The 112423-nt window shown below is 38.0% G+C and overlaps 2 protein-coding genes across 3 annotated transcripts; both read right to left on the bottom strand.

The window, feature by feature from the left end:
• Nucleotides 1-4206: 4206 nt before the first annotated feature.
• Nucleotides 4207-54857, bottom strand: ITGAV (integrin subunit alpha V). The gene is made up of 30 exons (XM_082313135.1): nt 54705-54857; nt 50063-50190; nt 38254-38345; nt 37634-37748; nt 36288-36349; nt 34582-34627; nt 32889-33014; nt 32128-32172; nt 31895-31938; nt 31751-31807; nt 31250-31302; nt 30618-30820; nt 28314-28505; nt 28156-28201; nt 27462-27563; nt 26633-26691; nt 25461-25615; nt 23776-23913; nt 22982-23049; nt 21648-21795; nt 20383-20475; nt 19275-19354; nt 16983-17063; nt 15815-15920; nt 14730-14888; nt 13193-13306; nt 11381-11494; nt 11181-11288; nt 10027-10149; nt 4207-9646 (listed from the first exon to the last, which is right to left on the bottom strand). The coding sequence occupies exons 1-30, from the start codon at nt 54854-54856 to the stop codon at nt 9551-9553; spliced, it is 3105 nt and encodes a 1034-aa protein (XP_082169261.1). The 5' UTR covers nt 54857; the 3' UTR covers nt 4207-9550.
• A 13286-nt stretch (nt 54858-68143) lies between these two features.
• On the bottom strand, nt 68144-81733 carry ZC3H15 (zinc finger CCCH-type containing 15). Of its 2 annotated transcripts, none has more exons than XM_082314294.1 (10): nt 81041-81122; nt 79044-79145; nt 76644-76755; nt 74738-74890; nt 73538-73629; nt 72279-72461; nt 71432-71578; nt 71145-71249; nt 70777-70903; nt 68144-70039 (listed from the first exon to the last, which is right to left on the bottom strand). In XM_082314294.1, exons 5-10 carry the CDS (start codon nt 73622-73624, stop codon nt 69846-69848), a joined length of 843 nt encoding a protein of 280 aa, XP_082170420.1. In that variant the 5' UTR covers nt 73625-73629; nt 74738-74890; nt 76644-76755; nt 79044-79145; nt 81041-81122; the 3' UTR covers nt 68144-69845. The 2 variants fall into 2 exon arrangements, with proteins under 2 accessions (XP_082170420.1, XP_082170419.1); XM_082314293.1 differs by lacking the exon at nt 81041-81122 and adding an exon at nt 81573-81733 and having other exon boundaries at nt 68151-70039.
• Between the last annotated feature and the right edge of the window lie 30690 nt (nt 81734-112423).

Raw genomic sequence — 112423 nt, 5'->3', positions numbered from 1 at the left:
CCGCAGCGCTGCGCGAGCGCCCCGGCGGCGGCGGCTCCCCGCCGGCTGCGGTCCGGCCTCGAGGCCCCGCGGGGTGGCGGCTTTCCTGAGGAGCTTCGCCGTTGGCGTCTGACGGCGGCGCTTGAGGCGTGCGGCGCGCCCCGCGGCCGCCGTCTGCCCGAGGTGAGGGGGAGCCGGGCCGGTGAGGGGAGGGCGCGGGGCCCGCCGGTGCCGCGGCGCTAAACTGGGCTGCGGAGGAAGCTGGACCGCGCCGCGTTCGCTTTCCTTCGGCCCTCCGAACTGGCAGCATCTAAGGCAATTTTAACACTTGTTGCTGAGAGTACTGAAGCGCATTGGGCAACCTCGTGTGACGGGGCAGACACTCGGGATTGCCTTCTGTCAACTCAAAAATCGCCTTCGCTCAGGCCCTGGTAAGTGGCAGTCGTTGTGGCAATCATCATAACTGTAGCGCTAGCATCTCCTAAAGCTTTGATTCTCCACCCAGGCATAGCTTTGCCATATTTACATGTTTAGTCACGTTGACGGTCCTGATACCAAACGTTATACGTTTTTTAGAATTGAGGATACCCATTAACACAGGTAAAATTGCAGTGCATGTATAGGTAGAGCCTAGGGCACGATCATGGAAGAACTACTGGAACTGTTCACAGCAGGTAAGGCTGCTACACCTGAGCAAAGGGAGCGCATCTGGACAACTCAAACTCACCCAACAGCATGGAGCCATCAGCATGGTTGAGAGCTAAGCACATATTGGGACCACCTCACAGTGAATTTCACACTAGCGTTGATGAGTATGCCCTTGCCATGATTTCAGTGAGGCAAACACCTCATTCACTGTAAGGACTTTCAGAACTGGATGATACCACATGTTCAATGTATGCTTGAGTAGTGAACAAAAATTTCTTCGCAAAGCACAAAACCACTTTGTCTTCAAATAAAATAAAGATTAGCCAAATAAAAATCTTTATTTTAGACATAATGGCATATTAGGCCAAATTCTGTAGTTTTCAGATCTCGGAAAATTTCCTCAATGCAGTGGAAAAAGGAGGGGAATAGAGTTACAAACTATAGAGAAGTAGAAATTTTCCCGTACTGAAAGGAGGAACTGCCAGGTTACAGTGCGTATTTTCAACAGTTCTCTTATAAAATGTAAAGAAAATCTAATATATTTTTCCTTATGATTTAATATCATTCTATGCAGTACAATGTAATTAATTTATTGCTATTAACAATGACTTTGAATAGATTTGGGATTGGCATAGAAAATACAATTTACTTTTATCGCTGTTACTGATAGTTTGCTGACCCGTTTTGGGACTGCCAAAGAATGGACTGACTTCACCCACTTATGCATTATGAACAATCATTGCCTGAGGAGTAATGCTGCAGTGGAAAATGTACACCCTCCTCAGCAGGTACTCTTCAATAAGTTTCTTTAGAATAATTTGTCAGTCTCCCTTTTCTTCATTAGCACAAAAAAAAAGTGCCAGGAAAACTTTATTTCATTTGATGGGACCTTTTTTTTTAAGTAAGCAAAAGAGCACAAAAACTAGACAAATAAAACAGTCATTTCCTTGATGTGGACCTCTCCTCCAGCAGCTCACAAGGAGGACAGATTCTCTTTTGTTTAGAAAATATTTGTTCAGGGCCTACTTGCCTAGTTAACATCCTCTCACCCAGCTTCCTATTTCAACCTTTTATCAGGGCACTGTAAAGAAAAAGAAGCTGCTTCTGCACAGCCTGTTAGTGTTGAATTCATTCTGGAATCCCTGCAACATTGCATGTTCTCAGGTGGAAGAAAGGGGTCTACAGAAAGCTAGCTAATGCTTTGAGCAATTTGCTTCCTTTGTTAATGAATTTGATGAATGAGTATGTGGTATTGAGAAAGTGTGGATCACATACATATTCATTTCCAAATGTTTGTAGATGTGGGCTTTTAGAAAGATATAAATTAAGTTTATTTGGGGAGGAATCGTTGAACCAACTTAGCAGCTGCAACATTTTACATTAATATTATGTGAATCTGCACAATTATTCATTTATAAAGTTCTGAAACAAATCTGTTAAATGTGTGATAGAAGTTTTACTGAAAATGGCTCCAAAAGGGGAATAACATTTAGATAAATTATTGAGAAGGGATTAGAGTACACAGTAACACCCATTTCAGGGAAAAAAAAAAAATAATAATCATGTTTTCTTAACCAAATTTTCTTTGAAAAGAGATGAAAGCTGATAATAAGTAATTTATTTCAACTACCTGAGTATTTACTTGAGGAAATATGTCCAGTAGTAACTCCTGCAGTCTTTAAAAGTTACTCACACACTCTTCAAACTTTGAAGAAATTACAACCATCATCATCAGCCACTGAAGGGATGTACATGGCATTGGGTATTTTGTCAGGGACTGAAAAGCATGTATACAAATGACAGAAACATAAACGTAGATAGATTCTGCAAAACTTTCTGAAAAACAGTAACACACAGACATGGTCTACATGTGAAGTTGTAAAAACTAGTAACATGGTATTTTACTGTCTTTTTTTTTTTTTTTTTTTTTTTTGCTTCTCATATTTGGAAGGTCTGTGTTGTGCATTTGTGTCCTGCAAGCTTAGTCTTAGCACATCCTGTATGTCTGTCAAGAGAGGTGATGATTCAGCACCAAACGTTTAGAAGGTTTATTAGAAAGATGCAGTAAAACAGACAGATTGTGAAATACCTTGTGAGAAGATGGGCTCCTAACAGCACTAACCCTAATTCTTTGTGTATATGAGACATTCAAACAAATACTTTTTTAAAAAGTCTTTTCAGTTTTTGACCATGTTCTTAAAATTACTTGGAACTGCCAATTAAAAAAAATATATTAATGTACTAATAAGCAATCAAGTATTAATCAAGTATTAGTAATTAATTCACAAACTCACTAATGATAAAAGCATACAATAAAATGTCATACATATATGCAAAGAGTCAGAAACCTACACAGTGTAAAGCAGCATAACTCAAGTGGAAGCAGTGGAGTTGTGTTGATGTAAGTAACCTCAAGACATGGACTATCCTTTTGTTTAAGGTGGTTATGGCATAAGATGGGAATTTGAAAAACAACTCTGTTGCCTTGTTGCTGTAATGAGACAGCTGTTGTCACTAATTTCTCAATCATGCATTAATTTGGAACTGCTAACCAGATGTAGTGATCGCAGTGCTGATAACTGAAGGTATCTTATTTAACAAAAACCAGGCCTGTGTTGGCTGCAGTGTGTATTGAACAGTAAGAGTCATGTTTTGACTACTGCTGCAATGTTTCTTGTGCACATTAGGTGATGTGCATGTGATAGCTAGTAGGTGATAGCTACTGTGAGGTCACTGGAAGCTGTTAATTAGAACACAAATACCAGTTTTTCATGTTTTCAGTGTCCTTTTTTATTATTTTCTTTAGGTTAACAAATTCTCTACTAGCAATCCAGGGAACTCAGTATTTTGGAGTTTTTCTAAAGGGTTCACAAGCACCAACATTTATTTCTAAATAAGTGTTCTAGCAATGTAAAATAAACATGTATGCCTTTATTGTGACACAAAATATTTACCATCACCCCACTCACAAAGATAAGTATGATTGTTAATCAGAAAGAATGTAAGATAAAATTAGTCTAATAATACCACAAGAAAAGAAACATCACCTCTCTGAGAATTTTCCTAACCAAAGGACAAGAATTCTCCATTTTGTACAGTGATGTGACAGCTATAAAATCTGAAATATTTTTTTTTGGTATACAAAAATTTTTGTATGAAATCAGTTTTCTGGTGACAGAATAGAATTTGTGACTAGATCCTCTTTCATGCTTGTGATTACAAAAAGTTTTTCACTCAAGGTTAATACGTGCCACTTTACCTGAGAATGTAAAAGTTGTGTAAAAGTGACCTTTTTGTATTTAGTAGATAACTGTGGATTACAAACATATATACTATGAAATATTTTCAGGTTAATTAAGTGCATTTTTAAAAATAAGCTTAGGATTATAAAACAAAACAAAACAGCATTCCTGTTTATTAAGAGGTATTTTATTCCAAAATTCTAAAGATCAGAATCAACTCAATACTTACATTTTTCAATTTATCCAATCATAATATTTTGAAATTGTATACATATATAGAAAAATACAACCTAATAAAATCAATCAAATTTGAATTAGGATGAAAAGAATGAGCTGAAAAGAAAACCATAGCTTAATAGCTATATATTTGATATCAGTACAAAATTACTGTGCCACAATACCCATTTTTTTTCCAAGATTTATAATTTAATAAAAAATAAGGTGACTTCAAATGTATATTGCTCTCCTTAAATGTACCGAAGACCTTTGAAACAAGTTCATAGTTCTTGAAAATATTCCCATTTATGTTACACGTATTTACTACATGACTAAAAAACCCAAAATGCAGCACTCCCGTTAGTATGTTAATTTTCTGCTTGTGCAAACAACGCTCTACTGATTTAATGCACGAGCAAAAACAAAAAAGGCAAAAAAATTCTATTACAAAGACATAAAATGTTACATTTTCAACATACTTGTATCATAGCAAATACAGGTTTCCTTCACGGACTAGAAAGGGCCACCTAAACCTGTAAAAGTTTTCTGAAGATTCAAATGCTACATTAAATCTTCATATACTTTGCAAGAGCCAAGGGTCAAGTTATTCAACCTTAATGCAGCATATTTGGAGAAGGTCATTGCATGAAAGGTTAGATGTCCTGTGTTATATAAAAATTCCACACACTGGAAAAAAATAGACCGAAATACTAAATACCGTAATCACATGAAACAGTAGTAGCACTACAGACTCAAAGCCATTATTGTATAGTCTCTAGTCAAATTTTCCACAGTGGAGTTAAAGAATATTGTACCAATTCTCAATAACTCAAGAGTTAGTAATGGATACACTTTAGAATAATACATCATGTTTCACCCAATGTGGGCGATCAAAACCTTTCTATACCATTCATTTATCACCTCGATTTAACACATTGGTTTTGTTAATGTCTGTAAAAATACTGACCACTGCAAGTCAACAAATGCTACATCCCTTCTTAGGCAAACAAAATAAACAGACAACTTGGCAGTGAACTAGATCTGGTCATGTTATATTGCACTTGGGAATTAGAAGCTAGAGATTGAGTACCAAAGAGTTCAGATCCCACTCAAGTCAATGAGAGCTATTAGAGCTCAGCATATAATCATGATCCAAACTGTGGGATTCATTTGTGATAGAAGGCCGTTGCCAGCAGAAAACTACTGGGTTCTTCCCATCTCAGAAATAGGCAAACAAACAAAACCATTTCTTTGCTGTAAGGCTCATCAGTGGTCTGCCACCACCTTTTTATTTTTTGGATTTCCATTTTCCTTTTATAAAATCCTATTATTTTTTTTTTTCCCCTCATTAACAGCCAGCAGCAAGGGTCACATTCAAAGCCAGCTGCAATGAATGTCAGGTTTTCTGGGACTTCATTAGACTGTGGAATAGGTCTTAGTCTGGACCAAAGACAAAAACAGACTAGATTTTCACCAGGGTAATGCCGCTCTGTGACTGTTTGTGAGGGTGTAGGACAAAATACTGCAGGGCCTATGCCAGGGTACACAACAGCAAACCTGAATGTTGCAAAAATCTAAGTGCAACATGAATCCTTCAAATCACCAAGAACATGCTGATTATAGCTGAAATATTTTCAAAATACCCGTGAGAGTTTACCTTAAAGACTATTTAAGCATAGACACAAGAAACAACTACATATTAAAAAACTTTGCTTGGAATAAATGTTTTATAAAGAAAGAGCATATATAATAAACTTTAAGAAAGTTTCCACAAGCGTTATGCGAATCAAATATCAACGTGTAAATCTAAATTTAAAACAGAAAAATGGGACAAATAAAATTATAAGCTTGACACTGATACCTGCGAACATTTCCTCAAAGATTTCAACTTATGTTGACAAACGTATCCCATATTTGACTTTGCAGTCATGCTTAAACAAAAGCTATCTCCACAATTTGGTAGTTTCTTGAAAGAAATGTAAACCTATAAATTAGGTTCCTTGCTTTATGTTTTCTAAATATTGTCAAATATAGTAATAGATACTATGCATTTTGTAATATAAATCACTTTTTAATACTGATCATGAGATGCTGCAATAATTGCAAACTGGAGTAGTTATAGGATTTCATATTTCATTATAAAAGATATAGCTCTTTTAAAATGTTTTCATTGTCTAAATAATTATATAGCTGTTGATTTTATATTCATAAAAATACACTTCTGAAACATAACTCTCAAAAGAGAACTAATTCTGTTACTGTACTTGTATTTTTTTAATGCTTGCAGTATGCATCTTATGCACATCAATTTTGACTCAAGGGCATTAATTTCATTCCAAAATACTTTTTTTTAAAGTTTCTTTAAAAGTTTTAACATCATTCTACAATATTTGCTGTAAGAATACATCAATGCTGACATAAGTCAGTATGACATTTATACTGACACAAGTAGATATATAGTCTGTAATCTTATTGCTGAATCTAGAACGTGGTAACAAATGTTTCCTGCACTCCCATTCAGGAAAACATCCTGTTCAGAATCTTCCCGAAACACAAATGTTACTTTAAACTGAATTTGGGGTGTTACATCTATGTTCACTAAGTAACCTGTATACTCCATATACTACTAGGGTTTTTTTTAACCAAACTGGAAATTAGCGGACATGGGAAAAGCAACTATTTGCTTTTATTCTCCAGTAAAATGCAAAAAAATAAAGATCACTTAAATAAGTCTTACTTTATCTAACTCCAATAAATGGAAGAAACTTTCCATAGCTACAGTAGTTGTACCAATAAAATGTACCTTTTCATCCTGAAAAATCAGCAAAATGAGTTTCCAGTTGCCACAGTAAAATTAAGATGCAGTTAGCACTGACAATCACAATACTACAGTATCCCTTCCATATGAGCTGAAGAGATCTTGATCGTGCCTTTTTTTTTTCATCTCGTTATAACGCCTAGACATGCAAGTAGTCTAATAAATTTCAAGTCAACACAGTGCGTACATGTAATGAAAGCACACATGTAAGAATTAGAGCTATAATCTGTCTGACAGTCTCTTAAACCTCTTAACCTACTAAGATTAAGACTGGGTAAAAACAATCTCTTTGCATATAGATCATCAGTTGACAAAGTCTGTGAACTAGAAGCCTGTGTAAGTAACTGAAATTGTGTTTTAAAAAAAGTCACATTTTGAGGCCAGGATCAAAACCCGACTCCTGATTCTCTACCATATTACTAGTAACAATACCAGAAGTAAAGACAAAAATAAAATGTTGGCCACACCAAAGACCTTGAAAATTCAGTGAAAGTGGAATTATGCCCTATACCCTCTCATATAAACTAACTATATCTAAATAAATTGCCTAAACCAAAACCGTGTAAATGGATAAATATGCAAGCCTGTATCTGATATACATACTGGCCCCCGCGGACTTTGTGCTGTCTCTCTTAACGACTCAAATGCCATCACGGTTCAGTGAGTAAGAATGGACTTAACGAAAGCCATTTGTGGATTTTAAATCTCAGAAAGGATGCAGAGATGAGAGTTGAATCAAACTGTTCATTTCAGATAATTCTGGGTTTACTGGGCATTGCAGCATTGATGGGGGAGATGCAGCTTTGAACAAAAAACCCCAAGATACAAAACCAAACCAAATGCGAGGTTTTTTTCTCCTTTTAAGAGTTTGTCTACATAGAAATCTCACTGGCATGATTACAGTAGAAGTCTTCCTTTCTGTATGTGGCTGCATACAGGGAGTTTATAATGTAATTTATTCCCTTTTTGGAATAGACAATAAACAAATCTCATATAAGGCACCTTTGCAATAGTTTAAGTATGTCCACTCTAAGATTTGTGCAACACAGCTACACATGGTTGCAAGCCAAGCAACCTCCTAATTTGCAGTTACATTTCTACTGAAATGCATATAGACAATGTTCGTGTGTTCTCTCCTTAGTAGAAGCAGCTTCATTTTACCACACCAATGCCGAGGGAAATAAGCTAAGAATGACATAAACCTGTGGCTTTAAACCACTGAATTTTTTGTATGTTTAAAAAAACAACAATGAAACAAAATATTTAGTGTTTTTTCAGGTAATGAAATGTATTGAACATAATGAAATGTCTTGTGCAATGAAATGTCTTTTGTGCAATGAAACATACAATGAATGAATGAAATGAAACAAGCCAAATCAACCTTCTCTTTTCAAGCCCTTTTGTGTTGCCAGCTATACTCTGCTTCGTTTGACAAGCTCTGTTCTCTCAGGGCAGGTGCCAAGGCAGGCATGAGTGTGGCTAAAGTACTGATGTAAGCTAGATACGTTTGGCTGGCAGATAGTCTAGTTTAAATACTCCCTATGTTACTCCATCCTGCACTTGGACATAGCCAACCACAGAACGCAGGAATTAACAACAGCTTCCTCACAGTGCATCAGGTAACCTGTCAAAAGTATTCCATCCATTGCTTTGCCAGAAACCGAAATTCAACCCAAGTAATATACAAACTTAACTTCCAGCCCTGCGGATGTCTGACTTGTGAACATAAAGGCTATGGCTTTTCTCATCAGACATGTCTGTTGGCAGCCGCAGTCAAGCAAACATCTTGTCCCTGGCAGTGCCTGAATGAATCCATGCTGCCAAGAATTCTGTGGAACACCTGGATCCTGCTCTGTGGAAATACTCAGCAGAGTCTTTGGATCTTGCCCTGAATCGTTTCGCTAGGTCCCATAGAAAGTACGTCATCCCCAGCTTTCTACCACTCACTTCTGTTTCGGTAGGCTCAATTCCTACAGTAAGAGACCTAGGACCTGAAGAACAATATTTGTAAAGTCTAGAGGGAAACCACAAGACACATGACTGAGCAGGGAGGGAACAGGCCTGCAGAACAGGTATCAGATGTGAATGACTTCACTGAATAATCTCTTTCATATTCTTTGAGCAGGAGGAAAATCATCAGCAGAGTCAGTGTATCAAAGAATATTCTTCAGTTTTGTAAAACAAGCTATGTTCATTTTTTTGTGCAACTAGCTTTCAGGAGCTAGGAAGTGAAGTGTAGTGTACTCCAACAAAAATCAATCAAAACTAAACGTATGATCCGACAAGTATCTATGGAAGCTGTTGGCTTCAAGAGCAAATGCAGAATCTGTGTAATAATTCATGTAAGGTTGGTCCGTGAATCAAAAAAGATGATGTCTCCTACATCCCAATAAGCAAAATCACAGCACTACATATTACTTAATTTTTTCACACACAAATCAGTGCAGATGTGTTAGTCACATGGATGAACATAACTAACATAAAAAGGAGGATTTAAATCTATTGCTCTTATTTTGTACGTCCTGATACCTTCTGAGACCAGCAGCTTTGCAGTCATGAGTGTTTTTTCCTTAAGGGGGAAACCAATATTCATAACCAAGATGTAGGCATTTTAAAATTTCAGAATGTCTTACAGATAAAACTCTGCTTAAGCTTCTGATGTTCCTTCTCCATTTTCATGCGGCTGCAGTTGTTCTCTTTCTTGTTCTTCTTGAGGTGGTCTCACACGTTTGAAAAAGCCCATCTGTGATTCAGAGAACAGTAAAGAAATTACATTGCTATTTTCAAAACATACACACATCCTTTCTCTTTTCTTCTTGATCAGATCTTAACTGATTATTTGATTTTTTTCCCTCCTACTCTCTTTTTCCTTATTTTTGACATCCAAAGCCAATAAATATTAGCTGAAAAATTAAACTGAGTAATTCAGCGCAATCACAGACATCCTCTTTTATTCAACTTCTTCCTGACAAAGCTGAAAAGTTTTTACAGTTATCCAAAAACTTAACTGATTCAGATGATTAGGGGATCAAGGTATTTCTGCAAGCTGCTGGTTAATATTTGAAGTAATACATCACTAGTAGGGGAAAGAAAACAATACAAAATCCCAAATGCAGTACTTACCCTGTACATAACAAACACTAGCACAGCCAAGAGCAATAATCCTGCTAGGACAGCCAAAATTATAACCCACACTGGCACAGGCATAGGCTGTGGTTGAATGCCCCATGTAATATTTGTAGTAACCTAGTAGAAAAATACAATAAATCACACTTTGCACGGCAGTGACATGCCGAGGCCATTCATGCAGTTCAAGTCTTGTATATCTTTATTCTATAGTGTTTCAAATAATCTTAATCCATCATAAATTACTTTTTCTCTCCAACGTGAGTAAACAGGTATAGATTAATAGTGACACACAGGTTTCATTGACCCAAATTGAATAGGATTTTAAATTTAAATAAAAACGGGACTTTGAGGGTTTTGGTTTTCTTTTTTTTTTTGTTTGTTTGGTTTTGGTTTTTTGCAATCAATGATACCACAGCAACATGTATTCTGTAATGCTTGATGATTTTCAGTAAAACTATAGAAATCTGGAAATATTTGGGAATTAGAGAAAAATAATTCAGGGCTTTTCCTTTTTTTCTTAAAAGGCAGTACTCCTTGAAACGAAAATCAACTCCACAAGGCTTAGGAGAGAAAAAATAGTTAATAATAGGCATTAAAAACCATATTAAAAAAATAAATCAATCACAATCCTTTTCAACCCCTTTCTTAAGATCTTTTATGCTATAGTACCTACCAAAAACTTCTAATTTGGCAGCCCAACTAAATGGCCTATATCTTCCTTTCTTTTTGCACCCTGTCTCCTTTCTCTTTGAAACCCTCTAAGGCACAGATGGTCTTTTTGTTCCACATTCACATAGTACTTCATATAATATAATAAAGGTCCATTATTCAAGCTCTAGTGCTACTACAGTAGAAGACAATTTTCAAGTACAATATTTCTCTAACAACAATGGCATAAACAAAAACATTAGGACTGTTCACCATCTTTTTCTTCATTTTCAGTTAAGTCTTTAAAGCTGCAAATATTGTTAACTCTAGTTTTAGGACAAACAATTTTTGTTTTACCCTCAATTGTATGTGTATGAATCAAATATCTGATAAAATTACAATTAGACCAAGCCACAAAAAAGCTACTCAACAATCATTGGTTTTGTATTAATTTCAAAGTAATTATGTATGGTAACTCAAGCTGGATGTAAATGACTTACTACTGTAGAATTGTGGATATCTTCAAAGGAAAGGTTCTTATAAGGGAACTCTATAACATTGAAAGAAGCAGATGATTTAAGAGAATAGGAGTGATTCTGATTTTCTTTCTGTGTAAGAAAAAACAAAATTAGTATTGCATGTGGATACAAAACCCACTGTTTTTGTTTCAGAAGCAGGGACAGAATATTCAGTCACTCACATTCATGAAAGTTTGCATCCAAAGGCGTGATTTTAAATACAATATTGCACTCTTTCCCCTTTCCAGGTGGCCAACTTGACAGACTATCTTTAAACAATCAGCAGTTCCACAGCCCTGCATATAAAAATAGGAAGGATATTCCAAATATGAAAATATTTGAAAAGTCGTTAATGGCATTACTTTACTCATATCCATACTTTATTGTCCTCTTTTCCTGGCAAAGCACCATAAACCATTCAAATATATTAAATAACCTCCAGTACTGAATAATTACTTATAGTGTCCCATAAGTTCGCATTCAGAAAAATACTATGTGACCCACTTGGATCCCAAATGGGAAACAGCTGGCAGTAGCTTTTAGGTATGTACTTACTTTTTCCTACATATACATATGTAGGAAAAAAAAAGGGGGGGGGGGGGGGTGCGGGGCGCAGTTTCTGGTCAATTCACATTACCATCCTCCACAGGTTTTTTGATAGGAAAACCCATGGCAATTAACTGCACTTGGTGCCCGCAAAATACGCTTTGTTGCATTCAGTGGAAGTCTTCAAACTTGACTGACTAACTTAATCTATAAGCCATACTTAGGACTACAGAAGTTCAACTGGCCTTTCTCAACCACATTTCCATTAAAATCCATTTGATAATATTGATGCTAAACCACCAGTATTTCAAGAAGAAAGCACAGCAAGACAAGGCGTCATCTTATAATTGTGATTTTAGCTGTACTATAGATAAAAGCACTGTACAGCATAGGTACATCTGCCAGTGTAAGTACAACTCTGTGAAATTATTATGAATACTGGATATTAGTCTCTGGGGTGAAATCCTGCTAAGTCATTGGGAAGATATGGCAAAACCCAAGCCCTTTTTAAAAAAAAAAAAAACAAAAAAAACCAAACAACCAACCACACACAAACAAACAAAAACACCAAAAAAAATCCAACCAAACAAAAAAACCCAACCCACACCCTTCAGAACTGCATTTGTAGATACTGAAGAATATTTGTAGCTTATATCTAAAAAAATAAAGTAACATTTCTCACCATAAAATAAGAAATTAATTCCTATTTTCGCTTTCTTTGCTCAGCCCTTTTTTTGTCTTCTCCAAAGCCTAAATACTTCTGGAATCAGGGTTGTACTGCCTTAGTCCCATTGGTCCACCCTAAACTCCCAAGCATTTCTCCCAGCTGCCTGCCCTTCCTGCCTTGCCCAAAGCAGGGACAGGTTCATTTCTGCAAGCCCAGTTACAAAGACAGTGATACGGTAATAAATTTACTTCATATTACAGATTATTTTCAATCTTGTTTAGGAAGGACAGGTCCTCCACGTGTCTGACTACGGAACGTCTACTGATGAGCTAGGAAATGTGTTGTTAAATCAGTTGTAATTTGTAGCAACGATACGACTGCAGCACTCACCTGCTTCCTCTCAATTACCCTATTTTACCAGCCTTCCTCCTCTGAAGTACTGATTTTCAAATTCAGAGAACAGCACAATATAGAAGACTGACACTGAATGAAGTGCCCAACTTGACCTTTGTTTTTAAGGGCTTAAAACATAACAGCACAAAACCACAGGCATATGCCTCATTGGCTGATTACCCTCAGGAAAACTGATGCACATTGAAAAAAACAAACAAAAAAAAACCCCAAACCAAAAGCACTCCAGAGCATGTGACTTTGTCTGTTAACCGTTTAAATACAGAACATGGATTTTCTGAAGTGATTCTTCATCTGATGGAGCTTTCATTTCCATCTTCGTTTTAAGAAAACTGAAAATATCATCAACATATCAATGCTGAGAGCTTACCAAAGTATGCACGTCTCCTTCAATGGCAGTTACATCCCTTCGACTGATGCGATGATCACGATTATCTTCCCTGCTAAGTGTTTCATTCTTCTCATCATCTTTAGAAGCAGAAATCTAGGATACACCAAGGAAACCCAGATAATAAATAATTCTTGCATTTAGATATTTGCAGACTTCAAAGTTAAGGTCAAGAAAATATATAACTGATCAGGTTTTCTCTCTTTCTATCCTAGCTATTCTTCAGAACCTGGCTTTACCTACAGCTGTAATTAAAATGTTACTCCTGCCTTTTCTGGATCACTGATGCAAATTTCTACTAAGAACTAACACAGAGTCTTAAGTATCTTAATTCTTCTTCAACTTAAAACTTTTTAATGTATAGAAAAAAACCTCTTAGACTGCAATAAATAATTCAATTTTGCAGTCGTTTATTAAAGACATTTCCTCAACATTTCAGTTTTTAACTCTGAAAAAATAGGACTAGTATGGTACTCATGTAACACATACCACTGTATATGTGTACACATGACAACTTTTTTTACAAGGGGCTTGAAAAAGTTTTCAGTATATTTAATAAATTATTTCAGTAATCACTTAGAAAATGTAATATTGCAAATTTACATATGGGACTAGGCAGAGCTATGCTACTTGTCCTCTACATAACAAATTTATATGAGAAAACTTACAAGGGAGTTGTAAAAAATATATCATTACAAATGGTATAGCAAAAGCACAGGAAATTTGTATTTATATATATTCACTAAAATTGTTTTCTGATTATCAAAGATACATGAGTATTCTTTGTTGTTCTATACACTGAATATCTTCTCTTAGTCTTTTTATACATATGTTTGCTTAAATTCTTTTAGAACTAACTATACTGATTTATACTTGTTCTAAAAATTGTCTTAGAATTCAGCTCTCTACTGCCAAACTTGCTGGTTATCTGGTGTTTCTTTGTCTAGTCCGACCTAGGAAAAACGAGTTTCTTCTGCTCTGTGCTCTGCAAACTGCATGTTTTACTGGCAGTGAGAGCATACTTTTAAGCTTCCTGAAACACCCCTATTGACCTCCGTGGCATTTGGATGAGGGCCTAGATAAATAAGCTAGTAATAGAATAAAATAGTGCCATTTTCTTCCAAGAAATAAAACCCAGAAAATTTACATGAACGGCCCAGAAGCATCTGGAATATTTTTGTTCATGACCATTCAATATCATTCGATTGCTTTGGACTTAGAACTCACACAGGACCATCTTCAAGGAGAAATAAAAAAAAGGCAAACCAAAAAACAACCAACTAAAACCTAGAAAGAAACACGACACGTTTATCTTTGGGATGACAATCTATTGTCTACCTTTTATTTCATCTGCTATATACATCGACAAGTAATATGAAACAGTGCAGTCTTGCTCCTCAGCAACAGATGAAACTTAGACAGTGTTAGATATTCTCAGGGATCTGGGTATTTTGAGTGTGTTTCCAAAACAAACAAACATACTTCATTCCACTCAAACAAAAGGAAAAGTCCCACTTACCTTAATTTTCAATGGATTGATTTCCATATCAGAAGTGCAGTTCATGGGACCATCAATTTCATACTGAACAATATACAACAGTGTGTAGTTTTTATATTTGTAAGGCCACTGCAGAGTCATCATCACCTTGCTGAATGCACTTGGGCCGTTGTTTCTCAGCTGATTATGAAAATAAAGTTTACAGATGTAAAAAACCCCAATGCTGCCTTCTTTGTTAATGTGCATATAGTTGTTAATTTATATTTGAGCCGTAAATGATACTGCTGCTACTCCTACCCCCAACCGCTTAGGGCAGTAGCATCAACAACTTACCTAAAAATGGTAAATTTCAGTCCCTCAACAGGCAAAACTTAAAATTAATTCTGTAATTTGATAAAAATTACTTTGAAGAAAAGCTAAATGGCATTAGTTTTTTTGCCTTCAAGAAATGTATTTTTTTTTCCTTGAAAAAAAAGGGTTTTTTTGGTAGTCTGTTGCATGAATCACAGCCACCGTACATGTCTCAGCCAAGATACACTGAACACAGATACATACACCCATAAATTTCATTAGATAAATGGTCTTGAGTTCTAGAACAACTTTTAACTATTCTTATTCACACAGCCCTCTCAGTAAGATTTGTTTAATTAAACAATCTAGATTAAAGCTGTGATCATTCTTTTAAGGAAATTTTAAATACTTAAAATTTTTCAAGGCAAAAGACTTTACAATAATAATTCAGGACAGTTGGAATACAAATGAGGATACTGAATAATTTACAACCATGAGTCATTTTCTGAGTTCAAGTTACTTCAAATGTTTTATCTAGATTTCAAAGGGCTAGAAAATAAAATATGTGTAATGATGTAAAAAAAAAAAAATATCAGCCTCTTCTACTGGTCACTCTTCTATATGGCCACTTCTGTTCCAGCCCTTCTTGCAGATACCAATTATTGACCCAGCATTAAAAAAAAAATAAAATCTTTGTTTCCATGCAAGAACAAGATGAAGAAAAAAAATATTATAATTTACTCCAGAGAAAAGCTACACCAAAAGATTTCTTTTATCACAGAACTCTGTAATTGAAATGAGTAGTAATTGCATACCTCATAGATATGCTGAACTAGAGGCCCAATATCATCTTCTGTTTCTGGATTCTCCTTCGGCTGCCAGTTTGCAATAGGAAGGAATATGTGATCAGGAGACGACACACTAAATAGCAGAGCAAACAAGTCGTTACTATAAAGTACAAAACGATAAATGCAGTTCTCTAGAACATCTCTAAAAAAATCAACACGCTTAAAATACAATCTCCAATTTTTCATCCTGTAGATATAAAACCAGAAAGAACAGAGGTTGAGTGGCTTGCATAGTAAATATTCAGTTTTCTTCTCTACATAAAAAGATGAACCTTGTATTTCAAAACATTCTTTTCCTGTCCTAAACTTTGGATTCGTTCTATAACATCTAGTAAACCATTAACAGAATTAAGATACATACATGTCATCCAAAAAATACAAAGTGTGAAATAGTTCAATAATGCAAAATATTGATAGTGTAGGGACTTATCAGTACAGTCATAAGAATAATTCAGTGTGCACTGAAAACAGTGAAGCTAGCAATAATGCTTTTCAGTTGTGCCATCCCCCCACCTCTCGGATATTAACAAAATTAGATCACAATGATGGATGTAGTGGCAATTTTTAAAAATTGTGACTCAGGAATCTGAGTTAACTGGCTAAGCGATAGTATTGTATCCCTTTTAGGTGTGAAATATAGATTTCTGGTAAGCAGAAGTAACAGAGGTAATAGAGTCATTACAATAGTAATACAATGCTTAAGACTGAAGAAGGTGAGGGCATTGCAACCTTAGCTTCAATAGGATTTTCAACTGTTGTTGAAAAAAAGGATTCAGGGGGTTTCAGATGAAAACCCAGTCGGTTTGTGGAGGAGGAAAGTGACCTGGAGAAACGTGTGCCCCTGCAAAAATGATGGGTGATTTTTTTTTTTTTTTTCCTTCTTCTTCTAAAAAACACTCTAGTAATAGAGGCACAACATTCCTTTTTGGAATTCATTCTGTAATTATTTAGAATTATTTAAGATCTGAAAGTCCAAAGGGTGGCTAGAGAGAACCATATTTTCTTTATGATTAAAAATTCCCTAAGGCTTCCTGAAAACTTATGCAGACCTGAAAGAAAGCTCATTGGCTATAAAGAAGCAAACATGCAAAGCTCATTTGAGAAAGACGTTTATTAAAATAGTATCAGTGCTTACCCTCTAATTTCAACAGCTGCTAAAATAGCAAGGTCAGCCTGATAGAATGCTACTGGACTTAGATTGTCATACAGGTTGGAACTGCAGAGAAAATAAAAGTTAATGTCTTAAATAAAATAAGCTAAGTATTAAAAAAAAAAAAAAAAACAAAACCACAACTTAAAATAATTGTATGTAACATCATAACATGACTCCTGAGCCACTGTAGGAAAGAACATTTACTAAAACTATGGAGTAGATTCCAGCAAGTTCTCACTTAAATGCATGACAGTCCCACTCTCAGCACAGTTTGGAGGTCCCTCAGGAGGGAGAAGTCAAGAAAGGACACAAAGCTAATGCTGACTCTGTTCCTTAGCTGCCGCATGTATGAAAATTCAAATGCCAGCGCTGTGGGATAACATCAACTATACAGCTAGCAAAGCCTTAAGTTCCACTTTAGGACATCTGTTTTGCTCAGGGACTTGTTGGCCTCAAACTAGTCCCAGGGCAGAAAAGTATGCTAGGGCTACTTTTGCCTACCCCTCTTCACAGTGTTTACACCAGTAAATGAGTACAGTTAACATCCGAATCCTACACTTCAGATACACCAAGAGGTGACAGATATGAAGGCATTCATACATAGTTAATCATACATAAAATTTCTTTGGACTTTCTTTGTAAACAGAGAAAAAGAAATAGAGAGAACACTCCTATTCCCCTCAAAGTGGAGCTGGGAACAGAATCCCGATCTCCTTAGATACATCTGATTATTCTGTCTACCTAACTAAATAATTTCATTTAGAAAGATCTTCTTAAATTCTCTAATTATTCTTCACTGCTGCTGTAATCAAAAAATACATGCACCAGTGTTTTCTTCCCGACCTGTAAATACCTCATTCTTTCAGAGACCAGAGTTCTTCTGCTAGGAACTGCACCAACTTTGGAAACCTAGCTTTGTGAGTTTAAGACAACGAATACGATCTTTAAAACCTGTTCAAGATAATACCTTGGTAATGCCTGTCATTATAAGCTGTGATTACCATGTTCGATTGCATCACTGTTCTTGCATTCAGAAGTCCTGTAAGGAAATTCCTTCCATAAAAAGTGTAAAATGTTACAGGAACTTCCCTTCTCTTCCATCAGAAGAGAAGCATGACTTAAGCAACCTCACTGACTGTTTTTTCTCCCAGTAAAAGGTAGTTAGTGACTGCTGTTAGCCTAAGGAACAGACACCCCAGAGAAGATCACTTTCTGCAAAGAACTGGAGTCACATGCCACTGGCACAGCTTACTAGCTGATGGAGAAGAGGGGAATAAAGAATTGAACAGACAGCAATGTGAGATCAGAGAGATTTAATGCTGCCAAGGCCTTTGATCAGTATGACAAACCACTGTATCATTAAAATAGAATGGCAGGTTTAAACTTATTTAACTCTTGTAGACGAAAATACATATGTGGATGAGAATAATTTATTGGCTACATTAAAAAAAATGAAGGCCTTAAATGAAAAAAAAAAAAAATAAAAACCTTTTGGTCCACCATGAGGAAAATAAGCAGCTGTATTTGTACCATCCATTAAGCAACATAAAACTGTATCGGGTAAAGAGATTCCTATTGATCACATGTCCAAATCTTAAATATCATCTCCAGTAGGTATAAATTCAGATTTATATATCATGTTTATATGAAAGTGCTGTGCTCATGATTAACAGGAACACTACTGTTTTGTTCCATTTAATTTTTAGAGTCTCTTATGCTGGCTACTGTAAAACACTTAAAATGATTCACTGCATGTTGCTTCTGCTCAGATCATCACATGCATTACCTTTTCTGAAAGCCTTATACCTCTCATCCTCAAAATACATAAAATTTGAAATTCTGGCTTTACATCAGAAGGAATTCAGAGTTCAAACATTAGTTTTAAAACAGGGCTAGAAACCCAAAGACACAAGTCATTCTGTGGCACTACACAAGTGTCAAGAGATCACAATGGTATGCAGGTACAAAAGTACAAAGTTTTTCTTGAAACACTTTAAATGGTTTTGTTCCTCATTAGTAGTATTTCACTTGCGCCATGGCCTGTCTAAAAGCTGTAAGCAAAAGAAACTGCATTCAAACAGAAAACTGGGTTTTCTTACATTTTTTCCTCTATTTTAGAAAACATAATTCATTAAGACAACGTGATTATTTTTTAAACGATTACGAGGCAAAGACCAGAGAATTAGTCCAGAGTGAAACTAACTGCTTAGTTCACAGTCAATTTACTTCGCATGTTATCTACCAGGTGAGGTACATACTCATAGATTTCCGTACCTTCGGATTTGCAAGTCAAACTTCACAGAGGTATCCATTTCAGACTGCTGGTGCACGCTGAAACGCAGGCCAGCTAATAGCTTTAGAAAAAAAATCACCGTGGTTCAGTGGAAACACAATAAAATACATGATAAAAGCTTCTTAATACTATTATACTACAACGAAACTGCTTGAGGCTTGTGGTCGTAAGAGAAAACACACAGAGAATTGGCAAATAATTGTCCAGTTCATCAAGACTAGAAATGCACCGCGCTCTCTGTAGACTTCCGCCAATGCATCACTGCCACAAAATAGAAATGTAAGGTTTACATCATGCTCACCCCCCTTGCTTCGGCCATTTTTACACATAACTGAGCCTCCCTATGTGTTGCAATAAGTACTGTAGTCTAAATAACAGGGCACACTTTAATGATTCTGAATTCAGTTCCCAAGGTTTGTTCTAAGTCAGTGCATGACAATTGCTTCCACATCTGTACAGTTCGGCTTGATATACTTTGAAAGACTTTGGAAACAGCATTTATTCATCTATACAAAATGTCTCTTGGAAGAAAAGCACCAAAGTGTTTATAATTGTAACTGATTTTCACTTATTATGTCATATCATCTTAATATCTGCCAGGTCCCACTAACAGTCTTTTAATTCTTCCAATTTCAGCTATATTTGGTGGAAGTGCAGAGGTCTCAACTAGACAAAACTCTCTTTCAAACTTCACAAAACTAGGCAGAAGAAAGCAGCACTATTAGGTTTCCACTAAGAGAAAGATGTGTTATGAGCTAGCTCTTTATTATATACTAAAAAACACGTATCTGGTAAGTCTAAAGTCAAACTCGTGAGGGACCAGAGTTCATTAATTCCACTGTTTAATGAACTACTCCTTTGAGTTGCATCATAAAACTCATTAACACTCCTTTCAGCCTTTAATGTAGCTGAAAAGTTGAAACCAATTACCACTGAACTAACCGAACATGTGGGCAGCTAAATGTCAGCCAGATCTAATCTTGAATTCGTGTGAGTAAACATCCTGCCCAAACACCACTGTGATTAAGAAAAATGCTAACTGCACTCCTGTTTGAGCTACCAGACACCTGCTGTTGGGCCAAACCTTACCTTAGTCCCTGCTTTCATGGGGTTGCCCAGGTCACAAACTACCATGCGAGTTTGATTCTCTGTTTTAAAGGCACATGACAGTCTTGCTAAAGCCTGCAATAAACCAGAAAGAAATCTTAAGAAATGTCATTCTTTAGACACCTGGCTGAAAGTCTGGAGAAAAGTTCTAGATATGCTGTGTTAATTTTAATATAATTTCTCAGTCCTAACACAGTCAAGCACTAGAATTAAATAAAATCTGAGTATGAAAGTCTCCATGGAGACAAATATTTTTGATACAAGACAGATACTCTTTCCAAGGTTATAAAAAGAGAAATTCAATACTCTCATATTGGGTAGCCCTGATTATTTTTGTGACCTAAAGCATTTCTCCATGTGATTCTTTAAAACCTATGGGAAGAAACTTTGGCAATTGAGCAACTCTCCATAGGAAAATAAAGACTGGAAGGCAAAATAACATAAATACTTACTAGCTTACTCAAAAAGAGGTCTTGGAGCTATCAGATTTTGGATAAATCTACATCACAAAGTTCTAGAGTAGCAGAGGCAAACTGGAGAACCAAACCAAGGTGTGGTCCAACATATATGAAGGATGCGGTATCAAAGTTGGAATCCTTTGATATAGGGGAAAAATTGTTTTCCCCTTAACATTCTGCAGCTTTACAGATATATTGATTGATCACAGATCATACCAAATAAAAACAAGGACGAAGAAAATCTGAAAGTACATTACTTATATATAGCTATAAAGGGCTAAAACAAAATTTGGACTATATCCACGTGTCTTCAAAGAAACAGAAGTTATACAGACATTTTATAATACAAGGGAAGGTCAGGAAATAGTAGTCAGGATAACTGACACCCAAGGCTTTGAACGTACTTAGGTGGAAGAGAGTAGTAATACTCAACATCACTTTTTGCCTCACAGGTGCCCAGCTCTTTACCTAGCACATGACATGCTAAGTCTAAATTTTAATAAATCAACAAGGGCACTGTTCAAATAAAGACTTGTAGCAGATAAACACTGTGCGTCAAGCTCCATCACACAGGTGATTCTCCTTTGTTGCTAGCAGGAGGCTCTTAAACTGGAACCATCCAGCCAGGTGTTACATAGCCTTGGAGCTTGGAAGAACCTCATCATTTTTTCAGTGCTTTGCTTTAACATTGAATCATAAAAAACACCACTGACGGACCCTCTCCCACAGACTTCCATAGCAGCACCTGAAACACGACTACTCAGAGAAGAAAGATAGCTGGAATTTTACCTCATTGTTACGAACAACACCGATGAAATCTGCTTGGGGCGGAACGATGACAAAGAGTTCTGCTTCGTAGGCTCCTTCCCCTTGATTCTGAGCACTGACAATTAGTGTCAAGGGATTGTCATCACCAATATAGATCTGCTTCTGATCACTACAAAAAAACAAGTGTAAAAATGAGCTCTGCATTCAGGTTTTAAAGTGTATTGAACTGGTTGAACTTACAGAAACAAGAGACATCCTGAAATTGCACAAAGACATTAGAAAATCTAGAGGCAGTACCTATGCTTCAGGAACATCAGGAGAGCTCTACACTATGTTTAAAACAAAAACGTGTCTATAACAACAAAAACGGAGCAAATATTACATTCTGTTTTGTAAGAATCTTGTTTTATAAAATTTACAATAAACCACAAAACCGCCGACACCTTTTTTTAACAAAGAACAAAAGAATTACAAACAGCTAAATCATTGTGTACCTTTTGAATTACATGCCTACTTAGCAGAGGTACAAGGATAAATTTATAACAAAACTTGATGGAAGGCTCAACTACAGAATACAGCCAAGACCTCTGTAATACATTTGTTCCAGATACAAAAAGAATATCTTTCCAAATAAGGTATTTTTGTTTCACCAACTACAAGGAAACCTAACTGTACCTGCACCAATGTAAAATGTTTCTGAAGCATTAATTAGTATGTTTGTGAACTGTACTACCTACATACATGTGCATATGCTATAGCTCTGCACTAAGGGCATAAAAAAAAAGAAACAGAGAACATAATTTATGAGATAATACACTAAGAACGACTTTTGGGCATACAAAGCACAAAAAGCCCAGACTCGTGAAAGAATTATGAGCTAAAACTTGTTTCTTTTTTTACAGGTTTAATAAAAGATATTACCAATACCAACAATTTTTTCATACATGTGACAGAGCCCTACTCCACCCCTTGCTGGAAAAAATCATGCCTGTTCACATCTTCAGGTGTCTATCTAGTATTAAATAACAACAGTGGTACAATTGCAGCTAACACTGGTTTATGCTTCCTATGCATGTCCAGCTTAGCAAATACACAAATAAATACTGTGTACTTGTAGTGGGGGCCAGGGTGGGGCGGTGGTGCGTGCTCTCCCTGTGTTACATGCTAAAGACATTAGGTTACAAAGCAGAAAATGGGGTTTCCGTAAAACAAATAAGCATGAGTTTAGATTGTATACATTGAGGAGCCCTACTTATTTCAAGACGTCCTTTTAACAAAAGTATTACAAGCTCTTGAAGTTTAGAATTCAAGTAGGGAAGTTACTTTTCCCTGTAGTAGTTTTCTCCTGTATTTACCTTTCTACTGAAACCTCCAGCTTTGGTTTGCAGATATTATCATCACCACAATCCAGCAGAATATGTGCCTATGCAAAAATCAAAAGCATATTGTAATAATTCCTGCATCTGTTCTAACACACATTTCCAATAATACTGTTTCACCAGCAAATAAAAAAATTTCTAAATAGATTGTTACGAGATATCTTCATCTCATTAGTCTCAAAAGAGAACAAATGAGTTTTTATATAGGGGGGACACCTGCCACGCTGCAGTTCTGGGACTGATGTCTACATATCTTAATCCTCTTTCCATTCTTTGAACAATCTCTTCATCTCGAGTTGCATCTCCACTATCCTCTTTACAAACAAGTGTAAAAATTTGTATAAAGTGCAGAAATAGAAAAAACACGTTTATTACCTTAAGAGAACTATAGGGATAAACATAATATACATAGAGCAGCATAGTATGAGCAATGGATGAAGCACTCCAATTCTTCAAGATTAACACCTTCAATACTACACTAACTGCTTTTCTCCAGAAAACTGGTAATTAGTATATGTGAAAAGGAAATCCTGCACTAAGGAATAGGGTGTCAGAAAAGGAATTTGACACAGAGAGAAGAAAAAAAAAAAAAAGAGAAGACAAACATACAATAACCATCAATATTTCCATAATTCAAAGACTAAAGCCTAGTGTATATTTTGGTATCTTAATTTTTCAGAAGTCCTAAGGTGAACATACGTATTGAATAAGTATTGAAAGCCTAAAATATGTTCTGGGTTCTCTCATTGCAGACTGTGTAAGAAGTATACCTGTCTGCTCATATTAGCAGGAGTGAACTGGTTGAGGATAGGGTGCAATCCTGTTGCATCTGCAGCTGTTCTGTAATCCAGACGATATTCCATAAAAATAGTAATGGGAGTTAGTTTGTCTCTAAATTCAGATTCATCCTGAGGAAACCGAAGATTTGAATTACAATTAAAACATGTGAAGAAGAAAACAACAACAACAAAAATATTCTTCAGAAGTCTCTACAGGCAACAGTCATCCCAAGAGCAATACAAAGCAGTATTTTTATTTATTGTTTATGTTGTAGTAGGAATGAGGAAGCCAAAACAACATTAAAACTTCTGAGCTCTTTTCAAAGTAGAAGAATGCTTGTCAGAAAACTTGCAGTGTGAACTTCGAAGATGGACGATTTTAGTAGTAACATGCCTGTTCTACAAATGGAAAACCGGAGCATACAGAAGTATTAGGTCATAGAACTATAACAGTGAGGAGCCTGAAGGGCTATACAATTCCCCGCTTTCCTGTCAGACAAAATCCAGTATGCTTCTAAGATCCCTCACAGATGGACTTGTGATTTTTCCTTCCTAAAATTATTACTTTGTACTTGGAGTTGCCGACTTTCATATTGCTCATTTCAAATCATTCTGTTTATCCTGCCTTTCAGAGTACTTACAAACCATCTCTTCGCTTTATGTTAGCCACAGATTTTATCAGTATAAACTCTGAAAATTACTGACTCTAGAACACTGCAGGATCTTACTTCAGAAGCTATCTGCTGTGGGCAGAAACCTATTGATAACTCTTTCCCTTATAGTTTTCAACTGGTGTTGCATCCAATTTAAGGTAATTTCATATAGGTCCCGTGCCATTACTTTCTTTATGAAAATGTCCGGTGGAAAAGCGTTAAAGCTTTACTAACCCTGAGATCTGGGATGTCGATTTCCATACATATATCTCCAACTCACAAGGCCAGTCAAAGAAAGGTATTACCTACCCTCCATGAATCCTGAATGATTACTAGCATTTTTATTGGTGGGTTGTTGTTTGTTTTTTTTTTTTTTTTTTGAAGGAGGGAGAAAGTATTGTTTATGTTTGATTTATAAGTACTCAGAGATAAATCTGAGCTGCATCTAACTTACATAGCTACACTTCCACATGTCCTTCCTTATTTCAGCCACTGTTTCTTCTACTGGGTTACACTTTTTAATTGTGTCAGCATCTGTCCACATTTGTGGGGACTAAAAAAGACTGAGAAAAAGCCAACTTAGTATTTCAGCCTTCTCTGTCTCCTCTGTTATTTGCTGATCTTTGCTTTTTAGTTGCAGATCCGTATTTTCATTTATTCTTCTGCCTCCAAAGTAGAGGCACAACCTTTGCTTATTGACTTTCATGTTTCTTGGAAATGATAACTAATTTTGTGCCTAGATGACTTGTCCAAGAAGTCCATAACAAAGTTCAGAATTGAATTTTCAATCCATTTAGTGGCCAGGACTTTAGTCACAATAATATCCATCATTCATCCTCTGATAGCAGTGATAACCCAGGACAGACATACGGTTTTAGTAATTTTAGGTCTATCCATTGGGCATGAAGTTGCTCTAGCATTTCTTTTTTTTTTTTTTTTTTTTTTAAAAAACACCTAACACAAGGAACTTGTAATAGACAGTGCACCAAAAATTATTTGCCTAAAACGTAAATGGCTACTTACCCTCAAAAAGGCATCAAGTTCTTCACAATTCATTTTGCCCCCCTTTGTAATAGTCATGTTCTTGGAGTGGCTAGGCTGTTTGCTGTGGAGAAAGAGAGCTCTCCTTATAGCTCCTTTCTGCTTAAGTTTATCCAACAGCAGCTCCACCTGGAAATCTGTCCAATCCAAAGCATTTCGGTTAGGGATATTTCATTCAATTAAACACAGTCCAGATTCCCATCAGCAGTGGAGCTGAATGCTGATTTCAGCTACAATGAAAACCTAGTACTTGGAACTTTTAAAACTTGCAGTTCTTTCAATATAAAATCTCTTAATACAGTAACTAACAAGCACTATTGTTGTCCTAAATTGGACCCTGCTTTTTCCTTAAAAATTGGAAACATAGAAGAGCACTGATACATTTGTAATTTATAATTGCTATAAAACTGCAAGAAAAGTTAAATTCTTGTTTCCCCCAGAAAATTTTAAAGCAATCTTGCACATAACACTTCTATTAAACTGTATTGCTAATCTATTTACTTCACATATTTGATATAGATAATGAAATTTAAAATATGTAACAGCTATTTATATGAATCTTCACAGATCATACCATCTCTAGACATGCCATACAAAAATAAGGAAAAGCTTTTCTAATCAGTAGACAAAACCTGATTGTAGCAGGCCATCTGCCACACTACAAAATCTCTTAGAGACAACTTAAAAACCTATTTGAAATAATCTTTTCCTGACTCTGACCCAGGGAATCTGATGCAAAAATCAGTAGTATCAACCAGAAGTTCATGGTTTAAACAGAAATGTGATAAGTCCCTTACGGCTTGTCTATATTTTTCAGGCCTAACAATGCACATACTTGAATATTCTTGTCTAAAATTCCCCTCAATGAGGGCTGATCTCAATTCTGTAAAATGAAAAGGACTTTCCAAGACTAGTTCCACCAAGTGGTTAAACATATGCTTAAAGTCCCAAGTTTACTCAAATCCCACTGACTTCAACACAACTTCAGCAAAAAAACTGCTGAAGACAGTCTTACGGATGCATATGGCTACCGAACTGGTAGGATTGTGCTGTAAAGGGCAGCCATCTGTTTCAATAATGAAAAAGAATGATGACCAGTGCTCATGTCTGCAAACGATATAAAAAGACTTTAAAGTTTTTCAACTAGAACTTACTGAGTGAATTAGGAAGCTTTCCTTTGCCATCCGCTTTTAAGCAGAACTTTACTTTGAAACTGTTTTGGAGGAAAAGAAAAGATTAATTTCACACACTTTTTCTCTCATTTTCTTCTAAAATTCTTTACTGTTTGTCTCAGTTCAAAGCTATTCCCTTTTGAGACTCTAGCTCACTCCCAAAAGCTATTTTCTACTGGTGGGAGAGAAACTATAACCTATTTATAAGTAGGCAGCAACGCAAGCAACGCAAAGCTTTGGAGTCTTGCTTCATGTACGAATAGTCACCTGTGAAGCAGCAGGTTGATTCCTGAAATCAAATGTGGCTCATTTATTTTTAATGCTAGAAGTAACTGACAAACTGAGTTGAAAAGGAAGTTAGCACTAGAAAGGAAAAGTGGGTTTGGATAATACTCCAGGAACAAGAACCAAAACCAGTTTGCAGAGCAGATCATTTCCATGCAAGTGTCTTCCATACACCCACTCTATTTTTCACCTGAAAAGTAAGTTAATGGGTAAAAACACTGCAAAAGCTGCCTGATCTGTTACCAACTTGGGAAGATCTTACTCTACTCAACACAGACAACTAGCAACCTCTGCAGGTAGGATCTAACTGAGGAGTCAGTCTCGCATCTATTGAAGACAATGTTGGTCCTCCCACCGTTGTTGAAGAGTTCTTATTTTGTATTGTCTGTTCTTTCAGAAAGATCTGTGATTGCCTTTTTTTAATTAGCTGACTAGACTTCCTGAATGCTTTCAAAATTAAAAGCTTATGAAAATAAAACCCAAAAAAGTCCCTCCCCTCAAAGGAAAACAAAGATACGCTGCTTACCAAGAAACCTTTACATCTGACAGTGAACAGGCTTTGTTTTCTGGGTTTAGAATGGTTGGATTAACTTCTAGGGCAGCAATTACTCTAATAACTGGTCTAGCCCTGCAAAGAAAACATCCTCTTGAACAGCATTCAACACCATGTTAGACAATACCCTCCCCATCAAACTGTGAAATACAGACACACACACACTTATACAATATTTAGTGAAACTGCAAGAATAACACAGAATTATGGAGTAGATTAGGGGAAAGCAGGAAGCTTTTCTATGCCCTTTATATTGCCAGAGTCAGAACATGGACAATTGTGTTAAGAGGAAGTCCTATCTATTTCTAGCACAGACAAATAAGGTATTTTCCCCAAAATGAGCAAAGTTGGATGAGAATATGAATATTGCACTGTAATAGCTAGCAGCACCCTGTATGTGTCAGAATCTAGAAAACTGTCACTCAGAAAGCCTTCACGACAGCTTATTTATGTTTTCTCCTAACTACAGATTATTAAGAAAGATAAATAATAGATAGCAGACTGTAGATTTACTCAGTGAAAGCAGCAGTATAACCTTTTTTTACCTCCAGCAGTTTGGAGCGGCAGAATTTCAGACTTCCCTGATCCTGCTTTCTTTCGTAGCTCAGGAATGCCTCTGAGCTACCATTCTGCTTGCGCTTATGTAAAAGTGTAGAGGGATACTTACCTATACAGAACAGCTGTGTCAACACCAAAGGCTCCAACAATCAAGTCTAGGAAGAAAGGAGAAATATTACACCTTACAATTTATTTTTTTAAATATGCTGTTAGTCAGAGGTGGGGCTACTATTAGATTATTCTGAAGTGACATTTAGAGCAAAGGACCTGGATATCCATTTTTGTCCACATCGGTGGCTCCTTTCAGCGAGTACCCAAAACTGGGTGGCATAGTGCGAGCGGCCCACTGCCCTTCAATAATTTGAGATGGGACTGCATTCAAACCGTTTGCTCTTCCATTGTAGATATAGACAAGTCCTCTCTTGTCCTCTCCACCGTATGGTGCAGCAACTGCAATATCTGTAAACCGAAAGAACAGTCATCAACATCTCCAGACACAGACTAGGAGAACATATTTGTGCTTACATCGATCAATAATTTCTGGTATTAAAGTTTCAATGTGTGTCAGTAGGGAGGAAATGCAACCAGCCTTTAAAAAGCTCATCAACTTTTTTTTTTTAATTGGATGCTTTTTTTTCCTAGAAAGTATAAATGTTTAACAAGAACATGTATCATAGACTTGTATGGGGCAGCGGGGAGGAGGGAAAGGAATAGTTCTGCAAACGCTTCTGCGCTTCAGTAACTGACTTACAGCCAAATCATATGGATTTGAAATGCTTTTGAGTATTAAACACCCAGAATTAATCACTGTTGGTGCCAAATCACTAAACTAAGTGGGACTATCTGCCCATTTCATTAACACACTCATGTTCCTCCAAAGGGTGTGACATCTTAGTAATTCTGGAAAACATAAATCATCCTAAATCAATGGTAAATATCAAATTCCAGTCTATCCCCATCATGGCTTGGCAATGTTTTATGGAGAACTTTCAGTTAGTGCAATTATGCTATCTCTTAAGCTTAATAAATTTGAGAGTGCTTATTAGTCATTGATAACGAGTAAGTAATAAACAAAATGCTAATAGGACTATCTGTAAGGACAGCTTTAGAAGTGTACATATGATCTAAATTCAACATTTCTGCAGTCGGTTCAAAGACCAAACATGAAACACTATACAGAGTAATTACATTAGTCCCTCCTCTTTCCCTAAATTTGAAAAAGTTTCACGAAAAGAACAAGGACTCAAAAGTTTACCATTTTGTATTTTTGACTCATCTTTACAAACTTTATGAAAACAGTAGGAATTCCAATCTTGCACCGTAGTGTGATGGAAAGCATTTTAATTAACACTGCCAAAATGAAACAGAGCAGAAAAAAAAAAGACTAAAAAAACAGACTAAATAATGACAACGTAATTAAAAAGAGGCAGCTTTTGCTATGATTTTCTCACCTACAGTGTATTTCAGATTGAAATATGATGGAATCAAAACATTTTTTGGATAACCTCTTCAAGTGACTGGATTTTTAGCTATCAGCTGTAACTTTTCCAATGCCTTCTGTAAATAGTTGCAATGATATTGCATCTTCACACTAATTCTCTATACTATTAGCAACTAAAAAGGTCCCTTCCAACCCAAAGTATTCTATGATTCTATGATTTTATGATTTCATTAAAAAAATAAATTAGAGCTACCCGGGAATTTGAAATATTAGCCTATTACAATTTTTGATCTTTCAAAAAAATACTTAGCTTGCAAGCAGAATAGAAAAAACAAAAACAAGCATTTTTTGTGGACCTCAAATTCCTACTACTCTTTAGGAAACGCTGGAGTATGACTTGCAAAACAAGTGTACTCCCTAGGATTCCTGGAAGTCTCCATCCCAAAACTCTATGATTCTTGTCTGTTCCATTGCTCTCCATTCCTAAGTGAAAGTAACAAGAAGCACTGGCAACGGGTTGGAGAGTCCACAGCTTCAGTTGTATCAGACTCAGACTTCTCATCCAAATACTTGCTCAAGGCACTCAGCTCTTAGTACAGTTGGCTGTAGTTATGCGATATTTTCACCAGGCTCTTCCATTTTGAAATTAAAAAAAAAAAAAATTCTAGACTTTTCTCAGGAAAATCTCTTCTATCAGAACATTTTTAACCAGCTCTCTGAAACAAAACCTTCTTTTCGGTCATCATTGTGTTTCTGGAGAGGAAAATTGGCTTTAAGCAATGGAAACGGGAAAATTATATTGAAGATGTCCTAACAAGTCACAGTGGAGAGTCAGATATTTCATCGAAGTTTCTACTGTACTTATCACTTAAAGTAATAAACTGATCAGTGTAACAGCTAAAATAATCCATGCTGTAGCTTAAATGGTATAGTCTCTGCTCGATGCATACATGTAACTCCTGTTAGCATTCTTGGGAGTAGCATACAAGCATCGAAAGGAGTCTAGACCTTAGTGTCCAACATTCAGTCATGGTTAGAATGCCTAATGTTTGTGTGCAGAATCCACATTCAGTGTGCTGTCTAGATTTAATCTACAAACAGAAAATACTGATCAATAAATGATATCCTACCATTGAAGCCATCCTGATCTAGATCCCCCAGAGGTGCAATAGAACTGCTGAATCTTGCAAATATCTCAAAACCATTCAGCTTTGTGATCTGAAACCCTCCAGAGGCTCGCTGAAGGCAAATGGAAACTTGGCCGACCTCTTGAAGTTTCCCATCAGAACCTCGATCCATAAAAAGAGGGGCTCCAATAAACAAATCTGTGTAACTGGACCAAAGGAGGATAAAGTTCTTCAGTAACAACATGAAAATTGAGTTTCATTCTCTTAAGCATCTGTTAGTAGGACTACCTCAGCACTGAAGTCAATATTAAGATGAAAGTTACCTATCTTTAAATTGCAACTCAAGGCAAATATTTATTGACAAAGTAAGCACAAATATACCAGAATTTAATGCATTTAAAGCAGGTGAATACACACATTGTACTTATGTAAATAAATACAAAACCAAACCCACAATTGTTAAAACAAATATTAAAACAAATGTTGAGCACTAGCGAGAAAGTGTATTGTGCAGATATATGTTAAACCAGTAATGAAGACAGAAATCTATATTGTAGGAAAGACTTTTTAATAAAAGCTTGTTTTTTTCTTTCCAGAAACAAGTTGGCTGGCAGTGGGGAGAAGAGGGCACTTACTTGTCCCCATTGATGTCTGTGGCAGCCACCGAATACCCAAAATAGGCAGCCATCTGGAAAACAAAATTGAAACCAAACTTGTGAGCTGTAGTGATATAAACAAACAAGTAACTTTATACAAAGCTGTATAGAAAAGATGTTAGGGAAATGATAATATATACCACAACATTTTTTGTCTCCTTTCTCCTCACATTTTCCTTTCTCTTCCTTACTCTGTTAGAAAGTAAACTGATAGGTTACCTTCCCCATTCCCCCTTTCCCAATTCTAAAAATAGGCAGCATTTCCTTCGTTTAAATAAGATTGTTCTTCTAAGTAGTACTACAAAACGGGAACTCACAGAACATATATTTTTAGGATTCCTACAGACTTTATTGAATTCTTCTTTGGCACATAAGCTACAGAATATTATATGTTCTAGCACCCTAAATACTGTCTCAACGTGTCATCTTTCTCTAGGAACAGCCTCCCGATCACCTACCACTCTGAATAAAGCTACATACCTGCTCTCCAGTGAAGTTGTACATGGAAGTCATGTTTTTCCCATTGTAAATAGACACCTGCACATCAAGAAATACACATTACAGCATGCCAACAATATGCACCTTTTTTATATACTGTGAAGTTTAATGTTTCAAATTTCCTACCATGCCCAGAGTCCTTGCCGCTCTTGGGACTCCTGATACAAAGTCTGAAATACAAAGCAAGACACCCAGATAACATTCAGGGCCCAAAACATGACAGCTTTGCTTGAACAGAGTAGCTCATTCCTAGTGCTTTATGCATTTTCCTGTGCACTGTATCGTTTGTTGTATACCATTTATGTGAAAGACCTGACCAGCCTATTAACATGATTTTTTTACTGAAACAAGGGTCTTACCTTCTATGCCATCACCATTGAAGTCTCCAACAGCCACTGAATAACCTGATGAACAGACAAAATTAGTAAGTCACTTTAAAAACTTTATTAAACCCTTCATCTCTCTTTACACTCTTCAGAGGTCTCTAGGCACAGTCCTCTCTCTTCATCTTAACAAGCAATGGAACAAATATTGCCTCTGAGTAGCTTAGACTATGAGCAGCTACATGAGTGGGCTGTAATTCAACAGCATCCATGAATTTGAGATCAGAAGATGAAAATTTTCAAGTTATCCTGGGAACTGTCCTGGTCTATCCTTGCTTTTTTCTGAACCCAGTTAGACATATATGAAGCTAAATGATGATTTCCCACTCCTCTAAGGGACTCTCTTAATTATTTTTCTTCCCAAACATGATTCTTTCACATTTTTATTTTGTTTGGGCACATTATTTAGAAACAGCTGCTTTTCTAAAAAATAGATATGTGACTAACTTCTCACATAAAAATCATACCTTGGCCATTCCCATATTCGGCCTGAATCACAGAGCACAAAAATTCATGGGAATGTTTCCGTTTATTTTATCGTCAGGTGGTTTTTGAATCAAGCTTATGGCAAGATAACTAAGCTTCGTCATACGTAAATTACTGCATTTTCAGGTACGTAGCTCTTTAGTTATCTATCAAATGTCAAATTAATAGTAGTGTGATTTAGACTTAAATATGAATAGCGCAAGGGAGTTTTTCAAATACAGCTGGGTTTTCTTCCTTTTCAAACTACGCACCCAAGTAGCTGTCATCAAAAGCAGCACTGGCAGGTCTGGTTGCTAACTGGTCATCGTACTTTGTACTGTAGACTTTGGAGTCGTATTTAGCCACAATCTCTGCCACTCGATCAGAAATAAGTTGGCCTAAAGAGAAAGAAAACAGCTTAAAACTACAAATAAAATATGTGTGCACTCATTCAATAAGCAACAGGACTCATTTACAGAATGCTTGCTTCTAAAGCAACAACTCTTCCACAATACCGATGAGAAAATAGCCAACAGCAGCAGCACTAGAAAGGATAGAAGTGAAAATTCGGATCCTACTTCAGCCAAGACTTATGCACATATTTAATCAAAAGCACACAGAGTTCTCACTGAAAACAGTAGCCACTCCTACACGTAAGCCAGGACTTAAATGGGACTGCTCAGTTAGGTAACAGTAAGCATATGTTTATGGTATTGCAGAACTGAGTCATCGCTCCTTGTCTAAACACCATAACATGAGCGCTTAACATGGCAGGCAAGAAGCTAGTAAGATGAGCATAGCGTGTTACCGCGCTCTCTGTTTTCACTTCACTAGCCACTAGGTGGTGACTTCATTACATTCTTTTCTTTGAGTTTAAATTAAATCTTGAATCACAAAAAAATTTTTTTTCAGAAGAGCACTTACTTCACATACATATTCATACATGTATGAATTATAGGGAAAACTACTCCTCCAGCATCTCGGAATGTGGAATAAAAATTTTGGGGGAAAAATCTGGTTTACTGTTGTCTTCTATTCAGAGCTGAGGGTTTGTGGTTTGGGTGGGGTTTTTTTTTTTTGGTACTGGTAGAAGAGAATAAGGTTGTTTCAGCAGATGAGATGTCACTTTTGCCAAAAAGCAATAAAATGAATACACAAACATAATTTATAATATATTGTATCTGCAGTTTAGTTTCAATCATTCCATTTTGTTCAGAATTTAAAACATAGGACTGGAAACAAGCCTCCTGTACTGCTGCATCTACATGGAGGCTGGCATGATATAGAAAATCTTTCATAAATATTAGTATTTACATTAAGAAACAGGCAGCAGAGTTTGGCAGCTATGTCCTGATTCTAGCAGCACCATCTTTTGAACAGAGAGCTATAGCTAAATGCTGAATGATCCTGCAAACAAATACTGACTGAAGCCCACATTAGCAAAATATATAGGTAATGTACTGTGTAAACAGCACAGTTAGAGGTAAAACGTGCACCATGGCACAAACAGATCAATATATATATACAAACGCAACACGTCTTTGCCGTCAAAGGAAAACAATGATGGTTCTCTTTGCAGGGTACATTTCTAATTGAAAATACATGCTTCATACATGTGTCAGAAATTACAAAACATGTAGATTTTGAAACAACAGGCAAAATATCCTAAAGGAAACTTATCTTGTTGGTGGAAACGAATTCCACATTCCTGGGAAAATGCCTTTAAAATGATCATAGAGTTATTTAAAAGACAAAAGACACATCTATACAATTATTACTTCAGCTTTAGTCTGCGGTTGCCTTATTCAGGAAATATTTTGAAGGACAAATAAAATCATTTCTGTTAGTTTTCTTATTGACAAAGATTTTGACAGTGGTTGGAGGAGTGTGGATAAAAACAACTAAGAGGATAAAAGGAAAAATCGAAGAGGTCAACTTCTCTGTGACTTAAATGCTGTATCTCACCTTGCCAGTAAAAGCTTCCGGGTCCTCCAAGTAGCACTCTGTCTCCCTTGGAGGGGGGGGAAAAGGGGAGAGAAGAAAAAAAAAAACCCAACAACAACAAACAAAAAAAAAAAAACCAAACAGACAGACAAAGAAAAAAGAAAAAAACACATTAAGCTTGTCTAAAGACAGGAGAACATGTCCTATGTTTATGGGAAGTAATTCCATGCGTGCATATCACTGTAGCTTCACTGACCCCAATACATTTTATTTTTTTAAGGAATGATTAATTAAAAATGCATCTCGTAAAATGCTAAGATAGCAAACAAGATGCCTTCAGTGACTTGCTTCTCTATTTCACCCATTTAAAATTCTAGGCAGAATTCTGCTTTTATTGTAATAGACCCTTCTACTCATGTAAATCTATGACAACAGAAATACAATTAGGAGAAAACTTTAAGACTCCTACAAGGCAATCATAACATGTTTTTAGGTCAGTACACAAAATTAGTTTCAACTTCTTCCCCTGCCACTTTCTGTAACTTCTCTTCAGGAAAGTTTAGTTCAGAAAAGCTGTGATGTAATTCCCCCGCTCCATATTCCTTGGTAGAACTGCAATCCACAAACCATTTTATGAAACTTTAACCACATTAGCTATCCCAGTGCTGGGAATTTGCTCCCTAAGTACGGAATTGGGCCATAGGCTTTGCTGCATAATTAAGCCACTTATTCAGGTTTTAATCTCAAAAACTCCCATATTCACCATTCAGAAAAATCTAGGTCAGAGATTTGGAGATACCTTATACCCAGGCTCGCCCACTCAGCTAGGGTTTTGGATTAGACCCCAAGGTTGGTTTTAACTGGGGCTAGAGTCTGCACAGTAAGCCTGAGCGGTACATGCGAAATAACTCACACTTACAGCCCTATACTGCACTTTGCACAGTTTCCTCTGGAGGAAAAAAAAGAGTGTCCTTGGGCAGAGAGTGAAGGGATATAACCCAATCCTAACATGTGAGGAACCCAAAAAATTGCCACATCACAAATAGGACTTGCGTGGTCTTAACATGCCCAGACTATGCTGAACAATTTAACTGTACAGTACAAAAAAGCTCTAGCTAGTTCTCAGATTTGTGCACAGTTTTATTGTGCTTGGATTTAAAAAGTAATTATGAATTTAGAAAATAAAAGAACTATAAAAGGCAGGGAAAACAGAAAAGCAGAAGACATGTAAGACAGATGTCAAAAAAAGAAAAAGTCTACTTCTACTAGCTGATGAGAAAAGCAAAACAGAATTCACAAGAACACTGTTTACCAGTTCCCTTTAGCAGTAAGCTATTCTTCCTCAAGAAGTAACACTAGCTATGCACCTCCAAAGTAAGTGTCTCAAAAAACCTGACTACTACAGTTTATTTCACTTGAGGACTAGCTGCAGCAGAGGTTTATGGCATGAGGCTGGAAAAGCAGATTACTTGTTCAGGACATGATTCCTACAAGAGGTGAAAGGATGCCGCTGTGAAGATGTAGGAAGAAACAGGTTTATAATACCAGAGTGGTTTGAAGTTATTTTTTTATTTACAAGGATGTGTTTGGTTGTGGTTTCCCCCCCCCCAGAAATGGTAGTTTACATTTAGTTTCATAATAGCTGTGCTTATATGTGGTCTGTATCAGGCTTGTTGTTAACTTGCAACTGTCTGCTGACCCGTAGGAATTGAGAAAGAATCACATACCTTTGTAAAGTCAATACTAAATCCACCTTGACAAAATCCCTGTCCGTCTGCATCGATAGTGGCTACAAAAATGAATGGACAAAAAAGAAGGAGAGAGAAAAATAAATATTATCATTACTAGATCAGATGATTCTGTGGATACTTTCCAATGCATCTTCTTAAGCAACCTTGCACTCCTGAACTTGAACCTTGGAATTTTTTTTCTCCTACATCAGTATTTTCTCTTTATCAACAACTCACAACTAAATGCTGTAACAACTTTAGGGCTGGCCTAACATACATATAACATTAACGTATGTTCTACCCTAACACAGTCAAAGTAAACAGCAACTCCGTATTTCTTTGTATTTAATCTTCAAAAGTTTTGGGGAAAAATATTTGCGATTTTTACTCAGGAAATAAGGTATCTGGAAAATAGGGAGCAAGTTTTTCTTTTGGTATGAAATAAAAATCTGAAAGGTCCATAACCATAAATTATTTTGAGAATTGGCTTAAAAAAAAAAAAAGCATACCTGGCTGAAAAAATCTCTACACACCGAGACTCATCCCAGCAAGAACTGTTATGGCTGAGTTTATCTTACAATTATACAGCTCCCGATTAGAAGTGCTGAGATCCCCTTATCTGGAAGTGTGACTACTTAACACACATGATTTAGTTTAATATATGCTTATTTAACTTATTTTTATGTTGGACCACACTGGATTTCATTCCTGCTGTTCACCAATGATTTTCAGCAAATAAAATAAAATCCTAGCTTGAACATTCAACTTTGACTTCTACATTTTAAAAAAAATTGTGTCCGAATAATCTACCAACTCAACTACATGATATGGATGCAAAGCGTTCGGAAAATAAGAGTCAGGTGTTTAACAATGAATATAATTAAAACAATGCATTGATACGTATGTATGCATACACAGAAATCAGAACCTACTTGTACAAAATCTTGTCTTCTAAAATGAGCTTTCTCTTTAAATTACTTGAATAACAATAATTAAGCTTCAGAAAATTCTAGAGTTGGTCTTTGAAAAAGCACTTGCTACATAATTTTGCTTGAGTGATTACTACAGAAGTGGTCCTTTCAAAAACTGAAGTCCTCAATTCCAACGATACTTGGATCTAAGACATTCCGCTGGCCTACAGTAGAGAAAGCAAGGTCTGCATCCTGAACATCAAGTGGAGGTGAATTCAGATGTCTGGACCTAGCTTAGTTTTTTTTTTCTAATTGCTATGAGGCTATACATGGAAGGGGAAAATACCTGTAAAACACCCCGCTTCAAACATACACAAAATATAACACAAGAGAAATTCCAAACAGAAAAGTAATGAAGGACTCCACACTTACTTGACCGGCAGGGTGCATATTCCACAGATTTAGATCCAGCAAGCAAGTAACAAGTTCCTACAGGCTCTCTCTCTTGTTTTGTTTCAGTCCTCCAGTGGTACAATGGGGCACAGGCCTAAGGAAGAAACCATGTCAGCAAGAAAACAAACTCCTCTTCAAAATGCTGGGAGGTATAGAATAATACAATGGCATTCCAATTTTCTAGAAAACAGTAATCAAAAAAAAATGTTGGCGAATGTACCATGTATTAGAGAAGATTTATACTACCAGCGCTGGGGCAGAAGTATCGCCAGTTTGTATTTTTAGAAATAGCTGATTTATCGCAAGAATTTTAGAAATAATAATTTCTTAAAGCAACAGTTGTAAAGAGTTCAAGAATTTATAACACATCTAATTTCAAGAATACAAATTCTACTACTTCCCTCAAAACCAGACAAAAACGCTACAACCTTTGTCTATAAGGAGTTAAAAAAGGCTAGCCAATAAATTCTGAAAAAAAAGAGAAGCCATCCTGATTAGTGGGATTTTGTTTAAATTCTGAGTTATCCAGATCTTTTAACGTTTTTTTTTCCACTACTGTATCCCAGTACTGAAGCATTTGAAGGGCATCAAAAACCTACCAGGATTTTATCGTTTTTGGATCTCACAGAGGCTCCAAACCACTGATGAGACTTAAATTCCAGTGGATCATCAGGAGCAAAATCTCTGTTGCCTACAAAGAAAAGGAAAAAGAAGCATAATTTCACAAGAAACTGTACAGTAATAAAAAAAAGCTAAGTCATTGGTTTCGATGCATACAGAGAAAAGCAGAAAACAGTAACACTAGAAGATATCACCCTTTCACAGAAACAGGCTTTAAAAAGGATTTATTATTATTATTCTTTTTTACATCTAGGGCCAAATACAGCTGTTTTTTACATACGAAGCATTTGTACAATACTGATTTCTTGTAAGAGCGCAAAGTTTACAGTGTCTTTGACAGCGACACAGCAAATACTTCATACTTGAGATATTTGACTTTCAAGTCAGATTACGGCACTGCTCAAGAATTGGTGCCAAAGCCAAGTTAGGACTAATACTTCTAGAAGAAATATTGCCCTGATGAAATTATGTGAGTTTTGCCTTTGGCTAGAATCGGGACAGAAATTCTGCTATTCTACCAAGTGTTATCATCTGTATTCTGAATGTCACTGCAGTGTACAAAGCACGGCAACTAGCACACTTACGAATAAAGTGAAAGGGTATTCCGTAACAAAAACGTTAGAGAGTTTGCCATACAGAGGAGTAAGTTAAATAAGGGATAATTTGCACTGGTGTCTGTATGTTAAGGGTTCGGTGATGAAGGCTGGTAGAAGCAACTTAATGAGCGGTACTTCTGCAAGTGTGAATGTTGAAAGTCTTTAAATCATCTAATGTTTCTTATGTACTTTCATCGGAACAACAATGGAAACTTTGCCAGCCTAATAAGAGAACGGTCATAACACTCTGGAAAACATATCTTGTAAAAAAAAGTCACCTCAATCGCTGGTTTACAGTGCCTAAAGCTAAAAGGAGTCAATGAGGCCGATGGCCATACATCAGCTCCACAGGCTGCTAGGGGGAATCCCCAAACCCAACCCCGCTATGAATCAGAGACCTGTGACCTCCCCAATCAAAACTTCCCTGCTTATCTTACACCTTGTAAAGAATGTTTTGTCTCCAGAGACTGTGTTACTTCCATTAGGAAAATCCCATGGAAAGGACAACAAAAGTGATTCTAATCTGCAGTCAGCCAAAGCAAGCAAGTATCCAGACTACTTTTGCTCTTTGATTATGTAGAAATCAATGCCAAGCGCATAGCACCACAGAGAACCACTGTGTTTTCTCTAATGTCATCAAAGGTAATTAAAAAAAAAAACAGTTCCTTCTGTCACCCCCTCCTCCACTCTCTTATTGAACACGTGCTAAAGACACGGAGGGCCTGACGATTAGCACATCTGCACAGATTTACATACACTTGAACATTTATACTGTCACCTTTGCACAGACAGAAGCGGAGTCTGGAGACCTGCATGTCACCTTCTCATAGCACAGAAAACCAAAACCAGATCAAGATGTTTTCCAAATAGGGAATTGTCTTGAGCACACTTCTCAAATCCCGGTTTTATCATCATCTTCTCCCCTTCTTGACTTTAACTCATGAAAATCCACCCAAGGAGAGTTTTGCTCAACGGATGCAGTTGCACAACTGGGATAGTTTCAGATGAAGCTGCCACCAAAAGGGGTTGCAGTTCCCATTTGCTCCTGTCCATATGTTCCTGCTGCCAGCCTCTGTCTTGGCACTATTACCTTTTGGTCCCATAGTGAGAACATGAACCACCTAAGAATGAACCCTACTAAAAAAATATTCAACTGAATCAGGGACCAACCCAGCTGACTGCATGGGGAGGGAAGTAGTGCTAAGCTGCTGGGGAGAAGACAGAAATATATGGCTTGGAACTATATCCTTTTTGGCAGCATCAGGGACTTAAAATTGATTTATTCTGCTTGTAACCACACCCAAGGTTACACAGCCTAGAAAGACAGATTTGGCTTCTACCCTCTATTTGTCCAGCTACTCTCGAATACAAAGAAATCTCTCGGCTTTACTTGCCGAACAAAGCTATAAACAATATAAAACTCAAGAACAGTTACGGCATGGCGTTTTACACCTTTCTCTACTGCTGGATACTTATACAGCGCTATGTATCTATGACTAAAATGAAACGTAGTATAGCAGTTTTATAGTGTAAAGCAGAATCCTATTGTGCTGGGTACTATAAAAGTGCCGAGGATGTAAACTTCCCATTTAAGTTTAAAACAATAGGCAGCACGTAGAAGGAATGGTCATGTTGCAATAGCAGGTAAGCAGCCATTTGGCATTATCAGCAATCCGATTTTACCACAGATATTAAGAAAATTAGTTCAAGTTTCAGCTGAATGAGCCAGCTGAGACAGCACAAAGCAATTTAAAAAAAAAAAGACATTACTGGTTACTGGTGCCATCTACCCATAAACTCCACGTTGACTGCACTGGAGAGGAGGGGAACCAGTAGTTTAACCAGCTCATGCTGCCAAAAGAGCCCCTCTCTGCCTTTTCCCTGTGCATTCTTGAGCTGCAGGCGCTGCCCCTGCCCAAGGAAGACTGAGTTTCCAGGATGGCAGCTACAAAAACCTACCTCTCCCTCAGTCTTCAGAGGGCAAAATTATTTTTTCTACAGTCCTGAAAAAGCCCTGATTCAGCTCTAAATTGAGGATAATATTGAAAACCTCTCTTCAATTTTATTGTAATAAGTAAACATCTAGGCTTTGAGATCTAGTCAGAAGCTGGCATATAAAAAACTCAGATCTCCAAATCAGAAAGCAAATGAACATGACCTCAAGTTTATTATGTTCCAAATGTCATGGCTTCAGAAGCCAGCATCGCAATTTATGAAGGCCTAAATAATAAATTAGGAATTCTTATGCATAAAAAAACCCCAACCACATAGTAAAATGTGCTCCATTAGGCAATTTGGCTAAATAAATTTCATTTATTTATAACATGCTACTATTGCAAAAATATTTTAGAAACATCTTAGCCAACTGTCTAAAGTCAGTGCAGATGCACATAACATAAACCAACATCTGCTACAAGGTTAAGATGCTTTATATTGAGTTTATCCTGTGTTCAAAGCTTCACTAGGTTCTCTAAAACTAAGGCTGGGGGGGTCTTGGGGAGAGGGGGTTGCTGTTCAGCCTGAGACTGGCTGTGACAGCAGAAAGTGCATTGAGACACAAAAACTACATCAAGTAGAAAGCGCGTACACTGGAAACACGAACTTTTCAAATGAAAAACTGCAAACATTAAATACAGGTCAAATCTGATGTTAACTCCCTATTAAGGAAGAAAAGTAACCTTTATTTACCCACCCCCATTCAAAATTCTCCCCAGGAAAACACTGTGTAAATAGATTATGAGCCTTTCCCTCAGGTCCAGAAGAGAAACTAATTTTATGAGGAAATCTGGAAAACACCCTGTCATCAAAAATCCCCTTGCGTTAAATGAGAAACCATTTGTGTTTCTGACTGGGGAAAACAAACAAAGAACCCTTAAATGTGAGCCCTCACTGAAGCAAATCAGAGTTAAATAAGGTGTTTTAGCTATACTGTAAAGTAAGATTTGTCATGGGAAGACACAGGACTGACTTCAGCACTTCTGTGTTTTAGTATAAAGACCCTGACTTTATTATTATTTTATCATGGTAGAACTTTCATTAAAAAGTTATTAAAAAAAAAAGAGCCTTCCCCCGTACTCTCTAAAAACAGTGCCTACATTAAATGAAGCAAACTGTAATACCGGTAGGATTTAAACATACAGGGATTTATAAATCCACACCAACGTTTTGATGTAATATAGTCAGCCACTGCTATAACGGTTCTTATAGCCACTGCTGTTTTTCTTGTATTTCTAAATTATTTTCAATTTACCGTGTCTCAAGAATACCTTAGAAACGTCTCTAAGCCAATGATGTACATTTTAAATAGGCATTCAAACAAATATATCTAGGCAATACAAACTATGTTCTCACTAGGTTTATTCAAGAAAACGTTCAGAGTTTTTACACAATGCTATTTGTCAGACTAAAATGCAGCCGCTACGAGGACTTCTACTTGATGGGTCGTTAATTCCAGGACTATGTCATTTGACCATAGGGTATTATTTTGTATCTGTAAAGGCAGCTTATGCTGTGGTTTTTCCTTTGCTCCTTCTCATTGTAGTAGACATCACATGATGATTTTACATAACTCTTTCATTAGGGAAAAAGGGCTGACATGCCAAGTCAACAGCGCTTTGTCTCACAAAGTACTTTCCAGGTGGGGTGATGGGGTTGTCAAGGCAGGAACAGAATTGCTTTAAAAATCCATTACATAGGTGCGTTGCTGCTGCTGGACCAATGGAACACTGTCACTTTACTGTGCTACACGGGATTTAAATTTATAAATGGAAACTGATGTGGAGGGATGCGGAGTACAAATTGCAGAAAAAAAAAAAATAGTCTAAGCCACCTTCCAAATAATAATAAAAAGATCAAAAGTTCTTTCAGTGCTGAATATCTTTCGGCTATCAGCTTTGGATAGTTGGCACCTTCTTTTTCCAATGTAAATGTTATCAGTTACAGAAACAATGGTGTTACTGCAAAATGATCGCAGTTGAGTAAGCGGATAGAGTCGTAACTTGTAGCCCGCCTGCTTGCATGGTAATGAGAAAACAACTAAAACATTTGCCCCAATCCTGAGTGCCAGACTTAACTGAGGTGATCATGAGTCAAGAGGCAGTGAACTGATGAAACCTGGTTGATTGTCAGCCTACTATGAATACATAAGTTGTAAAATTTAAATAGTCACCCAATTCACAGAATTTCCATTAAAATAAACGTCTCTGTAACCATCTCAATTAAAAGTAAATGACGTTGCCCCATCTAGGTAAAGGAAAACTTTATGCAGCTAGCCAAAAGACAAAAAATATACAAGACCCCTGTTTCCATAGTATGAGAACTTTACATGGTATACAGCTAGCTATCTTCCATCCAAAATCTCAGCACTTTCAACCTTAATGAGGCAAGAGCGAGTGAGTACAAGCTTATCTTCACCTGAAACTCCTCGCGCTGTAAGGCAACTGATGGTTTAGCAACCTCGGTTTAGCCACAGTGTTTTGCTAATGACTCAGGGAGACAGGAATACAGAGCTTCCCACTACTCTCCTTCCCTCTTCTGAGCTATGAATCCTCTTCTTTCCCCAGGCGATGCTGGAACAGCAGCATCTTTTCCCTTTGCCTAATGTAAGACAGACACTTTTTTTTCCAACTTGTCATGCAGTTGAGATCCAGCTACACACACACACAGAGCCAACAGAATTCATGCAGGAGTCTACCTAATCACAAAAGCATGACCATTTTTCCACTGTCAGCTATAACAACACGCGGAGGAGGTTTTATACATTCTGCCGCCCTCTTTTGTATTCAGAGCAGTACCCAGAGCCCAATGCAAACTGCGGTTATACCAGCACACACAGTAAGGGTAACAACCAAACTTCAATGGGACTGAGGTAGTGATAGATTTAGTGAGATAAAAACCAATCCATTTTACTACAAATGAATGAATGGTCTTCACAAGAGTTATTGCTTTGTTGTTGACTAAATCGATAGCCTTCGAGATTGAAATCCCCATACGGATTGCACCCCAGTACTAATAAAACAATCAGACAAAAATAACACAGTACTGTGTTAAAGCACGTTATTTTCACAAAATACCGACCTATCCCATACTTCCTTATCCTCCTTATTCCGTAAGTGGAAAAGATGGAGTTATGAACAACTGGCTCATTTGCCCAAATGATCAAAATCCCCAAAAGGCAAATATAAGCTCATGACACCCACACCAGGCATAACTTCCCAACATCAGCAGATCTTACGCTGTGCAATGCTACAGCACGAAGCTGCGCGAGGCAGTTAAAATACCCACTACAAACTAAATAGGTCATGGCTAGATACAGGCATGCCAAACTGGTGGTTTAGGCTTCCAAACAAAGACTCCTATTGTCTAGAATCACCCACTTGGGGACAGAAAAAAATAAAACAAACGTGCAAACAGAAGGAGAAATCAGGAGAATTTTTATAAGTATTTTCCTTTTTAAAAGCTTCTTTCTCCTCTTTTAGCACAGATCAAAATAACCAGTCTTAAAAGAACTTCGTATAAAAATATTTAAGAACAAATCATTTCTCTAAAATTACTCTGGTGCGTCAAAACACATGGGAAGGGGAGGAGAGGAGGGACAGTACGACTGTCGAAGTGAGAAAACTTTATGCAGCCAGAGGCTACACTGAATTCTTTTTCCAAAGCAATAAAAACACGCCACACAGAGCTGAAAACATCTGAGATGCTCTTCGTTTTTGGTATTCAACAGCTTCTGCAAGTTTCCCCAACCTGGAATTCCGAGATCTGATACGGAGAATGAAAGCAGTAGGGAAAGCTTTTACCAAAAGAAGGAATGACGATTTGGCAGCGCGTTGCTCTGTTATACCGCCTCTCAGAAGAGCAAAACAATACGTTGTCTGAGCAAGCAGATCTTTCTGTGCTAAAAACGAAATCTGCTCGAGAAATCTGCAATTCATTAGCATAGAAGTTCAAAGTTGTTTTATGAGTGTATTTTCCTTTGTAACAGTTCGCAGAGCTGTCTGCATTTCATCAGATTACTCTAAATGCAGAAGCTCTTGGAATGGTCTCAGTACTGCACTTTTTAATACTGACATAAAGAGCTGCGCTTTCAAGCATCCCGTACTGGAGCAGGTACATATCTCAAAGTTTTCATTAAAAAAAAACTGGCAGGTTTTTGCAAGAGAAACTTTATCATCACAAAACCGTTTTGTTACATTTTTATAAAAAGCCATTGGAGCACAAAGAAATGCTACTTCTACCAACCCACTTCCCAGTATTCTTGACTGATGAAGAGCTAGAACCCCAGAGATGAAAAGTAAAATAACATGAATAATTATGAAGATTGTTTCCTTTTGGAAAACAAGCACATAGGAAACTCATTTGGTTTACATTAATTTGCTACATGTTGCTCACACGTGTACAGTCTGATTAACGCCAACTGGTTACATGGGTCTCTGAAGAATTTGTTTGTCAGAATGAAAATTCAGAGCGATCCTGCTCTCTAAAATTCCAGGGTCAAATAACGGAGGTATTTATCTAGATGTCAGACAATTAGCTAAGTGTATCCACCCTGCTACCCCATGTATGCCAAACTGTAAAATACACAAATAAAAGCATAAAGATGACTTGTTGCTTTTCCTAAAAAGCACATTTGACCACCCCTCTGCTCACTGGTTTTGTTGTCTGGCTCAGTGAGCTTTTGATCCTCCTCTTGCACAGAAAAAACATCTTTAATTTCATACACAAAAAATGGACAACTATATAAAATAAACATAACTCGCAGAAAAAACTTTAACTTTTCAAGAATCTTTTCCCTGAGCAAGATTATGGAAATACTTTCACTAATACTTGGTACTACCTATGCAAGCTTTGCTGTGCTAGTCCCTGAATGCTGTGGAAGGAGAAAAGGGGAGGGAGATATTAGATGCGTCTTTAAAACAAATGGTTCTGGACCTTTGTCTCAAAACTGATCAGAAACAGAAAATGGACTGCTATATTAAGTGCATTCCTTTTACAGTTTACCCACAAGAAATATGTTTTTCCTGGAAAAAGCTGCTAAGCAGTTGGCAGATGAAGCCAACTGTTAAGCTTTCTAAGAGAGGAACCACCTCTCCAGTCAGTCTTGTAAAAAGCATCGTAGTAGGGATTGGCAAGCTCTAAGAGCAGTTTTTCCACCATTTGCTTTCCAAGATCCTTTCTTCTTCATGAGATTCAGAACATTCCCCTATTGCTATGGATTAAAACAAAAAATAAACAAAATTTTCAGTCACAAAATTGTCTGGTGTGGAAAACAGATAAGAATGAAGACAAATATTTACCCACCTTGACCTATAACTTGTGGGTTTTGGTAATTTGAATGTGAAATATAAAACATCTTGCAAAGAAAAGGATTTACTAATATTGTTTACACTTACAACAATTTTGAAGAATATACTATCTTGAGAATGAGCAAAAGCCAACCTGAAATGCATGCCTAATGATACTTGAAAGCCTTTAAAAAAATTTACTTTAACTTTCTGGCCAAATACACACAAGCACATGCAGCACAGCTATACGCACCCCTGAATTTGAGGGCATTTTCTACCACACACGTTTGTTATGCAATTTTCACATAGTCATAACTATGTTAAATCAAAGCCAACTGATGTCAATGCAGAAATGCTCAGAAGTCCCACAGAGAAGCATCTTTACATTTGGGAAGTGTTAATGTGTGATATAAACATTTTGCCTTCCAAAGCCACCATGTATACCAGAACGTCAAAAGCAATTAGTATAACATGCACAGAAACACATGCATGCAGACATATATACAGAATATTCTCTAGTGTATTTTCACGAGTGTAACCATCGTGCTGGGAGATCTAGGACACGGGGAGATCCCCCTTCCTCTTCACAAATATATTGCTGTTTTAAATGAGAATATATGCTGTGTAGGAACAGTGAAAGAACATTTTTTTTCAGTCAGCAGTTTAAAAGAATGTAATATATGCTTTAATGAGGGTTTTTTTATGTTATGGGCTGGGGGGGAGGGCATGAAAGGGAAGGAAATAAATGTATTTTCAGCATGAGAGCTATGCGAGTCCCACGAATGGACTCGCACTGCCCAGCTCCCCTCCTGAAAGAGCTGAATTGTCACACACAAGAAGGAAGAAACAAAGTAGTAAATTTGGTGCTACTGGAACCGTCAGCTTAATTCCGTACCGCTTTCCTCCAGAGGAGCTGGGCTGAGGGTGAATGCAAGTAACAAGCAACGCTGGTATTTAAGGTACGGGCTTGAACAACTCCCCCAAAGACTAACATAAAGCAGCTAGTACCTTCTCTCTTGGGCTACGCAGTATCTGTTGCACTTCTCTCATGTACATGACCACGCTTCTGTGCTAATACAATATTAAAGCCAAAAGCAAGTGTTACAAAATAAAACCCAATCCTCTGCAGCCACTGCTGTGCAGCTGAGCTCAGTGTGCCCTTTGTGCGGATGGGGAAGAGAAAAGGACCCGTAAAGCTGGAGGAAAACTTACCTAAAAAACAAGGAATGTTTAAAAAGAAAAGAATAATAATAAGAGAGAGAGGAAAAAAAACCCTTGCTTGCTGGACCTCTGTAAAACCCTACTCTCATATTTATTTGCGATACAACCACGAGACAAGCGGACAAACACAACCTCACACAGTCAGAACAAGACTTGCTCTTTCCTCCATTCCCTTGCTCTGTTCACAGCACAGAAACACAGCCTCTTCCTTGCTCTCAGGCACTGTGTGCAAGAGGCAGTGGCTTGACGTGGTCCGGGATCTGCCAGCTATGCTATCTGGCACAGGGAAACAGGAAAAGGAACAGGGGCACGCCATCTAGTAATTATAATTTTGCAGCTCCACATATGAGTTTGGCATCGACAGGTAAACAGAGAAAAGGCACCAGTACAAATGCTCTCACTATTTTCACAGGTCAGATTTCTCACTAGATGTAAACAATCAGAAAAGAACTCCGAAGAAACCCATCTAATTAATTATACAGAACCCGTGCTGCTTTTTCCATTAACAAAACAGCTAAATAATCGGGGGGGGGGGGGGGATAAAAATCTGCCTTGCATTGCAGGGCTAAGCAATACCGCCAGAGTTACAAATCATATTACACAATTGTTGAAGTAGTGATGGATGAACCTCAATCCTTGCAGAGGTTGCATTTAGTCGTCTACAAAAAGCAGCTTCGCATTAGCACCACAAGTCCGTGGGCAAATCTTCTGCTTCCCATTTGCTGCGAAGGGAATCACAGGCCTTCCCTAACCCCTGTTACCTTACGAGGTAGGGGCAGGCAGAAGCGGGGGTTTACACTGTGTTGGCAGTTAAGACGCTGTCATCGTAACGTAGGGAATCAACCATTGTATTATGCACGGAGAAGACGACATTTTATTTTGTCTCAGTGCACTTATTATTTTATTACGCTGAAATACAATGCCCCTTTTCACCCAGAGAATAATTGACAAATGCATTATTTCCCAATTCATTACCACAAAGCTGGAATGAGTTAAAATGTGCCTGAAAGAAATCCTCTTAAGCCATTATGACCTGCTGTTTTTACTGTTAAATTTCAAGCAATTAACATGCCCATTACTTAAAAGCAAATTATAAGCAAAACACTGTGTGTTTGACCAGTAGCATATACCTTAAGCACAGACACACAGAAAAGCAGTGCGGCCTCTGTATCTGTTTACGCTGCCTGGCACACGGAAAAGCCTATAGCAAATGTTCACAGCATAAACAGACAAATGCACTGCAATTCCCATTGGAAGATGCACCTAGAACCTACGCATGTGGCTCATCTTTCCCTACCAGAAGTTTTTTGGCTATTATATTAGGGGTGATTATTAATTAGGGACATCTAGATTCTTTCTTTAAAAACAAACAAAAAGCACATTTGTATTCTAGTAAATAATAAGCCCAAAATAAAAAAAAAAAAAAATAGAAGCAATTTCTGCTGTCTTACATAGATGCAGACAAAATGTCACTTTGCAGCTTACTAGGGATCTTAAATAATCTGGCAGAAACATTCCTGTAGAGTGAAGTAAAGAGACTGATGATGACTGGGGTTCTGTATGTACCATTATGTACTACTTTTTTTTTTTTTTTTTTTTTTTTTGCAAGAGAACTGGTAACATAATAGTTTTCAGAAAAATATATGGGGATTCCAGAAATCTGACCACCACCCACGTTTTGCACTATACCTTGACAATGGAATTGCAAGAGCAGCTTCTCCGCTGTATCATACGCGATCTACGAAGGCTGCATAAATCTAATAGCCTTTAGATTACCAAGTCAAAATACCAGCAAAGGCAAGAATGAATTACAACCAACTAGACCTTAAAAGCACAGGTGTTTCCTCTGCCCTACCACATGGGTCTTGCTAATCCACTCCCATGACATGGAAAGGTTTTTCCGCTGGCCTGAAACACGCTGTGGAAAACAGGATTCAACACTGAATGGCTCAAGCAGGAAAGCACACGCAGCGCGTGCTCATATGACCTGCCACAGCTTATGGAAATCACTATGTGTACCAGAGCATGAAGCCTGAGTGAAATGCTTAATGTCAGCATTGCTGCTGCTCAGCTTCAGTATGCTTCAGAAATGGCTAAGTAATGCCTCTGACCTGAGGCACCCTGAGTGCTGCTATCATAAATGTCACAAATACTATTAATACTATATTAATATATTAATATTATAGACAAATACTGAGGGGAAAAATAAAAAAAATATATTTTTTCCACAGTTTGAAGTTTATACTCCCACTTTCAGATTAAACTTCTGCGTATTTCTGCCTATACCACCTTTGCTGATACTAGAAAGTATCTTTTCTCACATGCCGTGTTCTTAATAGGCAATAAACCCCTTGGGGTTTACTGGGAATTAGGCTGCTAAATGTTTTAGGACTGCTGGAAAGTACACAGGACAAATATAAATAGGTCAAAACAAAAGAAGAATAATGTATGCTCACTCAGGCTTTCAGCACATACCAAGGACAACAGAATTCTAAAAGAGGAAAGAGAGAGGGAAAAGAAAAAAAAAAAAAACACAACAACAAGCCTTGACTAGTTGCCAGTCCCAAAATGGCTGCATTCACACAGACCATCAAGAAACCCCACGTGAATCTGAATCCCTTCTGTGCTCTCACGCCAGGATTAGAGCAGAGGCAGCCCATCTCCCCCCACGGCGAACGACACGTTACCTGTGGAGTCAAATACAATCGGCTGGCAGTTTCTGTTTGAATTCCAGTTGCACTTGAGCACCTGGCCTCCTTCTACGATGTTGTGCTGGGTAGTGTTTGCTTTTGGAGCTCCCACCAGAAGAAATATCCTGCAGCAAAAAGAAGAAATAAAACAAAGGTGTCAACACCTAAGGCACGGACGTTGTTACTATACGACATCTTAAGAGTTAATAAAGCAAAAGCCTTGCCCATTCAAATCTAAATCTGACTAGAACTACCTTGAGTTTCAGAGAAATTCACATTAGGTTTTAGGTCTTGGGTCCCTCTTTTCTGCAAGCAAAAGCAGGCAAAAAAACAATTACCAAAAAGAAGAGACAAAAGAAGAGAAAATTAAAGTATTCTGTTCTACTTAAAATTATATTTAAAATGAGACAAACATTTCATACATATTTTTGAAAGGAAAAAAAAAAGTATGTATGCAGCGGAACATAACCATGCACTTCTGTAATTTAAGAAAGTCATCGGCTGGCATAATTTTTGGTTAATTTTGTACGTAAGAGTAATTCAAGTCAGTCAGTCAAGAATGGAAACAATATATAAACAAAACAGTAGTGCTTCTGAGCTCAGAAGGTACTAAGTAGCGAGTCAGCCTAGTATTAGCAAATGCTCTTCTAAAAGAAATCTCCAAGTACCCAAGTGACTGTCAACCACAGGTTTGTACATTAATGAATCTTTACTGAAATTCATTACACCGTCATCATTTTCTTATTAAGATCTGATGTGCTTTTGTAAATCTCTGCCTATATGAACATGTTAAGTGCACTCTGAGCAGGAACTGCCATGAAATTATGCCTCTTCAGGTGGTAAAATTCAGAAGTTGTGAAGCCAGAAACAGACCGAATAAAAAGCCAGACCAAACAAGGTTCTTGGCATCTTCCAACAAGGTTATTAACATCTTCCAGGAACTCCAACACCTCTGAGACACACCTGACTCATCAGCACTTTCCTGAGAAAGTCAATTTGAAATATAGACAAAGACACATAGGAGACGTAAAACTAAATGCTTCTTTTCATCAGAATCTTGTCTGTTGTTTCCATTTAGACTGTTTAAGAGAGACTATAGCTTGCAAGAGCAAATCTTATCATCCCATATCAGGCATTACAGTAATTTAGGTTTGAAATTGGGTTAGCTGAACAAGGTGCAAGACTGGTTGGAGAGAATGTCTGCAGGCAGGCAGATCCAGACTTATCAAACTTGCTCTGGTTTTCAAGTCATCTTCCAGACTTCACTTTAGTACAGAGCTAACATCATCAAAGCTCAACTCCATATGAAGACCAACATAAGCTACTAGTTTTCTACCCAGGTGAATTTTCAGAACGCTAAAAATTTCCTGGTGTGGACCCTGATAGAAAACCCAAGCTAGCAGGCAATCCATTTGTTTTCCTTAGTTGCCATTCATAGACTCTCTAGATTCCAAGAACAAGAATTTGAAATGATTTAATCAACTTAAAATGTTCTCTCTGGGCATAACAGAAATGCTTAAAAATAAACATCATAATGCCAAGTAAAGAAACACATTAATTATTATAATTACAATCTATTAAACAAGTGGTAGCTTGCTTCCCACTTTACTCTTGTATACCTAGCTATTGAGAAGCCCCCAAATTAAATACTTGTTTAAAAAATAAATCGTTCCCATTCTAAACATGTATTTTAAATCTTTCTTAAGATAATCTTTGTGATGAAGTTTATTAACAAGATTACCAATAAAGGAATCGTTACGGGACTCCACAAAGGTTTAGTCACCTCTTTTCCCACAGCAAAAAAAATGCATTTTTATCACCATAGACCCAACGAGCAGATTTTGTCATTGGTCTTATAATAATGTACAAATTACCTAAATACAAAGAAGTCTCTAGTCCACAGACTTTTGGAAAGGGGGAATAGAGGAAAAATCGTTATTTCCATGGGAATATACCAGCTATGCGTTCATACTGCCTATCTCCTACATGATGCAGCCATCTTTCCCAACACAATGCTGCGGCCAAGACTGGGAGTGCATTGACACCCTCAGCAGTTCAACTTCAGTAGGCGCACTTCCAGGAGTAACCACTTGCCAGGGCTTTGCCATGGGCCAATGAAGGGAAACTGGTATTTCCATGTACTTGTATACTGGAAGACAGACTATCAAATGCAATTCTTTTAAAAACAGAGCGTGTATGAGAAACCTTTTTCAGTTTTTATAAAGTTGTGTTCGGTCACTTGGTGTTATAGTTACACCCTCTGTCAGGCACCACATAGCACCCTGATACAAGACTATCACTTTGACTCCTGGAATAGGTCTTTCATACCGGACTTCTAAATATGCTTTATTTTGGTATCTAGCAGGTCAAAATAGACTATGAAACAGCAGCTTGAGGGTTCAAGAACTAATTATACTCCTTTGTTGTCAGGCTAGTCAATCCAAATAGCTTTAGCTCAACTAAATTTACTTAATCTCTAGTGCTCATGTAAAGAACAGACGATAAATAGAAATTCACCAAAGCAACAACAAAGCTGTAGGAGCCAAGTGACACACCAGACTCAATAGAAACCACAAAACAAGGCTCATTTTACTAAAGACCTTTTGCTAGTCATACTGCACAACCGTTCACTCAGTTTTCTACCTAGCATTTAACTGCCAACATCGCTGAGCTCGCTGTTCATCGCTACCTTTCCTTCCCCTCCAACGGCTTGAGGGAATCTGCAGGCATTCCAGACTGCATCGTGTCTGTGCTGATCCTTCTTCAACAACGGGGAAGACGCGGGCCTATGTCTGGAGGACGCTGCATACCAGTATTTCTGGCTATTTCAATAGGCAAAAAGATCAGTCTCCATAGGCATAAACTCAAAATTTAGCACCATTAAGAGCCTGTTCATGTAGAAGTTGCATAGCTACTTGGTTAAATTTAAGATAAAGCTTTAAATTTAAGATAAAGTGCAGTACTAGACTTTAGCTTAGCAGACACAGGCTAACTTCTAACCACAGCTAAAAACTGAGGAGACAATTCCCTTAAAAATCTGAAGGAGTCTTCCATGCTGTCTGAAAATCACTAGTGTTCAAAGCTCAAAAAAAAAAAAAAAAAAAAGCCAAGACTGTTTTCTTTTACAGCCATGCACTCTGCGGTCAATAGTTATTCTAAAAATAATGGAAAGGCTCCAAATAGTGATTTCAACAAGAGCTGGGTCACACAATTCCTTATCGGAAAGCAAGAAAGAAAGTTTACTATATGCATTTACCAGTCTCCCAATAACTCTGCAGCCACACACGCTGACTTAAAAATAAAGGGAGGGACAGAAATAGAAGCTTTTTTCTTTTAGTACTAAGACTTACAGGATTAAGATAGCAGAGAAAGATGTTGCAACACACGCAAGTTAAGACAGGATGACTTCCAGTATTTGCAGGCAATAAAGAAATGCAAACAAGGCTAGCTGAGGTACTGCAAAAAGACTTGCTCAATAGCTATAGAACTTGTTTATAAAGTTTTATGAGCTAAAGATCAAGAGAAAGAGAAAAATCTCCTCAGCATGGCCAAAGCCAGCAGCTTTTCCAGCCCTTTCTTAAGATGGGAAAGGAGGGGAAAAAAGTGGCAAAAGCTGGATCTTCATGTAGCCTGCACTTGAGAAAAAGATGAATTCACTACGGCAACACGACGACTTTGAAAGTTAGTGACGCGACTATTCGAAAGGCTGAAACAGAGCAGCTAACCAGCTACGGCGCATTGCCCAATTTTCGTTTAACATGAAACGAGAACACGTTCAGGAAGCAGATGCGGGGGTATTCACAGGGAACTTTTTCTTCTCTAGACTCCTCAGCAGTTTTGCGATACAGCACAACTCAAACCCGGCACTTCTGCAAAGAGCAGTCAAAAAAGAGAAGGGCAAAACTTCTGAAATTTCATGGGGCAAAACCCCAGGCGCGAGACGTAATGAAGCACAAGAGCATACCTTCATCTTTCTATACTGTCTTTATTATCACCGTTGTTCGCACAAACCGCAGACTGGTCGAGCTATGCGGCAAACCCAGCCGTGCAAAGCTTGTGCCGGGTCAGAGCCTACCGACCGCACGAAACCAGGTTTTGCTTCCCGGTAAAAGGGTGCCGGCAGCCAGGGCCGTCCCAGAGGGGGAGGAGGTGCCGCCGGGTTCGCGGGCCCAGGGGGGCGCGGGGGTCCCGCTGCAGAGACCCGCCCGCCCCGCGGGCCCCGCTGCCGCCGGCGCCGCCCGCCCGGCCGGGGGCAGGCGCGGCGCGGCTCCGTCCCGGCGCTCCCCATCCACCCGCCCGGGCCGAGCAAACGCCTCCCATCAATTAATCGCTTCTCTTCCCAGAGCCGCCCTGGCGTCAGCTCCCCCCGCAGCCCGCACGGCGAGCCAGCGGCAGCGGCTGGGCTGCTGACACGGCGCCCTCCTCCCGGCCCCCGCATCGCCCGCCTCCTCCGGCCGCGCCGCGCTCTCGCCCCTCGCCGGGGCAACGCCGCCCTCGGCCGGAGCGGAGCGGCGCGGAGCAAAGCAAGGAGCCGCCGGGCCGGACCCCCCGCCCCGCGGAGCGGCAGCGCCGGCGGACGCCGGCCGGCCGGGCCGGGCCGGGAGCGGCTCCGCGGGGCAGGACGGGGCGGGGCACTTACGAGGATGGGTCGGGAGCGAAGAAGTCCACGGCGAAGCCGAAGTAGCTGCCCTCCGCGCCCGAGTAGACGGCCGGGTGCTCCGCGTCCAGGTTGAAGGCGCCGCCCGGGGCCAGCGCGCCGCCCAGCAGCACCAGCAGCCACAGCCGCGCCATGGCCTCGGCGGGGCGCGCGCAGCTCTGCCGGGGAGGCGCCCGGCCCCGCGCTGCCCGGCCCGGGGGGGGGGGGGGGGGGGCGGAGGGGCCGCGCGCTGCCCGCGGCGGGGCGGGGAGCGGAATCACTTCCTCCCGCCCGCCCTGCGCCCGGCTCCGCGCTCTCCGCGGGACGGGGGCGGCAGGAAGGAGAGGCGGCATCATGTGGTGCCGGAGGCGGGGCGGGCCCTGCTCCGGGCCGGGCCGGGCCGGGCCGGGCCGGGGCCGCCGCGCCGCTCCCCGCCCGCCCCCCCCCCCGCCGCCGGGCGCGGGCAGCCGCGGCGCGGCGCGGCCCGGCCCCGCGGGGGGAGCGCAGCTGCGCGGCCGGGGCGAGGCCCTCCCCGCTCCGGAGGGGCTGGGGCTTCTGGGCGATTAACTTTCAGCCGGGAGGGGGAAGTACTTGCCCCGCGATCTCCCTTCGGCTACGGCACCCGAGCCTTAAAGCAGCTTCTGCTGGACCCGAACCCTTGAAGAGGTCAACTGCGATTGAGAAGCGATGGGAAGAAGAAGGGGACATAGCCATACTTTGTCTTACAAAGTCTTGCTTGGTAAGACTCTCTCGGTAAAGCCTTACCAAGTCTTGGAGGTAGTTTGTTTCAGGAAAGCTGTTAACACAAGCGAAGTGCCAGCGTGGAGGAAAAGAACAAGGATTTTCAAACTGATGCGATATTGAATGAAGTCACTGAATCTGGCGGGGCCACCGCAGAGCCCCGTGGCAGGGCTGTGTGGAGCTGGGTCTGTAAAACCTCCTCTCCCCTCCTCTTTCCCCCAGCTGGGGAAGAAGTGTCTGGCATCCAGCTTGAACCTCTTCAGTCACGGTTTGTGGCCCTTACATCATCTGTCACTAATAAGGAGAGTTTAGCACTGTCATCGTGGTAGCTCCGGCAGTTGCAGGCTGCTATCGAGTCCTTCGTAGCCTTGCCCGCATCAGCCTACAGTGGAGTTCAACATCTGCTCAGTATAGCAGCGTTTCAGGAAAAAGAAAACATGCTGGGACACCTATAAAGGGGAAGTAACTCAAAATAAGTGAGAATATTAATTCATAAAACCCAATACTTTTACCACATAATCAGTTTCACACTATTGCCACCAAAAGTCTAAACTTCTAGCTTTGCTTTTCTCATGTGAGCACGATAAAAACGAACAAATAATGATGTTTCAAGCCCTAAATACAAGTTAAAAACACCCCATACATATTTACCAAGGGCTAGATTCAGAGTTAAGGGAATCCTGAAAGAAAATAATTTCTAAAATAAGCATCTGAAAACCCACAAAGATATACAAGAAAAAGCTTCGGAAAACACATCATGTTGTGGAGAGATTATGCTGAGGCCTCTTTAACAGAAGCGATGAATTTAGCACAACAGCTGCTACAAGAAGCTGAAAAATCTTACCCTAAAGGGCTTGTTTAATTTAAAGAACGGAAATTACATCAGTTAGAGCATCATTCCAAAATGCTGGTATAACTCCTCCTTCCCCCCCCAATTTTGAACTGGATATGGGAACCACTGGTGAAATTTTGGACTTGGATTCTACAAGAGATCATTTTCCTTTGTTAAATTGACTGTAAGTGGACTTTTGCAGGCTCAGTTGTAAGAAGTCAGGTGCATCAGGTACAGCTAGCGAGATTTAGAGCAAGCAAAATTAGAAGCCACTTACTGAGGATGTTTTGAATGGCAAGCAATCATCATGGCAGAAAACAATTAAAATAATCAGGAATACTGGTAGGTAACTTAATATAGTCAGAAGCATAATGTTTGTAAAAGAACTGCGAGTTAACGTAGTGGAGAGAGACATGATTTAATAATCATTAAGTACTCCTGAAGTTTTGATGCAATTGGCTTAATTCAACAGAGACGAAGTAGTATATTAATACTTTGAACTAGGTGCATTTAACATTGTCTGCCTTTTCCTTTTAATGAATTACTCCTTCAAAGAACCCAAGGACCTTTCAAAAAAAAAAAAAAAAAAAAAGTGCTTTCATCACCAGCTGATGAATCACATCTCAGAATTAGTATCAGTTTCCTGTTTTCCCTTGCAGTGCAAATTTACAGTCACTGTTTTGTTTGGTCTGGGTTGGTTTGTTGTTTTTTTTTTAAACACTGTCCAATCAGCCTGCATTCACTGATACCATAATATTTAGGCTTACCAGAAAAAAAATGTGTCATGTATAAAGGATTCCAAGGGGAACAACTGAACATCGCTATTGGGTGATCATTTCAATTTCTCACTAAACGAATAGAAAAAAGTTGCTTGAAATTAAAAACTTCAATATTGCTCTTAATACAGTCAGATTTTATGTTAACATGCAAGGTAAATTAAGTTGTCTTGAAGCCAACAGAAAACACAATAGACTAAGAGAAAGAGGCTGAGTAATGGCGACCTTTTAAAAGCTGGATGTAAAATACATAAGCTGCGTTGTACACCGTGGATTCTTGACAAGCCTACTGCTACTTACCTACTGTTAAAATTTTTTTTTACAAGTTCATTTGGAAAAGTTACCAATACGAGGAGAAAAAGAAAACAAGGACAGAAAGTGAGAGAGGATTTCACAATGAATTGTTTTCATTGAAAAGGGGTTGTGAGTTAAGAGTTTTCCATTTTAAAAATGCTTTAGGTCTAGAAATACGTGAATAGCCTCGATACTTGCACAACCCTGCGGCACTGGGGCTCCACTGTAAGCAGTAAATAATATATATTTTTCATCTTTATACTTCCAAAAAAGTATATTTTAAAAGTTGTTTTTTCAGCAATCTCACTGTCTACAAAGGAAGACCCCCCCCAAACATTTCCATTTATTCTTTGTCACAGCTTCCCTGTCTGCAGCAAAGCGTATCACAGCTTGACAAACAGCAGTGCACAGAAGGTAATTGTTTTGTTCAAGTAAATCCATGGCCGAGCCAGAAAGAAGAACCAGGTCATCCTCCGTTCCAGTCACTTGGTCTTGCTACCAGATGATAATAATAAATCCTTAAGGAAGCCAACTCAAAAATTCTTGTTCTATCAAGACTAAGAGGAGCGTTCCTATACCTCGACTTGATACTTGTTGCTAATTTTCCTAACTTTGCTGCCTCTTCATAGGTTAAAAAAAAAAAATCATGAATAAGATTAACGTTTATTGTTATTTACTGACTACTCTCAGCGCTGTTATACCACAGACCCGATCAAAGCAAAACTGCAGATGGGTTAAGAAGTTCCAAAAGTCTAGCAAATACATAAGGCAATAAACTAAAGAAAGAAAAAAAGCATTTCATGTGTACTTTGATCAGTAAGTCAGTAGCTTAGGGAAAAGGAGAATTTATTTTCTCTCCTTGGTAGTATAACTTCACAACATTACACAAGCAGTGAAGGATAAGTTATTTTTAAGATATTGGAATTGTTTTGCCGAATGATAAATTTTAGTTTCCTAAGGATTGGCTGTGCAGCACTACCGCTTGTTGTCAGCGAATTGCGAAGACAGGCCAGCGGCGTAACGGGGACTTCACAGGGAGTCAGGGGCTGCTCATCCCTGGGGAAATCTTTTTTCAAACTATTTCCTCTCTTCAAGGAGAGAAATGCTTTTTCAGCAGCCGTTTCACGCGTTATCTGCCTTCTCCCACCGTTTGGGCCGGCAGAGGCGAGGCCGCCCGGTGCTGGCCTGACTCAGCACGGCGCGCCCCGCCCCGCTCCCACCGCCTGTCGTCACCGGCGGCCAGCGGAAGCGGTGGCGTCACTGCTGCCGGGCCTGCGTCCGGCACAGCATCACTCAGCCAGCCGCGGGCGGCCCGGGGCACCGCCGCCTCTCCCTCTGTGCTGTCAGACACCCCCCCCCCCCACCCCCACCCCCCCCACCCCCCCACACACACACCCCCACCCACACACCCCACACACCCACACACCCCCCACACACCCCACACACCCCCCCCCACACACACACCCCACACCCCCCCACACACACACACACACCCACCCCCCACACACACACCCCCCACACACACACCCCCACCCCCCCACACACACCCCACCCCCCCACACACCCCCCCCACACACACCCCCCCACACACCCCCCACACACACACCACCCCCCACACACACCCCCCCACCCACACACACACCCCCCAGCCTCGACATGGGAAAAAACTGAGTGTACAGGCTTGGGGTCCCACTTCGAAGCAAAGCCAAGCTTCCTGTAAATGAAGCAAAGCATTTTGCAGAAGAGACCGAGGGATTGATTCCATTGCTTGCATGGAGCTACTGTGTCGGACAGAATCACGGACAGAGGAACGAAAGCCTGAAACAGACGTTGCTGTTCATTTAAAGCAGGAAACGCCCTTTCAGCGCAGATGGCAATTTTTCTTTACTAGCTTGTTCCGTTCTCAGCCTGAACAATGAAGAGATAACAGCTACTGAGATCATATTACAGAAAGTAAATGAATTATATGTTTCTATATTTACTCTCCTGTTATCTCTAGTTTTCAATTAACAGGCTACTGACTAAGACACTCAGTAGTGAAAATTAACCACTAAGAAATGGGCAGGTGAACTGCGTTTCCTTTTAACAAGACACCAAATTTTTTATCTGTATTTATAATTGAATAAAATTGGTTTTGAATTCTTGGGAGTCTAAAGAACTGCTTTCCATTATTCAATAGATCAAACGAATTGCCTGTTACAAGTTGTTAGTCTTGTTAGTTTTTACCCATACAACCAGTTATTAACAGAGCTGAATAAAACTTTGCAAGATCTAAAGCACTTTTGGAGGACAGGTAGTCATCTTTTTTGCTATTCCCAAGTCTCCTGTAACATGGATAGAGTATTTCAGAATATTTTTCCTTTGCAGTTATGCCTCCTCCTCATGACATGACACTCATCAGCAAGAAATGGACGGAGTCCTATAATTTAGTAGAAATTGCAAATGTGCAAGCCACCGTGGTCTTACTTAAAAGGCTCAACAAAGATGTCCGGTATGCAAGCGATAAGCTTCAGCCTCTTAGCGGATCCACTGCTTTACAGTATCAGTAGTATTAATGTCTGGAGCAAAGAAAGGATTACCACTGATTTGTTCACCGATACTACTATTAGTCTCCCAGAAAAGCCTCTGTCAACACGAGAGTTTTACTACATATTTTGCTCTTGTGCCATCCAGACACTTGGACCTGTAAAGCAGCTTAGCTGCCCGCGACAGATCTTTCAAGAAATAACTCAGTTTCTAAGAAGGCAGTAGAAAGCAAGCCTAACTTGACCAAAAAGATGGACTTTACCTATTATTTTGTTTTGGTCAGTTAATGCCTTTTGTTTCTATTTTGTTTAATGTTCATTTTCTTGAAAAACAAAACAAAAACCCATTAAATCTGAAAACTATGGAAGCACTACTAGGTGAGAAGCACAAGGAAACCACTATAGCCATGTTGTAAGTGTGATCTGCCTTACTGCTCCTACAAGCAACCCACCGCATCAGCAAAACCTCATTCAGTTGTTACGCAAAAGCTGTCCTTAGCCGCTGGCTATCGGGCAATAGGGGTTTTTTTAGGACAATGAGGGTATGACTATGGTTTTAAAATCAGCTTCTAGCTGGTGAACAACTCTCAGCATAGAGCTCAACGTTTTCCCGTTCAAAAGGAAGTGAGTCGTACCAGGATTTTTTTTTCTGATTTGTTCAGTACTGATAGCCGTATTACTTCAGTATTAGTCAATGTCTTTCCACCATCCCCTTATGTTTTATGGAATGCTAGTTACTCACCAGGCCTTTTTTTACATTAGGTTTTCATTGCATCAAATTCAGGGACAGCTCTACTTGATTTACAACAGGATTCATATTTCTTCTGTCTGACAAAATTAGTCATCATAACATCATGCGTGTCTCAGTTTTTGCTTCACAGAGCACTTCTGCAGATCTAACAAACAAACGTATCCTGATGTCCCTCAGTAGCACCCCCAAAGACTTAAATATTTTTCAAAGGTATTTTTAAACAGTATTTTTACTCTAGAGAAAAGGACCAGCAGGAAATAACGTAATAAAGGGGAAACGGATCAGGAAAAAACCCAGCCTCTAATATTCTCTACACAATCTCAACAATGTTTTCATACTATCCATGCATATATGAGAAGTAATAGACAAAAAGTTCACCACCACCCTGCTCGGTTAAGGGGTGGGGTGTGGGAACACAGCAGCCCAGAGGGGAAAGGCTGGGACGTCTCCACACCTACCTCCAGACCCAGCGTGGCGCCCTCGGCTAACCATGGTGAAGGAGCTTTCAGGAGACAGGCAGGGAGAGATGGGGGTCTTGTGTCTTCTGGTGGGAAGGGTCTCAGCAGAGCTTTCTAGAAGGGGATGGGGAGAATTTGCTAATCTAGAGAGTGTAATGGAGTTGGCTTTCTGCTTCTAGAGTAGGAAAGGAAAACAGCTGAGAGGAGACATGGAAATCCCAGGCTGTCTTTGCTCTTCCATCTCGCATGGAATACGTGCATTGTGTACAGAAGGCGTTCCCGTAGCTCTGCTTCTCCTCCCCTACTGCAACAGCTCCATAGATGCTACGCAATGTCAGCCCACGGGATGGAAGAGCTCCAGCTCCCTATGCTAGTTACTGCTCTAGTGGCAGCTCCTTTATAGGCCGATTCCGGCTTCAGATTAGACCTGTGCTTCTTCCTAACCCACCCTTCGGTTTTTATCCCGCAGAGCTGGTAAATACGCAGCAGGCACAATTAATACGAGAGTGCTAATATTATGCTTGAATAAATCATCCCTGCTATCTCTCCATTGCTTTCTGCTCCACCTTTTTCTTCCTTTCCAGAGAAGGTAAATTGCTCCCTGTATGCCAGGAATTTAACTCTACCTTTTTACATTCAGAAAAGATCCTCTAGAACACACTGCTTTTGTACAGTTCCCCAAAAGTGAGGAAGAAACCGTTGTTTGTCCGTCATCTTATTCTTAGTTACATCTAAATTTCTTTCCTAACAACCTTTCCCTTCTTTTGCCTGTCACTGTTTTCGTACAATTTTAAGCACCATCCTTTCTGACGAGTCCATCAGGCATAGTAAATGGATACAGAGCACATTACTAGAACACACACGGAGTTTTTATTTAGAAAGTGGAAGTGTCTATGCCTGGCAGAAATACTTGTGAAACAGTCTTCTACTAGGAGCAAAGCGAAACAGAACACTTCACTGCAACCAGGATCTATAGGCCCAGAAGACAAGGGTCACTTTCTTGTAGGTTTCCATTTATGGAGAATTTCCAGAAGATGAGGCATTTCCTAGTTTTCTTGCATTCTTGCCTGCTTCTGGTAATACAGAAATACTGGAGATCGCTGCTTCCTGTTACAGAGATACTGCCATTCCTGGCGTTAGTGCAAATAATCTATTTAGTAAAAGCGTGACGGTTTATGTACAACTTTATTCCCTGTTTTTCGACAATTTTTCACTGATTTTTTTCAATGATTTTTTCATCATGCATTTTCAAAGTAATCTAATAAAGCTCAGAGAACAGTTGTCTTTCTTTGCTTTTTAATGTAGTATTCCAGAAACATAATGCCACATCTTACCTTGAAGCATCTGTCCTCTAGTGCTCCTGTATTACAGTACCACTTCTACCTTCTCGCTAAAGGATTTGGAACAAAACCAAGTTTAAAACTTATGAAGAATTCCCTGGTTAGCAATATGAAAAAAGATTCTTCAGACTGCTCTATGCTTAGTAATGAGTTCAGACTTTAAACATGTTGAAGAACTATACAGCAAAATAACAGCAGCACACAGAGCAAGCAGGATTGAAAGGCAATGGGGTAGAGGCAAGCTCCTTCCTGTCTGATTGGGAAAGGGATATCATGGTGTGTCAGTACTTCAGAAATCCTCTAACAAACTAAACCTGTTACTCTGAATATTCTTTTACACTCAAATACAAAAGCACTAAGAGATTGCAGTAAGACAAACTGACATGGAAAAAGCTATTTCCTTCCCTCCCTCCTCTCTCTCAGAAAGTGTTTCACGTGTTTGAGCCCAGGCATCCCGGGCCTTGATAAAGGAGCTCAGCCATCAGGTCTAGCCTCTTGACTTCAGAAGATATATTACCATCTTACAGAATGCCCCAAAGTTCAAAATTCCTCCCTCTTCCCCATCCCAAAATCCCCCTTCTCCTAAAACAAACTAGGAACCCAAACTCACCCTCACATTGAAAGCCATTAGATTTGGATCCTCTACATCCAAGGAATACTGGCATTAAACCAAAACATGCCGTTATCTACAAAATGTTATACTGGTGACTACATCTTTGCTGGGTTAAAGAACAAATATTTAAGTCAAGGAATAAAGCTAAAGAAAATGGATCAACACAGAATCAGGTCTCTAACCATTCTAACAGGGGGTTTGGCCGGGGGGCGTTCGGTGTGGGTTGGTTTTGGTTTTGAAGTTGTTATTGTTTGCTTTTAAGACATTGGCCTGCAGTTGCCAGGGGGTTGTTCCAATAGACTCCCACTCGGGTGCTGCTGGTGAAAGAACGTTTTTTGCATCTATGAGAGAGAAGCCTGCCAGTTAATGCTGACAACAGTTATCAGTGATAGAAATTGCAGACACTTCTGTGCTTTGAATAAAGAGCACATTTAAAAGCTTTTTCCTTTTTGCTATCTTGGGGGAAGAGTCCTCTTTCCACTTCGTCCTGCCTCCCCATACATAGAAAGAATGACCAATTATTTATGTATAGCAAGTATTCTGCAGACTCTTAACTTTACATTTCTGTGTGAAAGACACTGTGTGGGACACAAAATCCAGAACCGCTGTTTATAAAATGCAAACTTTTTGTATTGACAAGAAAAAGACTGAAAAGCCTGTGGTATAAGGCGGACACTACTGACACAACATGCAGTCCTGACACCTACTAGCTTCTTACTCAAGGAAAAAGTTCACATAGGTGAGAAAACAGCAGTTAAACTCCTTTTGATCCCTTATAGCTTATCCCCTCTTATCATTTTTACTCTAGTCTGACAGACATTTAAAGAGAGAAGATCTTTGCTATGTCCTTTCTGACCAGCTTTCCTAATCCTCCTCCTCCTCTCCATTTTATAAACAAAACCCTGGAGCGTTCAGAGCCACATCAGGCGAGCACGCTACCGGGCAATACTGTGCTTTGCTCCGTGCCTGCGGAGGGAGCCCAAAGAGAGAACACAGCCAGCTGGCTTACACGATTACTAAGCTAGTCGACAGGGATTAGAGAGGTCAGTCAGAAAAGCCTCCCTTATGTAGTGTTTATACTTGGAAGAGAGAGAAGACAACAAAAGACAGTGATGAAGAGAGAAGATTAAAGGTTTCTTGACTAGAAACTTTGCTGCTATCTGATTTTAAGGAGGCATTACATTGCAGCTGTAGAATTTTTAAAGTGGAGGTCAATTCATCTTTTTCTTAAGTAGTCTGCTGTTCCCAAACCACAACTAAACTACTTGACGTGTCAGACATTACCAAGATCGGTAGAAAACATTGATTGAGAGTTTGCAATGGATTCGTATTGTTGCACAGAGACCAAACTACCACAACATCTTCGATCCAGTCTTCACATGCAGTAGTCAGAGCACAAGACTGACAGCCTCAGTGTCAGAACGTAAACCGAGGAATAAAACAGAAAAGGAGATGAAACATGAACAGGACAAAAGGTCTTGTAGAATAGCAAGCCTGTTAAAATTTATTAGAGGCCCGAGAAATGTAAGGTTTTAGCTGACTTTCTGCAACTACAAAAGATGCGCTACACCCATATGATATGCTGACAAGAGAGTTTCATTCCAAGGCGGGTCCAAGGATGCAGCATCCGTAGAACACATTTCCCTAATGGCTGACTGTACAAGGAATATCGTTTCGTCTTGGGAACCTTCTATAATAATTTGCTCCTCTCTGCCCTTCAGGAATGCTACTACTTCTTTCCATGCATTTTATAGAGCCGTTTAGGTGGGTTTTTTCCAAGGAAAACTGTGATGCTTTCTTTTCCATTATATCTTGCTTTAATTTAGGGAGTCCATCTCATTTTTTTAATTCTGATTAGATGTTCTTTGGGAACATCTCTAGTTTTAAGCCAGCCTTGCTCAAATTTATGTCCACACGTATTACACTCTAACAATTTTTCAATCACAAATGTAAAATAAAGAGATTACCTCACTCTCTCACTAAACACAAATGAGACGCTGCTATTTTATGATCGAAAGAACTGATTATTTTTGCCATTCATTTCAATAATGTGCTATGAAGGAACCTAGTGTGGTCACATATTAGGGCTATAACATCATAAATGAATAAAACATCTTGGCCTTATTGCTAATACCAGCAACAGCCACTCTCTGTGAAAAGACAGAGCATCTATTGAAATGAAAGAACTAAAAGTGACAGACTAAGCCAAGGTCACTTCTAAGCCTCTAATACTAGCATGAGGGAAAAAGAGAAGGGTGATTTGCAGATATCACTGTAAAAGCACTTAATGTGATCACAGCTAGATAAAATACACCCGGTACATAACCCGGAACAACGACTATGTGCTTTGTTAAAGATTTTGCGGATTAAGGCCGATTCGTAGCAAATAATTAAGCACCTTAAGAGACAAGTTTCTAATTTTGTAAAAAGTGTTTCTAGCACTGAAACACATCAGGAGATTGTGTTCTTCACAACTGGAATACATCAACTCCTTTTTTTTATATCCACTTTCTGTACTTGGCACCGTCAAAGCCAAGGAAGGCATAGGATATCATTTCCTCGAAGACTTTTTCCCTAGAGATCTAATAATACAAGCTAGCAAGAGTCATGTTCAAAACAAGACGTAGCAGAGCTGTGGAACTGTTGGGTTTCCAAAAGATGCTAGAAATGTTTAAGGATTCAAGGGAGAAACAGGGAACGTACTTGGAAGATAAAGCCACCATGGGCTACATCTAGTACAGAAAATCATCTAGATTAAAAAATAGTCGGAAGCTATGTACGACAAGCACTCCTGAGAAATACGTGGGCTTCTCCTTTTCTTACCTCTTTCTTCCTCATGTGCCTGGCTTTTGGAGTCTGATAAACAGTCTCCTGGTCTGATGCAGTGCAGCTGCTGAGTTTTTTTTTTGTTTGTTTGGGTTTTTTTGGTTTGGTTTTGTTTTTTTTGGGGGGGGGGTGGGGTTGGTTTTTTTTCTTGTTGTTTGGTTGGTTGTTTTGGTTTTGTTTTTTTTTTTTTTTTTTCCCCTTGCAGTTCCTCTGGCCTTCCCAGATCTCATCTTTCCAATTCTCTTCCTATTCTTATTGACGTTATTCGGGGGGTATTTCTCCCGAGATGCTTCAGGTGAATATATATCAGAAACATTTGCATGTGAGAGCAGTCTCATTCTCTCAACTTAGGGCTGTAATAGTTTCACTGTGAGGGAAACAAAGATCTAACTTTGTAAGATTTTTAGTTTAGTCACTTAACCACACTACAGTTTCATTAAGTTATTCAAGTAAAATATTCATAGAAGTATACTAATTGTATGCGTAAGTTCTTTCTGTACAATCTGTTTGCTAAATAAACACAATCTATTATGACAATACTGAATTGCCAAGAAAAGTACCCCTGCTTCTTCCGAAGTTTATCAATAGTAAAACCTCCCCTTGATAAAAAGCAGTTGGGAAGCGTTGTCCATTAAGAAATGGTAACATTTCCGTTACAAACAACTAATAGATAATGTAATATTTCAGGTCAGTCTTTACATTTATTTTTTTCCTCCGAATTTTTTCCAGGCCTTTATCAAGTGTTCATTATAAAACAAGTAGGGAGCTCTGAGTAACAAAGCAGTTGCAAGCATAAAATTCAATCACACAGGTCTCAAAAAAAAAAAAATCCTATGATAATTTAAAGCTCACCAATTCAAGCAGTTTTTGTGTGTGATGGAAATGGTATTTTAACATACATCAACATTTAAAGCAAACAAATACTCTGCTTCCACAATAGCAATCACCAGAAAGAAAAGGCGTGGGTTTTCTGCAGCATTTTTTAAATTGGTTTTGTCCACACAGGTGTCCAGTAACAAAGGTGCTGTGAAGGCAGACTGCTACACTAGCGTATTTCCTCAAGAAATGTTAAAGCCATAGCTACACTACACTTCTCACATAGCACTCATTTAAGTTATGAGAAAAACAAGATGACACAAACAGTGGTGCAGGCTGCAAGGGATAGGAATAAAGTTTATTGCAGAGGTCTTTCTCCCCTGGCTTATGATCCTTTACAGCCTGACCTCGACCCAGTAAGTGTCTTGGACCGAGCCTTCCTTCTCCTGTAGAAGTGAAATACTGTATTTTTGACCCATACAAACTGGACAGTCATTGAAGTGAAGATACTGCTATTTTAGGATTCAGATTGTATCTAATTTTTCCTTAAGTGACTCACTCACTTTACATGAGATTAATTTTTGGAAAGTTGCATCAATAGGAACAACTCAGTGGTAAAGTCACATGCAGGCGGACTCCATTCTATCAGTGCTCATTTCCAAAATATTAATAATTAGTCTACCTTAAGTAATGCCTTTGCATTCATTTTTAATTGCGCATTTATTGACTGAAACTCCCTGTCACTGCAAACTTAGGCTTCATTAACTCACAAGATTGGGAACTTTTAACAGGTTATATTTAAGCCTATCTTCAAGCAGAAGGAACACGTAGCAGCACGTTGCTGCTAATCCCTAAAAGTATGCCTGAATGCTACACTGACAAAGACTTCTTTACAAGCAGTCACCTTGCTTTCATGGTTAGAAATCTAGACAGACCAACCAAGCCAAGAGGCTAGGACAAGTCCAGTCAGGAGAAGTGCCAGAATAAGTTGAGAGGAAAGGTTGAAAACCAAAAAAGGATAGCGAACTATTGTTTCCTGACCATGTGAAGTAATCTATCAGTAACCACTGCCTATGAAAATAATTTTTCTTCCACTAACTTACGGATAGTCAACATATTTAAATACTATGCAAGGTGACTGTCCTAATGTTTAAACAACACCTGCACAAAGGAGTTATGCACCACAACTGAGCCCTTGGGCCCAAAAAGCGCGCACACGCTCTCTGCCCATCTCTCTGTTTTATTAGCTAAAATTAGTATGAGTTACCCTGTCATTCCTCCGCTGTAACATGCAAACAATTAACAACATTGACACAATTTTGTGGCAAAGAATTAACCTGTTTAGGTCAGTGAAAGAGAGCGGTATTATAGAAATCAGTATTATATGCAATATACCAGCCTCTAAGACACAAAATATGGAAAGCCATTTTCATCCTTGATAATGATTAAATTACTTTTATTCCCATTTAAAATATACAACTTTGAAAAATTATGCATCATACATTCAAATATGAATTGCATTCTTAAGTGTCCTGATATCCAGGTATCCTAGTGCTGGCCAGTATAATACAACAATCTGTTGACACTGTTTATTTACGGCCATAGGAGAAAAAAACTCCATAAATAAATATTTGTATCCAATATTGCAGCTTTTCCTTAAACACTTACATTTAGAAGTCAATTTCAGTAGGCCTCTTTCTCCCAAACACTGCTTCTTGTGAAAATAGGAGAAAACAGATTCCAAAGATCCCCAAAAGGGCAAAACATGTCTAAGTCAGTCAGCTATTTTAGAAATAGCATTCGAGATACAAGAGTCAATTTAGCAGTGTCAGAAATAACCATTAAAGCTAATATTACCACCCAAAAGCAGTTTGAGAAAGCTCACTAACAATGCCATGGATCTTAATGGTCTTTAAGTACCAATTTAAAAGCTTTAGAAAAATCGATACAAACTGTATCATTAGTACAGCAATACTGTTGCAGATACTATTAGGACTATGGCAAGGAGGCATAACCTACAGCCCCCTGGAAAAAGCACCACTACAGAGAAATCTATGGCAGGGTTTCAGTGAATTTTAAAAGGGCACATTGACTTCGTTTAAGCCTGACAGTAAGTGCCCCCTGCAGGGTACAACACTGCTCTGCTTTGAGGCAACTTATTACTGCATAACTTCATGTTATTTATAGAACACCACAGATATGACAGGATTTTTTAGATCGTAACATCCCTGCTCTGTAGAGCTTGAAGTCTCTACTAATCTGCAAAACACAGTGGGGAAAGAATGAGACTCAAATACCAATGAGTAATCTATAGCATGTATTAAATCAGTTCATGGATGGGTAGGAGATAAGAACAGTAGGGGAAGAATCAGCTGCTGAGTTTTACACTGCATGAAGTGTAGAAAAAAAAATTGTAATTGCAGTTAGCCCTAATTTAACTGAAGCCAACATCATCACTTTGTATCAAGACTGGAGAGAAAAATATTTATCACTGTATTAGAAAGTGAAGTTATTAACAGTTTGTTATGATATCCTAACTTAACAGAGAAAAATCAACACAGGTATTTTAAAGTTGATAGTTTTTATTTACAGTTTTGTTGGCAAAAGGCGGTGGGAAAGTTTAAAACATTTTAAACAGAGGGCACCATATTGTATTGTATGATGTATCAGTTCACAATCTTCAGTATCCAGCTGATCAAATAAAGCTAATCACCACTTAAAGAAGCATAATCTGCATCAGCTCCATTAGAGAATACTGCCTAAACACACTTCAGGCAGCTTCTAAATCAACACAATCACTAATAAAAATGCAGTTCTGGTGAAGAAAGTATACTTTGATTTTTATACTGTACCTGGTATCAGATTGCCCGCCTATACTTGCATACTGGCAAAGCAGTTACACTTCCTACTTTTAGTTGAAAGTTATAATCTCATTTTCTGCGAATTCAGCTGTCAGGTAATTCTGAACTACTCTGAATATTTTACTGTGAGCATAGTCAAGACTGGAGTAGATGAGACTGAAGGAAAATATTCCTGGTATATGACGTGCCCATCAGAATCAGCTGGGTAACCATAAACATCCTGTTTAAGAATTCTATTCAAAAAGGAGAAGAAAATGTAGTCAGTTTTCACTTTGTCACATAGATTTAACTCCTCAGTTGAGCTTTTTAATTCATTCTTCTAAATCAAGAGTGTTTAGTTCTTCTTCTAGTTCATCCAAGTCCTCTCCAGTAAAAAGATTTTCATCAACTGGAACTGCATCAATTACTCCATTTTCCAACTCCCCATCTCCATCATTATCTTCCTCTAAATCATTTTGCTCACTGCTGTTTATATCACCACCAGAAGCTTCACTTAATTTATTATCTGAAAATAAAAACATTTCTTACACATTTCAGTGTCACAGGTTTCTTAATCACTAATTCACAATCCTACTAAACAGGCTTTAAGTCTTGAAACTATAAAGAAGTTACTTTATTTGAAATTTATGTAACTTATACTGGTTAAATTACATGTACCTGATTAATATGTAGGTTTGGATCATCAATTATTAAAACAGGTTAAAAAAATAACTCAAAAATCCCAACTCCTTGAACTCCTATTTTCGTAACTGGGTCAAACTTAATGAGCTGCTCCTACTCAATGTCTGCACTTAAAAGACTCAGGGTCTTAAAGATCAGGGTGTGCATTCCACAAGGGCACCAAGATCAAGACTTCGCTCTAAGAAATTACAAGCTAACTTAAGCTAGCTAGAAAATATGAAGAAAAGCTTGGATTTTTGTTGATATTGTTCATTCAGTCATTTACTAAATCTGAAAAAAGGGGAAACTGCTAAAACAAATATCTTAAGGATTTACTTGAAGTGGCTGTAAACACCACCTTTTATTTAAACTTGAATTTAAGAAAACAAGAAGTGAATAGCATTTACTACAAGCTTTTTTTTTTTTAGTAACTACATGCATCATTGATAGTAATTTCACTCCCCCCCCCCCTTTTTAAACAAATACGTCTTTTCAGCAGATTAATAATTCATTTCTATCTACCTTTTGGGAAGCTCTTACCAATTCATTCCCATATTAGCCATGCCTAAATAATGAACTTACCATCTTTTTCTATTGAACTGTATGTACTGAATCGCTCAGGACTAGCCACAGTAATACCAGTCTCATCTACAGCCTTTGGGACGTACAGGCTCAAATCTACATCATTTATGCACACAGGGTCTTCCATCTGAAAAATAAACCAAGATACTCCGCATGAATTACTTTTCTACAGAAATTCTCATTTCTGCAGGATTTCCTCATAATTTTGTTAATCTTCCTTTTGACACCAAAATTTTGACAAAATATACCCTGTAGCAGTGTTAAATTAAGAACCAAGCTTATTAATTGCACTGTAAGAGTTCTCAAATTAGAAGTTTTCAAACCTGAATGTAACTTGAAATATTATTTGAGTTAATACTGTTCTTTACCTCATCATCTTCTCCCGTTCCTTGAATATAATGGGTGTCATCTGCTTCTTCATCATCTGCATCAACCAACTCTGGCCGGAACTCGAATACTTCACGTCCACTAATCTATTCACAGAAAAAGAAATCTTAATTTATTACTTGATAGAATTTATACTGTTGTAAAAAAAAAATTAAGAAAAAAAATAAAAAAAAGAAAAAAGCAAAGCAATTCCAGGTCATCTACCTTATTACAAAAAAAATTTATTTACTCTTTCTTCTTACATTAAGAATTGGAGTGTAGAACATACCACCAGTGCTTTGCCAGCTTTAAAATCTGCTTTCCTCCTCTCCATATCTTGCTCAGCCTTATCAATTTTTTCTTGTCTTTTTCTTCTCTTCCATGCAATAAAACACTCTAGAGTAATTTTGGTAACATTTGGTCCTAAGGCAGCACGCTGTCAAGTAGAGAGACTGATTAATGCTAGAAATTGTTTCCAAAGGCTAGAACAAATTAGAGATTTAATTACTCTTTTCCAGAAACTAACTGAAAATATTTCTTTCTAATTCCTTCTTCACTCTCACCGCTGTTAAACATGAGCCATCAACTTAAGTTTGACTCAACACACGATTTTCCAGTTAGTAAGGTAAACCGACATGAAAGTTAACATGAAAAGCAGAGGAGGAAAGAAACCAACAATAATAGCTCAGGTTCCCCTCAAATGAACACTGCCAGGCAATGGTGACAGAAATAAGCAGAGCAGCAACGTAACACCATCAGAAGGCTCTGTTCTCTTGGTGTTGCCTCCTCATTACAGAGTTATGTGAGAACTAAGAAGGCAGTGAGCTGGGCATGAGAAAGGCCCATAGAAACAGTTGTAACAGATAAAGGAAAAATAGCAGTCAGAAATTGAAGCCTCCTAAAAAGGTGCTAGCAACACCTGCACGAAGTATGCAGCTATAGTTTAATCTATTCACTAGATAATAGTTTCTAAACAAAAACATGAATCAAATACTACGCATCCTTCACCTTAGCTCATACAGCTATAAAAACATTTTATACTTTTTAATTATTAATTGGGAAGTTATTTACAACTGTCTCTTCAGAGTAACAAAAAAAACAAATACCACCAAAAGGTACCTTTCTGACAACTTTACCTCTTTTTCTATTAGATCTTCTAAAGAAATTTCATCTTGCTTTTCCTCCTTCTTTTTGTCTTTTTTTAATACAAAACCTGGAGGGAGAGCATGGCGATACATGCAGTTGTCTCCTCCACCTGGACAGACCCAAAACCATCCATATTTGTTGTTTTCAATAGCATCAAGGAAGTATTTGCAAACCTGTATAAAACAATGGTTGTTAGCACTGCATTCTCTTTTCATGCCGAGCGATTTACACTACACATACAGCTACTACACGTCAAAGTGTGGTAATTCAAAGCCAGTTGTGCTCAAAACAGAAGAAACACATTGCTACTAAGAAAATCAGACAAAAATAAGTGCAACTAATTATCTAAAACTCGTGTAGTCAATAGCTTTTTTCCCGTTAATATAATCCCAGCTTAAAAAGACAGGATGACTCAGAAGACTGGCAACCGTGTACTACTGTAAAGCCAGCCGTACATGTAAAAGCATGCTGACAGTCTCTCTCTTCCTGCTCACCAACATCAGTGTAGTTCTAACCAAAACAAATTGAATCTGGTCTCAGATGTTAAGCCTTCCAGCTCATGATCCTGAGGTAAAGATGACATTCTGGAACTTTTAACAAGCAATTCATAGCTCAGACTTAGCCATATCAAATTTTAACTTTTGCAAATTTCAGCAGTATCAATAGAATATTTAATTATTTGGCATTGAAAACACGGTGAAATAGTTCTGAACAATGAAAAAGAGATTAAGATATTATACCATTTAATGCACAAACTAAAGAATATTCTTGAAGTTAGAGGTCAGGAACTACAAATGACTCAATTAGTAAATTTCAGCTTACAGGAGAAAATTTAAACTTATATGCTTCTATGTCACCTAGTCCATAAATAAGCCAATATATACGGGAGTTGCCGGAATGAGATGACAGACCTAACTAATCACAATACTTGAATCTTCTAAGCTAGTAGGATGCCATTAGATATATTACTGGTTCCTTTAGCACTTCTATTTTGAAAGCATTTCATCTACTATCCATTTATATTTTACATGAATAAAAACCTTATGATGACTGAAAGAGCTTCGGGGTGTTTTTGGTTTTTTTTAAAATATATTATTAGAAATACTATCAGCCGAGCTGTATACTCAGACTATTGTTATATTATTCCATTCAAAATCTTTACATAACAATAACCATATCTAATACCAGTCTGCAGTTAATTCTCTCTACTACAGCTCAATTAAAAAAAAAAAAAAAAAAAGAGACATACTATTTGAGTTTTGGGTTTTTTCTTTTCCGCCTCACCATGCTTCTTGTTCACCACTTCTTCCAGCTTCTTCTCATCCCAGTTATCCATTGTATCTAGAAACAGACAACAGATGGTTTCACAAAAAATCCAAATAGTAAACAATGCTGTCAAGTTGCTTTTCTCCCTAATAACAGTTTTAATATGCAGTTCTTACATTTTAGTTAGTTTATAGAATGGAAAATAAAGTACGCTTTTATTATGAAGTTTTCAAACTCTCCTATGCGGCTCACAAGACAATTTCCTCAAGAGCCTTAGAAATTTATATTTTTTGACATGCATAAAGTGTTTCAGCTAAAGACTAAAAAATGTGTCATTCCATCTGTACACTACTGAGCGTGGACAAAGGAAAAGAAGACAAGTAAGATGACTGAATAAAAGAGAAGGCTGGAGGCTAATGTCCAGAAATACAAATGATATAACCTGAGGATCAAAAGAGATAATACCAAATTTTCTGTGTTAAAGTTAAAAGAAGATGCCATCAAAAGAAGCAAGATCACCAATGGTAACAGTAGTAGTGAATCTATGGGATCCTATCATATTAATTTAGAACGACAGAAGCTAAAATTCAAATAAAGACTGAGACATGATTAATTGTGGAAAAAACAAAGAAATTGTTTTGACTATAAAGCCCCTAACCCCTGCTAAGTAAAAGTAAAATCCGGCGTACTTTGCCAACAAATGATTTGGAGAACGGAGATAAAGTCACAGAAAAAAATTCCACAGTATCCTGAATTCTAGAACTGCGCACATTTGGGCAAACAGTAGTAATAGTTCTGGAAGGCAACTATAGTTGCTCATTACACTGCCTCCTTTTGCATGTCCATTCTGTAGAACTTAGAAGAAACTAGCAACTATAAGTAAAACTAAATACTGTACAACTTGCTACTTGTATGACATAATACACTACACAGCAGAATTAAAAAACCACCATCCAATATCACTAGGTCACACTTCTTTTTCTACACAAGGTCTAAAGAATACTTGTGAGCACACTTTTTAAAGGAAGTTTCACTGTTGCTCATAATTTTGAACACAGTGGTCTGGGTTGCCTCGGTCACTGACCAGGCTCTTCAGGATCATACCCACAACACAACCCTTAATCTTAAAAATCCAGTTTCAGAATGAGAATAGTTTAGTAGTCATTTTCTAGAAGTATTATACCTTTTTCAAGGTCTTCATCTCTTGCATCAATGTAGACACTTCGTTTTTCACCCTTCCTTTCCAAAGACAAATCATGAGAAAACTTGCACTTGTCTCCTTTAGTGCATTGTCCTTGCTTGAAGAAAGCACAAACTACAGATTTGGGGTCAGCACCTGAGTGAAGTAAGTTTTTATATTTTAGTACTATTTTTAAGCAAAACACAAGACTGGAGCAAAAGCTGTATATTAAAAGTTCTGAGAACAATGTCTAGGATCATACAATCTTTAGGATCCGCAGAGAATGAAAACATGTTTTTAAAAATGGAAGTTATTTAATGTGACACTCATCACAAGTAAATACTTCATGTCCTGAACGTGTCATATTTACTTTGTATAGCATGATATTCACATTAAGTACCAAAGCTGGCACTTGACTATTTAAGGAAATACGGATAGCAGTGTGCCTGAGTGAATTATTCATTCATATAACATAATACATACAAGATATCACCCTGTACAACTTCTTCCCTATACAATAAGCCATTTTTGCCTCTACTACACAGTAAAGTATCTTCTGGATGTCAGCCTTTCCTTAAGAGATCAACAATACACTAGAATAAATTGTAATAATCTAACCTACACTCATTCAGACCACTTTCTTTAATAATAGAAAGAAAATGGCTGCTCATAGCCCCCAAAATAAGCAACTGTTGTTAGAGTGTGAACTATTCAATCAACCTAACTACAGTTCAAGTAAATGTCATCCCACTTAAGGAATTATTTGACCATTAGGAGGTGAGAAAAGAAATGAAAGCAGGTAGAAACATGTTTATGAGAAACGACTAAATCAGAAATGCTTTACTTGTAATATTCATTAAGTGCTCACGTAAGATTTTAAGCTCGAATTTTTCACTTGCGGATTTTAAGCTTGGTGCAAGTCACCAGTGACTCCAGTATGTACAGCAACACCTGTTTAAAATCTTAACTAAAAATCTAGTTTTTGAATGCTGAGTGGATCCCTAAAAGAACTTCAGGTAATATAGCTCTCCTCATTGGCAATCTGAATAGAAAGGCAAAGCTTTAATTAGGACAATATTAGTCTTCTGAAATGACTTTAAGTCAAGAGCTACTTTATTTGGACAACGCTGACCACTGTAGACCAAACAGAAAACTGGTTTTTGTTACTGCTAAGTGACACAGTGAACAAATATCAGGTTTGCTTTAAAGACATACATGGAAATCACACTTGTTTAGTCAAAAAATTATTGCGCGTTATTTCATTAGTTCCAAAATAAAGCAAGTTCATTCCTAAAAGTATGGTTTTTTTCGTCTCCCACATGGCAGCCAATTGTAGAGTTTCCTAGAAGTATCAAGCACTCTTAAACTTACATTTAAGCACAAAACTAGTTTGTTCAATAACTGAGTTCAAATAAGACCACACTTCCAAAATCAAGCCCTACTGTTAACAGAGGTGGGACAGAAGTAACCAGAAAATTTTTACTGTTCTGATTTGAATATAAGTTTTCTGTGAAGACAATAGTTATCATACCATATTCCTTGTAATACTTGGATGTTCACGTTTCCCTGGGAAGATAGGCTGCTTTAAACAAATACCTTCACACACACACACAAAAAAATCACGCTACTGATCCAGAAGCATCTAATTAATGAACATGAATACAGCAAATATAGTTGCCCTGTCAATATCAATGTAGCTTTTGATATTCTAATAGTCTAGTAACCCCAGATGTCTTCCTAAAAAACCGTCAAGTCATTACTGACGAACTACTTGGTACACTAGATAGAGAAGGAAACAGATATATCTACTGTATTAGAAAATGAACTGGCATTTTTAAAGGGTTATTTTACCTCACATAGATATATATGACTAAGAGAACATAAACGAAGAGAGTCCAGTTACTCATACCTTTGCTAATTTTCTGTGCAGCAACCACAGGCTTGAAGAGTTCATTTAATTCTTGTAATTCCTTTTTCTTATCTTCTTTTTTTAATTTCTTCTCACTTTCTGTTTGAGCAGCCTGTAATGACCCCAAATTTGAAGTTATTATTATATAATTAGAATGACATTACTCATTTCACATTAACTCTACATTAAAATAGCAAATCATTTTAAATTAGTTTATAAGGGGAGGATGGAAAGAACCTGTGATTTCTGAATTTCTCAGAATTCCTGCCCTTGCATGAATGGCCAGTGCCATCTAGTGGTACTGACCTTTCAAACAGAAGAGATACCAAATGCAATTTGCCAGAGGTGTGAGATGCTGGTAGGTACCATTAGATGACACAGTTATCTCTATTCCACCTTTACAGGCTAGGAAATCAAGTGAAAGATATTGAGGCTAAGGAGAGTAAAAGTTAGTTGCTCTTTTGTGATACATTAGCAGTGCAACTATTCACTGCAGTTACTTCAAGATCTGTGCAAAAAGCTTCTCTAGTCCCCTACACACTGCTTTGTTCTTTCTCTTCATGTATACCAGTAGCACTTCCAGGAAATCCACCTGTAGAAGTTAGGAACTGCTTTTATAAATCCAAACAAAAAAGTGTTCTATCAATTCATTGATAACCAGTGGTTTATAAGACAAGAACATTCATTTTATAGGTACTAGGGGCCAAGGTCTGAAAAACAGGCTCACCTAAGAAAAGAAAAGAAAAGTTTGTGTATAAAAAAAACCAAAACAACCAAACCCTGTGACTCTGCCTTACCCTCTTCCAATAAGCAAAAAAAGGCCTGTGTCTATACCAGAGTGGTAGAGAAAGATGAATACAGGTGAAAGATGACATGGGAGAAACATTATTAGATGATTCGATTCTTATCCTTAAGGGAAGGTAGTGAGACTAACACCATTCTACAAATATGTGGGGTACTTTATTGGTAAAATACAGTGTAATATTTAAAAAGAAGCTTTGTTCTCATAGTGAATTTGGCAAGAAAATGCCAAATTGTTTTAAAAGAGAATTGATTAATTTAGTCCACGTACAGAACACTCACCCTTCATACTGAAAGTCCACAAATCCTATTTTATATAGCACGCAGACCCACATATATCAACTACAAAAAGCAGTACTTTAAGAATGCTTTTGTTTCACCCTAGGGTTCTAAAGGCATGAGGATGAAGCTTGCCTCTTTTTTTTTTTTTCCTTTTTAAGCAAACAAACAAAAAACCAACCTTTACAGCATTTCCATTTGTATCTTAGGACACAACAATAATTGCTTTAAAGTGTTCTTTCTTTCTCAGGGACAACCCTAACGGAAAACCATTTTCCAGGGTAAGAAAGGTATAACCAGGTCTAAAAATTAGCTTCTGACACCCATCGGTCAACAGCTAAGAGCATTTGAGAAACTAATTATTTTTGGTTGGCTAATTTACATACTGTTATTCCATTAAACGCTACAGATTCATGGATTTCACATAGAAATTTCAGAACTGTTGGAGTAACACCAATGCTTTTGAAGTGACAACAAGCAGTCCTTTCCACTACAAGAAATTGTTAGATCTAATGACCCGAATATCAGCTTTACCTTTAAAGTTGTACTTGACATTTGTTAGTTCATCCTTATGTTATGCAAGGAATTTAACATAAATTATGACATCATTAATTTAGCTGATGCAAATGTAATATTCTACAGGCTTACTCACAGAACAGGAGGCTGCATAAATACTTAGCAACTAGCTTCCCTAGCACTGTAGGAATAAGAGACCTGACTCACTTCCATTATAAAAATATTTTCATAAAATTCCTGTTTTCTAAGTGTAATATAAACATTGTATCTCAGCCACATCACATTTTACTTCATCATACAAAAGAAGAGCAGAATAGCAGACAGTAGCTCAACATCTCAGTTTCTTTGACCAGTTCACCAAATAGATGCAGACTGGTCAGACTTGTTTCCATTTTAAATTATAATAAATACTTCTATAAGTAGAGCAAGCAGCACATATGGGCTTATACAATATGTATTTATATATTTTATAATATAATATAATTTTAATATATAACCGCACTTTGCTGATAGCCAGTTTCTACAATTTACTTTCAGGTGTACCTTAAACTTAATTATGTTACTATTAGAATACTGTGTAAAGAAACACACACCCTTATTAGTTGAGTTTGGGTTTGGGTTTTTTGGTACATAATTCGTAGCTAGACATGCTTTGCAAGAAGCCTATCTAGTTAAATCTGTGCTAGTCACAATACATTAGCAAGTAACAACCTTTTTCTACTTCAGTATTATACGACACTCTATACATATAGTGAAAGATCATTTCACTATACAGTAGGAAAACATTACAGATTACATGCTTACCTGACGTGGATTTTGCTGACCAAATTTAACCTGGTGAGTAACAGCCTTGATAAATTTCTGTTGTTTTGCACCTTTTTTATTCTTTAGACCAAATGTTTTGTCCTAAATCAAGAGATAAATACAGCCAAATTAATTTAAACTGTCCAACAGTTGGAATAAGTTTAAGTTGTTACCAAAAAAAAAACCCCAAAACCCACACACCACACCACGGACTTGCCACTCCTCTCAGGTTTTCAGTTAAACACAGACTATTTCCTCTAGCAACACAAGCAATCCAAGAAACACTATTGGACAATATTTAGACTTCTCACATCATCTTTAAAATTTGCTTTTCAAAAGAACCCACTAAATGCTGCCTTTGTGTGAGCTATTGCTTTTATCAGCAGACCTACTTGTGCCCAAATATTAGCATGAGCATATATACACAGTGTTTTCAGGGCCCTCAAATCAAAAGGACGAGATGTTTTTGGTGACTACCCAAGTAACATCTGAAGAAAATATGAAGACTGAATAGCCATAAATATTGTTTTTTTTTCCTATATACCTGAAATCACTTATTACTTTTATCTTCAAGTATTCATATATAAATGCTATATATTTGTTATGCAGATTGATATTGCTACATGTAACATATTACTTTTTATTTTCAAGTATTGTAAGGTTTTCATTTTCTAACTGTACTAGTTTGAAGTCTTTCCCCTATATCAAATCTAGACAGGTGTTTGTACTTCCTAAACTCCACCGCAGAAGTTTCTGTTTACTGCCTGAAACAATTCTTCCTCTACATCTCTAGCTTTATCATTAGAGACAGGTTTCTATACAAAACCTATTAAAAATTTCTTTAAAAGGGATAGCTCACTTTCACAGAAGTATCTAAAGCAGAAGTTATTTTTTGTAACTGAAATACCTACATTAAAAACCTATCCATGCCTTTGATTTGATACCAACACTTTTTTCCTTCCAGGAACAAATAACAGATATTCATCTAGTGATAATACCTCGGTTCAAACATACTTTTGGAAACCCTAACAATCCAAAAATATACTATAAAAGAACTGTAGAATAAACAGTTCAAATTTCCAGAGATACCCTGTTTTCATTTACAATGTACCCCCTATCAACAGCAGCTAGTCCTCTGTTACTTTAGGCTAATTTAAGAAGTCTGTAATTTGTCAAAATAACTAGTTGGGAAAGAAAATAGATCATTCACACACTTGACTTCTGCAGCAAATGCTACATAGAATATATAATCCCTGTGTACTTGAATTATGTAATAAATTACTGTTAATAATGCAAGTTTTTCCCCTTTCAGCTGCATTTTTGTAATAAAAAGCAGAATTTTCCTACATAGCTGGATTCAGCAAGAACATCAGAAACCACTGAGGCCAACAGAGACCAACCACTCTAACCTAACATTTCCAAAGAACATAGAAACAATATTCTGCAGTGCTAGATTTAAAAGAACACTTGTGTTACACGGATATTCTGCCTGAACAGCTGAGCAGCTACTAACTTTCTTGCCAATAGATGCAGGCAAACATTTAATTTTCTGTAACTGCTCTCTCCTTGTACTCTCAACATAGCTTTTTTTGTATAATGGAAGATTTGCATGACTGTCCTAATAATGAACACACATGCACCCCCCTCTAGCAGTTTTTTTTTTTATATCTGGTTTTACCATGGAATTGAGCATCAGAAGTTTAAATAGAATAGGTGATATTACTGATTAATCTTTATAAATTATTTTGCATTCAACTTTTATGAAAGATTGACTAAACTGTTATTCCAGGAAATGCCTCCTTGGCCACACAGGTCAAACTGTATCAAAAAAACCAAAACAAAACAAAACCAAACTATGCACGTTTCAAACTGAGTGAGAAATGCAAACCTACACCTCAGAGAGCCAGACTCAGAAAATACAGGAACACATAGAACATAGAGATAGAGAAGGGAAAGGGCAAGAAAGAAAAAAAGGAAAAGCACTCTTGTCAGATAACCTTCAGTCCAAAGACAGCTCTGGCCAGAAACGTCCAGGCTGAAAACCCAAACCCCCGTCCAAGAAGGGGCCACCAGCACAACTTAAAGGGCAACGGTCAGTGATTTGACAGGTCTGGGCGGCGCTGGGGCCGCGAAGGGAACCAGCATCCCCCGGAACGGTGCGGCTGGGCTGGGCTGCGGCGCCGATCAGGTGTGCGTGCGCATCCCAAGTTTCTGGCTTTGTGACCGTTTCCTTGGCCGCCTCAGCTGCAGAGGCGGCCTGCGGGCCTGGCGGCCTGCGGGCCTGGTTGCCGGCGGGCCGCGACGGCGGGCTTTCGGGGAGGCCGGCTGCGGCCGGCAGCAGCGCCCGGGCCCCCGCAGCCGCGGGGCGGCAGAGGGGGGCGCAAGGAGCGAGCTGCCCGCGTCGGAAGGGAAGCGGCAGGAAGCGGCAGGCCCCAGCAGGGGCAACGAGAGGGCCGCGACGGGAGAGAGGCCCGCCCGCCCGGCCTCGGCCGCGGTCCCCCGGGCCCGGCGCGGCCCTGCTCGCCTCACCTCGATGATCTTCTCCTTCTTCTTCTGGTCCGCCTTCTTGCTGCCCCCCGCCGGCTGCTGCTGCTTCTTGGGGGGCATGGCGGGGAGGGCGGAGCGGCCTCGGCTCTCGCTCGGGGGCTCTCAGGGCCGCGGGGAGGGCGGGGCGGGGCGGGACGGGAGGGCGCCGCCGCCGCCGGGGAGGCGCAAGGGATGCCGCTCGCAAGGCCGGCGGCCGCGGGGCACGCTGGGAAGGCAGCGCGGGTCGCGCCGCGCGCTGGAAGCTCAGCGGTGCGCGAGGGCCCAATTATCTCCCGGCAGGCAGCGCGCGGCGGGGCGACGGCCGGGCGCTCCGTGAGACGTCACGGAGGGGCGCGGCCCACGGCAGCCGGGGCGCCCCGCCCCGCGGCGGGCGGCTCCTCCCCGCGGGCGGCCGGGCCGGGCCGGTGCCGTGCCCCGGGCCGAAGGGGCCGGGCTGGGCCGGGATCTGTGGAGTCCCTCTCCCTGCGGAGGCCGGGGGCGCTCCTCCGCCGGGCGTACGCTAGGGTCGCGGAGGCGGCCGTGGGCAGTTAACGGGCGCGGCCTCCCCGCGCCCCCTGCGGGGGTCGTGCCTCGCCGGCCGGGGAGGTGGTTGAGTGAGGGGGGTGGCGGTCCCCGAGGGCCCTCCTCGGCCGAATCCCTGTCCAGCGCTGTGCGAGCCGCCCTTTGGTGGTCAGGGAGCGGTTCCTCAGTGGGAGCTGTGGCCGGTTCCCCGCAGGAGCGGTGCCTGGAGGGAGATGCGCTCACCGCCGCCGCCGCCTTCAGAGGCAGCGACCCGCCAGCCAGCAGGGCGGTGAACTTGCCGCCACAAAGCGCCCGGACCCAGCCAAACACCGGCAGTCCTTCTAGGCAGCCTACCCCTACCGCTGCCAGCCCAAGGCCTCAAGGAAGCAATCCGGAAAGCAGCAAAAAGTTTGATTGCTGCCTAAATGGACGCAGAATGACGGTTGGGTGCGCGTCCGTTGCCTGCAGAGGCGCAGGGGAAAACTCGGGGCAAGGGTCAGCGGTAGGGAGTCCGGCACCCCTGTCCCTGCCCGCGTAGGGCCAGAGGGGAAGCCTCGCTGGAGAAGCGGCGGGCGGTGAGCAGACTGCCGGCGGATTCGCGAGCAGCTGGATGTAGGACAACAGCCAGCACCCGCCGTAGCGCCGTTCGTCTTCAGAGAGCACCCGAGTGCTGAATCACTACTGGCCCACGTGGGATACGTATTTTACGGAGGGAGTGGGGATGAGTAAGGTGATAGTGCATTCGCGCGTGTATGTAGCTGTCCTTTTTGCTGCAATCTCTTTGCCAGAGGAGGGAAAGTAACTGCAGTATGGGGACACGGGACACTGCTGCTTATTAACAGCAATGATTTCCTTAGGATCAGCTACAAAATAGCATCCTAGAGAACCTACAAGCTAAACAATAAAATGTGAGGGAGAAAAACAGACTCTCCCAGGCTACTTCAACAGTCAAGTAATAAATATATCTGAAGTCAGCCCCTTGCATGGTTGTCTTTTTTCCCTCCGAGTTCCACCTGACAAATACATCTATCTCTAAAGACTGCTTCCAAAAAGCAACTGCAGCACTGAACTCTGATTCTATGTTGGGTGTGCTGACACACACTCACTAGAGATTAACAGGAGAGAATTTGGTACTGCAGAGAGCTCAGATGTTTGAGCATCAGCTATCTACTGCCCAGGGGAACTCTGCTGAATAAACCATCCCTTGCAAATAAGCAGTCTTTCTGCGGACAGAAGGTATGCTCTACTTGATGTACTTTATGAGAGCTGGGTCAGGTTTGAGTGTGTGAAACAATGGTAGTCTGTCTGAGGAAAGATAAGCTTTCCATTTATCCTCTTAATTTTCTTTCAAAGAGCCAAGGTTGGGTTTGGGTTCTACCAAGAATGGCACAAGTCTTTCTGTAGAAAGGGTGAAACAATCCCAAATTGACTCCAAATGCCTAAGCAGGATCACGATCTGGTACATAAACCCCATAGAGCTTCTTAGCCTTCACATGCACTGCTGCTTTCTCATGCTATGGCTTGCATGCACGTCCTCTTTCATCATGCCACGAGCGTCGTTTTTCCTTTGGTTTGATGAGATGGGCTTTCATGACTCTTTCCTTCCCACACGTGGAAGAGTTTCTGCAACAGGAAGAAATGCAAAACTTTGGTACTATCTTAGCTGATTGTGAGTGGTACCTGTTTCATCTAAAATGACTAGGAAAAATGCTTTGAAAAAAAGTGGAGTGTATAGGGGGACATATGTTATCCAGATTTGCCAACTTTTGATTTCTGAAAAATGTTCCAATATCAAAATATTAGTTGCTGATAACAGATTTTAAGGTCCATCTGTTTCAGACGTTACAGTGCAGATTTCCTTTCTCATTTTGAGTACGGTGCTTAAGTCTTGCTCTGATATAGCTTCATACTTTGTACAGTAGGTAAAGATTCTTCTGTTCCTCACCAAGTTTAGTAGTTACCAGTAGTAGTTACTGCATCCAAAAATATTTTAATAACGAGGCATATTTTTAAGATGATCTCATGGACCAGAGGTAAAAACCAGGCTGTTCTGTAAGCAAACAGCAAGCAGTTCTTACAAGACTTTAAGCACCCACAGATCTGCAACACAAAAGATCCAAATAGTTCAATAAAGTATTTTAATTTCCAGAGTGCTTAGCTAAATAACTGTACTAGCCATTTGTTGCGTGTCACTACTTGTATGCTCAAAAAGGATGGAATATTTTGGTTCTACAGTTTTGGCTCTACATAGTCTGCTTAATATAGGAGATACAATTTCAGATTTTGTTTATAAGATCAGAATTACAAAGAAGCATGATGCATTGGAAGGTCTAAGAGTCTAATTAATATGCATATTTTATTACATTGGGTAGGATTTGTAATAACCAATGACTTCTTGATCCATCAGAAAATATATAGCAGCACACAACAGTTGTAACCTAACACAGGAGGAATTCAGTCTAGAAATGAGCATGTTTTGTTTGAGCTATTGGGACAATTTACTGCCTTAAGTCAGTCAAGCTCCCACTAATGTCACTGTGATGTCACTGTGATTCCACTGTGGAAGGAGCCAGGAGCCAGGCCATAATGTTTTCCTCTCCTGTGAAATATATTGCATTTGCAGAAAAATTCATCAGTGTCTTCCAACTTAAAGGAAAAATTATTCCCATTTTGTTGCTTCCTCTCATCATGATCTGAAAGAATTAGTGGAAATGAAGATTATCATAAATATTTTATTTGATATAGATTATAAAAGCCTGCTTTGTGGTCTGAGTGCATTCAGCCATTCATTTAAGTAGTTAATGTCCTTGTGTTGCAAGTTCACCTGATGAATTTTGTATTTTGATCACTTATTCAGCTAAGAAATGATTAAGCCAGTTCTGAGACTCAGAATCAAAGAAAAAAAACCCAAAACTTAATGCTCACTAAGGCCCAGTTCTGTATTAACATACAGAACTGCCATAAGTTTTGGTGCAAGTTCCTTTTTAGCAGAGGCTGCAGATCCCTACATGCCTGACTCATTCTCCAGATAAACATGAAGAGCAGAAGGAACTTCTTGCCAATGATATCTGGTAGATTGAGACCTGAATGCCTGAAACATGCTATTAAAAAAATAAATTCCTATGTACTAGGTATTGGAGAGGAAAAAAAGAAAAGTATAATTGGTCCAAAATATATTGTAGGAACTAATCATAACCAGAACTTTCAGCGTTGAGTGGGCTAATCAATCTTTATTGAGACTGTACTTCTTTATAAAGCACATAATTAAAAGATTTATCCATCTAAGCCTGAAGAACAGTATTTTATTTCTAGCTTCTAGGAATTTATGCAGCTTTGTTCTCGTTTGCATCCAGCATTAGATTTAGAACTAACTGAGGCTAGAATTATGAGCAAATACAAGTCAGTACTATCTACAATATTTCACTTAAAAAATCCTAACTAACAATAGAAATGTAACGCTTAACTTTAGCCTCTTGATTTTTTCCCACTTTCTTTGCTGTGCCTTAAAAATTAATATCATTACTCTAGTTCTTATTAACATCAATTGCTTTATGAATAATTGAATGAATGGCAAGTGAATAATTAAGGTGTTTATGGGTAGTCCAAGAGCCCATTGTAGTTTATTAACTATTCTGTTTCACCATGTTATACATACATCTTCCACAATTAAAAAAAATAAGCTAAATTTGATATACTGTACTGTTCTTTCCACTGAAATAAAAATCTAACTGTATTTCTGCTAAGTGAAAAAATTGAGTATGAACTTACAAAAGGACAGCCAAAGAGCTACAGTTTGCATCCGGATTGGAAAACAAAGAGCAGTTTTCAGATCCTTTCTTCTCCATCAGAAACCAGTTGCATAGCTGTTACTCCTACTCACCTGTATATTTCTTTTGCATTTGAATAATCCACACCCCTAGCAAGGGCACTCATTTAGGCCTTTTCATCTCCCCAGCTACCTGTTTTCACAACATTTTTGCTAAAACAACATTTTAAGCCTCTATCCTCCTGACAGACTTTTTAAAAACTGAGTAATAGGTTCAAAGCTGTCAGAAAGAGCCTGATAAAGACAACACAAATGTTTCTTCTCCCTTCAAGAGGCCCCCCTCTGACATAGCCTAGACAGAGACGTGCTCAAGCCACCCCACAACATCTTTCCTCAAGCCACACCAGCCTCCAGTGGAGGGTTTTATAAGATAAAACCTAACTTAATTGGTTAAGTCAGCTGGAGACATTCTGGCTAATGGTGAGAGCCACCTGGATAACATTATCTATCAGCTCATATCCTGAGGGAAAGGCAGGGTATATATAGTGTTCTTGAGGGACTAGTAAATATTTTATAATCTCTGTTAGGGATTTAGTAAAAAGTTAGTGTTGCTGTGGTTTTCTGTATGTTAGTTTATGTATAATCTCTTTTTGTTTGTGGGGAAGTTTGAGAAGAGGCTGGAATGAGCTTACGCAAGTCCAGGGTGAGTGGTGTATGGAGGTGCTACGTAAATGGGACTGCTTACCTGCGTTGGTGTGGTAATAATGGATCAGCTGTGGCATCGTCCTGTGATCTCACTGATCAGGAGACAGCTCTCCTAGCTGTATTTGGGGGGTGACAGCCTGTTGCTGTTCATTTGTGCTAGGAGTTAACCAGGACAGTCTCACTGCTGTGCACAGGAAGGCCTGAGGAGGCCCTTCAGGCACAAAACCATCTTGGTGGGAACACCTGCCCTAGAGGAACCCTTTCTGCAAACAGGGCTTTGGCGGTGGGTAAGTTACTTGCATCTTGTAACCAAACAAGAATTTAGAACTTTTAACTCTCTGCTTTCCATCTTTTTACCTTTAAAATGTTGACTGCTTCTACCAGCAAGGTCAGAGATTTCTCCTGAAATGGGTTCCTGAGTCTTAGGTACCATCTTTTTCCGTTCAGGAAGAGCTTGATCTTTTCCCTTTCTGGAAAAAGAGGGAATTTATGCAACTTGTTTTTCCTTTCAGGAAAAAGAGGGTAAGGGAAGAAAGCAAACACTGCCAATAATTTCTTAATGTTATCTCAGAATTAGAGGATGGTATGACAAGTGGGCAAGTCCCATACTAGCAAGCTTAGTGGAACAAATTACAGACATATAGTCAAAACTCATCCTGATGTACCTCTGGGAAGTTGGACTTGGCTGAATTTAAAATAATATATTGTGTAGAGAAAGACTTGTGCTCAGCATAGAGCTGCCGTCAGCCCTCTCCGTGAGGGAGCACAGAGCCTGAGGAGGCAGCATGGCTGCGAAGCTGTTGGGACGACCCCATAAGTGTATGTACGCCGTTTTGCTGCACCTTTGTCCATGTTCACTTGCATTTGATTTCCGACACAGCCTGAAAGAGGGAAATGTTGTTTCCTCTGGGGCCAGGCTACTGCCAGAGCATCGCTGGATATCAAGATTGATATCCTGATGAGAGTGAGACATTGCGGAGCCCAGAGAGAAACGCTGTAGGAGCAGTGTGTGAACAATTCTCCTCAGGGAAGGCCCCTCCACTGGTTGCTCTGAGGGAAAGTGGCTTATGGGTACTGTGTTGTACAATTAGGTGTTTAAAAACAAACAACCCAAGACAAAGATACCAATTGTCTGATTTTTCAAGACAAATAATTTTAATCCGTGCTTAATTTATTATGTTAGAATACCGCCTTTTGTGTAGAACTACACAGCTGATCAGAGACGTTCACTTACACAACAGGGTGAGGGAGGGGACACAGTTAGGGGCCTGAGAGGCAGAGATCAACAGGTGTCCCTCTTATTGCAGGCCTGTTCTTAAATCCTATTACTTGACAAGAACATGGCCTTTTTCATTTTCCCCACAGCAAAATTCTTAGAAATTGGAGTCAGGACTTAAAAGAACATCTTGTTTCTTTCTACATTATGCCAAAGTGTTGGATCATTACAATGAGCTGTACATGTGAGAATACCCTTCTTTCTTCATTGTTAGACCAATATTATTTTTACTGCAATAGCAGATAACCGAAGAGTCTGTCTATCAAAAATAGTGCTATAGAAATAAATTGCTTTCATGGTATATTGCACTTTATCAATGACATTTCAAGTACTTCAATGACAATTTTTTCTCAAATGATTTATTTAGCTTTCTTGTAGGTGGAAATAAAGTAGAAGTATTTTTTCAGTTGGAGTGGAATCCTGTAAAAAGATGATGCTGGGTACAGACAAGCTTGACTTTGGTCAAGAACATGTTCCAGGCTAGGATGCACTATAATTAATAGCTTTTTCTTATTTTTGCTTCATTTCTGAAACATGCAATAGGCTCATTTAAGGAGTCTCCAGCAACAAATAGTTAAGACACAGGATTTTATAAATACAGATATTTAGTATTATGTCTGTTACTGTTTGCGATCATCTGGTTCTGTTCATTAACTCACACTAGAAATGAGAAGTCTATAAATGCACTGGCTTTAAGTATACTTAAATAAGTACTATTTTTGTTCCCCAAAATACTATGGTTTATGTACCTTTTTCACATCAAATGAGGTCTGGTTTTCTTCACTGAATTTCCCAACTGGAAAGTTTTGTGATGACTTGTCATATATGTAGTAAAGTCTGAACCTAGATCACTGCAGGAAGAAGTTATTCCCTAGTTAATCAGGGTTCTTTTTAGGAAGCTGTAATCTCATGGTGTCAATATTAGTTTCATTATTAAGCAAAGTGCTGTGGGAGCAAACATGTCTTGCTACACAAATAATAGAATTATTTTTATGCCTACAAACAGCCATTTCTCAACCACACAATTGTTGGAGCTAATTCAAGGGAGGGCTTGTGGGAGAAATAACTCCTCTGTTAGTAACCTATGGTTAGGCTAATTCATGCTGATTATGAACTCACAGCTAAGTTTCTTTCTTAGCACCTAGAGTTACCTACTTCATTTGCAGGATTTTGTAAAGAGATTTGCATCTCTTGGGGTTTACTTTGTATTGTCTGTTTCTCAGTATGGGCTCTTCTAAATCCACGAGGCCTTCCAATTAAATGTTGTCACATTATTCCCCCCACCTCTGAATCTGAGTGACAGGATTTGTTTTTCCTAACTTCTGTCTGTTGGGATGCCGCCTTACCTGTCCCATCAACTTGTCCCTTTTAGCTAAGTCTTAGAACCCAAACCACCTGCTTAAATTAACTATGCCTTGTGACATTAAAAAAGTGTTTTTTCCTAGATTTTAGCTTTTCCTTAGAATGTGTTTTACTTTCTCAGTGCTTACTTTTTTATGATCCACAGAGCAGGTAATTGCCTTTACAAATAATCTGCTTTTAGTCCTTTGTCACCATGAAATGGGAAGAATGAGGATGATGTGGCATTCTGGAAAGCTGTGACGTTAATATATTGGCCTTTACCATAAAAAAGACTTTATTCATGTATTGTTAGGTGAAATGCATTATTTTGCATTTATTTATATACAAATCTAATTAAACATTTTGAAAGCAAGACTGAGTTTATGCAAGCCTTCCTGGGAGGAGCTGCACAGCTACATGACTGCTTTGACAATGGAGCATGTGTCACAGTAACCCTTTGTTCATTACTTTGTCATTCCTCAGGTAATTGTGCAACTAATTGAGAGGGAGGGAAAGTCTCAGAAATTTTCAGAAGATCTTTGGCAGTTTTGCTCAAGAGCAGAGTCCTGCACAATGAGCACTGTGAGATTGGGCAAAAGTTGATATGGAAAAGGACACTGGAATTGTGAGTATAGGCTGAAGCACTGCTTTAATTCTGTGGTGAAAAACTGGTAAGTCTTAGCTATCCTATATCCATTGGTCATAGCAATTGACTTTAGAATAAGCAAAACATGCTCAATGATTATTTAAAGTACTAGTGAGTACTTTAAGTACTAAAGTACTTCTGCCTTGTGCAGTGATGTGGTTAGTTCTCATGTACTATAGATGCACTTGCCATACCTGCTGACTTGATTTGGGATAGCTGTGATGAGACAGATGCTAATTTATACAAGGCACTGTTGGTCACTGCAACCAGTGAATCTAGTGTGTGAGAAACAGTGAATGAAGACAGTTATAGGTGAATCAAGAAGGAGTACAGGAAGGGTCATAAACCTTCAATTTTCCGCAGAAGGACACTGAGATAATTTCGTTTGAGCATCAGGGGACTCTGTGCAAAGTGTGTGAGAGGGTAAGTTAACTTACAGGAATCCAAATAGCATTTAAGATGGTCATTTTGCTTCTGCTAACGCTGGGGCCATGCTTATTCAGGACTTACCGTAGGTCATATACAGGAACAGCCATAAGGTGTCAGAATTCCCCCATGTTTAAAGTAAATCGTGCAGGAAACTGTTTAGCTTGTACAGTCAAATTGTGCTTTCAATTACAGAGTGATTACAAGGGTTCACAAGTTGCAAGTCAAGTTCCTGAAAAGTCATATTGTTGCCATACATATACAAATTCTTCAGGTAAATTTTAGGTTTAAAAAAGGTCTTTTCACACCAGGAATGAGAGACAGAAAATAAATTACAATGGGTAGCTGCTTGTTATATAACAAAGGAAGTGAGAATTTAACAAAGTAATTTCGAAGACTGCAAGATTCAAAGACAGGTTTAGTGGGGAAGATCCAAAGGGATGTAAACCTGCACATTATTCCCTTTTTTTTTTTTTCATGTGCCATACTCTTGGAACCACATATATTGTATCTGGAACATGAGCAGTGCCAGTACAGGGATGTGAAGGAGAGGGGAGATGTCTCCAGAGGCAGCAGCACTGCTTTCTCTGGATTTGCAGTAGGGTAGCGTGAGCTCCGTGTCTGGAATAACTGTGTTGTAGCCTGGGTCATATCACAGAAATTATGTACTGGATGGTATTGCCTTTCCGAGGTTTGTGCTCTGGGAAGTATGCTGTAACCTTTGTCTCATTTTTGTACATCTTGACCAAGGCTGTGTTGTCTGTGTATATTAATTTGGGTTAGGATTCTCAGAGTTTTCACTGTCCCTATATAAGAATCCTAGAAAATTATAATCTCTATACAGAATTGTATATGCTAAATGCAAAATTCTATTAGAGGATAGCATTCCCTAGAACATGAAAGAATAAATAATTAAGGAGGTATTTTTAATAGGAGTTTAAAATATGAATCAATTTTAAGAATTAAATAGATGCTTTTGTCTAAGGTTCACATATTACAGACTATGTTTGTCAGCTCCTGATACCATAGCTATTTTGAGACATCTGGTTTAAGAGTCATTTGAGACAGCAAAATGAAATGCGTTCACAATTATGGTGATCCAGTGTCAGCGGTATTAGGTTTATAAGCTCTTTCTGGGACTACCCTTTAGAAGCTAATGAATATTAGAGATAGTAACAGCATTTGATGTTGCAAAGAAGGCATTTTAATGAATGCCATGGACTTAGGGAAAGCAATTCTGATATCATTTAAAGGTTAAAAAACTGTTTCATAAATTTTCATAGGGTCTAAATACCACATGATTTCCTAATTCACAAAGCTGAAACTACTTTATCCCATATTAAATGCATTAAGAAATGACTGAGAAGAGATCACAGAAGTAGGTGTCTTTGGGAAGCATCATTGTCTACCAAGACCAGCAGAGGACCTCTCTGAATATTTTAATTGTTGAACTGGAAATAATTGTAACATTTTTATCATAAATATTATAGATGACAAAAATAAATGGCTTGGTAAATGAGAAAGATGAAGCAGTTACACAGAATAATTAGACCATTTAGTAAGCTGTGCTAATACAAAATGTTTTCTTACTGCCCAGTGTAATTTATTTTTTTTCAGGAAACAAGCAAACTGGTTATGAAAAGGGGCTTGCTTTGGTTACAAGCTACTTTCTGAACAATACTTAAAAATCCAACAGGAATATTTGGTGTAACGCTTTGACAAAGAAGACTCAAGTGAAGCTAAATGTATAAGCAGGGGGAGAACTTAGCTGTAGCAGGGAGGACACTTGATATCAGTATTGATGACATCCTTATTAAATAGTCAAATCATTGTAAAAGGATTTTGAAAATGTGCAAAGTGTATCAAGGGGAGAGAGCGAACAGTCACAGTTATTCAAGAAATGGAGGCAATGTGCCCCTCTGGAGAGCACATCTCCTATGGTGACAAAGTTGGAGTCTATTTTTTTTATTTTAGTGTATAAAAATAATGGGAACTGAATGCATTATATACTTATTTTTACATCCTATGTATAAACATAAGATGGAAATCCTGAGTACAAATGGAAGTCTATTTTGGAAAGCCTGGAAATTGGAGCTAAATTAGAGTCTGTATTTGTAAGTAATTTGCAGCTGGAAGAAAAAAAAAAAAAAAACCAACCAAAACAAAACAACATTTATAGTAGAGATGCAGTAAATTGTTTTCCATTTAAATCTGGATATCATTTGAGAAATTGTTAGTTATATGCAAGCTATTTGAATTCAGGATGGGAATAAACGGTAATAGCCTGTGACGTAAAGAAGGTCATGCTAATTGATTTTTTTTTTTTTCTAGCCAAAAGCTCAGAGAATCTCTTGTGAGCCTTGGAGCCGGACTTTGTCCTATAGATTGTCAGGCTCCTGTAATGAGCTCCTATATGAGAAGTGCAGCCTGTAACTCTGATCCGTAATCAATATAGTTACTCAGTTTCTTTACTACAAAAATCTGTGTCCCTGGCGCTCTTTTTGCAGTAGTTCTTGCCATAGCAAGAAATTAATCAAGAGTTGTGCCTCTTTTAGCTCTGCCTAAGTGAGCTGTCATAAATCTATAGTGCATTACTATGGAATTGCTCAGGCAATTGTCTTTAGTTGCTATTGTTCAACTAAATTTAATTTTTTTTATGCCACATTAACCCAGTCTTGTGCTATTGATGCCTATATTTGTGACATCAATATTGGACACCAAACTTCTTCTAAAAGCATTCAGAAAAAGTAGTAAGAAATCATAAAAATGTTTCAAAATTCTGGAGACTAATTTGTTAATTGGAATGCGTAAGATGTAATATATAATTATAATTAGTGTATACACACTTAGCTGCCAGTATAAATTAATAGTTGCCCATAGCAATTAGAATTCTGCTGTTCTCACATTGAGACCTGGGGGAGTTCCTATATTTGAGCTTATTAGCAGTTATTAAAAATATAATAGGACATCCTTCCTCTACTTTGATTTATTTTCTTAGTCACTTGCAGCTCTTTTTTTCATTTCTTTTAAAAGGATGCGACAAAACAAATACTAAAACATTTTGTTGATTTTTCTTGCAAGATACACTGCTTGTGATTAAGTAAGGATTCTTCGTTCTCCACTTCTCTGCACCTTCTGCACTTCATAACCCCTGTGTGGTATAAATGCCAACTGGGAAAAGATGTGGTGCAACCTTGTACAATATTTTACTTTCACCTTGTATGGTGTAAGTTGCTCCCTTAATGTTGTTTTTTTTTTTTTTCTTTTCAGTGAAGAGAAATATTTCATACTGCATATATAAAATGAAACTATTCAAAAATCTCTTTTTTGTCAAGTTTGTGGACTAAATTTCTGTCAGAAGATTCTGCAGAGCAGGATGCTATTTTGTGTATAAATTCAAAGTTTTATGGTCTTAAAAAAAGTGAATCTCAGCTGTATTAGAGTTCAGGCTGGCTTAAGAAATAAGTACTGTACTGGAGTCCATACTCTTTCTTACAAGTTTTCTGACATTCATGTATTTTGACTGTATTAGAAATAATAGTGTGGGTATAATTAACTTTAAAATGAAAAACGAAACAGATGTTTCGAGTTCTTCGAATCTTTGATGTAATTCTATGAAGTTTGAGCTTGTTTTTATAGCAGAAATGCTTCACCCAGGTCTAGTTATCAAGGAGAAAAAAGGCATAGTTTTGTTTTTATTGTACCTTTAGTGGAGGACGCTTGATTCCCTCCATCTTCAGTAATGACTATCCATACTGTAAAGAACGATGTGTTGTAGGTTAAGACAACAGGCACTCCTGAAGATGGCAGTAAACACCTTTTCTGTAAAAGAATGAAAACTGAATTTGCAGATACACACATGGCCACATTTTAAATGTTTCTTTAAATGCTCTATGGAATCTTTCTCTGTCACTATATATATATAGTCACATATATGACACTCTCTATATATATAGTCCTCAGGTGTTCTACATTTATCTTGGTTAAGTTCCAATTAAGTAGCTACAGGAGTAGGAAAGCTAAGGAGTTGTAATAATAACAAAATGTCTACATCTGAGAAAACCTTAGCATAGAAACACTCTATTTCTTAGGTGAGACCCACTTTTGAGATAGTATCTATTGATCTGCCAGTGCTTTACAACAGAAGGCAGCATTCCTGTCCCTATTCTACAAATAGGTACTTATGGTACAGAAAGGTGAAGTAACTTGTGCATTGTCATCCAGCAGGCTGACGGACGAGCATGCAATCAAAAAAACCCCAACAAACTCAACACCAACAAAAGATGTTTTGCCTCGTAATCTAATGTGGTATTGACTATGCCATCCTGCTCTGCCTTTAAAAGAACCCAGTTTTGTGTCCATTTGAGCATGTGCTAAATTACAGCTTTATCAGGTCCTCTTGATTATCTTTTTTAATGGGAAGAGCTCCATATTTGCTGAAGAAACACTGCTGGAACTCAGGAGTGACTTAGTCATGGGAATTTCGGTGTCATAAGTGGCATCTGAAATAGGTCTGATGTTCATAGAAATGAAGATGATTCTTTTAACTTGAAATGAAGAAAAATATCATTAAACTCGAGTATATACATGAATGAAGCTCAAGATGAGCCTGAATTCTTATACATAGAAAAATAAGGGGAATTGTTTGCTTGACCCTAGAAATATTCCAATAATGTTGCAGTCTCATTTAAGAAAATGAGCAGTGTTTCCAGTAACACAATATAGACATACCTTCTTATTGAATACTCTGCAGTCTCTTTAGCATTGTATCTAGTCGGAATGAATCTAGATGTTTTTGCAGCTGATGTAAAAAGGAAATAAAAGAATATATTTTACTTTGACATACTTTTGAACCATGTTATCATATACTATTGTTGACTGGTAATTTAAGAATACGACCTGAGACATCCAGGATCAAAACATTAGTCATTCTGCTTTTTGTACACTTTGTACAAGTTCATCTGGTCAACAGCACTTTGTGTTACAACTTGATACATATGTGTACATGCTGTATACACATATTGTATTATATACATATTCCGAATATGTATATACATACTCAGAACTATAAGGGAAGATGATTATTCTGAAAATAAAGGGAAATATGCGTATTTTCTCAAAATGTATTTATACTTCTTTTTCTTAATGATAACAGAAGTTTTTCACATGCATACCTGCATTTAAACACTGGAATAAGCTGCCAGACTCTCATTTAAAAATGTGTGTTTTATTTTGAAGCACTTGTGAGGACCACCTTATTTGAGAGGGAGAATTAGAGCAACCAGTTACCCAGTAACCACCTTCTGAAGCGAGTTGCATTTTGTCTCTTATACTCACCTAGTGTCGTAAGAACATTAAATTTCAAACAGTAAGCTTTTTAACTGACTCTTCTTTCATCTCAATATTAGAACAATAAAATAAATAGATCTAAAATTGGTCTTATTCAAATAGTTGTAAAGTGCAATGGGCAAATCAGTGGCTGACAGTAAATTTATTCCAATAGAGAGGCTATTTTACATAGCATTATATAAAATGAGGTCGAAGGTGTATCCCTATTTCCCTTTTTTCTGGGTTTACGTGGAATTAAATAAAACAGGTAATGATAAATCATGTGCTTTTCTATTGAAATTAGCTCTGAAGATGCTCCAAATGAATGAGGATCCATCCCTTTTTCCCTTAAGAGAGAAAAAGATGAGATTGGTAGGGAAGTGTCCAAAGAGTAACAAAGAAAGCAGAAAGAGGAAAAGCATGGCTTTTGGTTTAGTCTTCATTTTTGCTACCAGAAGTTTTGTTTATTTCCAAGATCAACTATGTCCAATTCAACAAAAGACTGTTGCTTCAGGAGGATGACTGGGCATTCTTGGGAAAGTTCTGATCCTAAGAGATCCTAAAAGACAGAATTTGCAATAATATCTAAACCTGCAACATAGTCAGAAATCCTACTGTATTCAGCAAAGACTATTTGAGTGTGTTATCTGGAAAATCTGTCATGCCTTCCTGAATAAGCAAACTAGATCAGATGTCTCGCACTTCTGGTGGCATTCAGGGAGTATGGAAGAACTTCTGCGGAAGGCCGGGGAAAATTGTGGTTTCTAGAAAATATAAGCAAAAAAAATTTTTCAGGCAAAGTCTGCTCCTGGTGTGCTTGTCTTGAAGCATAAAACTATGTACAGCATCCAAACTATGCAGAGTCCAAGAAATGAGTATTGGTTTTGGTATTTGCACCTTCTTATAGCAATTTAGGAAATCTTGGTAGATACCTAAAGTGTTTTCTGATGTGCAGTCTCTCCCTGCTCATGGTGCTTCCAGGTGGCTTGCTTGAGGTCAGGTCTGAACCAGAAGTTGAGGAGCTGTCGTTGGTGCAGTACTAAGTTGAGTTGCTAAGCCTGTGAAAGCCAGGCGTGTTAGGTTGAGTCCGCCTCTGTGTCTCTGGCTTTCTGGTGGACTCCGACTGTCAGGCAAAAGGCAGAAAGGTCTGCAGAAGGTCTTCAGTCACTGCAGTTCCCACAAGTTCTTGTCAGGACAGTTAGATACAAAAGTTCCTATCTATACCCAGAGATATGTCATTTACAGAAGTATATTACTGCCAACTAGATCCAGGCAAATTTTATATCCGCATACTGGCAAAAAGGATCTGCTGATATCACTGAAACGTTAATTGAGAGTATGTGAAGTTCTTCAGAATTGTTTTCTTTAAACCAACGTTAAAGCAATATTAATGTTAATTTAGGCAGCTTATTTTGATTTCTATAAGTTGCATTTAACGACTGATATCAGAGTCATAATAATAACAATTAAATTAACTTTAAAAAAAAATTATGTAGTTACTATTATGCTGCAGAGTTGAGCAGGCATACTATGAGACATTGCTATACCAAAGTGATTATTTTATGCCCTGTGAAGCAGGGCAGAGTGATACTGGTCTATTACAAATATTTTTGTAAATCTTATATATAAGAGAATTTTAAAACTTTTTCATTTGCTCAGTACTGTCAAATGTCTGATTTTCTACTGTAATTACAGTATATTCAAATGCTTCATGCAGTCATTTCAATGGAATGTTACATATGGAGTACTTTTGTGAACGGCATCTCAAAAAATGCCTTGGTCTGTGACATCTCGTAATGAAAGTAATACAGAGCTGGCAGGTAACTTCTCTGTGAGGCTGTGGTTTGAATTTTCTTTTATTCCTGGTTGTCTTGTTGCTGCTGCTGCCTGCTTGTTCAGATAAGAATACTGTGCTGGTCATTCTGTTCAAAGAAATGTGTGTTTTTCATAATCTCGGTAGAAGTCAAAGGCATCTCCCGTGGACTCTTGGATATGTGCAAACATTAGCTGTTGTCATGTTCTATCTAATACAACAGTGGCATGGTATTTGTAGCAGACAGGATCTGCAGTAGTGCATGTGGCAGGATTGCAATTTTGTCTTTTGGGTAGAAAACTCCTAGAACGTTCTTACCTCAGTAACAGTGACTTAGAAAACTTGTCTCTTTTTGAGTTAGAGAATTGAACTTCATAAAATTTATGAATCTGAAATTTTGGATCCTCCTTTGTTTACTTACAGATTTAATTTTGAATATAGAATTACCTGCCTTCTCTCCTTCCATGATACTAGTCCTCTGTTGAATAGGAATTTCAAAGGCTGATGGCAAAAAGCTAATAGATTATGGGAGTGTTGCTTTCTAAACAGTATTTTTGTTTCTTGTCCTTGTCACGTATAGTTTATTTAGAGAAACAATGCCTCGCTTCATACTGTGTTTCTTAGTTCGGTCATGTAAAAGTCACGTTAAGTATCCTTATGAAAGAGGAAAAAAAAAAGGTATTCTCAATCAGTTCTGTCAGCATGTTATTCTATTCCATTAGTGAAACGAAAATGCATCAGAGTTCACTAGCATGCCTAGATGCTGATATGGTAAATTTTTTAACCTTGTAACTCAGCAAGCATTCTGTGAAGTCACCTGATTCTAGCCTTTGTTTTGTTACAAATTGTATGGCATGACATCATATGTAGAAACGTGTTGGATACATAAATACTGTGTGTGGTCTTGCAGCGACTGTGTATTTTGCCTTCAAAAACTTACATTTTGAGCACATGTTCTATGTATGACTTAACAGATGCTACAGGTACCTCCCGTGCTTGCTCTGTTCTGCCCCCCATACCATGTCCAAGCAGGTCATGAACCCACTATATGAATCCAAGTCATGAATTCTTGCATAGGACAATGGAACCTGTGTAGATCATGGTGGTTTCTTAGAGGGATTGTAATCAGCTTTTGATGAAAAGAGAAAATAATGCCTATTTTTAGTTACTGCTTTTAGTGTTGTTTGCGTTATCTTGCATACTATGAATTAAATTGTTTCCTTCAGAGAGTCAGTTTTTGATTTATTATTCTGTGTCTGATCTATGTATATGTGGGTTCTTGATGGATAGTTATTTAAATGTATATTTGAAAACTGAAAAATACTGAGGAAGTTGTTGAAAGATTTTTATTAACTTATATTGATGTGCAAGTGAAAGAATGCATTTCTCAATACAAAAGCTTTGTGCCTAGGCGTGAATGTTTTCATGCCTGCTTTGTGAGGTTTGGTATGTGTGAAGTCATTTGGAATGGATTAAGTGGTTTTTATTTGCATATAGCTCTTAGGAAAATTTGTACTCTCCTTTTGCTTAACCATTTACAATATAAAGCTTAGTTTGCTACATTTTTTAGTAAGGATAAATGAAGAATTAGCAAGGACTCTTCATCTTTGAAAACAGATGTGATTGTTCTTGCTGTGTTTGAGTCTTGAGTGCTAAAAAGCATGAGATGAAGCTACTGGTAAACAATTCAGTTTTGAGGGTCGTCAAGGTCTAAATGACACAGAATGCTACTGTCTTAAAAGTTAGCCTTGTGAGCAAAAGGGTTGTTTTGTTTTGTGTCATCTGGTAATAGAGACAACAGGCAGCAACAACGTACATACCTTTTTACATCTGTGCTGAAAAGCATACTTAGATATGTGTTTTAAAGTTTTTTCAGAATAATCATGGACTCGTAACTCCTGCAGGCTCAATCAGCAAGGCATATATGGTCTACGTATGCCTGGCTGTAAGCATATGAATGCTACTGCTACTTAAATCAGTAAGCTCATTCAAATATGAAATGTCTTGATCACTTTGAACTGAAATATTTTTTAGAAGGAGGAACCTCAGCTGAGAAGAATAGCTCCCATAATTTTCTCATGTCGGGTGGGGAAGTTGCACACATTTCTTGATCCATTTAATCCATTTCATAATACAATGCACACTGCAAAATAAACAAACAGTTGTACTGTGCTTACACATCTATAGTTTATCATTTAAAATTTATAAGGAAATAATTCTGTTTCTAAATTAACTAGCAGGCATACTGAGTAATGTAACTTAAAATTGATTTCATTTATCAGTCTAACCAGAAAATATGAAGACTGTCAGACTGATGTATAGCATCTAACCAAAGGAAGAACACCCAATTTCAGATTAATATCATTAACACTTCAATGTTTTATATGACAATAAATCCTCAATGCATCCTAAATTCTTTGATATTCCAGTGCAACAATAGTCATCCAGTGGATTTATTATGATAATTTCCATATGCTTTTCTTCTCAAAGATTGTTTGAAAAGCAAATTATAATTATTTTGAATGCTGGCATTACAATTAAAAAAAATTCTGAAATATAACACTATTTTGATGTTATAAATTGTTTCACATTAAGATCAAAAGGGAAGAAAGCCAAAGCAGTATCAAGGGCTGGGGACTTCTTATTTTAATGAATACTTTCCAACCCCTGCGTTGTGAATACACATTATTTTTTTGATTTAGCATAGATTAACTCTTCTGTTGTTAGATCTTTGCACTTGAAACCTTTAATTTGGCGCAAAGTGTACTAGCTTTTGATGTTTCTACTCTTAAGGACACACTGCATTCCTAGCTTTCAGGATTTTGCGGTTATAATTTCAGCTCCAAAGTCAGAAATTTTATGCAATGTAGGGTAACTGAGGCCCAGTAAAAACAGGACTACTGTGAAAGATGTAAAAGGGCCACTTTCTTCCTCCTTCAAAAGTAGATGAATATCAAGAATCTTCCCTGCTTGCCTCTAGTCCTTACTATATTCTGAATGAGTATGAAATTCTTGGAGGACTATATGCGGAAAATACTGACAGACATTAGAGATACTCCTGATACCCTATGGCTTGCTGGCGTGCATCATACAGCTCAAGGTTTAACATTCACTTGCAGTAACTATTTCTCACCACTTGCATTGGTGAAAGCCTCAGTTCAAGTCTGTATAGAAATTGTTTTCCTAGTAAAAATATTTTGTTGTGAATCTAGAACAAAAGGAATAGTTATAGTTTCTGGTTTAGAGTAATTTAAAATATTCATAAATATTTTTTTCATATTTGGTCTCTGTTTGTTTTCCATTGAAGTTTCTTCGAGTTCTGAGAAGAGAATGTCACACAGTTTTCCTACAAAAAACAAGTTTCCAATCCATCAAGAGGTGAAATTTTGAGTGCAGCATAGACCTCAGCATAGAGTTCAGCTTTTGGGAATAAGCTTAATTTTCTAGCTCTGCCATTGATGACCATAGCGATCTGTTTTTTCAGAAGGTCACTTGTGACAAAGGTAGATAAATACAAGTCTTAGATGGAATGCTATTACCCAAATTTCCCTTTTCACATGCTGATGCAAAGTATATTTGATATCTTATTCCACACTTCCAAGGCTAGAGGGCCTGGATGTGAAATGTCATATTAATAATGGAATTTGAATTTACACAAAATCTGGAGTTTTAAATTTTATCTACTATGCATGTTGTTTTCTAGCCCATCTTACACAACAGTAATCTTCAAATTATTTTAAGAGTGCATATAGCTTATTCAATGAAAAAACTGGCGAGGTTAAAGAAAAATGCTTAAAAAATCTGAATATTTTAAGCTGAGTGGATGTGTAGCAGCATCTCTACTGACGAAAGATCATTCTAAATTCTCTTCCCCTCAAACTATCCTGATTTCTTTTCACGCTTTGTTTTAGGTCAAACAAATGTTTTATCAAAATACGCTTTTTGTTTAGTTAAATCAGCATGACTCTGAAACAGCTGAAGGGAGAAATATTAAGCTTTGGCTGCTTGCATACAACTAAAGGATGTCCAGGGGGTGTATTCAACATGGTGCTAATGTAGTCAGCTACTACAAATCTATAAGTCCCTTGGCACAACACATTCACGTATTTTTACTCTTATATCAATGTACAGATGGTCAAGTCATGGGGAGGTGTTACAGAGGGAATAAAAGAAGGCTTTTATTAGCCCAAATTTAATTTTTTTCCCATTAAAGATATTAACATGCCGTATAGTACTACCACTCAAACTTTTATAGACTGCTTCTCCCATGTTTTTTTTTTTTTTTTTTTTTTTTTTCTCTAACCTCTTAATGAATTTTTACTATAGTGGAATAAAAAAGTAGCAGTAGATGTGTCCTTCAGAGTGTCTTAGACTTCCATACTCTTAGGTGCACAGATCTTGAAGCAGCTGGTAAAACAGGATGTGATATATAAAGGCCACATTCAGTTTTGGAAGTTTTGGGTTGATTTTTTTTTCTTTGGACTTATCTTGTTTGCCAAAATCAAACTGAAGGTGCAAAATAGATTTAAAGGGGAAGCTGGAACAGAATATGCCTTTAAAAATCAGTTAATGGTAAAATATAGCACATTTCTTTAAAAAAAAAAAAACCACAAACTTAATGACACATACTAGTAAAAACCCCACACTTTTTTTTTTTTAAGGAAGGATGAAATAAAAATGTGTCAAGGCATAATCAGAGAATGAGAATGTCTTAGATGGGAAATGGGGACTCTGTCCTTTTATTGCTTCCCACAGCCCTCTTTCTTATTTCCTGTTTCACATTTATTTTCTAGAAGAGAAAGTCTTGATGTTTGCTTGAACAAATGGGCGCAGAGCAAAATATTTGGTGCTGTGCGCTCAGGGAGAGAGATTAAAGATGATTAATGCAGTTCAGGTTGCCATTTTGCATCTGAAAGAATGTACCTGTCCTCATGAAGGATTAGCATAGGATTAAGATTTTGAGCTATGCATTTTTAAGGCTCAGGTAGCCACCTTCTGTCACTGCAGTTCTCATTGCAAAGTTGGCTTGGATGATGTTAATTTTTTGTTCTTTTGGGGGAAAGTGGCAAGGGAAGAGGAAAAGAAACAACTTGATTTTGATGACAAGGCCAGAGGTACTGTAAAGATAAGGAGTGCGGAAAGCACATGCACTTTCCTTTCTATGCTGCTGGTTACAGAAGAAAGGATGTCTTGCTCTTTTGCTAGTTTTCAGATAGTGACTTAGTTAAACCTCAGTCTTGATGTCTTCCATGCTAAAATACCTGGGATAACTCTGGGATAACTAGCTTTAAAACAAATCTTAGGAGAACAATGGAAGACATTAGGAAATAAATTCATTAACTAGAAGCTGAAATAAAAATAGTTGATTCCGTGACATAGGGGTAATAACAAATTATAACATTAAAAAAAGCTTTTGTATTGTAGACTTCGGTTTCATTGAGGACTTGGAATTTGATCATTTGCTGATGAATGCGCTGATTTCTCTTCTGGGGACTTTATGTGGAGTATAAGACCATGTGCAATGAATGATGGTCAGAGGTGGAAGGAGGACAGTGGAGAAGGATAATCAATGATAGGAATAAAAAAGAAAAAAAAAAAAAACAACCACACAAAGCATAACTATTTAAAGGGTATGATGTTGCAAGCTTTGATCTAAGGCATTATTTGGCTAAGTTCTATTAACACATCTGTAAGTGTAAAGTAAACACAATTCATTCATAGTGACCATTCTTATGATACTAAATCAAGCTATTTTTAATTCATTAATAAGAGCAGCTCTTTGTTTGCTCTCCTTTCCTCTAATGCTGCTCTTTGATTCCTGTTTATTTTTTGCACTTCAGAATGCTGCACTTAAAAAGGGCAACAAAGATAGTAACTAATAATGATAACATTTCACGTATCCAGTGGGAATGAAAAAGTTGCATTGTGATCTGTGTAGCATGAAGCGATGTGGAAGACAACAGTTAGAGCACAGTTTTCTTCAGATATTTTCAAAAGAAAGACTGCCGTCTTAGAACTGTCAAACACTGTAGAATTCTTCAAAGATCTTATTGTATGTAAAGTTGAGTTAAGGTGCGGTATTTAGTGAAGTTAGTGGAAAGTGGAGGCCTTTGCTGGCTTACAAGCTTGTGCCCATTGAATTAGAGTAACGAGATTTTAGTTAAAATGTATGTTTCATTTCAGTTTGGACTTGTACTGTTGATACTTGATAAACTAATCATGTTAACAAAAATAATGGATGCAAAATTGTGTATTTTTCTAAGTCTAAGCATATTCCCTACCTTTGACTTTAAGAAGTATCATACACAATATGAATCATTCTGAAGACTATTTGGAGGCAATCAGAATAATTCATAGCCTTTAGAGTAAACCTTACAGTTTTCATTGGATCAAAACTAAAAGGTCCTATAACTTATCTTCTCTGTCTCTTAATTACTGTTGCTTAGAACTTTTAAAGTTGTGGATGACCTGAAAACTAGAGCAATAGAATAGGTATGATGATATGATGATAGAGCAGTATCTTGTTTGATAATGACTTAACTGTGCTCCATAACTTTAGAAAGGAAAATTTTTAAATAACTCAATCCTATTCTTTAACTAAATCTTGAAATAAATACATTAAAATACTCCAATAACTACAATCATGGCCATAGTTTATGAACCATGGGCCAAATACCAAATGCTTTACAGTTACAGTTTTTGGTAGGCTATACATTAGTTGGGCTGTAGTGACTCTGCTCACCCCATCTCAATTTTCACTGAAATCCTTTTGTAACACCACTGATGCCAAATACAGGGGAAGCTGTCGGAGTTTGCAATCCATCAGCAATATTTCCTGCCTTCTGTGATGTGACAGAGAAGAAACAGCTCTGTTGAAAAAGTTGTAATGAGCTGGGACTTGTCCAGGTGTGGATTTCATAGCACATCTGATCCTACCTTGTGTTTTATTTTGTATACCTCTTCTTTGTACAGCCCTTATGGTGAAATGATGCTGGTTTCATGACTGAGAAAGAACAGCAGTTCTCCCTTACAGGTGGCACTTCATCATATTTACAGGAGAGTCAGTGGCAAAATTTGTGTTCACTTCCATGGGAATAGAATGAGCTGTAAAAAGCTGATTCAGCCAAGAAACTTCCATTGATTCCCGCCCTCCCGTCCCCGAAAGGTACCTGAGAACACTTTCAATAAGCAGCATCTTGAACTCAAATCTCCCTTAAAATAAACCCTCACTTTTTCTGAGGTATTTTCTCATGAATATGTTCCATACTAAAGCTTGTACTGCAGGTGATAAACTTGATGTGCAAATTATTCAGGTCTGGTCCTGTTAGAGATGGCCATTGTTAGCTGGAAAACAATTATGTATTGCTAATGATATAACCTCCAGCTATTTTTGACAGACCCAGATGTCCCCACAATATAGAGCTTGATCACCAGTCACTTGTGAATAGTACACGTTTCCAACGGCATTCTTATTTCATTTGTCAAATTAAGTGACCAAATCTTTGTGCAAAATAGGTTGGAAGCCTCTCGTGTCAACACAAGTAGCGTAATCTTTATAAACAGCAGCAGTGAAAAAGCCAAAGATTCTCATGACTTATGTAAATAGGCAAGGAGACATGTGAAAAATGTGTGAGGAACTAAATGGTAAATATAATATGCAATGTTTTAAAGATTATGGGAAAAATTGAGATATCTTGGCTATCTCCAGCCATTTGAGATGCCTTAGGATATCTAAGATATTCACATGGGGTTGGCAGACACAGCACTAACTTCAGAAGACCTGCATCCCTCTGCAATGGCGAGTGAACATGACACAGGACTGGGCTGCAACAGCACGAGATCCTGATGCCTGCGCACCTGAATTGCTTTCTCAGACCCACTCATATTGTGTACAGACACTGGCAATTGGTTTTTTTTTTTTTTTTTTACATATGACCCTGTTGTCTGATAGAACAATGGAGAGCTAGGTGGTACAAAAGTTCTCCTTTGCCAATGATGATGTGTTAGCATATTTTATTATTTTTCTGTGTGTGCCTACTCCATTTTATCTTGCTTGAACAGACTTTACAACTACTTCTTTTACAAACTATGATTTAAAAGTTAATCATTGTGTCAGTTCATAAAAATAAAGACCAGAAAACAAGAATACTTTTAAGAAGTATGAGAAGTATTGAGCTATGTTTGAAAAAATAATTTATTTAGATTCTGTTTATCACTCATAATCATAAATCAAGAAGATACTCCATATCTTATAGTACTCTTCTCTATGATTGAAAGAGGCTTGGATTAATTATGTTGCAAATTGACTTCTTCATTTTTATCCACTTAATTGAAATTGTAACATGGTCAGAAGAATATGTAAAAAGATATAATGATTCTGTATCAAACTAAATATGAAAATTGGGAAATTTCGCAAGTAGATGATAATTGACTGAAAATAGAGGCAGAAAAAATGCTGCAGTCTCCCAAACTATTTAAGAACACATCTATGTCTTTTGAATATGTAGAAATTGAAATGCGTCTCTTCGGATGAGTCTGTAACTAAAAGTGCACATGACTTCTTAAGAAATTAAAATCAAAATGACATTTGAATAAGGAGCCACATAATCAATTGTTTAAATATAGAGAGTAAGAGTGTGGAAACTTCACACAAAATGCAAGACACTGGAGAGGCATCTGTTTATGAACTGAATACCTAGAGTTTGAGGCAAGAGATCACCAACTGCAAAACAGACCTAGATCATAAAGTCTATTTACAAATTTTAAAGTCTGCTTTTTGGAATTAGTCAACTCTTTCCACAATCTGCCAGGAAACCTGCAAGGCTTTACATGTTGCTTGCGGGAGTTCTTCTTTAGTCATCTGCTTGTTAGATGTAAAGATGACAAGAAGATTCTGATATGAGTTCTTCTAGTGAATGAAGTCACCATCCTGTCCTTGACTTCAATAGTATAAAGTAAACTTTAAATTTAAATTTCTTCATGCTTGTTTGGTACCAGGCTTGGTTCCATTTCTCATTTAAATTTTAGAGAAAAACAGTTCCCAACATTCAGTCACATGAGCAGGAAGCACTTCTTGTTAAGGTCTCTGAATTTACCTGCTTAAGATCAGTAGATTGTACGCTTTGTCTTGGGCTAATTGCTAAGGCCTAAGATAAGCTCCTTAAACCCTCTTTAGCATTCCTCTGGTGCCTAGTATTTAGTAAGTGTATCTAGTGACAAATTTCCCATGACTTTCACTAGGTAAAAACTGGTTGGTTAATAGAAAGGTGCTGTACTCCAACATGAAATTATGGATTTGAAAGATAAATACCGATTTGAAAATTACAGTTAAAATTGTGTAGATTGTCATAACATCATAAGCATCATGATCATAGTATGACCTCACGGAATTAATAATCAGTAAGTCTATTAATCTTTTTGCACTTTAGTGTAGATTGCTTTTAAGCTTAAGTGGGTTCTTTCTTCAAAGCCACTAGACTTCCTAAATTAGTTACTATTTAAAACATTAATGTATTTTGTTTACCACTGGAATATATGACAGTAAGATATTCAAAATTTGCATTTTTAAGAGGGAAATGTTTTTATTTATTTTTGAAAAAATGACTGTCTATTGTACATGAATGATTGTGAGACTTCAATACCCTGCTGAGGAAAAAAAACCTCTTCATGTAATTGACTATGTGAAAGGGCCAGTAGTTATATATTCAAGATGCTTATGCCTGCAAAGGGTAGATTGAATAGTTCTATTTCTATTAAAAGGTGTGAGTGCGCATATGTGTAAATAAGCTTCAACGTTATAAAAACTGAGGTAGTGTTTCTTCCTTAATTATTGAGTTTCTCTCCAAATCTGCTAGAAAGAATTTCTGAAAGTAGCAGAAAGTATATAATATACTTCAGATCTGTATATTTTTCTTTCTAATTATATTTGGAGTAAGTTATTGTAGCATGTGTCTAGAATACCTACATGCAAAAGTCGCCTGTGAAGGGATTCCCAACACAACTATGAGATGTAGACCTGTGTCTTCAGTATAAGACTCCAAATAGATTAAAAATAGGAAGACTATTCTTGAATAATACCTCAAACAGACATTTTCTGTGTTCACTACTTAAAATAAAAAAACCTGCCGGATCATAATATACAAAGGCCAAGTATAAACTGTGTTGGCTGGATAACAAAATTCTATATAATCAACCTTTCCTCAAACTCTTCCAGGAAATTTTGTAACACCCAAATGTCATGAATGTTTCTCCATTATTTGAGAAGTCATGATGCAGCTCTAGTTTATAATCATAGCTCAAGAATTGTCTTACTAATTTTGTCATTGACTTTGGTGAATATTGAATCTGGCCTGTAGTGTATTACTCGACTAATGTATAACCTTGTGTAGATAATGATTGTGGGCTAATTCTTTAAATGCTACATAATAACTTAAAAAATTATACTAGTAATAATGCTTTGGATGACTTTTTACTTGTGTTTTACATGAATAGACCAATTATGCATTTGATATTTGAGTGGAATACTACTATTTTGGTGGAAGCTCATCTGTAATTTTTAAGCAGCTGGGGCAGAGATAGGACGAATTTAACAAGAGCTGTTTACGAAGTTGATGGTATCTTCTGTGTATCAACGATTTCTGCTTTGCTGTTTCATGGCTTGTAGCTCTAGTGATAAGATGATGGAAATATTCAGGCAAATAAGGGATTTTTCACCAATTGTCTCCAAGGTACAGCAAGTAAATTTTGGAAGATGACGCTTTATTAATATGTAACCTTTTGCTTTCAAAAAACTTAGGGATGAAAATGCATCGTGCATCTTCATACTTAAATAATGATTAAGAAGTACTTTTGACTTCGCCATAGGCTCAACAATATACAGTAGATGCTTACATTGATGAATTAGAAAAGTAATGGAGGCTCCTGAAATGTAATTTTATTGGGTGTATCATAGAATAGGGTTGTCACAGAATAGCAGGCTTCATTTGTGGGCAAAAATCCTTCTAGGTGATTAAAATCCTAGAGGGAATTTCATACAGATGAGTGAGTTATTTAACTGACAAGAAGCTTACTAAACACCACGAGAAAGAAAATGCATTTACAACAAATTGGTCAGTTGGTACATCAAACCAGTAGTTAATCTAAAACTGGCAGTGGAGCACATGAATGACTGTAGCTGTGAGGCATAAATTTGCACATAGGTCATACATTTCTTCCACATTGCACTAATAAGAAATCTGTTCTATTTTCTTAGGGTATGTTTAAGGAGCTTTTCCATATATGCAAGCAAATGATCCAGAAATTCAATGCGTGAAGTGAGATTGTTGATTACTTTCTTTGGGTGCTTAATTAAAAGTATTATTTTCTACATACAGGAAGGTATCTTGAAAGTTGCCTGGATAAGTGTGATAAAATTCTGTAGTAGTTGTTTCACATAAGGTTTTATCAACCATGTCATGTAGCTACTATTGCCATGAATAGTTGTTAACTGCTGCATTTTTTAATGCAAAGCAGAGCAAAGCTCATTCAAAATTTAGATTGCCGATATTGTAATAACTTTTAGAGTTCATAGCAAAATTCCTGCAGTTTACATTTGATAGTTACCCAGAATAACCACCATTTTAGACTGTTTAAAATAACAAAAGAAGGCCTGCAAATTAGTTTTGTGTGGGCACTGATCAGCATTCATTGAATAAATAAATGGGTCATGGTTAAACACAATAAAAAGTTTTTTAAAATATATATATATATATATGAAAGTATATAAAAACTTTGGCTTTTAGGTAATTTTCTTTCTCGTTTTCTTGTTTAACTGATGACATGCAGTACAAAGTATTTTTCCAGAAAATTGACATTGTGAGGAGATAAGAGCCTTGTAGAACTGCACTTTTATTTGTTTTTTAAAGATAAATAATTCTGTATTGTAGACGTTGTATGTAGATAAGTTGTTTGCTGTTTTCTTTAGAAGCTGCAGTGACTAATTTCTAGTATCTCTCAAAATTGAGGGAGAAATGTCTACGTAATATGTGACTAATTTCAAGTGTGCTACTGCTAAGGGTTAAAGGGAATAAGAATGTAATTTGGTCTAATTCCTCGCTGATTATGTGGACACCATTTGGCCTCGCAGCTTTATACTGGCTTGTAAATTAAGGAGGATCAGGCTTGCTCTGACTTGCATACAAGGTCAGTAAGGGACACCGAGAATGCCGCTGGCAAAGGTGTCAGTGACTCAGTAGGTGTCACTTTTCCTTATCAGCCAGCAATGAACCGGTGCCTCAGCAGAGAGCTGGAAGGCAGAGTGCTTCTGATTGTACCATATTTTAGGCAGGAAGTAAAGCTTTGGTCTTGGCCTCCTGCAGACATTAAAGGCTCTACAGAGGTCATGGTGAAGTCACAAAATCAGGTAACAGTAATTACAACTTATTTACCTCACATGTCCCTGGAAGTTTTGAATATTTTCTAATTCCTCAATCATTGCCAGTCTTATTTTCCTGGCCAGCACAGAGTACCTGCCACAGCTGATGAAACAGCATGCCCAATATTCTCTTCTTTACCTCGTATCTTGTATTTTTTCTTATGATATGGAGATTAGGAGGCTCACATAATTACATACGGTGAAATTGCAACAGGTATTCCTAAACTCTCACTGAATAAATTGGGTTGCAACAGCAATGGCAGCCTGTTGTCCATCTGAACCTCTCAGATCCTTTAACAGTTGTGTGTGCATTGGGAGGGATTGGAGTTGGCAAAATCCTCAATAATACTAAGACTCGGTTTGGAGTCTTGATGGGTGACTTGTTAAAGTCAGTATCCTGTACCCTACACCTACTATCAGGAGTAGGTGTAGGGTACAGGATGCCTCCTGTACATAATTTCTTCCTATTGGTTGATGATGGTTTTCCAGTTTTCCAGAATAGGACAGAAGAATGTTACCTCACCAGCTTCAAGTATACTGGGAATGCTGAAATCCCTCACACAAAAAAGAAATGTTTCCCAGATACTTGTATACATGTGGCATTTGGTCTCTAAATGTTGATTTTTACAACATATATGCAAAACAAAAGAAGACTACTATCCGTTTAACAAGCTGAGAGAAATTATGGCTCAGAATCCAAATGATGTAGACAGAATTAAGTGCGTGGACTCAAATACGTGATGTGGAAATCTACTACTACTTCACTGTTTAGCCATGCTAGTTGCCATGAACTCAATGAATACATACGCAGCATAATTGAACCAAAATTTCAAGTCTTTTCCTGGGTAGTTCTCTTTGAAACCCACATAGGTTTCTCCCTCTCCTGTGAAATATGCTAACAGACTGGCTCCAGAAGATAGTCAGACTGCAGTGTATTAAATAACTGGTTTTGCTATTTGAACTGTACACAAAAGGTGTTATAGCACTGTATGAAGTTGGATTTTAATTGAATCCTAGCTCTTAATCCACTCAGATTCTCTCAAACGTTTCCACTGTCCATTTGAGTATAATTTTCAAAACTTCCTCTGCTGATCTTGTACTGGGATCCATAGGTAGTAACCACATTAACTGGAATTATTCTGGGATGCTAAGGGCTGTTACTCCAGCAAGAGATGGAGTCTGTGTGTGCCAGTACATGATTATATAGAAATTAAACATTCAGTGATTTTTCCCTTTACTTAAGTAAAATATTTGGACTGAGAACTGTAGTGAGTTTGTTGAAATAATAGTAGAAAGAATACATGGGATTTTGTCTCCTACCTGTCATTTGTTTCATGAAAAAATAGAATGAAGATTTTTTTCAATGAAGAAAAAAAATCAGACAGTTGTCAAGTGCCAATCTAATTCATGTTTCATTTTTGCAAGAATGTATAAAAGATTTTGAGTTTGATGTACATCAGAAATAAGAGTGCTAGGTCTTACCAATATTTCACTCTTCTCTTCCTTTCCTCCCCAGTGGAAAAAGTGCATTTTCTGAAAGTGCAGTAAGATACAGATATTGTCATGGTTTTAGGAGCTGATTATTTACTTCTCTTTGTTGCTGGGTATCATTGTACTGTGATTCTGTACCTGAGTGTAATAATAGTGTTTTTTTTTAGTTTTTCACTTTCTGCTAAGGTCAGAGTAGCTGGTTGTATTAAAAACATAAGGTTTCTGAAGTCAAACATGCATAAAAAAAAATGCAATGAATATATACCATAATAAGAAACTTCTTGTACTCTCAGGGGACAACTATTTTTTTTTTCTTTAAGTTTTTTTTTTTACTGGCTTTTAGTATCAAAAAGGTATGGCTTTAATCTTTTAGAATACTGACTGTAAATTCTGCTTTTAATTAATTGACTGCCAGTTTAATTACATTCAGCACAGCTATGGGCTTGTGTTCAGTCTTGTTATGTTTTTAAAGTGAATAAATTAAGTCTAGCAAGCAGAGAAAAACTAATGAGGAAGCATTCACAGAATGCAGAAATTTTACCCAATATGAAGTAAACAAGTATAGGCCCTATTCTTTATCCACTTTATGTTTTTAAATAAGCCAAAAAGCTAAATTAAAAAAAACCAAGCATGCTAATATTGCACTAAGTTTATCTAACTAAATATTCCGAAGATAACTTAAGGTACGTTCAGTGACATTCAAGCTGGCACCAAGCAAACTAATACCGAAGTCAAAAGCTCTGGAGAGAGTAGTACAAGTGCTAGGGCTCATTTCATGCAGGCCAGCTCGGGAATGGAAAGAATGGGACAGCACTCACATGTTACAGTGCTATAAGGATGCTAAGTAGATAAGCGCAACCTTATAAATTTGGTTCTGGATCTGAGCTAGCAAGATCTTAAGAGGCTTCACCATGCTGGATCAGCTGTACCTCTACCAGTTCAGTCTGGCATGTGTCGTAACCTGTCTAATGCTCTGTTGTGAAGTTACGTATTGTAATATGTTAAATATTAGACTGTAAATAATTTTAATAACCACAGGGGATTATTTTCTATAGAAAGTTGCCAAGGAATGTCTGCTACAGTCATTGTCATGGTAGGAATGGAGAAAGATTACCGTAACACTACAGG

This window comes from Platalea leucorodia (genome assembly GCF_965183815.1).
Source record: "Platalea leucorodia genome assembly, chromosome: 5".
Taxonomy (NCBI): domain Eukaryota; kingdom Metazoa; phylum Chordata; class Aves; order Pelecaniformes; family Threskiornithidae; genus Platalea; species Platalea leucorodia.
Note: the sequence above shows the minus strand (reverse complement) of the source record. Positions and strands in the feature narration are given on the sequence as shown.

What these genes read in the sequence shown, in the direction of transcription:
- ZC3H15 (XM_082314293.1), bottom strand. Translation starts at nt 81,650, where the DNA reads ATGCCCCCCAAGAAGCAGCAGCAGCCGGCGGGGGGCAGCAAGAAGGCG. An exon ending in AAGCTGGCAAAGCACTGGTG is followed by an intron (nt 71,250 to 71,431) that starts GTATGTTCTACA and finishes TTCTGTGAATAG; the next exon opens with ATTAGTGGACGTGAAGTATT. An exon ending in CAGTTCAATAGAAAAAGATG is followed by an intron (nt 70,040 to 70,776) that starts GTAAGTTCATTA and finishes TTTTATTTTCAG; the next exon opens with ATAATAAATTAAGTGAAGCT.
- ITGAV (XM_082313135.1), bottom strand. Translation starts at nt 54,856, where the DNA reads ATGGCGCGGCTGTGGCTGCTGGTGCTGCTGGGCGGCGCGCTGGCCCCG. An exon ending in GATTGTATTTGACTCCACAG is followed by an intron (nt 38,346 to 50,062) that starts GTAACGTGTCGT and finishes TTTTCTTTGTAG; the next exon opens with GCAACAGAGATTTTGCTCCT. An exon ending in GACACAGCTGTTCTGTATAG is followed by an intron (nt 27,564 to 28,155) that starts GTAAGTATCCCT and finishes TTTTCTTTGCAG; the next exon opens with GGCTAGACCAGTTATTAGAG.